The sequence below is a fragment of the Melozone crissalis genome, unplaced genomic scaffold, assembly GCF_028551555.1.
Source record: "Melozone crissalis strain CALT ecotype California unplaced genomic scaffold, PUWL_Pcris_2 ptg000006l_1, whole genome shotgun sequence".
In the NCBI taxonomy this organism is placed as follows: domain Eukaryota; kingdom Metazoa; phylum Chordata; class Aves; order Passeriformes; family Passerellidae; genus Melozone; species Melozone crissalis.
The window spans coordinates 21,827,421-21,939,977 of record NW_026535784.1 but is presented as its reverse complement, the minus strand read 5'-3'; the positions used below and the strand labels follow the sequence as shown (position 1 = coordinate 21,939,977).

At 42.0% G+C, this 112,557-nt stretch overlaps 1 protein-coding gene across 1 annotated transcript; it reads right to left on the bottom strand.

Moving 5' to 3' along the window:
• Positions 1 to 46,567: 46,567 nt before the first annotated feature.
• Positions 46,568 to 101,974, bottom strand: KIT (KIT proto-oncogene, receptor tyrosine kinase). The gene is made up of 21 exons (XM_054295318.1): positions 101,893 to 101,974; positions 83,312 to 83,551; positions 79,467 to 79,745; positions 76,895 to 77,031; positions 74,016 to 74,175; positions 71,012 to 71,201; positions 70,222 to 70,337; positions 64,911 to 65,025; positions 63,542 to 63,735; positions 62,369 to 62,475; positions 62,150 to 62,276; positions 61,787 to 61,891; positions 61,583 to 61,693; positions 59,777 to 59,927; positions 57,890 to 57,978; positions 57,411 to 57,538; positions 54,561 to 54,683; positions 50,929 to 51,040; positions 50,742 to 50,841; positions 50,000 to 50,105; positions 46,568 to 48,878 (listed from the first exon to the last, which is right to left on the bottom strand). Exons 1-21 carry the CDS (start codon positions 101,972 to 101,974, stop codon positions 48,753 to 48,755), a joined length of 2,898 nt encoding a protein of 965 aa, XP_054151293.1. The 3' UTR covers positions 46,568 to 48,752.
• Between the last annotated feature and the right edge of the window lie 10,583 nt (positions 101,975 to 112,557).

Genomic DNA, 112,557 nt, shown 5'->3' with positions numbered 1-112,557 from the left:
GGAAAATTGCCTGCAGCAGGTACTGTGATGAAGTGCAAAGAATGCTGATGCATGCTACATTTTAAAGGTTAATACTCTCGGAAAGAACAGCATGAATTGCATTTAATGTCTTCCCACAGGATCTTGGGATAACTGAGGTTTGGAGGGACTGCAGAAGGTCTCTCCTCTAGCCTCCTGCTGAAGCATGGCCAGCTCTGAGATGAGATGACAGTGGACCTCACCACCCTCTTTGAGACATTGATCAAAAAAAAAAAAAAAAAAAAAAGTTAAACACAACAAGAGTTTACAAGAAGGACACCTGTGGTACCCCCCACTTATTATCAGCTTCCAGGTGGAGGATGACCCATTAACCCTCAAAGCCTGATTATCCAACCACTTTTTCAGCCCTCTAGTTGTCCACTCATCCAGACTGTACAGCTCTAACGTGGGATGCAAGATCATTGTGAGCGCCAGCCTCAAAAGCCTCACCAAAGGCACCTGCAAAGCCAGTCATTTTATCACAGGAGAAATCAGGTTGATCAGGCATGACTCATCACTCTTCAGTCCATGCTAACTGATACCAGTCACCTTCATTCCTTTATATGCCAAAAAATTCTTCCAAGAGTACTTGTTTCAAAGTTTTCCCAGGGATCAAAGTGAGACTGATTGTCTGCAGTGCACTGGATTGTCTTTTCTGGTCTTTTCTGACCATGTGTGTGTAGTATTTGCTTTTCTCCAGTCACTAGAGAGAGGCCTCTCCCAGTTTCACTGACTTTTCAAATATCTTACAGAGGGAACCTTGCATCTCTGTGGACTGAGCTACAGCTTCTTGAGGGACCAGAGTCACTTCAATCCTTTAACCCTGAAAGCCAAGAAAGTATTTTGAGGTGGTTTGTCCTCAGCCCTGTGAGGTCTTCTACCACAGGGGTGTAATCTCTTACATTCTGTCTTCAATATGTCTATATGATACTAGATGAGAAATAAAGGCTCTGGCTATGATGATTAGTAGATATCAAGAAGCAAGCTTAAAGGATCGAACTATAGATGACACCTGACTCTTAAGTTTCTGTTGCTCCTGTCCAGGTGATATGTTGACTCAAAGGAGATGATCCTTTCATTTAGAGAGGATTCAATACTAAAACCTAAAAACTAGCTAGATGTCTCATCCACACTACAGAAAATACACTTACATATGCCTAAATAGCTAGAGCAGGAATAACTGGGCAACAAGTGGGATGTCCTAAGGAAGGAGGTGTGCAGCTATTCACAACCCAAGTGAAAAATGTCTTTATCTCAGAATCACAGAATATGCTGAGTTGGAAGGGACCCACAAGGATCACTGAGTCCAAATTCTGGCCATGTGCAGGACCATCCCAGAGAGTCACACCACACTCCTCTTTCCATCCATAGATGACTTTTCAGCAATTAATGCTGTTTTATTCATCACCCACTCATACTAACAATGCTTAATTCTTGGATTTTCTGACTTTGGACTCTGTTTGGACTCTGCACTGACCTTCATGAGCTTTCTGCTGCAGTCAGTGTAGAAAGCAGCGGCCAGCCCAGCCAGAGTCACAGTTACATCCTTACATACATTACCCCATCACACAGACCCTATTGCCTTTCAGGTGCTGGGAGGAGACAAGTACACGTAATTTCATATTTCACTCCTTGGAAAGCTCAGAAAAAGTGCCTGGATACTTAGAAGTGGTAGGGCTTCTCCATGCAGCTACGATCCATAGAAAAGGCATGCCTGGTTTTATTTGGCTCAAGATTTTTCTGAGAGCCTTTTTGCAGAGATATTATCCTAGGAAGGACAGGCATGTTGGGAAAAATTCTGCTGTGTGGGAAATATCCTCCTTTGCAAATGCCAATAATGCATAAGGAAAGGTGCAGGCTCAAATTGACTCTATTGAAAGGTGGGTAGGCCTTTCATCATCCTGGAGAATATCTCTTGGTTTTTTGCCATTGTATCTGAGTAATATTTTTGTAAATAAGTACTCTTGGATTCGTCAACTAACAGGAATTGTCTCTAAAACTTTGTCCGCATTAGCATCAGTGCAACTCTGCAGCATGATTCATGGGCTGGTGCCAAGGACTCGGTGACCAAGCTGTGTGTGGGGTGAGGAGGTTGCTTTGAACTTTCCTAATCTGACTTGGAGCCTGCATGCCCTTAGGTGGCTGGGGCATGTCCATTGTGTTTCTTGATCTCACCCTTTTGTCATGCTATGATGGCATCAAAGAATTCAGCCATGAGCAGGAGTGAAAGATTTGTTTTCATAATGCTCCTTTAAAAAATTAACAAAATGCTAAGGTCAGTACACCCTAAATACTGGTCTTGATTGTAGGAGTTTCCATATCACTGTTAGTCCAGGTTCCTCTCCTTGTCCAGACCTTTTCTACAACTTGTTAATATAAGCCTTTAGCTTTTCTCAACAAATTGGTTTGAACTTTCTAACCTCAAAGGTTAAGCCTGCTGCTCAGCAAGTATCTCATATTATCTGCCTTTATATACTGGAAGAATGCCTGTGTCATCCCAGCTGTAGATGTTTGCTCCACTCCTGGCAGGATTTTAAAATTGCAGGTTACACCTGTTTATCATCTGGAATGAGAAAAGCAATGTGACTCTCTCTGTAGCAGTACTGTGTTTATCTGACAGCTCAAGCTCAGGATCATGAGATCCTCAGGAGACCACGTTTCAACTTGGTATCCTGATTTGTGGCCTCTAATTGTTTGTTTTGAAAACAGAACTGTCACCAGCATCCCTTGAAAACAGAGCTCTGGGTTTTAACTATGTTGTAGCAGTCACTTGATATTGCTGCTAAAATGAGAGAGCATGTTGGTGTTAATTGAGGTCAGCATCAGATGTGTTTTATTGGCTTCTGATTGCTACCATTACAACCATTATTCCTACTGCTTACTTTTATATGACCTCCTGCTCATGCATTAGTTAGTATATCAGTTAAGCAGGTTTCTTCCCATCATAATGAACAGCAAATGAGGATAATAAGAAAGTCAGCTTCTGCTCCTTGAAATTAATGGAAGTGTTGTCATTTCACCAGCATCATATCAAGCTAATTGTGCTGAAAGACATATTATAGCATTTCCCTTCTTAAAAAAAAAATAAATAAACAAAAGAAAAAAAATGAAAAGTTAGGACTATGCACTTAAATCAGTCCTAAAACTTAAAAGCTACCATTCCAAAAAGGAATAAGAAAGAGGCAGGGACCTGTCAGCACCATCGCCTTGAATAATTATGGCCTCTGTTCTCACTTTTTTGACTCTGGGGAGACATCCATGTCTGAAAATAATCACAGGCACATAATTCACAAGTACATTCAAATGTAGTTGTGTCACAGGGAATTTGAGATATAATAGAGAGATGTGTTGGACAGAAGGGCTGGGGAAAGTCATGCCATTCCAAGCAAGATCCTGAGATGATGGAGGAAAGAGCTAGTATAGGCTAGCAGGAACCTTCCACAAACACCTACAAAGAACTGAGGTGTCCTGTGTCTTTTTCTGCTTCATGGTTTAGAGGCTGTGCTAGAGCCCCTTTTCAAAGCATTCAGTGAGTTTCTCCAATAAATTGGATCTTATTTTTGCATCAGGTGTTGGTGTTCCATGAATCCATCCTTAAAAGGAATGATGTGCTTTGTAAGCAGTTTAAGATATTTCCAAACACTGCATTCCTCACTAGGTAAACACAATTTCTTCTCCTTCTGCTCCTATTAGCTTGCATTTATCTGGTCATCTAAGTCAAGTTCCTGTGGTGTTTTTACTCTTAATTTTGATTTATTTTTATTGGGGTTTCAAGATTTACAAGGGAGCATAAGAGGAGAGAAGTTTTGCAATCACCCAACTCACATTCGTGGGGAGATAATGGAGTTTGAATTCATGCTTGATCATTCCCTTTTCTCTCCCTGGTGAGTAAGGTGAGAAGTCATCAATTGTGGGCTCGGGGATGAAGACAACTGGCCTGGGAAAATGATGCCCATCAGCTCCTGAATGAAGTGAGAACAGGTAAAGATAACTGGGCAGGGTAGCAGACTTGTTTCTGCCCAGCTGGCCCTGCTACCCAGAGATACTGGAGGAGTGCAGTAAAAAGGAGTGAAAAATAAGTGTTGTGAAGGATGACTTTTTGAGTTGGCCAGGCTGCATGTTATAGTCAGATCCTGGGAAGAGATCAGGCTTGGGAAGAGATAAAGATTATAAAAGAGTGTTTTACTCTCTGTCATCCAGCCAGTTTGGGTAGTTGGAAGCCTTGATTTCTTTTGCCTTTATTACCTATTTCCACACAGCCCTTGTAGCAAATTACCTGAGAAATGTGATCAGGATAGAGCTCACTCTGGCTGGCCAGGGCTTCACATCTAACCAGAAGGGGCAAGTCCCAGGGGCCAGCAGAGGTGAAGTGGGATGTGCTTGGGGGGACAAGGCTTTAACACCAAGCCATGCTCAAGCACTTCTAGGATAAGGGTTGCACATGAACAAACTAATTTTACTATCATTGTTTGGATGTCAACACTCATCTGCCCTGGAATTAAGCTGCACGCTTTTAAAATAAGGCATGGTGTTTATCCAGTTAACAAGATGACTGGCAATGACCTAATCTTGAGGTGTAATATTTACACAGTAAAACTAAGGATCCTTGATGAATAAAAAGTTGCAATTAATGGTAAGAACCCAGGGATTCATTCATAATAAACCTGAGCCTGACTGAAGAAAGGCACCCTAAACAAGGGTTGAAAGAGCCTTGGAAGAAGAAAATCATCATTCATCTTTGCACGTCTTTTGATTGAAGTTGTTTTAGGAATCACCTTTCAGAAGGAAAACACGCAGAGCATATAAACCACTTTGGCCATTGTTTATCCAAGGCAAAACACGGGGACACAACTTAAGTGTGTATAAACAGTTAATTTCATGGGGAATTAGTCTGTATTTCAGGGATCAACAGGGATCAGCAAGGTACAATGGGCTTCAAGTTGCCACTGAATCTCAGAATGCCTATGACAAGGGTTTTCATAGAATTTTTAATGTCATTCAGAATATTTATCTTTGTAACATTTTTTCTGCTATTTAGTTTTTACTCACAACACCTGCCAAAATTGAGGTAACAGTCCAGAATATTTATCCAACTTATTTCTGACATTTAAGGTTAGGATGCTTCTCTGGGGGCTCTGAAGTCAGTCTTTCACATCACAGCCTATAATGATATATTTTAAATAAAAAGTTATAGCATAAATATAAAACTTGAAAAATCAAAACAAAGTTTTAAATTTACTGTAAAAATTTCAGGCCAATTTGAAATAAAAGTAGGATCTGACTGGCTCTGCTTCTGTATGTGGCATTTAAAATTTAAAAAAGTCAACAAGAACATCATGGTTGTTACTTCCAGGAAGCAATCTATTTTTAATATTACAAATGATTTCCTGTTTTCTTTTATCTGAGATTTCTTCAGAGCGTATGAAATTCAAGGGTTTAAGCATTTTTTCTCCTTTCGCTGTGGTATGCAATCACGAAGAGTTATCAACATTTGTTATTTATTTTAAGAAAGCCTCTGCACTATATCAGCTGAGCAGGGTAACATTGGTAGGCTTTATGGTTCACAAATGTCACCCTTGTCCTAAGTGAAAAGCTGCTGCTGCTAGAAAGCTCGTGCACTGTGTGCATCCAGTGTACGTGGGATACATGTTCTGAGACTGAGAGCAGCCAGGATATCTACTGATCTGCAATTAGATTATCCATGTTATTATTTTTAGTTCTTATTGAATTGGAAGCAAAGTGAGCTCAAAAAGAAACCATCAAATGGCTCCAACTGAGATCAGCGATAAACAATGTTTTTTTCACACAGCAAAAAGCAGAGTAAACACAGCCGAGGTTTGCTCTGGTGGTGAATCTTGGAACAGCAAGAACATCCTTTTCAAATTCTTGTGCAGCACCAGGCAGAGAGTGAGGTGTGTTGGAGAGACTTCTGCAGGCTTTTTTCTCTGTGGCACCTGCAGCACAGTCTGGAGGTGCCAGCAAGCAAAGAGAAGTTTGTATACACATGGCTGCATGTACAGCAGGTACTCATGTGGATGGTCAGACAATGTGTGGGAAAATCCAGTGATGGAGCTGATTGTCTATGCTGGATTGTGAATATCTATGAGAAAATCACATTTCTTGTTTTAATTTGACAAGAACTTCAGTTAGTAAAGCCAGTCAAGATGCTGGTGTCAGGATGCAGCTTGACAGTTCCCTGATTTTGCTTTACAAGATACATTTCTCAGTGAGAGGATCCTATAACTTCCGGAAAGCTGTTAACTACTTTTGCTGAAAAATCAGTGCAAACCACTTCTAAAAACAAGCACATTTGGATTTGTCTCTGTGTTATACTACCCCAGTTCTTTACTGCAAATTCAGAAGCTGTAAAGATGTCCAAATGGATGTTTGAGTTTACCCCTCTTCACTGAGGAATGAGATATCTGGTTTTAACTCCAGTCAGAATCCCTCAGTCTACAGAAAATCATTGAAGCTTTGTCTTGTGACTAAACTGTTTGCTAATCTTACGCAATGTGTACTCAATATTGAAAAGCCTACAATTGTTATTTATGCACCCAGACTTAACCATAAAACTGATTTTCATACACTCATATGCTTCTCAGTGTCCACTTCAGAGTGATCTGTATTTGTGTTGCTCCATCCTCTTCTGCCTGACCCTTTCATTAGTTTTGAAGCAGAATTGTTGCCTCTGCAAACTGAGTTAAATTGTTTTCTGGTGCTTCATGCTTTGTCGTGAGTCACAGCAGAACTGCTGACTTTCAGCAAGACACAGAGCTGGAGTCATTAGGCTCATAATGACCTGCAGCCATCTTCCTTGCTAGCACCTGCTTCCTTTTCTGAGGCACTACAACAAAAAATCTAAGTAATATGGCAAATTCCAGAGCCATTCAGAGTCATCTGGCATCCCTCCACTGACCTTGGTCCACAAACTGAAGACCAGCTGAAAGACCTGTGAGTTGGTTCATTGCCAGTTTATCCTGGAAATCCTTGGTAGCTTTCTTATCCGCTTTGAATACGTGACTTTGGTGGTCCTCCAGCAGCTCAGGTGGGGTCATCCAATTCCCTCCCAGCCCTAAGCCCCCATGCCTTTGTCTCCACTCAGCTGTTCCCCTGGGCTGTTCATACTGCTGGCTGTCTCCAGGCAGTCACTGATGGTCTGTCCACCATGCAGGTGGCTCAGACTGTTCTGTGACACAGTGAGGGAAGCACCGTTCATGCAAGGGCATGGACAGGCACTCCTGCTTCTGCAAATCTCCCAGAACCAACAATGAATAGAGAAGAGCTGGTTTAACAGCTTCAGTAATGACCTAGATCATGGGACAGAGTGCACACTCAGAGAGTTTGAAGGCAGTACTCATCAGGAGTGGTTGATACACCAGATCATTGTGGTGCCATGCAGTGGGACCTGGACAGGCCAGAAGAATGGACTCGCAGGACCTTCATAAAGTTCAACAAGGGGAAATGCAGAGTCCTTCACTTTGTGAAGGGTAACCCCAGACACCAGTACAGGCTGGGGACTTAAGGTCTGGAAATCAGGCAGAGGTGGCCTTGAGGGTCCTGGTGGACACCAAGTTGAATGTAAGATAGGCATGAGTTCCTGCAGTCTAAAAGTTCAACAGCCTCCTGGGCTGTACTAGGAAGACTATCTCCAGCAGGCTGAAGTGGGAATCTTACCTCTCTACTCATCGTTGGTGAGACAGATCTTGATGCTGGGTCCAGTTCTGGGCTCACCAGTTGAAAAAGCACATGGACATACTGAAGTGAGTCTGCCAAAGGGCTACAAAGACAATTAAGGAACTGGAGCATCTCTCAAGTGAGGAAGAGCTGAGAGAGCTGAGACTCTTCATTCAGCCCAGAGAAGAGAATTCTTGGTGGAGTCTTAGCTGTGTGTGTACATAGCTGAGGGGAGGGAGTAAGCAAGAGGGAGTCAGGCATTTCTCAGTGGTACCCAGTGGGGAGAGAACACAAGCTGAAACACTGGAAAACCTTTTTATTGCAAGGGTGACTGCGCACTTGCATAGGCTGCCCACAGAAGCTGTGGACTCTCTATCTTTGGAGATATTCAAAACCTGTGAACAAAATAGCCTGAGCAGAAGAGTTAGACTGGGTGATCTCCAGAGGCTCCTGCCAGCCTTGCCCATCCTGTGATTCTCTGATCTTTGCAGTATCTGGAGCTGGATGATTCGGTGTCTCCCGTTTCCATGGTTAGAAACAGATTAAAAACCAGTCATAATGATAAAAAACCTGATCTGACCCTTTATTGTTGTGGATGACTTCTACAATATCCTGCAAAGTGTCTGGTACATTTGGGAAATATCTGTGTTTGTTTTTTGAGTCCTTGTGGGACCTCCTTTCTGCTAGCAAGAGCCAAATTGGGCTGAGGCTTCCGGGTGCCTCCAAATTTCTACTCCATGTCAGATGGGCTGCTGTCCTTGTTTTTCCAAGCTGTGAGTGTTGCAAGGTTCCCATTTCTCTAGGAGTCGATTGATTTTATTAATACTTTAAAAAAAATGCATCTCAGGCAAAATACCTTTCATATGCTATTTTTGTGAAGCCTTAAAATTCTGTCTGAAACAGATTTTTTAAATTCATACATCATGGACCAACTTTAAGGTATGTGTGAACCTCTATTATCTGTTTATTCACATTTCAGGAGTTCTCTTTCCACATTAAACCAGTCACAGTCCTTGACACTAGCTCATGCTATTTGAAGATCAAATCTCCCCAAGAAGATAAAATCAGGGGATAGAATTAGGAAGGGATATAATCTTGGATTCTCTCAGAGATGCACTGCCTCTTTTTCCTGGATTTTCCTGAATTCAAATAGAAAAGAGATCAGATTTTGTACCCAACAGTCCTCCCACAAGTATATCACTCTTCCAGTCAACTCCTCCTGAGGGCAGTGACACTTCGCTGTCTACTGCCAGTGTATCTTTATTAATTAGTCCTAATTAATAGTGTAGTGTACCAGTATTAATTAATAATCTTTTGCCTTTCTGTTCCTTTTCTCCCGGTGGCCCTTGGCATTGCTAGGTCACTTCCTAGGACAAACAAAGAACATAGGGCGTGAGCCACAGAAATACAGGAATGCTTTGGTTAAAGCCTTTTGTGGAGTCCTGCTCTGCCAGCCGCTGCTTGGCCTGACTGACAAGAGGAGCCCAAAGGATTCTCTATGTTTTTCTTCAGTAAAAATAGACCACATTTAGGGAGGTAATCCAACATATAATAAAATTTACTTCATTATCATGGACCTGGTTTTGGCAGACTCTGGACTTGGTGATCCAAGAAAGATGCCAGAAGTGAAGCTCTATTCCTCACCTATTATTCACCTATTGGAATAATACCTGACAATCTCTAGAGAGACTGCACCTTCAAAGAAAAATGATTGATGAGATACTAGAGATACTAAAATGGACTATTTTTTTTTTCTCTTTACCACTCAGGGACTTATACTGGAGAAGTAACCCAAGGCTCTACCAGATTTCAAACTACTGACTCTCTAACTGCAAGCATGTAGGCACTTACCACAGCTGTTTAATACAAAATATTGCTCTGCACTGGCATTTGGAAACAAGTTTCTGTGGCTGACATTCTCTACTGTGTGTCTTAATTTTTAATTCCTTCACTTTCATTATCTGCAAGTAGAGATTTTTCCATTATATTTGTAAAGATACAGCCAGAAAAAATAAACCAAAAAAACCAGAAAAACAAAAACCCCAAACAAACAAACAAAAACAAAAACCACCAAAAAAAAGCAGCATAAAATGACAAACGGCCACTGGGTAGGAAATGAATCACTCTGACTTGAGTGTGCTAACTACAGATACTGCAAATATACAGAACTACTTTGAAAACTTTCCAAGGACAATGCTCTGTTAAAACTATAACATGTTTTCTGAGGATATGAATGTATTATTACACAACTCTTTGAAAACAATAAACCAAATGAAGCACTCAGTAAAAAATCACAGGGATGTGTTTGGATGGGAACATTTGTTTCAAATGGATTGACATCTACTCTCAAAATGTTCTCTATAGCCAGGTCTCTGTTCTCCTCTCTAGGAAGGACTCGGGAGACTACTGACTGTTACATTAATTTGTCTTTTTTTCCTGCACATCAGTATCAATCCCAAATGATATTGCCGTAACCTGTTGACATGTTTTGTTAGAGGATATATGATTTTTTTTTCAAAAGGAGAAGTAAGGGCTTTTTCTATGCCCTGCTGTGACATTTGGCATTTTTCAGAAGATGATCTTGGCCATTTGCCACCATATTAACATTTTACATCATATTTCCAGTTTGATTTGCTTCATTGGATCCCATTTGCTCAAGAGGGCTGAAGATATACAGTTAAGATCTAAGGTTTCTCAGAAACTTTTCAATCTCCTCTACTCCCATGTTGTAATTAGAGGAGAAAATTTAAAGAAAAGCTGCAAGCTAAAGACAAAATTTAATCCTAACTCATCCTCGTTGATTCAATTTAAGTGATGGGAAACACCAGCAGTTTGAATAAGATTCATTGTTCCCAATATTTCACACCATGTCATTAGTAGAAATTATGTTTATTTCATTATGTTTTTAGGTATGTGCAGAGAATTATCTAAAAGTCAAATAAAGTATTGACTTTCTTTCTGAGACTTCTTCGTTGAGACTCCTGTTTGAGCTGCCCAGATGTGGCCTGGATAATAGGTGACTCAACCAGGGATAAAAAAACTCAGCAAAGTAAAACATCTGTGGTTCATTTTGGAAAACATCATAACAAATAGCATAAAGTGTGAAAGCTCATGCAGCTTTATTTGGACAGCCTGGCTCGGAACAAACCTGCTGCGTTTCTTTTCCCTCAGCTCTCAGCACAGAATGAGGTCTGTCCTGGCCACTTCAGCTGGGCCTGCAGCTGGCTCAGCTCTCAAATGCAGAGTTGCTGGAGAGTTTTTATTTAAAAAAAAGCCCAAGAAGAGAAAAAACCCGGTTAGTAATAGCTTGTACATACTCAGAAGAAAATTTTGAACTCTCTAGTGCAGGCTGTGGGAGAGGCTCCTTTTCCTGTTAGGCCGCAGACTCCTTCAGCACACGGAGTGAGTGTGCTGTGCTCTGTGCCAGCAGTGGGGACAGGGCCAGCCCAGCACCACCACACCAGCCCAGGCTCTGGTCACACATGTCACCTCCATCCAGCTGGCTCTACTGCCTGCTCTGCGGGAGGCAGGGGCTGGGATGCCTCAAGGACCTTCCACAACTCCTCTGTAAACAGCCTGGCTTTCCTGCTCATCCAGAGAGGGTCATTATTTCACTGCAATGGTTTGATACATGTATGAGAACCTCATGTTTCGCTGAGTGGTGTTTGGATGGAGCCAGGGGATGGCCAATGTGAGGACTTGTGCACCCATGCAGGTGGGACATGATCTGCCATCTGCCTCTGGGCACTGCTGGGGTTCTCCCTCTCACCCACAGCCTCCCTTGGCACAGCCCAGACAAACAAGGATCTGTCATGAAGCGTGTTCACCTCCATTCTTTCTGCATCACCATTTATTCTCCTGACAGTGCTCCTGCCTCAGCAGCTTCTGGAAGAAGTCCAGCACACTATGGAGTCAACAAGAGGTGGAGAATTCACCAGATCACCAGAGAGTTGCCCTTGATCAAGCACTGAGATCAGACATGTGTGGCTTTGGCTTCCAGCTGCCAGCTCTTGCTCTCTCTGGACTTTAAATTTGTTTCTTTGTCAAGGTATATTCAGTGTAATCAAACCACTTATCATTTTTCTATTCTCCCTCTTCTGCACTTTTCTCATGAGCTGCAATATCTCTCATAAAATGTGAACACAGACCTGTACATTGCCCTTATCTCTGCCTTGCACAGGAAGAAATGCTCTCTGCTGCTTCTCCCTCTCATATGACTTCAGACTTTGCACTGAACCTCTGGGGTTGCTACAGATCAGGATTATTTTTCATGCACAATAATTACTGTGATACTCCAGGGTACTGAACCATCTGAGCTCAAGGCAGAAAAGCAGGGCCTTTCCTTCATCCTGTCTGTTGGGTTGTGTTCAGCCCATGGAAAAAAGGGCCTGGCTTTGATCTTTGAGTCTGTACACTCAAATGTACATATTCAGATGTGTGAAGGAACACTGGAGAAGTCATAACAGTCTCATACCAACACAAACACCTCCTGCCTCACCTCCAGTGCCTTCTGCCCTCTCAGAAACACCTTCTTCACAGAGATTCCTCCTGGACTTTTATTTCACATTTCTTCACTCTGATACACAGCATCAAAAGTCTTTTTTTAATTAAGTCATTACTAATAGATATTTCAGAATGAAACAGGTAATAAGAGTAAAACTAAGATAAACTCCACTTGGATATGGTTATCATACAGATTTCAAACCTCATAGTCTAAAGAAATGTTTCTCTCTCAATCAGATGTCTAAGGAATGAAATGAAACAACTTTGTAAATCACAATATAAAAAAAACCCCATATTCAGGTGCCACTCATGCATGTAATTCACGTTATTAGCAAATATTTTCATTATGATCTTTAATAAGCTTCTAAAAATAAGGCATTTATGCAGGGTTGTGTAATTTCTCTTCATAACTTGGATGCATAGAGAAAACAGTAGATAAGCCCCTAAAAATTAGAAAATGAAGATATATGTATGATGCACCAATTGACAGGAAGCCAGTGACTGTTTCAGAGTGAAGTTATAAAGGGAGAATAGAAGAAAAGGAAGATGACCTTCCCCAGAAGCAGTGGTTTGGATTGATTAATAAAGGCATAGTTCCCTACTAGGAGACCAACAAAAATACAGAAAGATAAGCTCAAAGTGACAAAATGCTAAGGAGTTTTTAGTAGCTTAATATATCATGCTAAAATAAGGACAGACTCTGTGCCAAGTGAAACCAAATCCTTATAAACTGAATTACCTTCCTGCCAATGCTTTTTGTGAGTACTGATGCTTTACAACATATTATAGAAAACTCTGATTTCAGTGGATCTTCTTCTACAGCTTTGATATAATAAAAAGATTACCAAGAAAAAGAATATAAACATTTTGTAATTGACATGTTTATTTTGTAATTGACATGTTTATTTTGCATTGTTTGTTGTTTAAAAATTTTGTATCAAAGACAGGTTTCTAACTTCCCTAAACCCAAACTGCTTTCAGATCTGATGTTCTCGTACTACTCACTGCTTGTTCACTGTCCTTCTGTAAATTTGGCCGTACCTGATATTAAATTACTGATTCTTACTAAAATGTTTCAATGTGCCAGTACTATAATGAACCATGCTGTAAGACCCACAGGGTCATAAAATCACAGAATCACAGAATGTAGTGAAAACAAGTAGTTGAACCCTATTTCCTCACACCCTTGAAGTAATCCAGCTTTATGTTGCTTATGTAGCAATGCAATGTGTACTTTTACATACTGCATCCAAAAACATTAAATAAAGTATTTTAAAGGCTATTATGAAGCACAAAGCACATACAATCAAGACAGATTGGCTTAATTGAACTCCTTAATCTAGAAGATCTACTGCTGCTGTGTTGCTACTCTTTATTGTAAAGACAGACTGGAAGCATTCTCACCACCATTGCTTCACTTTGCTGCTTTTATTTCCCTGAGTGAATGGAAGGATATTCAGCAAGGCAAGCTTTCCTCGGGGCTGCAGAGCCATCTAGTGTCGGATGAACAAGGTTCTCACATAAATTCTTTCCATTTACTCTAATTCCTTGAATGTGTTGTCATTCCATATCTTAAAATATTTTATCGCTGTTTCTCAGGCCTCTTTTAGTCCTCTGCTGTTTCTCAGGCCTCTTTTAGTTCTCTATCTGGATAGGATACTCAAGTCCAGCTGGAGCAGATTTCAGTGATCTACTTTGGAAATGATGAAGAAATAAATGACTGATAAGCTGCTATCCAAGAACAGAGGCAAATGTAAATGACAGCCTGAAAGGGACTGATGATAGGAGGAATATTGCTATCTAAACATGTGAATATCCATGTTAGATAAAGAAAGGCATTTTTCACCCATGCTTCTGTTTAGGATCTGAAAATAACAAGGCCAACAGAATTTCAAAAGCACTCAACAGGATATGGGCAACCTTGGATTTCCATTGAAATGTTTTATTTTTAGGCTAGCTTGCTAAGATAGTGTGTATGATCACACTGTCTGTCTCCCACTAGTAATTTCTGAACCTGCTAGGCAGGTTGGATGGAAGACCATCAGTCTCAAGGATATGAAATTTCTGGATGTCCCATGAAAATGAGTCATTGGGAGATGGAAAGAGACATGAGTGAATATCTCTGTACAGCGACAACTCATTTAATGAAGTCAGCTGTTCTTGGTACACTTTGGTCTACCAAAGTAGATACTGAGTAGACTGTAAGTAAATACATGCACACACACTGCAGGACCAGGCACAGCAGAGCACTGTCTGCTGTCTTTTGGGACTCTATTGTGTCCAGCTAGTAGGACATAATGGGGTGTCCCAGGGGAAAAGTGGAAATATGAAACAGATGGTGACACTGCAAAGGGGAGCTCTTACTCATAGAGTATGTGCTACACTTATTGCTGGTGAGTGGAAGATACTAGATCCTCTCCAGTACACAAAACATCTGTTTCTTTCTCTGCTATTCTACAAAAAGATATAATTTGTTCAAATAAAACATTTGTCTAGCTTTTATTTGTTTGTTAGCTACCCAGCAATCAATAAGTATATTAACTGGAGAGTACTTTAAGAAGAAAAAACCTACTCATTTGCCTCACAGCCAATGTGGTTTTTTCCTTCTTACTCTTTCCTATCCTTAGTGCTGTGACATACATGAGGGTAAAATGCAATTTATCAATGTAAAACCTCCATTTCTGCACATTGTGTATAGCAAACACACATTTAAATCCTTTGGGCCTTCTTTGGTTCTCTGTATTTATGATGCGACCATGTAATGCCCTATGTGATCACCTGAGCATTCCCAGCTTTCAAAGAAGACAGTAAATCCTTCTCCATCCTCCAAGACACAGCTGTTGGGCAAGCCAGGGGCTGGGAGATCTCTGCAGCCAGCAGCACTGTCAGCTCTGGGCTCACTGGTATCTTCCCATGCTGATGAAGCTGGAAGATTTCGTGGTATCCAAAGTGGAAAAGGTGTTTGGATCAACAAACAGAATTCAGCAGTGGTCTGAGAGTGCAGTTACGTTCACTGAGTGCTCTGCCCAGCACAGGTGGTGCAGGAGCTGGTGGCACAGCAGATGCCTCTGTGAACACATTGTTGGTCAGTTCCAAATCCTTGCCTACCTCCCATCTTAACAAAGCTCAGTCTGCAGTTCTCGATGGCACTGGCAGTGGCCTTCCCACACTGGAGGAATGTGCAACCACTAATTAAAGACCAATCCTTGATGAGACTTTCTAGTGACTGCTCTGTGATCTTGTGCTTCCCCATCTCAGCAGCCTGTGTCTCATTGCCCTTTAGCTCTGGCAGGTCACAGCTCTGATACAGCTCCTCTCTTAATTGATGTTTCTTGTTTGGCACCATGGTAGATGCTTTTTTGAAACCATAACAGAGCAAATCTGCTGGGAATATCATCTGTCTTGTCAAAGGAAGACATTGGATGAGTGTGGCACTGTCTGCCTTTCAATGAACCCACACTGCCTTTTCCCTGTTTGTAGCTTACCTTCATGTCTTGAACTACAGCTTCCTCCTACCAAGTGGCAGATCTTAGCAGGGTAAAATGCCTGAACTCAGGCCAGTACCAGTCATCAGCCCTCTTATAAACAATAGTGGTTTTCATCTGGGATATTCCTCAGTAATTCCTGGCACCTTCGGTCACAAACAGGAACTGATTCATCCCAAGAAATCTCCACCAGTATCATAGCCTGACATGAGGACAGGATTGGATTTGTCAATAAAATAGAGGCAGGGAGCACTAAGGTAGCACTCTTATTGCCATTGTTGGCTAGACTAACCCATCAATTCATGTGCAGCAAAGAGGTGTGTGTAATATTTTTCTTTTCAGCAACAGTGGTTAGATGAACAGATGAATGAAATTTATTCAGGAATTAATAGGGAAGATATCTGTCAAAACAAAGGCAATATCTGGAAGACACTGAGATTATAGTGGTAATATAACCACCATTCACTCTATCTGGGGCCAAGTTCCTACCTCTGCTAAAGGTCAGGCTGTGTTTGATCTGTGCTGTTCCCACCAGGCACTAAGAGCTTGGTCCCACCACAGTGGGTGCCAGAATTTCCTGGGAATCACATTTGGTTTGCAAGCAAAAACTGTTTGTCCACTTGATGTCCTTAGAGAACCACCAGTGGCAGTGAGTGATCTCTCTCCATCTCTTCTCACTGGGACACCTTTTCATTCCAGAGTTGTTAATCTCTGCAGAGGGACCTGAGCTGGTGTAACCAGGATGGCAATTTGCTCCTCTGGATGTGTTCCCAAGGTACAGATTGCTCTCTTTTCTCTTTACCTGAAGGCTGGGTCACAACCACATGATGCAAGGAAATCTCAGTAGGTCATGAGAGATGTTCAGATGCTGTTTAGCTGATGGAAAAGTCCATTTCCCATGAAAAGGAAACAATGGACTATAGTTTTCTGCCTTTGTTCTCTGTGGTTCAGGGTTGATAGCAAGAGAGAGGACATGGTGGCAGATCATTGCTCATTTTTAGTAAAAAGCCCAGCACATAGGAAACACCATCTTTTGTCTTTCAAGCAATGCCAACAGCCCCACAGAGTGGGAGTTCCCTTCTTCCAAGACACTGAATCGATTGTTTCTGAATAAGCATGGGTAGCCAGAGCCCTGAGTCCCTCTGAACTCTCTCCAATAGAGAATTATTGAAAGTGTGTTTCACTGCCATTCTTCTGGAGCTTTTCAGCTGCCACTCTGCAGCAAGGTGATAAACACAAGCCCTAGGAGAGCTTCACAGCCTTCCTCCATTCTGTAGCATATTTTGGAGCTCTAAAATAGAGCTGTTGAAACTGGCAGTGAGGCATTCTGCCTCTACTCTGCACACCACTGCCTCTCCTGCATTGCCAGCTTGAGCTGTCTGGTGAATTTTGTGCTGTCCTTGAGCATTTTTTAAGCAAACAATCCTCAAGCATTCAGATGAACTTCAGTAAATACAGCAGACCAGAGGCTCAGATTTTAAAATGCTTGGGTCAGCAATCAGGTGGTTGTTGTATACAACAGCATAATGAGAGAGAGATGACTCTTATCCTGACTTTATGTGCCTCTGAGGCACATCTACATTCCAGCTTGGCAGCTAAGCACCCTGTGGAGTCATCAGAGTTAATGACATGTAGAAAGCAATTACTCTTGCCTAAAGCAGTTGACTAGATGTGCCCAGGTGGATTACAATGCTTCAGCTGACAAACTCTCTGGCAGGATGGGCACCTCAACATGAGGTGCAGATGCAGGCAGCTGCTGCTGTGGTGGTGGATGGCCAATGTTGGGCAAGAGGAATGTGGTCCAGATATCTAATTCAGCTTCCTCAAGATGACCAGGTACAACTGCTGCAAGAGTAATTAAGAAGATGCTATTAGAAATAACCAATACAGTGACAAAACAAAAGATTTTCAGAAAGAGATTATTTCTCCACTGCTGACTGACAGGACTAGGAATCTTAGTTCCTTAGTGATTGAAGCTCACCCTTCTTTGCACCTTCCTTTCACAGGGCTTTTAGAGGTAAGCAGAAATCTTTGCTGTCCTTTCTCAAGAGTTCTTTTTCTTTCTGCTGCTATTGATTGCAGGATCTGCACAAGACCTGAAGCAGAGATACTCCATGGTCACAGGCTAATAACAAAGCTTCTTTTTGGCATTTTTTTCTTACATATAGGGAATTTCTGCCCGGCTCTAAAACAAACAAACATACAAAAAAATTCATACAATGAGAAGTATACCCAAACCAATATTCAGTTCTGGATGAATCCTATTTTAAAAAACAAGTGGAATCAGATAGACAACATTAGCATATTTAGGCTGTTCTAAAGAGTAGCAAGAGATTTAATTAAGGAAGGGCACCCCATATTGTGAGCAACATTGTGTGCCTGTAGCACAGACAAACCTAAGCAATTCTTTGATGAATACTGCCTCGTAGGTTACTAATGTCAGATGTATAAATAATGCCATCCCGTGCTCCTGAAGCCTTGTTTCTCAGCAAGGAGCCTCCCCAAGGGAAATGCTAAAGAGAGCAGTTCAAAGATTTACATAGGTCAGGATGTAAATCTTGAGGGAAGTAACAGATTTCGCCAAGCAAAGAAACAGGAAAAGGAAAAACAGCAGCTTTCCTTCTTCTGAAGGGGGAAAACAGATAAAGGGCTTTGGTAGCTCCTGCCAAGTCCTTGAGCCTGCTGTGCTGCAGATAGCCCTGCTTTTTATGGGCCACAGAGCAGTGACCACTCATTATTAGAAGAGAATCAACTTAATTCCAATTTATTTTTTCCTTTTGAAATTACAAAATCTGGCTTGTGGGAGAAGCTAACGCTTTGGGTTGCTGTATTGTGCCAATAATGGTCCACTAGCAGCATTAAAAAGCAGCAGCAGAAATACAATTTTCTTGTCTGAGCCTTCTCCCTCACCTCCCCCACCCCCCAACCCAAGAGCTATCAGTGTCTATAACTATCAGCAGCTTGATAATTAATATTCTAGAGAGAGAGTGTATGGCCTGGCCAGGAGCCATGGGTCATGGTACCCTGCTCTCCCCAGAAGCCCCTGAGGCCAGTGGTCAAGAAGTGGTGCAGCATGAGAAAGATGTCAGAACACGTGCCTTCCTCAGAAGCCCTTTCATCTTGATGTCTGGGCACCTTCCCATGCAAGATACTTCAGTGGAAAGCTGATTCATTTCGGTTTATAGCCAAATTCAGTCCTGTAAAGCCAAATGTTAACTGTTTTTATGTTAAAAGCAAGAAATGGTTTGGTTCAAGGAGAGGGTTTTTATTGCAATAACAAAATGCTTGGATGGTCTACTTCTGAAATTTTCTGCTAGTGAAATGAGCAGTTGTGGGTGAAGAAACCCACATCTGAAGAAACCCCATCCCTCCTCAGAGCACAAATGTGTTTTGTGATCTCAGGCTGCCGAAAAACCTTTTCACCAGTTTTATATTCCCTGTGGTATGGAGGTTGGAACTAAGGGATCTTTAAGGTCCCTTGCAAGCCAATACTTTCTCTGATTTCTCTGATTTCTCTGATCTCTATGACACTGCAGGGCACTCCAGTTAATAACCAGGAAACCTGCAAGCCCTCAGCTCCTCAATGCACAACGAGGAGTTTCCTAGGTGCTTTTCAGTGTTTTGTTGGGAGCTCATGAAAACTGTCCCAAGAGTGCACTGATGTCCTTGCACATTTCACAAGCTACAGCCAGGGGGATTGTGCAGAACCACCTTCCGTGCAGGCTCTTGCCACAGAGAGGCAGCCTCCACCAGTAAGACAGAAAGAGGAAAAAAAAACCACTAAAAAACAAAGCAGTGAATGTGAAAGAGGACGTTCGCAGGAAGCATCAGTAAATGGAAAATGGGGGCTGTACAGGCGGGATGTGGGGCTGTGCCTGACCTCCCGAGGCATCCCTGCGCTTTGCGCTGTGGATGGAGGCAGTGTCTGAGCGAGGTGTTTCACACACAGTAACAAGGCAAAAAGTTTGATCTGGTGTGAAATGACAGCGTTGTCTTTGCAGCTGCTGTCTCTCAGGGCCGGGGCAGCAGTGATACCTGTGCTGATGGTTTCTGTGCCCTCTCTGGACAGCCCCGGGGATTGCCGAGCCCACCTTCTTCTACCAAGGGACCTTGCTGGTGGAGACCACTCTATCCTAGCACAGGGGAGTGTCAAATCAGAGCAGGAATAATTTACAGTAAATAGGGATTTACTAAAACCATGAAAACCATACATAAATTTTGTCCATTATATTAAAAGACCAAGATGAGGACTTCCTAGGTTTTTCTAACAGAATATATCGACCTTTGTATCTTTTTTTTTTTTTTTTTTTTCTGGGAACTCTGTGATATCAACATTTCTGAAGACAAAGTCCTTAGCTTTCCACCTGCATTTCAAGGATGTTTTTCTATTAAATTCCTAATTGTATCAATGAGATTTACTCATTGTTTCAAAGCTACTAGTAACAATTAGCGTGCTGATGATCGCTGATTAAGAAAAGAAGGGGGGGGGAAAGGCTAAGGTAAATAAATCAACTTAAAAATTATCCCTTTCTGCAAACAACAGCTGCACAGGAAAAGGAAGACTGTTAGCCATCTTTCACTGATGCACTAAGCTGATCCAGTAGATGCGTTTCAAGTACTCTGCGGCTTCAAGTCAATATATCCTACACTCCACAGGAAACAACCATGCAGGAAAACAAAAAAAAAAGGCAGAACAATTGTGTGAACCAAGTGCCCCATCTTATTCTGAAAACATCTGTGCCTCTGAACCTTTCATTCATTCATTTGGTTTATTTGGTGCAAAAGCAAGGCGAGCATTAGCAGCCTGTCTCAGATAATATAGAAAAAGTAAATATTGGTGTAGAGAGCCTTTGCCTTTTATTAGGCAAAGGTAGGAAATGGACTTGGAAAACTACTCAGTGGCTAAGGCTATATAGTGTATGATGAGGTTTGGTATATTTGGGAGGATGGCTGGGTGTGCAATGCTAGGACTATGGAATAGATAAGGAATGCCAGGAGTTTCACAAATACTGGTTTGTGGAGAGCCTCAGTTCAGTAAAAAGTACAGCAGTTGGAGAAAAAGACTGCAGGGGTGGAAGAAATGAATAAAATGCAGACTCTCACAGTTTGGGATGATTATGGTACAAAGCTTCCAAAAAAGTTGGGATTTTACCAGTCTACATACCACAGTTTCCAAATTCTGATATGCCCAGCACAGGACTCTGCATTGGTACAGGGGACTATTCTGTAAAGAGTTAATGGTGAAAGAGCAACTGCTTCATTTTACGTAGATAACACAACAAAGCCTGGAAATGCAAATGCATTCAGAAGAAGTCTTTGAACAGGTCTTCTTTTTCCTCTGAAAGTTGTTATGTTATGGAGATTTAAGAAAAGCCCTCACTGTTTATTGTCGAGTGTTTATTACAGAAGACGTCAGGAATGGCTGACGAGTTTATATAAAAAATTCCGGATCTTAACATTTTCCCAGTTGTTACTTTTCCTTTCCTACTGCTTCATCTTAGAAGAAGAAAGGGATTAAAGTGATGTATTTTGTCACACTTTTTCCTGCAGTGAATTAACCCTTGGTCAACAACGACAAGGAAGACAGCTCAGCTCTATGGAAATTAACTTGACAGCCCATAAACATGAGAGGCTGTTGTTCACTGGATTTCATTTTAATAGGCATTAACAAGGCTTTTGGGTTAAGTAAGCAAATAGAACTAGCCCCGAAACTATCATTTCATTTCACAGCCCTTTTCACAGGGATTAGCTATCAGTCTGAAAGGCCTATGAGGCTTCATCTAGCTTTTAAATTCAAATTGTACTGAATCCATCACAATTCCCTGTTGCTCCTAAAATGCTAAAAACAAGTAAACAATATCCATTGTGAATGCTTAAATTTCTTGGTATGCGTCCGTATTTTAATGAGAAATCTGATGTTGGAATAGTGCAGATTTGAACTGCTCTGCCAAGGGTAGATGCTGCCTTTTCACAGATCTTAAGTTATAGAGAGTCTATTCTGTGATGGAAATTTTACTTTAGAAACTGTCAAAGGTACACACACAAGTTTAAGGAACAGCTACACTTGTTTCTCCTTCTCTCAAATTTTAAGCATGGTTTGTGTCTGGGCTGAACTTATGTTGGTCACGAGCTGTCTGTGTTGGTGCACCAAGCTTGTGTCACCCTGCAAGTTAATCAAAACCAAAGTGACACCTCACTGCTGACCTCGATGCTATCGTTCAGCTCATCCCCCTTCTCAGCTATCTTACCATCCCAGGAGTCACACAACAGCCAACAGCTGGGTATGAACACAGGCACACTGTGCACGCTTCATTTGAGGGTCAAAAAGTGCAAAGTAGCCACAGTGACAAAGAATCAAGATGAGTGGTTTTAATAATCACTTCTGGCTGAGACCACTGTATGGGAATTTAAAATCATGGAGTTTACATGTGCTCAGACTGAACAAGGCTTCCAGTCTAGAGAAAACACAGAGCTTCCTAACAGGACAGTCAGGGAGTCCCTGTAGGAGTTCCCATTGGGCCCACAGCTGGTGGTGCTGGCACCATGCTGAATGGATGGCTCCAGCTCTGCACAGAGGCATCAGACATTGAACACCTGGGTTACCCTGCGCAGCTAAATGGAGTTGTACCTCAGGGAGTCTGGCATTCCAGAGAGAAGCCCCTATTTCAAACCAGCCCTGTAAAACTGAGGGGCACACTGTAAGTGACATACTGAGTGCATCCTCCTGTGAGCATGAAACAAACGAGCCTGGATGGTCCTGGACAGAGGTCAGTTGGTGCTCATACCTGGGGTAGGATTGTACTGGAGCTTGCTCATAGCCTGCTGCATGGACACTGCTAAATGAGGCTAGGGAATGGTGGTCAGAGGGTGCTGATAATGCAGCATGTGACAGGAGGGCGAGTTGTGTAGCACTACCATGTCCACTGATAAATGCTTTCAAAGTATTGAGCGCATAGAATTGGGTGATGGATGGAAAATTGTTTTCCCAGGGATTCACAATTCAGTCAACCATGCTTACATTCTTTTCATCTACCTTAATGCAATTGTTTGTATAGATATTTGTGAACAGTCCTTTACTTATGAATAGGTATTGTTAAGAGAGAAGTGAATGTATGGACACCTGAACAAATGGGTTCTCAGAAACCCAAGCATGCTCTCCTTGGAAGTCACTGCCCTGCCACCCTGCACATCCACATCTACTTGATGATAATATGACTAGAGAAACAAAATGTAAAGCATACAGGATTGCCAGTAAATGTCATTTATGTGTCCTGGTCAGGAAGGAAACCAGCTATTTTTAAAACAGGGTTTTATAAAAATAGACACATGTAAGGCATGGTCTGAAGAGGAAAAGCAGGAATTAAAAATGATCAGTAGCTTTCCTGTAGTACATAGCTTATTCCCATCTCTGCTACAGGCCCAGACCCAAGTAGAACAGAGTCTTTCTAACTCCTATCAATGTGCCTTCTCCTCTTTCAGCTAATACCATCAACACATTAAAAAAATCTGTGAAAATATGCAGGACAGGGCTTAGGACTTCTGTGTGGCTTTGATTCAGATTTCTTACTCATGATCAGAAGGGTTGAGAGCAGAGTTTTCTGTGTTTCTACCTCATGGTGTCATTAATAGATCTTCACCCTGCCTGAAGGTGGTTCTTCACCCGATGGGCCAAGACAGCAACTCTTCGCGTTTTCTCTTTCCTTTCTTTCAGGAATTCAGAAAAGACCCGAAGGAGTTAAATTGCCCTTGCAAAATCTCAGTGCAGGCACCTGTGCCTGATGGCTCATTCAGCATTCTCAAGTCTCCAGCAAAAACTCCCCTGGAAGACCCTGCCCTGCAGTCCCTGGTAAGAAGGATGTCCTCTGGAAAGGTACATGAACAGGATCCTTGCATGGGCATGTTGTCTGAGACTCAGGAAGCCGAGGAACTCAGTGCCTGGAAAAGTCTGTGTCTCTGTGCTAAAGCACAGGCATGTAAATAGTGTATTAAGATCTTGTATTTGGCATCTGTGATCTCAGCAGAGGGGAGGAGGAGGAGAAGGAGGAGGTTGTCATGAAGAAAACATCAATGCATACAACCTGAAGGTTTCTGTTTCAAAGATTTTTCAAAAATGTTTTATGTGTTATTTGCAAAGTTGCATGCTATGTAAACATGAACTGAAATATTTATGAAGACACTGCATATCCCTCTTGGCTCCCTCTCTCAAGCTTGGAACCATTATATCAGCTTTGGGAGGCTTGTGTACAACAAACAGCCCAGAGGCTTAATTTTGTGCAGCACTTCCCAAACAGCTACAACTGCAAGCTCTGCTTCAGCAGAGTGCGAGGCTGGAATATAACAAGATATTGCAGTTTTAATGCTCCGGTCACATGAGTATATGAGGATTGGGGGTAAACGGGAGATGGTTATTAAAAATCAATTTACTCCAGTGTGTAGTGGAGTCTAGAGTGCAAATATCCACCATCATAAGTAATGTAAAAAAAACCCCCCAGTTTTATTGTGAATCTCCTAGTACATGAGTTACTTTTCTTTATCTAGGAGTTTTAGCTCCTAGGAAAAAGGAACTCATTAGTGAATTCACTTACTAGTGCATTTTTAGGTTTTCCTGTTCCACCTGCATTGACTTTATGCCATAATTACCAATTAACATGATACTCATGTTTCAACGTGATTTTTTTTTTCACTCTTCCAAAATTTGAAATCTTGATTTTAGTCTCTAAATTCATTCTAGCCCATAGCATAAGTTTTTACTGGGGCTATTCAAGAACTGTATTTTTAAAGTCTGTTTTCAGTAGTTTTAAGGACTGTTGAATTTCAATGAGCTTTGGGATGCTATTTTCCAATGTGGGAGTCACTTTCCCTGAACAGTCTGGAGGAAGAGAGGAATTGCTTTCTTGCCTTACTGCAGAAAGATGATGTCCCTCAATAAAACCTATTGCCCTCATGCTTTGAAATGACAGCTTACACATGTAACCCTGCCATATTTAAATGGCATTATGAAAATGGCAATCTCCTGCCTCATGCCACTCATGTGAAAGGTCAGAAATGCCAGAATTATATCAACATATATTCTGGGAGGGTTCTTTGTGTGTTATGATGTTGACCCTGTGTACAGGGTCATGTGCTATTTCTTTGTAGATGTTACATCTTGCCCAGCCAGTTGCTTTCACATGACTCAAACACATCTGATTTAGTGATAAATACTGAAATAGAGGAAGAGAAGCTTCTATCTTTTCTTCTGCAATGCATTGGACATCTCTTTTGATTATTCCTATGAATATCCAGTAGTAATAGACCTTCATGTGTCTCCATTTATTGTGAAATCACAAGATGTCCATTTAACAGTAAGGACATTCAGTATTATAAGACCTGGATCATAGCAAAGTAAAATTTATTTCAAAGTCATTCTAGATTCACACTGGTGATAGTCTGAGGAGAGTCAGGCCTTGGTTACAGGCTCCTTCAAGGCATCCTGAAAACCCACAGCTTCAGAGTCCTTTGGCTCCTGTGCTCTCCATAATTTTCTTCTTCAGACAAGGAGCAGGCACTGCAACCAGTGGTGAGATATTCTCCTCCTTCCTCTGCATTCCCAGCTCACCACCAGCCTGTCAGCTGGGCAAGAATTGCTGCTCCACAGGGGGAGGTCAGTGCTCACATGCCTGGTTTCTCGTCCAAAAGCAGTCTCAGACTGACCACCAATCTGAATAGCAAACCCAAAGCAGACAAGTTAATGCAGAAATGGCAGGAACTTCACTCTGAGACAGAGCTCAGATTCTGAAAAGCAGCAAGTCCCCTGCCTCCAGGACTGTACGGCTGCATGTACACACTGGTTTTATCTGTACTCCTCCACAGAGGACTTTTTGCTGATCTTAGTTAAATGGCAAACAAAAGCCAAATAAATGATCATTTCAAAAGGTACCAAAACCCTACTATTTTCCAGATGCCTTGTGATTAGAACAAGAAGTGGTAGCAAAGGAAACTTTTTTCTTCACTTTCTGCCCATGAGTCAAGTACTGTTGTATAAATGTGGGAGGCTGTGGAAATGCCATCCTGGAGCATTTAAGGACAGGTTAGAAAACACCTCCCAGAAACAGGTTAGGAATTGTAGATCCCACATGAGGGTAGAAGAGCCTTCCTGACCACCTGGGCAATGCTGGCTCATGTTCAGCCACTGTGGACCAGCACTCACAGGTACTTTTCTGACAGACAGCTTTCCAGCCACTCTGCCCCGAGACTGACCCAACACTTGGCCTTGTTGAAACTCACAGCATTAGCCTCAGTCCATCAATCCAGCCTGCCCAGATCCCTCTGCAAATCATTCCTGCCCTCCAGCAGAACAACACTGTCACCCAACTTCTGCCTTTCCTGATTAACTTCCTGCTTTGTCACCTGTGAAACTGTGGCTGCTATGTGGCACACCCAAAGTGTTTGGAGACAATGACACCACACTCAGTTGTGTTCAAGGGCATCGGGCATCCACTGCTCTGCATGACATGACTGACTCATCACTGGAAAGGCACTTTGGAAGAGTGAGGTAAATCCATCTCACTTTGCCTGCAAACTGGACTGATTGTCTTCCCATAACAACAAGCAAAACTTTCTTTCAGGAATTAAATTTCAGCACTTCTTCCATCACTCTCCATAGTCCCCACAACCACTGAGATAGCTGGTAGTGTAAGGAAGCACAGAAACCTTAGTGTAGCTACTGTGCCATGCTAGAAGTAGACACAAGTGAAAAAGAATAGCTAACAGATTTTTTAACTCTATTAAGATCTCATTTTAAGATTTCACATCTCAACAGAAAAAATCAGTGAGAGTGTGGCTCACACCGTCTTGAGGGGACAAATGAGCTCCGGCAACGCGGCAGCCAACGAGCAGAACATGGGGAGCTACCGAGCAGGACAGCTCGATGCCAAGAGCAAGCAGGGAGCCGATGTGCCACCAGCTTCATCTGAATATTCAGGAAAGTAAGTTAAATGGTGACACCTTGTCCTGGCACGCATCCTATCCTCTCCTGTAAAACAAACCCTGGCACACAGCACATGTCGTGTCACTTTCTTTTTTACTTTTGGAGGAAGAGTGAAAAAATTCTGCACATTTGTGAGACATCTGCACTTAAAGCCACAATAGCAGGGTATGTAGATGACTCTGCCCTTCAAAAAAAAAAAAAATCCTAGGGCATATTTTCACATAGTACTTTGTTCCCTGCCCTTGCTAGGCAACAAAGTCTGGAAACTTTGGTCACAAGGATTAAGGCAGAGGCATTGCACAGACTGAAGGTATCCACCACACTAGACAAAGATTTCTAAATTAAGATGAGTAAAACCAGTAGTACCTGAAATGTCAGAATGCTCCCAAAATTGGCTCTGTGAGTTTTCTGGCTGTTCATGGCATGGAGGAAATGCTTTTGAGGACCAGGGTGGTGTGTGTGAATCAGCAGTTCTTCCTGCCAGAGAATTTGAGGGGGGGCTCTGTAAAAGTGGGATGCATTTGGCAGTCTGTGGGGCAAGGTGGGAGGCAGCAAGAGCCGATGGAGGAATGGTTGGGCAGCACACAGGGAGGTTGGCAGGGCAGACAGGCTCCTTTTCAGAAATAGCTCTGAGGTGCAGGTCTTGATGGGGCAAAGCAACCACTTTGTTCATGCAAAGTGAGGGCTACAGGGAGGGTGGTAGCTTTGGAGAGCTCACCCAGACCTCAGTCCCCTTTTGCCTCATCCTCCCTTTTCTCTTGCAAGTGCTTGGCAGTGCCCTGTTGCCTCTCCTGTTGCCCCTGGGAGAAGCCCAGTCAGCAGAAATGCCTCCCATACAGCCTCCCTGTCCCTTTGAGTGCCCATGCATGTCCCCCAGTGCAGCTCAGCCTGCCCAGCTGCCTCTGTGGGGGCTGTACCCTGTGCAGGATGCTCAGTCCTGGAGCCTGTCAGCCCCACAGCAGCAGCTGCCCAACCAGTGTGGCACCACTAGCAAAGCAGACTGAGCTCAGGAACAAAGAGCCTGCTTTCCAAGGTTGTATTGGGCACTCTGTGGTTTGCCTCTCAGGTGACAATGTTGGTTAAGGTATCAGGGACTGTGAATTAGCTAGCTTCAAACACAACGTTCATCTTGCAAGTTAAAAATGAAACCAGAAAAGGTGATCAGAAAGACTCCTCAAAACTTTAAGGTCATGTCTCTGTCTTGAAGGAGAAGTGGGTGTTTCTCTGATTGTAGGAAATTATTCTTCTATAGAGTATATATTTTGTGAAACATCATGAAACACTTGGGTTCAAGCCTCCCCTAGAAATTTATACCTCTGGCTGTTTATCCAGGCCAAATCCAGGCTGAAAAATGCCCATGTCAATCCATTTAAGAGGAAGGATCACAGCAAACATCTCATGACAGCAGCTGACCTTAGAAGAATGCCCCTTCACTGTGGCAGAGACTTGACATACATCCTTGAACTTGCAAAACATTTGTCATTTTGAACGACTGCAGTGGGACACTGCATTCCCAAGCCTTGTTCTCTATTTGCTCTTCAACCTGAAATCCAGTCTGTTCAGAAAAATTCAAGGGCTTGTTTTGCATTATTTATTTTCAAATATTTGAGCTGGCTTGAGGAAAGCAGGATCTTTTCATCTTCACAGTAGCCATTTCTCAATGGAAATACAAGGGAGTTATTTTAAGGTGAAGGAATTGATTGTTTTCAGCTGGTTAATGACGAAAAGAAATTACATCAAAGAGTTTGCATTATCAAATCCTTTTATTAAGCACAGAGGAAGACTAACAGAGTACAACTCCAGGCTGGGATGGTAATACAGCATTATTCCTATTCCCCCTCTTAAAATGATCTGCAGACTGCACCTCAGGAGAGCTTAAGACAAAGGGCCTCACAGAGCCAGAGATAAGCACCATGTTTGATCACTGCACACTCCTTTGGTCCCCTTGACTTAAATAGGTGTAATCTAGACTGGGAGCCTAATGTTCATGTGCCTTTTGGCATCTTTCTGACTGTATAAAGGGAAACCACAAATGCAGCATAGGTATAATTTATATCATATAGCCTATATAGCCTCACTTTTCATTGCCTCAGTGGAGACTTGCAAACCATGAGACTGAGGCCCAGAAAGCTCACATTATTTCATGCATTTGTTGTTTCTTCAAAGTGTAAAATGGCAGTTGTGTAGCTGAAAATACCAGTGGCTGCACTGCAGCTTCATAATGGGAGACAAAGAAAGCATTCATTGTTCAGAGAATATTGCAAGGGCCTGTCTCGGTGAATCTGCGGATCACCACAGCATTCATCAAGCAAAGTCTTCTCAGATAAAAAGCATCTGTGTTTGAGACTTCTCATACATCTGACAGCTCAGGAGGTGACTCACACACCGTGGGATGGGGGGCTGGTGTAGAGTTAAGCTGGCCAGCTTTGGTCAAAATCATCTCTGAGAGCAGACACACGAGTGGGAAGAAAGAAGAATGGCCCATTGTCAGAGTCATGCCCATGCTGGGGCTAAGGCAGCAGGAAGGCTTCTGCCACTGTTTTTGCTTCCTCCAAGAAAACCTGGGCTCCATGTTTTGGTTTCCTCCACTGAGGAGCAGTGAGTGCCATTGTGAAGCCCTGAGTCTGCACTTCCAGGGGTCAGTGGCTGGCAAAGGCAGGCACTGACTGCTGACACCCACAAGGGCTCTGCCAGGTGGTGTGAGGGATCGTGGCTCTTGGTGGTTTGGTGTCAGTAGAGTTAGGATGCATTTGCAGTCACTGTGCCCAACCTGTGTTACCTGAGCAGGGACAAGGAGGTCCATGACTAAAGGAAACCCAAGAGACAGACTGAGGGAGCCTTCTGAGATTTGATACTGCTCCCCTTAGAGCATCCATCTCACCCTCCATAGTCCTCTGTACCAGAAATGTTCTCAATTAAGTGGTTCTTAAAGGCATGCAGGCTAACTCTGCTGTTTAACAATAGTTAGTTCTCTTTATCTTCTTAATCTCACATTAATCCAGGAACGTGTGTTTACATTTAGGATTCTAAGTATCATGCTTCTCATGTGTGCCTCATTGTTAATGACCTTCTGAATAATTCATTCTAAAAGCCTCTTTTTTATTTTATTTTTTTTCTTTCCAGTTTAATTAACCTCTTGGTGCAGTTAGTGGGATTTTGCCATAAAAGCATAATGCATTTTGCATTAGTGTGTAACTCATGCTGGAAGAATCTAAGTCTAACTAAAGAGTTAATTGCAGATTCTGACTTAATACCATTTTATTATGGATGATGAATAATAACAGATAATTTTCTTTATTTGCCTGAGCACTGCCTTAGGATAGCAAGGAAGGAATACTCATCCTGCCCAGCACCCTGGCACACATCTGCCACCTTGCACTGAGGCAAGGGCAGTATCCTGCACACGTTTTTGATAGTCATCCCTGCCCTTGCCAAAAGGCTGAAGAAGGCTCCCAAACTTCTGCTTATCCTCTGCCAGAGCTTCAGGTGCTAAATGTTATGAGTAACACAATTACAAGGTCAGGAGGCTCTTGACTGATACATGAGTTCCCAGGTAGTGCCATTTCAGGCTCCTACCAACAGGCCTCATTGACCATCCCATGCAAAGACTTGGAATTCATTAGCAGAAAAGAGTGTTTCTCCTTTGTGCTGTAAGTTAGCAGTGCTTATCAAGAACTGTGAGCTAAAGCTCCTTGTCCAAGGAGCTTGTAATTTCTTCAATGAGAAATCTTTCTTTAGTTTACAAATAAAAGTTGCTGTAATGTGGTAGTGGACAAGTCTTTATGAATGCCCATATGAGGTATCTTATTTCCAGTTTGTTATCTATTCTAGGGTTTCTAACTGCTCTGTGACTGCCTGCACACTCACCTGCCTAATTTCACAAAGACTGGGGATATTATTCTCTCTCTTACAGAATTAGGATATGGTGATACAACAGTGAACAAAAAAAAAAAAGAAATTGTCTCCAGTTCTATCACCTGGGTGGGGACTCACAAGAGAATCTTTGCTTGCTCATTCCCCCATGGCCATGGCACTTTACCTGCAAAGTAAGGATTTCTGCAAAATGTCCCCTGTGTTCACATGTGCTCTTAGGAGCTACAGGGGAGCTCTTGTCTGCAGCTGCTTCAGTGGGAGAAAACCCTCCTGATGCCATCTATCCCATCTCTGGGCAAGTTTCTGTACCTCTTTCTTTGTAGAAAGCTGTACTTGACCAAGTCATGGTTGGGTACCTTGAGTGCAATAATCCACAGTGGACCAGCTAAGCATCACTTTGGTCCTGTGGCGAGGGATGGCAGTGGGGCACATCAGGCTAGAACCCAGAGGATGTGCAAGAGGTCACAAGAGCAAGGATCTGTGTTTTTCCTTGGGATTGTGAAAGATAACCAACATTAGATATATAGGCTAATGATTAAGCCCCAGCTGGTGTGGTCTGGACTAATTAAGGCTGGAAAAAGTGACACTGGATTTAAATCAGCCGTGCACCGTTCCAGGAAACAGATTCTCTCATGCTGCTTTACTTCGCCCCTAACTATTGTCCGGGTTCAGATCGTCAAAAACACGCAGTGGCAGTTATTCACTGTTAATTATTTGATCCTTTCTTAAGATCCTCTTGTGCAACCGCTTTGTTATGCAACAAACAGCAGCAGGTTGCCACAGAGCAGCCGGCGGGCTGCGAGGAAGCCGCCGTACCTTAGATAAGGGCGGGGGTTGGCGGCGGGCGCGGGGCGCGGGGCTCGACCCGGGCAGCGCTTCCTATGCAGGGGCTGCACCAGGGCTGGGGCTTCCTGAGCATCTGCGGCTCACGGCACAGCCTGCCCGCCGCCCTCCCTGCCAGCGCCGTGTGCTTCCTTCCCACCCGGACCAAAATATCATCAGCCACCCAATGTTGCAATGGGGCTAAACTGAAACCGCCTGCTTCGGGGGGTTCTCTTCTTCCTCTCTCCTTGTGCACACGTGTATGTGTGTGTGTGCGTGTGTGTGTGTCTGTGTGCGTGTGTGTGTGTGTGTGTGTGTGCGCACAAGTGCACCCCAAAGAGCGCACTGTAGCGGTGATTTTCTCAGTGGTGGGATATAACTATCTCCATATAAGAGATAGTCCAATTTCTACACTGGTTTTCTACGTTTGAAATATCTTGTAATTCTCTTTACCAGACATTTCAGACCTTTGTTCTTTCCTCACAACACAACTCAAACTTTAACCAAGGTGGCAACCACTGCCTCCACGAGAGAAGCAGTAACTCTTCGATTATTTTGCTCCCAAGGGTTTCTGAAGACGTTTGAATGATTTTCATCCTGGCTTTTTCTGAGCATGGATGGAAAGCCAACATTTTTGGAGTCTTTGGTATTGCAGGCTGCAAAATGTCCCACATATGGACCACAGAGACCCAGAAAGGGACAGAAATGGCACTCTAGTGGCCCTGTTCCCTGGGATTTAAGGGAGCTTAGAGAAGGGACCACAGAAGCCAAAGCTGTGTTACCTTTTGGTGCTCAGGCTCTCAACACAGGACTCTTTTTCCTTGTCCCCAAAGCAGCTGGCAGTGACCCCCCAGCCGGAGATGGGGAAAGCCTAACTGCTTTCTGTCAGGTGCTCATTCCTGGCAGGTAAAGCCTCACTTCCAGCTTGTTTAAGGAGAAGTTTACAGGATAGCTTTATCTCTGAAGCCTGATGTGGTCTCTGGGCACCAGTACACGCCTTGCCCCTCGCAGGAGACCGTGCCTGGGCACTCCTGCTGGCAGCCACGTGTTTGATGGGGCCAGCAGGTGGCATCTTCAATGGTCCCTGACACTTGTTCATCACAGTCATCTGCCCCAGCCTGAACTTCAGCCCCTCAGCTTCCTGCCCTTCTGAGAAGAGAGGAGAGCCTAGTGGGCAGGGGGCACTGCCTAGGGACATCGGTTTTAGACATGGGCATTTGTCCCAATGGTAAATGCCAGGGTTTAGGTTGTTAGGATACCTATTTGTTTAAAATGGCATTTTATTTTAATATATTTTAATATTTATCTAGATGCTCACAGCTCCTAAGATTTCTCCGCAGACTAACTTAAAACTTTTTTGCATTGGACATGAAGATGATCATATACTTCATAGAAGGAATGTACTCATGATAATGTTATGATGAGCTGCTCTTGTGGTGTCTCAAATAATTTTTGGTAAGACATTTTCTACTAAAGCACATTAGTTCAAAAAACTGGCGTCCTGTACCTGGAGTTTCAAAATTTAGAAAGCATTCAAATACTATTTTCCTTTGAGAGTTTCATAATGGTCCTAAGCAACAGTTCTCTGAGAAAAGAAACCAGAAATTTGTACTTTTAACATTTTTTTAATTTTTATAATTTAAGGAAGTACAAAACTTAAGGGATAAACTCATTGACTCAACCACTAAAAGCTGAAATAGACATAAGAAATATAGATGTTTTCAATTTTTTTTCCCTGTGTAATGAAGTAAACATCATGCAGCCATAATTCAGCCTGATTGTGCTTTTGTCTTGTAATAAGATGCTTTTCTTTTCCCCAACAGCCTAGCATTAGAAGCATATGCCCAAAGCATTGTTTAAATTCCAGCCAATCTAGATTGCTTGTTGTTGTTTGTTCCAAAGCTTCATTCTCAATCAAGAAAGCTAGATTTCTGTGTCCTAGTAGATTTTGATTTTTATTATCAAAATTATTTGCACTGAATGAAAACATACGGGAAATGCAAATAGCTTGTGGGCTTTACAGATCAGCATGGAGGAAATTCAACATGCAATCTGTCTGTCCAGCTGTGACTTGCTATGTGTTGAAACCTTTATATGCTAAACATATGGTACACGGTTGAAGTCTCCTCATGCTAGGGATAGCACATTTTTGAAGGAGTGACTTTAAAATGTTCTTTTGCTTGGGAGATTTACCAATGTGCAGCAGAGCTCTTTGAGGTGATGGTCATCGAGCCTTTACCTGCAAATAAACTGGGGAGGGGAACAGGCTCAAGCACGGCCTTAGGATGACTTACATGCTGCAGGGAAAGGCCTATAGCCCAATCAGGGACTGTTTTATAGAAAACCTCAAAAGCTGAGCAGTGCTGTTGTTTACATACTGAAAGTGTGAATTTTCAAAGGAAAAAAGACACTCAGAAAGTTTCCATTGCTGAAAAGCAAGTTTTCCTTACTGACGCATGTGTGCCAGCATAAACACTGCTGTGTTGTGTATTTAGAGGTTTTCCAGATCACCCCAACATGAACTTGCTTGCTGAATTTTCTGGCTGTAGATCAGCTTCCAAAATCTCTGACTACCCCGTGCATTTCTTTAAGGGGTAGTGTTGCAATGCTATAAGAAATGTAATCTAAAGAGCATAACGTAATCCTCTGCCATAAATTATCTTAGTCAGTCTTCTGGAAAGCTGAATTGCCAGGGGCAAAACATCACCTCCCTGCATGTGTCAAACTGGGGTAATCGTAATACTTACCTATATCACAAGGGTGCATTTAGGATTAATTACTCCTCTTCATGCCAAGGATAAATTTATCCCATGGCATTCAGTGCTGCCACCCATTAGTGGTAATTTGTATAACTAATTATTGTGATGCCTGCTTGCCTGCCAATGTTTTCACACACACACACACCCCCACACACCCCCCTCTATACCAACTTCCTTCTAGAAGACTGCTTGGCACTAGCACAAGTTCTGAGCAGATCTTTCCCAGCTAGGTCTCACTTATGTTTTCTTTATCTTTAAAACAGTCTTGACAGATGAGTTCCCAAGCAACCTGGGCTGTTTTTCCATAAGGCAAAAGTATTTCCTGGTGACATTTCAGGATACGCTTTCAGCCATCTTTTAGAAAAGGAATCCAGAGAGAACCTGTCCAAAACCAGGTTGTGAATCTTTCTGTTCTGGCTGGTAACATTAGGTTATGGCGCGCAGCTCAGTAAGAGCGTACGGCTCCGTCATGGCAGGGCTGAGGTAACACTCGCTTCCCCAGGTCAATTGGAAAACTAATTTCCATTTCCAAAAGTCATTTACAAACTGACTGAAACTGTTAATGTTTAACGGATTCACCTCCCACAGCCTCAGCAGTATAAATGCCTTCTTTGTAAGCCTGAGTGATTCATCCTGTCACAGGGTAAGCATCCAAGACAGGTGAAGCAGTCTCTCTGCTGGCTGCAGAAATAAACCGGGGCAGGAGCTTGGCTAGGATGCCTAACATTCAGACAGCCAAAATTAACTGAAATTAATCCCGCTTTAAGATGCTTTTGAAGATGGGAATTAGTTTGTAAAGTCATGGCAGTCAAAGGTCAGTCAGCACTCTTCCTGGGCTCTTCTGTCAGCTCTGAAAATGTTCTCTCTGTATCACGTGAAACTCTGGTGCTCAGTGAAAAATGCCTTCCCGGTTGTATATCTGAGCATGTAAATAAAAAGTCCTGTATATAGCACAGCGCACTATACTGTTTGCACTTATTAAATCCTTTTCCACTGGAAAATTGGCTCTCTGGCTTTGGATATGCATGACACATAGGAAGGATGTCTGTAATCACTTACACAAATGTCCATATCCTTCTGTTCTTCCTGCTCCCTCCTTACTGTCTCTCGTGTCCAACCAAACTGCACCTTAAACTGGGAAATGAAAAAGCCATGAAGTATTTTCAGTCAGCTAGAATTACGTCTGGGTCTTGAGTATCATAAAAGCCAGAAAAACTGCATTTACTGAAACCTTTTTCTCTGAAAATGTATTAATAATGTATGATCATACTTTGTAGATAATGCAGTAATTGCTTGCTTGATTATGTAGCCAAAATAATAATTTTCAGAGATACTTGATTTTTGCCTGGTGACTGCATTTTGTAGCATTTTCAGGGTAACAGATGCTCAGCTATTTGTTCTGGTTCAAAAACAGCCCTAAATTGAAAGTGAATTACTGTAAATCTTCCACAGATATCTAATTTTACTTTAAAAATACATGCAGCCTAAATAGTCTTATACTCAGGAGGGGGAAATCCACACACAAAGCCCATGTTCAAAAGGACTCAGCACACTGCAATTAGCATCACACCCTTCCAATCCAGACGAAATGTGTACCCAGAGAGCACCCATTCACACATGCACACATGCAAAAACATGTGCTGTCTTTCAAACCTCGTTTTTAAATGTTGATTCTGCTTCTATGCCCCAAAATAACAGTATTTTATGTAAGGTTTTTTTTTAGTATGTGTCTATTTCATTAAATAAATAAATGGATATACAAATAAAGGGAAATGAATGCATCTAAGTAAATAAATAACTAAATAAAAGTTAACAAATAAAAGCTGTGATCTTGGCTAGGCTCAAATGCATTTGAAAACCTGTTTGGGTGGGTAATGCTTTAGAAAGTAACAGACTATGCAAAACCTGGCCTCCGAAATGGAACCAATCCAGCATACATCTAGGGATAAAAAAAATACTAAAAGAGCAAAACTTACGAAGAAAATGAAACTTTGAACTGTTTCCACCAACTTCATTGACACAGAGTCATTTAGACTGAAAAAGACCTTCAAGACTATCTAGTCCAACTATTAAGCCAGCACTGCCAAGATCACCACTAAATCTCATCTCCACATAGTCTTCTTTGCCGTGATGGTAATTAGTAAATGATCATCATCCTTTACCTCAGCCTATTACCTTTTCCACCTTGATTTGTTGCCCTTTGCCAGTACCACTATGACCAAGGCTTTGTGAAGGTCCCACATCACAGGTCTGTGCAGACCAGGTTTCCTGCTAAGTGCACAGGTATCCTTTTACTCTTCAAATCCAAGAGCAAAGCTCCCTGCAGAAGGAGCTTTCCCACCTCTGGTGTGGTGTCATTCAGCAAGAGTGTCAAGGACAGCATGCTGCTGGTGGGCAAAGCCTGAACAGAGAGGGTTCAGGTTCAGGTTCATCCACTCTCATGCCAGAGGACAGCATGGCCAGTGTGTCACCTGGTGAAGCTGAGCCTCCCACTTACAGGCATTGCCCCAAGGAGGAGGCCATTTGGAAATCAGATCTCACCATGGACTGCTGATTTTTTTTTACTGAATTCTGAAAACTCCTGTTTTTGGTTTTGCCAGCTACTTTTTATTAAACAACAAATTGCTTTATTTCACTCTCTACACCTTCCTGAAAGGTGGTTGTAGTCAGGTGGGCATTGGTCTCTTTCTCCGGGCAGCAGCTGACAGAACCAGAGGACACAGCCTTAAGCTGCACCAAGGGAAATATAGGTTGGATATTAGCAGAGAGTTTTTTATAGAAATAGTGACAAAGTTCTGGAATGGCCTGCCTGGGGAGGTGGTGGAGTCACCATCCCTGGATGTGTTTAAACAGAGACTGGATGTGGCACTGGGTGCCATGGTTTAATTGAGGTGCTGGGGCATGGGTTGGACTTGATGATCTCGAAGGTCTCTTCCAGCCTTGTGATTCTGTGATTCTGCGATTTTTCACACAGATGTGGGTACATTGTCTTCTCCCTTGTTCACATTTTCACTATGGCCAGGCCTGAGGTAGGAGGCAATTAGGAAGCGAGCTGTGACCAGATGGAGCCAGTAGTGTAAATGGGCTCCCCACTACTCAATCCCACATATCAGAGCCTCATTCAGGGCGCTGCAATTAGATGAAGTAATGTCTGAAACTAAAAGAGGGAGAATGATCTTTTCTATGGTTAATTTGCAACTAAGACATTGAAACAAAATGTCACACTGAAGAGGAAAATAGAAGAAAGAAGTGGCCAATCTGGTTAGTGATAGACTAACTAAGATCTGTTTCTAAACAGGAACTTGGGCTGGAAAAGCAGAAGAAAACATCCCATAAGGTACAGCTGGTCATGGCATGCAGACGAAAGATAAGGGCATCAAAAAGAGAATCTGTGCTCAGTGTGGAAGAGGTCAGTGCTCAGAAATGACTCCGTACATTTCCTGTGGGAAGCAATGGGGAGACACTCTCACCCCTTGTCCTGTGGGCATCTGTCCCAGCCTGGTGGCATTGCCTCCTCCTGGTGCTGCCCCTGCCCAGTCCACTGACTACAATTAAAACGCTAAATCTTGGAAGATAAGTTTAAATAAAAGAAAATAGAGGCAATCTACATGGTTATTAACCACCTCATTTAAGAGGTAATTTTGCAGGCATTATCTATCTGATTTTGAATCTTAGAATACAATTAATATGGTTAAAAAATATTCCTTGAGTGATCTACCTCCAATCACAGCCACAGGTCACTGTTCCCTGAACAACAGGAAAATGCAGATTAGGGAGCAAGCTGGGAGGCAAGAGCTATGATATTCTTCATTTCAGCTGGTTCTTCCTACCATGCAGCACAAAATCCTACCTGCTCAACCACCAGATTGTGGTTTGTGTGGTGCCTAAGCATGAACTGAAACCTTTAAGCAACACAACAGTGGGAACTACCTCTGTTTCAATAAAGCCCTTAATGGAATGGCACAAGCATCAGTATTAGACCTGGGCTTATTTAATATAGTTCATAATTCATGATGTAGGATTTTACAAAGTAGTAAATTAATTACATCTGAAAAACAAAACTGGCAGGTACATACTATGTTGCTGCCAGTAGTTAAACTATTTATCTGGCAGGAAGATTTTTTTCCTTCCAGCCAAAATTATTTGGGCAATTCCCCCAGATTGCTGTGTCTCCCTGTCCTGGGAGCAGCTCCCGCAGGCAGCAGAGCTGGGTGCCATCAGCCCTGTGGAGTGCCTCCCATGGGAGCCGTGCGTCTGACGGCGCTGCCTGTGCCAGACTGCCTCAGGATCTTGCTCAGACTGCGTGGACAAAGTAGCACAGAATCCATGCCTTCCACACATTCAGCCTGTCTACTTTTATCCTTTCTGTGTACTCCTTCCCACATACTTCTGTGGCAGGCACGGAGGGGAAGAGCAGCTGCGCAAGGGCTGCAGGTGGGAATTGGAATGCACTGGTGGGGATGTAATGAAGGGGATGCGTTGGCAGGAGCTATCCTAGTAACAATCGGTATCCTCAGAAGCACACAGTTAGTTTAGCAAGTTGCATCTGTAGGCACTTGGTGAAATAGTTTACTTGACAGACTTGTCAAAAATAATCAGATTTTTTTTTCATGACAAAAGGCCTCTTTACAGCAAGACTTAAAATGCTGCACCTGAAGGATAGGTGAAAGAATAATGCAAATTCCAAAGTATTTCTTCTTCTTGTAAAGTCTCCATGGTTAGTCTGCCATGCATAGTCATGTCATAATATGCATAATATGCATAAGTCATGATACATAGGCGTGGAGCTGGCTGTCACAGCAGCCCTGTAGAGCCCGCTTTCTACATTTGGGGTAAAATGCTAACATCTATTTCAAAAGAATGATATTGAGTCTGTCTGCTTGGAAGTGATAGACTTTCTGAAGCCTTACGGATGTTCAGGAATGGCCTTTTCAAGTTCAGCATATACTTAGTCAGGAGAGAGGTTTTGAACATTATTAGACAAAATGAACCGTATTCATATGGTGTTTATAAAATACTCTTGGTTGTTATTTCCCATTGCAGCAGATGGTACCCAAAATAAGAAATGACCTGGAACCTCATTACCAACTGCATCAAGTCTGCACAGCACTGCTCAGGGAAGTAGGGAAATAATTTGACTTGCTTTAATTTGAAGAAGGCTTTTCTTACTTTCAGGCTCTTAAAAAAGAAATTTAGTGGAAGAGGTTCATTACAAACATTCCCCATGACGAGGATGGAAAATTAGAAGAAATATCCAGCCTTGTTGAATATGGTGCAGAGTACCAAATAGCGGTCACTGCTTTGGGTCAAGATACATCCCTGCCACAAGGCAGCTATTCCCAGGGTGTGGTTGTTTCCAACCTCCCCTGAAGCAGCTGATGGAGCTGTTGTCCAAGACTGCAATGCCAAATACCAGAAATCATTTTTCAGGGGAACAGATGAAGTTTCTATAGATGATCAGCTTTGAGGCTGGATCTCCCCATGCTTGGGGTCTTTGTTGGGTGTCTGACACCACAATCTCAGTATGGCTCTTACAGCTCAGCCTTACTGCAGGGCTCCTTCACTCCTGCAAGCTGCTGCTGTCTTGCCTTCCCCTTTCATGCCAGTTTACAAAAAGTCTGTCCTGGCCTTCCCACTGAAGGAATGGCCTCCAGCTACACTGGATTTCACAGCAGGCACAAGTGCCCCCTGAGAGGCTCAGCCTAGCCAGTCAGCTCTGACATCACAAAGCTTGGCTTTCCTGCCTCCTCTCCTTCCCACTTTTTGATGCATTGAGCAATTTCATATTTTTATATGAATTTGAACCTGGAAAAATGTGTGCTAGTGTGCAATATATGTGTAATCTGCCACCAGAAAAATAAGTCTTTTTAATTTAAAATAATAATTTACTTTATGGTTGAGGCTTCAGTTTTTACTGGAGGAAAAGATATCCCAGAGGATAATAATGCTTCAGTATAGGAAAGCTGGTTTTAGCCTGCTTTCTAAAACTTCCACTGAGCCCCAGAGGCTGTTTTTTTGTCATGGAGAAGAAACAAAATAGTTTTTTGTTGAAGTTCCTTGTACAAAGGAGCAGATACATTTTTTTCTCCAGCTGATATGCTGTAGATCAGCTTTAACCATATTTGCAGGTATTGCTGTGGTTAGGTATGTATGAAACCACAGATTACAATTTGGTGCCAGGCTATCTAGATAGCTCATCATATGACTGTAAGGATCTCATAGCACAGCACAAGAGGGATCTGTGGTTCTCTGTGCCATCTTTGCTTTAGAACTGGCTGAAGACACGTATAAAACTACAATTTCTTCCTATCTGTTCTTGAGGGAGAATGCTTGAGCAGGTAGGCATGGTGTGCAGATACTTCTTGTCCACAGTTTTAATTTGTGCATATCCATGGGCTTGGGCATAAATCAGGCTCTCTTTCTGAGAGGCTTTTGATACAGAAGAAAAAATCTTGAAAAGATGACAAATCTGCACGCGTTCTCTGGGCTGGTGACACCAGCTGCGTGTGCTGCTCGACAAGATGTGTGGGCAGCAGGCCAGACAACATCCCTGGTGATTTTATTTCTGAAAATATTTCTCTTGTCACCTAAGTGGTTCCTTGGACTGTCCAGTTACTAGATGGTAAATGAAAGCATTGAAATTCTTACTTTCCAACTGGTTAACAGATATTTTCTTCATCATTCGTAACTACATTACTAACATGTAACTACATTACTAATGATCCTATAATGCATAATGCAAAATACTTTGCCTTTCTATCAAGACCCTCATTTTTCTCTCTCTAACTCTGAACTAAGGGCAAAGTGTAATGAAGCAGGTATGTCTTCAGTCTGAATTATTATACTGCCGTGAAAAACATGACAAAACATTGTTCTTCTTCGGCCCTCCCTTCCCTCCCCTCCTTCCATGCAGGCAAAATGCTCTTTGCTTTGCACAAATGACAAGAGCATGTCCAAACCAGTGTCACATGGCTGTTCAGCAGGCATTGCTCAGGGCAGAGCTGACAGTGCTGCTCTGATCCCCAGGAAGTGGATCAATCTATCACTTGTGATTGGAAAAGTGCCGGGGTGGTGATGGGCACACATGACCATCACACGGCCTCAGCATCCTACGTAATTGCAACAATAGCTTACAAAGATGGTTAAAAGTAGATTTGTTCCTAAAGCTGTTCAAAGAAGAGGCCAGAGGGGCTTGGGTCAAACAAGCTGCCTGCCCTGGCAGTGTGTTTGCCTGCAGGACAGTGCTTGCTGCAGCCACAGGCCTACACAGCACACACACCCAAAGAGAGAGCTGAGCCTCCTCCTGCTGGAGAGAGCCCCTGAGCAGCTTGCCTAAAACCAGGATCTTCTCCAGGATTGTACTCCTTGGCAGAAAAATCAAAAATATGGAACCCAGCAAGAGCTGAGGGTGGCCTGGCAACTTTATAAAGGAGCAATAAAAATGAAATCAAACCAAACCAACCAACCAAACAAAACCCAACAAAAAACCCAAACAAACAAACAAGCAAAACCAAAGAAAACCACCAAAACCAAAGAAGGATCAAAGACCCTAAAATAAATTTTTTCATTCCAGCTCTTTGGGGCAGAGGCTGTAAGGAAGCAGATAATGTGCTTCCTGCTGGGATTAACTGGCAGAGTAACACAGACTACCTGGGAAGCAAACCCTCTGGGTTAACTCCTCTCAGTGCCAGGGAAATTCCTGCACCCTGTCAAGTGCTGGTGGCACCTTTGCAAGGGCCCAATGAGATACAGTGCACATGCTCTTCTTGACCCTAGAAGTGCCATATGTGGCTTCCCAGAGCAGCTGTCTGGTGAGCACTGGTGGGGATGCTCATCCCCGTGGTGGAATCCCACTGCTCTTACTGCCTTGGTCCTGCTGGTGCCTCCCAGAAGGAGCCGCACAGGCAGTGCAATGCTACTTGCAGTCAATGGAGGAATCTTGAAGAAATGTTTTTCTGATGAAAAGTTCTGTTTTTTCTTCCACTCAAATGACCAAAATCAAATCAGCTTGGTTCTTTTTCTTGCAACCTTACATGTGAAACTCAAAACAAGTGCTGCCATTCAAAAGGGGTCTGAGACATGCTAGGAAATCTCTCAGGAGCTGACAGTCGATGGCCAGGTGGGATGCAGCAAGGAAGGCACTGGTCAGCCACATCCTCTGGCTCCTGAGGGAGCTCCCTCCCTGTAACCCAGTGCTCTACTTCTGAATGGCAACTCCCCACTACCAGGCTCAGGTATTCCCTGCTATTGCCCCAGGCCTCTGAAGTCTCCAGGAGTTTAACAATAAACTTCTGAAAGGTAATTATAGTCCTTGTGTTGGATTAATTTCCTGGGGAGGGAGGAGTTATCAGTACTGCCTATATTTTTCTATTTTCTCCGTGCCCCATAATGCTAGAAGCTCTAAAAGGAAAAAATAAAACTTCAAAATTTAGATAACTGCTTGTAGTGAAGCTATCAGATTTTATCCTACTTAATTTATTTCATCAATATAGTTCAAAAGATGCAGACAAACATCCTCTACAAACATTTATTTTCATTATTAAAAGAGAAGATATTGTAAAATACACTTAATTCCCCACTACTACCCTTTTAAGTGTCAGTGTTCTCAGATTGAACAGCTAAAATGTATTACACCAGCCATTTCTCCCTCTTCCCTCAAAAGAGAAGCTTTGCAAACACCAGGATTAGAGAGGAAACCTTTACAGGCCTGACTTCTGAGGGGATAAAGCCAACATTTCTTCCTCTGCTGCAGCCAGGCTTGCCCATGTGCTGGTATCCAGACCCAGAGGCTTGACAGGCTTCTGCTTCTCTTAGCAATGCAGCAGCTCCAGGCTGTCCCCACACAGCAGGGGCTGTGCAACTACTTACTGCTCTGGGTGAGCATTTGCCACTTTGGTCTGTTGTTTCTAGTCCCAGTCCTTCCCTGGGTCCTTTGCTCAGAGACATCCCATCGACCAGTGACTCAAAACCCAAAATATATTACACAACAACAATATGGGAAATTTCAAATAGTGCTAATTTCTGGAAGTAACTAGCTAGTGTTTAATCCCAGCAAAAGAAGAAAAATGCAAACAGCTTTTGAATGGCCGAAGGGGAAAATACAAATATGCTTTAATCTCATAAATAAGTTTGAATCGGCTTTGCTATTTTAACTCAAAAGAGAAAATGCCAAAACCAGCATCTGTGAGGTTGCAATTGCCCTTTTTTATTGCACTGCTGAGAGGAACTGATTTAATTTTAAAATATTAATGCTTCAACATTGTTTAGTTTCATGTCTTGAACTGTGGGTTATGAATCTGCTATCTGATTATCAAATGGAAAAGCACCAGAAGGACACACGCCTTGGCAGTGACAGCGCACACAGCACATGCACAGAGAGGCTCTGTTGCTGGGTAACCCCCTGGAGGGGAGGAGAGGAGCTCTCTCTCTAAGTGGGCACCCTTTAGGCCATAGAGAGGGTTCTGATGGCCACAGCAGCTCCACCCACAGCCACGCATTAAGAGCAAGGCCCCCTGCCCAGCAATGGTACTCAAACCAGTTACAAATATATGCAGTATAATTCACAGAAGAGCAGCCAGCCACTGGCACGCCTTCATCTCAGAATGTACAAATTTGGCACTTTCTACAGCTGGAGAAAGTCCTGGGGGTAACTTGTGCTGCATACTGATGTTTTCTGGTCTATAAGGGAAGCTACATGCTGTGCCTTCCGTGTGGGGACCTGATGGTTGGGTAGTGCTAAATGTGCCATGCAAAGCCCTTATCTGATGGTGCTGACAGTGCTTGGGGGGAGCACACACAAAGCCAAGCAGGCCCTTTGGGCTATATTGGTTTCTGCTGCCTGCCACAACTTAGCTAAAACGATTTCTAGGGCACAGACAGAAAAATCAAGTGACTGGAGCGACTGCTGCTAGTAAATAATCTCTGCTGCCCGGCTGGCAACTGACAGATAATGATCCTCACCAAGAAGAGTGAATGATAATCAATTTTAGAAATATGGACAATCTTTCAGGAAACATAGCTTCAGAGCAATTTCTGGACAGAAAATGACTAGTTACAGCATAATCTTCTGAGAAATTAGTGCACAGGAAACATGGCAATTGAAGGTCATCTTTAACCATTACTCATAGTTACAGAAGTTTCTGTAAGCCACAACTGAACTGCAGAGTAGATTATCACATTTTTGTTACAACTTACGTTCTAAACCAGAAGCTAAAAAGTCTGTGCCACTGTTCCTTCTCCTCTATTGAGACTCAGACCTCCCTACAGGACAAGCAGGAAGCTCCCTAATCCATATGCAGGAAGATGGAAACATTTCCCTCTCTGTGTTTCAGCCTCCAATACACTAGAATTAAGGATGTTGTTGTCCAACTTCTCCAGTGATCAGTGTGAATATTTTGGTCCAGGGTGTGAATGTTCATATGCTGGTGACTTAGCCCAGGAACATGTCTCCATTTGCCTTCCCAAAGACCTATGTAGAGATCTAAAGAAGAACCAGAAACAGAAAAATGTGGTGGGGATGCGTATGATACTGATCACTAACTCCATGTATACCCTAGTGCTTCCATGATCTTTCCTCTTCTCTCCCACAGATCTCACAAATATTTTCTTTTCTAGCTAGTAAAGTGAACAGAGGACAAGTCACTCTCTAATGTTCACCGTAAAGGAGGGATTTTCTTTCCTACTTCTGGCTGAGTACATGTTACAGCTGAGATTCTCCAAAGTGCCCTTGGCTGACTGCAATATCACAGAAGGGTTGAGCTTTTAAGGCAGATATCTGGCCCAACTCCCCTGCTTAAGGAGGGACATATAAAGCCCCTTGCCTGGGACCATGTCCACATGGTTTTTGATTATCTCCCAGCACAGAAAACTCATAATCTCTGGGACAATCCATGCCAGTGCTTAGTCACCCTTACAGTAAAAAAAAAAAAAAAGGTGTTTCCTGATGTTGAGGGAGACTTACACATTTCCATTTGTGCCCAGTGCCTCTGGTCCTGTCACTGGGCACCCCTGACCTGAACCAGGTTTCTGCACCCTCCCTTCAGATACTTGGTCCACGACAGTCCACGGCCCTGATGGTCCATGATGATAATATGGTGCTGGTTGCTCTTTATAGCTGGGTAAAACAATGCTTTGAAGGGCAGATAAAACACATATGAAATGTCAATATGGGCCTTTCCATGAAAGCTATTGCTTAGAACTGGCACAATAAAATAATTCAGAAGAAAATGGGCTCTTTGACCCATGAGCAGGAATGGAAGTGGTAATCACTGCGAGCCTTGTAATCAGAAAATAGGAGCAAGATTTTTTTCAGAAAACAGAGATGCAATATCCTAGGGTGTTTCAGAATGGGAAACATTGCAGGAAAATAAAATTAATGATGTGATAACCAAATAAATGCATAAAATAGCTCCTTTGGCTATGCTAAATAAGAACTCCCAAATTATTTGTACAATTCAGCTGCAGGAATCCTTCAGAATTAACTCTACTCTGCTTGAATGTGGGGGCGGTGGACAAGGTTCCATATCAGACACCATCTTGGTATCTTCTGAAGCATTATTAGAAACAATGACAATGCCAGTTTTAACAAAGCTTGTATCTCATGGCTCCTGACAAAACCAGGTTATAATTTCCTTAATTATTTTTAACAAGCAAAGTGAAGACCTGTGTGGAAGAAAAAAAAAAAAAAAAAAGGAAGCTGTTTTTACAAAGGAAGCTGAAGAAGGGGAGCTTTTCAAGGTGGTCTGCTGACAGAACAGGAATGTTTAAGGACCAAAATAGTTGAGGTCTGTCTCCCATAAGTTCGTAGGGGTTTTAGTAGGGTAATTTTAGAGATTTATACGCTCCATAACTACAATTAAATCCTATAACAAGGAGGCAAACCCTTAGGCAGCATAGGAACAAGTGTGAGATGGGGAGTCACAGATTTCACACCTGGAGTAACTACATCAGAGGGACTCCCACTAAGACACAGAGTACCTCGCTCAAGCGAGGGCAGCTTTCCCTTCACGACCCCTCCCAGTGCAGCAGCCCCAGGTATCTCCTGCTGCCTCCCAGCACTCGGCCAGTCCAGCACGAGCTCTCATGCCAGCCTGAAAGAGGGGCCAAGAGCATGTACATGTCTTTAAGCAAGGGGGAATATTCAGCATCACTGCAGCCTTTGAGTGGCTCCAATTCCCTCTGCAACCATTTCCTTAGCAATAGTGAGAGATCTTAATTTTAAACACTATTTATGACATATCAACTGCACCAACAGACTACAAGATCCATCTTCTAACTGCAATTTTCTCCCAGAACAAAGCTCCGCTGGAACTTTCAAGTATTTGTCCCATATATTCACAGGTAAACAATTTACATAGCAAATAAAATTTTTTGGCATGTATTTGCAAAAGTATTTCTGAATGCCAGAATTGAACCTGTGTGTGGCCAGACACTGAGGTTTTGCTTCAACCCAGGAATTTATTAAGACTTACATGAAAATATTCAGTTTTAACATAATACACATTGTTAGCATTTGAATACATATTTACAGATTTATTTGAACTCTTCTTAACTGCAATTCTACAACTGAGCAACATATCCATAAGTGTTTCATAAACTTTCAAACACTTACATATTTATACATATAGTTTTTGCATATATATATATAAAAAAATATTTTTGAGACTCAAGGACTGAGAATAGTCAAAAGGACATTATTGCTACATTTCCATATTTACAAAAACAATCCATAAACCCAGTCAAAACACCAAGCCATTGCAAAATAAGTTTCAAACCCCCCCAAATTATAAAAATATAAATTTCAAGAACGAAAAAACCCAAACCTCTTTCAGCTAAGTGTCTGTAAAGTACCGAGACATCTATAACAACTAGTTTGTCTACAGTTGCTCCAAAAGCCAACATGTTACAAAAGAGCTTTTATAGCATTAAACTGAAAATGCTCAACAACTAGTATGCATAAGAGTGCATCCAAACAAATGGCTAACTTTGGAAAGGTGCAACAGCCTAAGTAAGTTCAGTGCAAATGGCTAATTTTTTTTATTTAACTCTGAAAGACGGATTCCTGTAACAACAAACCAAATGCACAGTCACAGAAGGAGCGCGGTATTCAATATAACCCAAAATATACTACCAGCGTGTGTATTTACAATTACCTTGTATTTGGGCAGCTAGTTACACATTTGAATTGCATGTAAACTCAACCAAAATCCTGGTAAAGTAAGTAACAGAGTGCTTAAGTGCATTGTAAATAAATAGGTACTCAAGTAGTACTCTGCCTCTGAGAAATACTTCTCTCAATGCCTTTACTTATTTTTAGGGGTCAGAAACAAAGGAAGACAAGAACCAGCAGTGTTCCTGGTGGGAAGAAAAGGGGTTAGAAAACACTTTCAAGCACAGCCCTGGGCTCAAGAGATTCTGACCCCAAAGCTTTGTGTCTTTCAAAGAAGAATGAAAGGATTCTTTCTTTTATGCCATTTATAAATTTGGCACTTCTCAGTTAGACTCTTCTTCATTATCATCTCTGGGCTACCAGGGAAACAACTTGGGGTGGAGGAGAATAGCCCTTTCCAGTTAACACTATCCAGGACTGCCTGTGGGAAAGATTCACCTGGGTAGGACAAGATAAAGAAAGGGCCCCCAGGAGAGCATTATTTTTCTCTGGTCTCCCTTAGATAAGGTGACTCGTTAAACGGCCTCCTCTCCGGACACACAGTTTACTGACTGGAGGCAGCCTTCCTCCTCTTTTCTGACCAATTTGGCAGGGCCCACCTATCTTTGGGGAGCACTTTTAGATGCAACTATTAGCAAAACAAATGTCAAAGTCTTTGGGCACCCCAGGCAGAGGGCCACAGAAGCAGTTCAGGTTCCATGGTGGAGTGAGACCCAGCAATGGGCAGCTTCATCCTGGCAGGGAATGCACTTCCTGGTGGGAAGTAGTGCATATATCCATGGAAACAGCGCAACTGGTCTGCAAGGCTGACAGCGCAGCTGGGAAATAAAAATGAAAATCCATGCTCTTCCTCCCTTCTCCTCTGGTTTAAACCCCAGAGCTCCCAGGAGGGTTTCCAGCTGTGCAAATCACCTTTGGAAGGGTCTTGGTTCCTTCACCTCTTTTTCCCAGATAAATACAGCATCCTCATTGGCCTCCAAACTATAATACCTGCCTGAGAAAGCCTTTCAGGCTTGGCTGGATGTGGAAAGGGGTTTACAAAGCCATTAACTTAATACTTGTTTATTTCAGAAATTCAGAAAAACAAGATTAACTAGAAAATGACTGTATGCATTCCAGGCACAGATCCAGAGACTAATCACCGCAGATTTGGTTTGATCTACAGTCATCTAACTCCACACCCTGGCTTAGGATTTCTTTTGTCGGATGTTTTTTTCACATCTGGCCCTCTACTGCAAATACACACAATATAGCAAAATATATACAGCTTCAATTAACACTGCAATGATGCCTGTAACCGTGCTCAGCAGATTAAGTTTATGTATAACAGTGCATTGTAAAGGACAGTATTACAACAACATTTCAGCTACACAGTGGTAGTAGTGAGTAAAAGGAAGAGAAATTACTTTAGTTGTCCCTCTCTCAGCCCCTGCACAATACAAACAGCTAACACATCTGATCTCCTCTTCTTCACATGCCACTCAAACATCTTCGCGTACCAGGAGAGGCTGAGTCGAGGAAGCACTGCTGCCCACCGAGTTAATCCTCACAGAGTGATCTGGAGCATTTCCTTGGCTGGAAGGTGGGGTTGAGAAGTTGGCATAAACCTGCAGAAGCCAAACACTGGTGTCAGTACTCTGCAGACTGCTCCCTTCACACATTCTTGGAGAGCATGCCTTTCTTAGCCTTTTCCCACCCTGTACTATACACTGCTGTGGAAGGGCTCCAGCTCAGGAACTTCTTTGCAAATCAAAACAGTGTCAAAAGGTCTTGGGCTTAACTGCTACTTTAAAGAATCATGAAGCTCAGTATCAGTTACTAAAAACACTGCAGCTTCCAACTGCATGCCAAATTTCAGCTGAGCTCGAAGAAAAGAAATAGCTCAGGTTATTACTAAGCTCTCCCAGAAATCTCACTAATAATTCCTTCAGATTCTTGCTTTTGCTTTATTAATGATTTTGCTTTTGCACCTGCCAAAAATACACTACAGGATGCAATCGAACACCAGCAGCTTTCAGTTTCCTCTTTTCTCAAATTGTCAGGAAGCCATGTACTCTCTTCCCAAACGAGGCATCCAGAAAGTAAAAGGAAGCTATATTTTTAAGTCAGGTCTAAACGTACTTTTGTAAACCCTAGTAACACACAAAGTTATGGAGAGAGATGATGCAAGTTTAGGATGTGCCTCCAGTTTTTCTTTGGACAGTTTTTTTCAGTTGCCTGCTCAGAATAAGCTTTTGCCATGGAATGGTTGAAGGAGCAGCACACACAATTTGTCACAACATACCCACAAGGTTATGTAAATGTATTAGGGGAGGGAAGTGAGAAGATACAGAAGAGTGCCAAAGGCCTCCAACCCTTCATCCAATGGCTTTCCTAATAAAAACTAATTGTATTTATTTCTGGGATGTTTCCCAGATTAACAGAATTTTTCATAGTTTAGGATAAGGTGAATTTATGCAGTACCGTTGCATTTTGTAATGTCAAAATTGTTGTGACAGGTCTATTGTAAGTGAGAAACATCAGTAATGCAAAAAATCTTCTGCAGCTAATAAATATTGGGTATGGGCTTACATAGATACTGTATAATGGAATAGCCCAAACATCGTTCTTACTACCCAGACTGATGCCGCAAAGCTACGTAAGTAATACCAGAAATGCAGTGCCTGGGCTCTCCTTCTCACAGCTCTAGTGTAACATCTTACTTGAAACTGCTTAATCCATAACTTACCCGGGGGGCATTATCTGAAAGCTGCTGCTCTATCATCTGTACAATTTGTTTAAATGTGGGTCTCTGTAAGGGATCAGCATCCCAGCAACTCTTCATTATGTCATACCTGTAAAGACACCAAAATTAAATACTGCTCATGAAGAAATCCTTAGTTCTTATCTCTCCTGCATTATTATTTGAAACAAAAGCGTTGCATCTTCTTTAAATGACTTTAAGAACAGGAATGTTGCTGCTAAGACCTGTGTTTGTGACAACAGAGAACTCACCACTAATGGGAGGCTCTGGACACAGTGCTCTTTGACAGCTTGTTAAATGCCAATCCATTTACAAAATAGTGAATTAGGAATGTCTCATAAAGAAGATCAGTAGTCAGTCCTCTTGCTGTCAGGAAGTAAAGCACAAATGCAGATGCTGTACAGTCTGGTGATACATCTCACTGACATCTTTATCTGAAGTAAAAATGTTTAATTATGTTTTGTGATCTGTCAATAATTTATTGACAGAGAGCAGGTGCCATGACAAAGTGATTAGATGGCACAAGGCAGAGGTGTATTTCATTCCTTGTAACAACACAGGCGTGTATTCTGCTAGTTAAGAGTACATGAATTATTTAAAACATGAAAATAACTTAAAAAAAATACAATGGGGCAGTGCAATGAGCCTTAGTGCAAGAACAGAAGCTTCCCTTTCTTCACATCTTTACTGTTGTTTGGATGATTGGAGGTGCTGGTTGCTCACTTACATTTCAGGTGGTGCACACTCAGGGCTGAACATCCTGTATCCTTCTTTGATCATTTTATAGAACTTGGAGTCCACAGGTATTCCTGGATAGGGGCTGCTTCCTGTTGAGAGAGCAGGTGAGCAATATGATTTCTACAGTAAACCCCCAAATGAAACAGATATGAAGTACACATCTTGAAGGAGCTTACCTAAAGAAAAGAGCTCCCAAAGCAATATCCCGTAAGACCAGACATCACTCTCAAAGGTGTAGACGCAATTGAAAATACTTTCAGGTGCCATCCACTTCACGGGAAGACGAGCCTTTCCAGGGAAGAGGGAATAAATTAAGACAATAGATATAAGGAATAAAGAATTGACAAGGTAAAATCAACTTGTTCTGATTTTAATGTGCATTAAGTATTTTTAAAATTAAGAAGTATCCAACCAAAAAGAAACTTTTAGCATTTTAGAGTCTCCAAGTGCTGCATTGCTAGTGATCCATCTTTCAGTGGGTCCACCAAGCAAATGTTCCTTGCACTCTGATTTTCTGAATACTGTTTGACTCCTTCTGTCTAATTAATAAAGGATATCAGGAAGTCAGAGGAAAATAATGTAAGTGATCATGGCATGGTAACTTAAGCATGTAAGCAAGTCTACTTTAGTGGACTGGCTGGCACAGGCAGCCAAATAAGATTGACATAGTCAAGATGCTTCAAGGCTTTAGTCAATACATTAGCTCCTTAGTCTATCAGTAGAAAAATTTAAATTCAGATAAAAGTAATATATATCAATATATATATTTTTGGGCAGAAGTGTTGATCTGCTGGAGGGCAGGAAGGCTCTATAGATGTATCTGGACAAACTGGATTATGAGCCAAGCCAGTTGTATGAGGTTCAATAAGGCCAAGTGGTGGATCCTGCCCAGCAGAAAAGGACCTGGGGCTGCTGGTGACAGCAGCTGAACATGAGCCAGCTGTGCCCAGGTGGCCAAGCAGGCCAATGGCACCCTGGCCTGTGTCAGCAATAGCGTGGCCAGCAGGACCAGGGCAGTGATTGTCCCCCTGTGCTCAGCACTGGTGAGGACACACCTTGAGTGCTGTGTCCAGTTCAGAGCCCCTCATCACAACACTGACATTTAGGTACTGGAGTGTTTTCAAAGAAAAACAAAGAAGGTAATGAAGAGTCTGGAACATTAAGCCCTACAGGGATCAGCTGAGGGATCTGGAGTCATTTATCCCAAAGAAAAGGAGGCTGGGGGAGACCTTAGTGCTCTCTGCAGCTACCCAAAAGGAGGCTGTAGCAAGGTGGGGATCTGTCTCTTCTACACAACAAGTGACAGGATCACAGAAAATGGCCTTGAATTGTGCCAGGGGAGGTTTGAATTGGATATCAGGAAAAATTCTTCACCAAAAGGGCTGTCAAGCATTGGAATAGGCTGCCTGGGGAAGTGATGGAGTCACCATCCCTGGACATATTTAAAAAACATGTTAGATGTGGGGCTTAGAGAAATGGTTTAGGGGACTTGGTAGTGCTGGGTTAGCAGTTGGAGTGAATGATCTAAAAGGCCTTTTACCACCTGAACAATTCTGTGATTCTGTGATTTTTTTTTTTAAGTTTGTGTGGGAATGGAAAGATCCCTTATGAATGCTAACTGGAGCAGAAGAAAGGACACAGGAAGCCTTTGCATTTGCTTCCACCTTTCTCTCCCTGGTTTGCCCTTTCCTTGTCTGATTGTAGGAGCTGGTCAGACCTCTGTCCTAAACATTCTTCCTGCTTTGGAAAAAACAGACTTCTTTCTCCCAATGATCAGAAGGCTTGAACACATCTCATGTGAAGAAAGTTTGAGAGAGCTGGGGTTATTCAGTCTGGAGAAGAGAAGGGAGACCTCATCGTGGCCTATATAAAGAGGACTTACAACAAAGATGGAAAGAGACTTTTTACTGGGGCTTGTGATGACTGAACAAGGAAAAATGGTTTTAAACTGAAAGGGCATGGATTTAGATTGGAAACAAGGAAAAAAATTATGATGAGGATAGTGAGAGACTGGAACAGGTGGTCCAGAGAGGTTGTGGATACTTCATCTGGGCAACATTTCCAACACTGGAGATGTTCAAGGTCAGATTGCATGGCTCTCTAAGCAAACTGATCTAGTGACAAGATGTCCTTGCCCATGGCAGTGGTGTTGGACTAGATGATCTTAGAAGGTCCTTCCAACCCAAACCATTCTATGATTCTGTGATTCTATGAACTCAGAAAACTTAATGGATAACCTAGACAAATAAAACTCAGTTGCACACTTCCCTCCTAAGCTGCTGTTTAAACTTCCTACTCCCAGGACCCTTTATGATCAGGCAGCTCTTGACCTGACCTTGAGCCTGAAAGTAGCTTGGTTACACTAAACACTACTCAATATTTTGTCACAGCAGGCACTCATGAATCATTTCAGCTCCTACTGCTCCCTAACCTGAACCAGTGGCTGGTACTGACATTGTTTTGAAGAAAACCAATAAACCTGTCTCACAGCCTAAAATAAGAATGCTGTAGGTACCTGAGACATCAAGGCCTGCTGGGTAACAGCACAGCACCAGAGTTATGTCATACCTGAGGTACCATGGATTGACTGAAGTTATCTGAGTGGCAAACTCCTTCGGTGAGAGATGCTCAGGTGTGCCATTTTCTTTCTTTATCAGCTTGCCAAAGGCAGGACAGGTAAGCTTTAGTTCATTTGCTGTCAAGCCCCTAAGTAATGATCAGCCCTCATCATTAAGATCATGGAGCCCTCAGCTGAACTAGGGACAAGGGCTGCCTTGGTGAACAGGGATCTTCTCCTTTGAAAAACTGTGCAAGTGAAAGCATACGTACTCTGAAGGCAGCAGCTGGCTGCACCTATCTGACACAGACTTAGAACACTAAGCCAGGCAGCATAAATCAGTTTGAGATGCAAAATACCTATACTTCATAAACATTTCCCCAGCTTAACCACAGAGAAGCTCGATTTTCTTTTGTAGTAGGGCTCTTTTTACTGCTCTGGCACTTTAAAGGGGACTGCAAGTGCTGTCAAGGTAATCTGCATCACTTCAAAGTGCCTTTGTACCCCTCCAGAGGTTTAATAGGTACTTGTGAGGTCGGTACTCTTCTACATGGGAGGTTTTAAACTTTTCTCATCAAAATATAGTGTCTTGTTCCAACCCTGTTACAGGGTTTGAACTACAGCTGCAAGCTAAAGCTGTGTTTGCTACACATATGAGGTTAGGATCTCTATTGAATCAGAGGGAACCAAGATGGTTTTGCCTCTCATTGATGCTCTAATCAGTAAATTCACACTTCAGTTTTCATTGTCTGAGTGCTCCCTTACAGAAAAGGAGAAGCTGCAAAGCCCTGATTATTTAGATATTTTTAAAATAAATATTTCAATAACTGACAAATAGTGCAATGCCCAGGGATAATGTTTCCAAATAATTCCAAAATTTACTACTGGAATACTAGAGTATTTCCATGTCAAAACTAGCAATTACAGATCAGTACTTTTGAGTACATTCATGTATAATAAGAAGACTGGACATTATATTGGTGCAGAAAAAACATTTCCTTCACTACAACATGCATTCAACTATGAGCACATATTTTCCAGTATAACAAGTATAAACTAAGAATTTTGTCAGCACACACATCTATGTCAGAAATTTCCCCTCCTAGCCAACACAGATAGATGTATACATACACACACCAGAACTGGAAAATCCAAATTTCCATCTAACTAAAAAAGACTTTTGTTTGCACATCAAGACAACAGGAACTTGCTTAACTTAAAACAAGTGTATTAAGTATCATGTATACTTACATTTCCTTTGACCACGTAATTTGAGTCATTCCTTATATCTCTTGCCAGGCCAAAGTCACAGATTTTGGTAATTCGACCATGAGTTAGAAGAATATTTCTTGCGGCCAGATCTCTATGAATGCACTAAATAATAGACAAACAAACAAAACTAGTTGATCATATTCCTAACAGGCTTGGTTACATGTTTACTTAGCTATGTAACTTACTGTATTATGCATTTTAAGGCAAGCTGTAAATCACAATGAAGCCATGTGCTAATAAGCTTACTCAGATGAGTAAACATTCTGATCTTGTATCTTTACAATAATTACATCAATCCACAGTAATAAGGTTGTCTATGCATTTAGTTTAGAAAATACCAGTCACAGTCATTGAATTTTGCAGTGTTTCACACTCTCAGCTAAATTTTAATGTACTTTGTTCTAATTTATCAAAATCATCATTGGCTTGTTTCCTAATACAGGAAAAAATAGAGGGGAAAGTGTGGTTTGTTTCCAAAATATTCCCAATATTATGTGAAGTAGCTATTGTCATTGATATAGAAGTGCTGAAAATCTGAAAATAGGGGAAATTATGGTAACAACTTCAAAGCACACAAACACAGAAACTGCATCCTGTAACAGAAATACTCATCTGGAAAAGCTGAATTATTATGTACCTACAACAGGTTAAGCAGACTTAAGTATTTTAAAATATGGAAATTCTCACATGCCAGTATCTTTCAATGGATGCTCATGCATTCAGTGACCTAACCACCTTGTATTCCAGTTTTTACTTTAGAAGTGGGCATGTGTTGGTAACTGCAGTTCCAGAAGGGTGTCTGAGTTTTCCAGCACCTGCGTTTCTTTGTATAAAACTGTGGAGCCCATCTGTGTTTGCTAGAGAATGGAGGTGATTCTCTAACTAAATGATTTCTTCTTTCATCTGGAAAGAAGAGTATTAAGCTTCAGCTTTACTGATGGTATGTACCATGCAGGCCACAGCTGTCTAAAATATAACTGAAGAGAGTTCAATTTTCCTTTTTTCTTTGAAATACAGAACTTTTGGAATTTCTAGCCAAAAAAAATGACCTAAAATATCAGAGGTTATGAAAATCAAGCTGAGAATGTAACTGCAGCTTGCACAAGTAACTTAATCTCTGTCCCTTTAGCATGCTTACACGAGGAATGATTTTTACTAGTTCCACTGTTTTGGTAGACTCCTGTTCACCTCTGCATACAATGCATTCTGCACTTTGCATATGTGAAGCTGTCACACAGCACTGAAGCAGCAAGGCAAAGGAACTGCCAAGAGTCAGTATGGCTCTGCCTTGTTCCTCCAAAATCAGTGCAGTTTGCATTGAATATAGAGACTTTGTCCAAGGGAGGAAGCTCTGATGAAGGCACCAACTGCTTAAGGCAGCTGCCCTCCCAGAACAAGCTCCTATCCCAACTCCTGCACAGCCTTGACAAGCTGTGGAAGAGCAGCTGAGCACTCTGTGCGCTGGTCTTCATGGACCCTCCTGCCTCAGGTATGTGAGGCAATCTGAGGCACCTTATCTACCAGCCCACAGCAGTCTGCATTAACTAACTCAACTGCTGGAGCCCAAAGAGTGTAAGTATACACAACTGAAGAGGACCAGTAACACATTAGTGCACTGCAGTTTAATTCTGTGATATAGGTGTTAACTCAGCACTGCCAAAGCAATACTGCACATTACCTCCCCTCCTCAAGGTGAGGTGATGTTACATTCTTTACTGCCTTTGCTGCCATTTAATGCCACTGTGTCTGTAAAAATGGAAGGACTATAAAGAAAAAGTCACCACAAATGATACATAATGGATCCAGGGGCTACTCTTTAGGAAAACAGAAGAAATACAGAATGAGTGTGCTGAGCACTGCATGTCCTCAACAGTGAAGGATGCAGGAGAGTGGTGAATCTGTGTTTCATCTGTAATATGATATGTTTGCATGTCAGGCCTGTTTTGAATGTGTTGATAGATGAAAAATAAACTAAAGGGAAGCTTATGCTTTGGTTTGGAAGAAGGAGCAGTGGGAGAAAAAAAAAACAAGTGCAAAAGCAAGTTTTAATGTGCGCTTTCCTCAGAGCAGAATTCAAAATACATTTCCCAATAGTAACACAGGACTCCAGGATTGTCTTCCTTTCCTTGAATTGCCTAAGTTTGGTTTTGTACTTTATTTAAGGTGCACCTGTAGTAGTTACATTACATTAGTTATAATGTTTACATGTTGAATGGCACTTTTGCAATAAAATGCAAGAATAGCCACAGGGATATACTAATTATGCTGTGCTTAAGACTTCTTTATAAATCCCCTTCTGTTATGCAATACCTCTCCTATGAAACCCAGAGGAATGTCTATTATGTTCAGTGTAGTCAATGAAGATTTTTTGTGGGTCTCTAAGCTGATCTTATCTTTCCAGAAAACTAAAAATCAAGACATCTCCTGTGAATTAAGCCATGCTTACAAAAAGACCACACAATGTGATACCTCCCCTCTTTAAGGCAGTATTCTGCATGAGAGAAGTAGCAAGTGCAGTGCTGTTTGAAACTCATGCAAATAGATACCATGGCACTGATTCTACTACCCACAGCAGTGGATATACAACAACACTGCTTCACATTGACCTCTGTTTTAGGGGGTATAAAACATCATTTTTGGCCAATAAGCACTGTACATAACTCCAACACCATGTAAAGCTTCAGGTATGAGAGGGAGCCTATAGTTCGCAGTGCTTGTTGAAAAGAACATAGAAATATTCACCATTTAAACACACAGATCACTTTAAAACACTGAAAGTAACAAAAAAATCTACTGATTCTGTCCATCTCTGAAAAATTCTGAACTTACGTTTTTGGAGGCAAGGAAGCTCATGCCCTTTGCCACCTGGTAAGAAAAACTTAGCAGATCTTCTACATCTAAAGCAAGTTCATCATCTTCCGGCATAGAAAGGGTAACATCCTGATCAGTGTAGGATCCTACACAATGTAAACAACAACAGCTTTTGAGTTAAGCGAGTGTAATCATGTACAAATCACGCAGAGTTGTTTTGACATTAAACAAAACAGTAATTTTAGTAAGTACCAGTCTAGAATCACATAAATAGCCCATCACCAAAAAGGAAAAATAATCCTGATACTCCATTTAAGTGTGAAGAAATACAGGACACTGTAATTTAGCATATTGTTCTTTTTCAAGCCTTCTCACAGCAATTACTCAGTTTTAAGTGTCCCCATTCACAAAAGACAAATATGCTAAAACTGAACAGGCATGAAGCCTGTCTTCCTGCACTCCTATCAGCAAACAGAATTCCTTGTCACTGAACTCACCAGACTTCACAGGTCGTTTCTTGTCAGCCTTTGGTGGTACTGCATATGACACTCCTGGTTTCATGTCCATGTACTCATTGGCAACATCACTGTAGAGGCAGCAGAACAAAAGAAACATAGTTTAGTGAAAAAGGTCTCAAAAGCTATCCAAACAAAAAGCCAGCAACAAGCCAACCTTCTGAATAATTGATTTACAGATGATCAGTTAACTGGAAATTCATGAGTGTGTGAAAAAAAATGAGGAAATGCCTGTACAGAAAGAGAGGTTTGTTGGTACAGTTAATGGTACACCTCAAAGTTTGGAGTTTGGCTCAGGTGAGTAAACAAAACCATTCATATAAATACTGTTTATACAGACTTCATTCTCTTTATATTAACATCCAGATGTTTTACAGGATCTGCTAGTGCTTTCTTTTTCTGCTTAGGCCAACTTCTACCAGACTATTTCAGCAGTTCAATTGACAATTGAAATGCAGAAGACAAATGGTAAAAAATGTTAAATTCAGAAATTCCCAAAGTTCCGTAGGGGATTCACATATATTTCAAAAGATCAGCTAAGTCTTGGGACAGCCATCTGCTAGATTCTTTCAAGTTTAAATTTTCTTATTGCTATATATAATTCAAATGTACAGATTTTCATTACTATATGGTTTATAAATACAGTTTAGGCACCTTTGGAAATGATGGATGTACTTTGGCACTTTTCACTTCATTACCATTAGAATTCATATACTTCCTAAGCCTGAAACATCTGCTTAGTTTAAGGACAATAAATGCAGCCACAGAGCTAACATGGGAAGGTGCAATGAGATCACCAATAGCTTTAGTTACCACCAGAAACACACCTATACATTCAGCAGCAGTAAATGCTAACACAAGAATCTTGTAAATACTCTGCTGTTAATAACTCAGTTTACAATTTGCCGTTTGTAAACTCATTTTACAATAACTCAATATGCTTAAACAGCGCAATCCCTTCACTGAACAGAGAGCACACCTCCAATGGCAAATCACAGCCTTATGTTCATCATCCCAGTGGTCTCAACCTCTCTGGTGCATCCCCAGCTACCCATTTATTGCCATGGCACAAACAGCTTCACCAGTACTATGCCTTGCTGGGATAAAGAACTTTTCCAGCTCCTTGGGTCTGCCTGCTTCTTTTTTGACTGCCAACACAAAGTAACAGGCCCACTGGGGCAATAGAAAGACTAAAATTTAGAATGGGCAGGTATTTTAATGGCCCGAGGGTTTTGGTAAGCTGTCTCTCACTTTGCAAATGGAAGGAAATCTGCTTGGAAACGCCCTTGGAAAGAACTCTGGGATGGTATATAAAACACAGCAGTTAAAAATATACAGGAGAATTAAGTGCAAGAGCAATCTCAGAGCCATGAGACAGGTTGTTTCACCACAAAGCGCAGTGAGCTGTCAGAGGCAGCCTGCTACTGACATTTTAAGACATTGGTTAGATATTTTTAAAAAATCATTTCTGAAGGTAGGAATTTGGGAGAACTCAGGGTACTAACGGCCTGACACTGGGGAAATTGTCATTTGAAGTGCCAAATAAGCACTACCAAAGTTTAATAGCAATAAACATAAATATGTACAAAAAATTGGAGCCAAGGAGGTGCATGAAATAACTGCAGAAAATTTGATAAAGAAGAAAAACAAAGAGCACATACAATCCACTCTGTATATAATGACATTGTTGGAATAAACCACCCCCTGAACAAATAGCCTCTTAATTAAATTTTTTTCTTGTGCAGCAGAGAATCTTCAAAGCCTGCTGCATTAAATGTTTCTCCACACCTCTTATCCCTAATAAACTTTGATTTCTTCTCCTTCCCTATCTTCTAAAAACACAAGTACATTTCAGCAGGTCATACTTACGCTGCAGGCTCTGACTGATGCAAAAGGTTCTCATAAACAGCTGCATCTGCATGTTCTTCATGTTTTGGACAAATAAATGAATCTCGTTTCCGTCTCAGAAAATTCAAAAGATCGCCATAACAGCAATATTCTGTAATGACCAGAGTGGGCCCTGTAGATGCATGTAAGGTTTAGAAAGCTGGTGAGTATTGTGTTCAAAGCAGAAAACCTTACATAAAGCTAGCATTCAGTGAAGCACACAGGCTGGACTATTAAAAAATCACACTGTCTAGCACTGTCTAGACTTGAAAAGTTATAGATAAGTAACCCAGCATCCTCCCTTTCACAGATGAACAACTATGGTCAAGCTAAAGCTGTGTCCCAATTAATGTTCTGCCCCTCAATAGCACAGCATTGTATAAAAATTAAACAAATAAGTCTTTTTCTCTTTTTTCATGTGATAATGTTTCTGTCCAGACACATCTGTTTGATTTTGCTCACTTCCTGAAGGAAGTTATTTGTTCCAAACATTAAGAGTAACTCAAGCTTCAAACATTAATCCTTTTGATTCACTTCTGTTTACAGTAGAGCTTCACACTCCTTCAGTAATGTTTCGGAAATGATGTAGAGTGTTACATTCTGCAGTATAATAGGAAAAATCATTCGAACAGAACAGCCTGCTGCCACAGAAAACTACATTGCACAAGGTCTTAGAATATTAAAATGAAATCAGAAAAGGGAATCAAGTCATCTTCAGCATCAATGTTTATAGATCAAATATATGTCTTTTGAGTGAATGACTCCAGCTATGCACCTTGAATATGTAATTACACTGCGTGTTATTTCATCTCTAAGTTTACTCTGTGCCATCGTTTCCTAACTTCACTGGTTTATTTCCATTTTTCTGCAGTTAAAAATTATAGCTTTCACAATAGCAAAAGAAGTGTCTGTGGTGTGATTTTCTTACAGACAAGACTTTTTTTTCTACTAAGAGAGATATGCAATGGGGCCCGTGAGTCGGCTTAGTTGGATGCTTGAACAAAATTGTTTCATCCTATTTTTAAATCATTAATTGTGAGAAATATTTTGCCTTTGCCTAAAACTAGGAATTTTTACAAGATTCTTTTCTTTGAAAAATGTGTAAGAATCAATACCATCTTTCATATTAAAATGCATACAAATTAAAAATACAGGTTTCTATCACTCTATTGACACTTCAGGAGATTTTCTAGCTGTAAGTTTTGTAGTTTTATTGTGTAAGAAAACAAACTTATGAAGTTAATACTAAATATAAAACATTATGGTTGTGCAATGCTTTTTGTGGAAAATTACTTTTCTCAACTTTCTGTTGCTTAGAATTCGTACTTTTATTGGTGCCTTGACAGATACATTTGCAGTTTAAACAGTAGGCTGGAAGACTAGAGAAGACAAGCCTGTTGACTTCACCTTGGATACCAACAAGGAACAAGTTCTCATTAATGAGGAACAGTGTGGTGGAGGTGAAAATTTATACCATACGTTTTGTTATCTCTCAAGAAGAAAGCACCCAATGGTTCACATGAAAGAGAACAAAAGCAACCTTCCTGTCTAGCTGCAGCTACTTTGGTCTTACTACTGGTTTTACGATGAGCCTAAAATCTAGATTCAGTAAACCACAGGTGATTATCATGATGATCTGCAACCTGTCTAAGCATGAAATGTAAGATTGTAAGATGAAATTTATCATTTCTACACTTAGAACTGCACCTTGGATTCTTCCTCAAAAAGTCCATCCTCCTGGCAATTAGAAAAGAACAGAAATAATCAACAATCTGCAGATAACCCCACCTCCAATAGTGCAAGCTCCGAGCAGATTCACAATATTAATGTGGTTTCCAAGGTAACTCAGCACTTTGAGCTCTGACATCAAGGCTTCTCTCTCTGTTGAATGGGCACTGGCTGCAAGGCAAAGCATAGCACTCAGTATGTAACACACCAGCCAGATGGAAGAGAGAAAACACGGTATATCTGTAATATACTACAGCAACTTACTTTTCAACATCTTTACTGCTACCGTCATAGCAGCATCAGACTTAAATAAACCATAAGCAGTGGCTTCAACAACTTTCCCAAAAGCTCCAGCGCCAAGGGTTTTACCTAATAAAGCAAACAAAATACTTTGTAACAACTTTGAGTACTTCCTCCTGTAGGGCTCAACATTTTATTTTATTATATCAAGGAAGCTATTGCAGATATGCCTGCTTGCCTTTTGTCCCAAGGCAAGAATGAGCAATTATCACTATCTGCATAATTGTGCAACAACTTTGTGACAAAACCCTGCTGTGTTTGACCAGAGTCTCATATGAGACCTGAAGGTTCCACCTTGCAGATGAAGTTAAATAAATCTAAACTAACCAAAACTTAAACGGTTTCTAGGAAATTCCCATTTGTGATCATAAGGAAGCTGTGTTGGATCTATGTAAACATAGTTGTTTCCATTTATTTCTTCAACAACTTTCCACTGAACTTCATACTTGGGTTTCTGGAAAAGAAAGAGAACTGATGTTACTACTGAAGACTCAACAAGTAGCTCACACACTTGTTTAGTTTGGGCAAAGGGGCTTCTGATTTTACCTGCAAATATACGTACACCAGGATCATGACTATGATACACATCAGTCCCGCAGCAACTCCAAATGCAGTTAGTAAAGGGGTGAAAAGGGTATGTGTACGGATTTGCTCTGAAAAGAAACAGAAAATTCTCCTAAAAATACTGGACAAGAAAAACTAAATTAAAAAGATGCAGGTGAAAACCTTTTCTTGGCTCTTCTTTTTGAAATACAGTTTGGGGATTTGACTTTCCCAGATGTGCTCCAGGTTTATCAGCATGTCTTTCCTGAATGAGCTGTGGGAGACGGAGCTGGCACAGAAACCATGCAGTTCGATGCCTTTGGAGTCTCAGCTTCATTAATTTGGCACTAAGATCAGTTAATGCAAGGGGTTTGCATGATCTCAATCAAGTTAGGTTAAAGAAAGAAGCTTTTATCTGAAGTCCTAATTTCGTCTCCTCCCCTTTGCCCCCCACCTAAGCATGATCACTACAGCACAGTCTTTACAAGGAGAGGTTGTGCCAAGTAGTGAAGAAATACAATTCTACTACAACCCATCTGTCCCAAATCTGGTGTATTTATTTGTATGTTATATCTGGGTGTAACAGAAAAAAAAGAAGCAGAACATTTGGTTTTGCAAAGAAGAGTACAGCTTTACAAACACATTTCAAATCATCTATGTTCTAGTGGGTTTTTCTTCTCCCCCACAAACCTACAAATACCACTACAAAACTCATAAGCCCTTTTGCAGCATGTTGTTGTTACTTCTTTTATAGCAGCAGGACACTAAGGCTCCAGGCAAGTTGGGGACTGCATTTTTCCTGAGACATTGTAAAAACCTGAAATAAAATGCAATCTTTCTTTGAAAAAAGAAGTGATGGCCTAAATAGTCAAAACAGAAAAACAGGAAAACAAAAGGGACAGAGAGGAGGAAAGTCAGGGTAATGCTGCAGGTGGTTTTCCTCTGTGCTGCATAGACAGAAAAAAACACCTACCTACTGCACTGCAGAACAGGTGCCATAAAAAGACAGTACCACAATAGTCATTGAGAAATTAAAGCAAGACTTTGACAGGCAGAACATGCAACAAAGTATGTTATCATGTGCTCAGCCACAGTACTGTAACCTTCTCACAGCTAAACCACTCAAAATCCTTTTCCAGAAAGAGCCACACACCACCCATGTTCTGTGGCTGTTACCTTTAATAGCAAAGTTGAAGAAAGCAGAGCTCCTGTCCCCGTTGCTGGAGGCCTCACAGCACACGGTGCCGGTGCTCCTGAACATGCTGGCGTTAATGGTGCTTTCAACCAGGATCCGCTCAAATGACGGGGCTGATGAATTTGTGTAACCAACTTTGACATCCATGGGGGATATTGTTGGTGAATCAAAACACCTGCAGAAACAATACTGACAGTTACCTGCAGTGGATTGCTACCTGGAGTGCCAGACCAACAGAGAACTGAACAATTCTGGTCCACAAAGGGTTTCAGTTGAAGATCTAAACCCTGAAACAGCCTATTCACAGTGACTCACATCTTGTATGAAGTGGGAAAAATGGATACATACACCTAGCCTGGCCCAACTGGAGACCACGACGTCTTTGCATTTGCTTTTGGTTACACATACCTACAGGTCTGTAACTTCTCTATGGGTTTTATACCATTCAACATACATTTTCAATTTCATTATCAAGCAGTTGTGGATTATTGCCCACTTCTGAAAATGTTTCCAAAGCATCATCTAATTACAGCACAAAAGAAGTCCATGATATACATGAACACCATGAAGCTTATAGGCAGTCAGAAAACAGACCGTTCTTTTCTCTCAAGATATTGCTTCTCCTTCATATGTCACATATTTACTACATGAGCACACATTTAAGATTTTAAAACAGGTATTATTTGAAATCATTAAGGAAATAATTATTTCAGACATTTAAAAAATTACTCCAGTGGGAAAGAGACCCATTACTTGCTAGTATTATATAACCATGGGTGAAGTCAAGCAAAACCTGAAAACTTGCTTCACAAATGCTCACTCACTTCACAGGGAAACTCTACAATCTTCTTATAAACACCTGGTTTTAAAAACACCCAATTTCATTCATAGCAACACTGGACTTGTTTACTTGTCATATGTTTCATGTGAACAGAAATCTAATTACATTATGTCTGGAAAAATTACTTCATTACACAGTAAAACAAATTATAACAGCCATATTCACAAGTGATTCTGTGATTGCCATTCTGTGAAATTGCATATAGAACATGTGTCATCTGGGGCCAAGCAGATAAAAGCCATAACTAGCTTGCAACAGAAACTTTATCTTTTACTTTTACACAGCAAGTGTTGGTTATTCCCCTTTCAAGGACAGAATACAAAGGAGAAAAATGAAATGTATCCCTGCGCTCTCACAAAATACTGCAAATAATGCCATGCCAAAAAGCATGAAAACCACGATGCAACATTTGAATGTAACCAAGTAATTTCATTTTCTTAATCTGTAGTTAGCAATTGGATGTGTTGCACCTAAAACAACCTTTGGAGACTGTTGCTTACTTAACTTACCTCTGCTCAGTTCCTGGGCAAAAGTACCAGTATATGGTAGGGGCTGGGAATCCAGCAGCTACACACTGGAGAACACCATTGCTAAGTATATCCAGAGTGAGAATCTCAGGCTTTGCTGCAATAAAGAAAAGCAATAGTCACCCACTAGGGGAACACAGAATGTACACTGCTATTTGCTCTTCACATCAGCAACCTGTGTGCCTCATAATCCATGCAATCACTCAGGTGAGCAAGACTTTCTTATGCTCAAGGATGTCTGGGTCTGAACCAGTATCCTGCAAAAATCTAACATCTGTGAAAATATTAGCTCTTACACTGAATGCTTGGGCTGGACATTACAAGAATACCTCATCTCCCCTGAGTATTTGATTTGATGAAGGATCCTAAACCACCAAAGCTAAGAGCTTAAACAACCCAAAGAAGCGTGTGCTTAGAACAATGGTAAAGTTCCCATTCCTGCACAGTGTGACTTTACCCATCTGTAAAAAGGACAGTTTCTTCCCAGTTAAGAGTGTACTAAATCTGTCAAACCACATCCCTCTTACATCTGCCCTGTGTATTCAATATTACTGCTGCAGCCAGGAAAGGAAACACAATGCAAGGCAACCAGTGCAAGCCTCCCAACAGAGGACACACACCTCTATAAGATACTGAACTGCCCAACTGCCTGATTCTCTGAAACATTCCAGGTAGAGGAAGCCAACACTGGGCTGAAGGTATTAGCTTTCCAAATGAGAATTTGTGATTGCTCTGGTAGTTTAGAAAGCAATTAATCTAGCCAATGCCTTCTGTCACATGCTGCACAGGAGTTAGTCCTGCAGTTGGTTTAGAAGTCCCTGTTTCAAGGAAACACGTGCAGTCAGGTGGACTTCAGAGTCATTAGTCCAGTGTCATAGGCTTCAGCCAAGAGTACCACCAACACAGCAAGATTTTTTTTTTCTGATGGAACTGAAACCTTACTTCCCTTAACAACCTTAGCTTCCTTGCAAAATCATCCAAACAGAAGTTAATGAAAGATACTGTGAAAGATTACATTGCAATGATTCTGCTCACGTGACAGATACAAGTTAAGAGCCCATTATCAGTTAATATGGCTTTACAGAAATGTAAGATGAACTCCTAATTCTAGAAAGTAGTGAAGCTGTATAGGCTGCAATGGGAAAACAGATTTATTTCAGATGAAACCCATGTACGAAGACTGCACAGCGTTAGTTTTTAATGAATATTCTACTCCCTGATTAAACTGGAGTCAACAAAGCACACGTATATTCTCAATCACACACCACCTCCTCGTGACTCATGTAACAAGAACTGAATGTTCTTTCATTTCTAAATCCGCATGTTGTGTTTTATACAAAACACCAAGAACCAAACATTGTTGCAAAATGTTGAGACTGATTTTCAGCATTACTCATTTGGTGAAGAACTTTCTGAGAGCACACAGCATCTCACCCAGCCTCAGTGCTCACAGAACACATGTAATTCACATTTCTGAAATTCCAATCAAAATGGCTGGATTGTGAAATTGAAGTTAGATAAACTACAACCCATGTGCTATTTGTTTAGTTATAGGCTGTGTTTTAGGCAACATTACAGCACAATGTAACCCAAGAAATGAGAGAACTGAGAAGTCAAATATGAGGCATCTGTGCATTAAGCCATGGAAAAAGTACAGTGCGAGTTGGTCTTCAATCTGAAGCTGAATGAGGGAAATAAAAATGCCCATAGTAGTTAGGCTCTTTCTACTGTAAAAACCTAGCACAATAAAAGCCTGTCTACGTGGCCATGAGCCCGCATGGCCTCACCCTGCAAGAGTGGGGACATGAGAGGCTGTGCAGCCCAGGCAGAGCGGTCCAGCCTTGCTGCCATGGGAAGCTGAGCTGCAGCAACCTCTGAGAAGTGCTGACCTAGGAGCAGCTCTGCCTGTCATGTGCCCAGTGAAGCACTTTGATGTGGCAATTAGCACGATCAGCCTCTCCCACCAGCACTGAGGGCTCCCAAGCCCCTCTGGCTCAGAGATATTAAGGGATGCATTTCACTTGAGGCAGCAAAGAGCCCCCACAGTAGTACCCAAGGGGGCTGAGACAGCTGCAACGGCAATCACCACTGGCTGCTCCTTTGCCAGCTCAGGCCATGCATCTCAGCACCTGCAGCCCTTTCTGGCAGCCAGAGCACCTTCCTCAACCACCCCTGTAGGTACTTCAGGGGATGCTGGAGCAAAGAGGGCCTGGCTTTTGCAAACAGATGCATGCCACGCCGTCACCACGTATCTTCTTTTTAAAAGGGATTTTACTGTGCTAGATTTTATGACTTGCACTGCCTAATTACCCCTCCTGCTATCAGACTCCTAATGACTAGATGTTGCTAACTGTTCTGACTTTAACCCCCTAAATATTTAACATTATATTACTCAGCATATATACATACAGCCTTCTGTAATCAGGCATTAAATGTCTTAAATTTCTAATTTCACTAAGTTTATTAATTGCTTTTCAACTTCTATTAATGCTGACTCTGAATATATCAAAGACGACTTATAAGAGGTCACTTCTATTTTAATTCAATGTTCTGTATAATGGAATTCTGCACTTAATTGCTTTCTATTGCCAGTTTCCCTTCCTTCATTGTTAATGAAGTAAATGTCTAAAAAGTAACACTTAATAGGTATTGTCAGTCATCCCCGACAAAAAGAGAGCTTCTTCCTGCTGGAGCTACAAATCTGGATTGTAACAAATCTTTTTACAATACCATGGTGATTCCTCATGGTTCACTGCATAGTCCAATGACAGGAAAACAACTGAGCTTGGCTTCATGGGATCTATAATACCATGACCAGTTTTCTCTTTGCAGCAGGAGCTCTAACTGCATAGATAATGTTTTGTTGACTATAATTAAGCTGAGATATTATTTTGCACTAAATTCAGTTACTAGTTGGAAGATCCCTCTGCTAATTGCTAGATACACAATACCTTGCCACTCTGGAGATTTCCACACTTTCTTAATTGTAATTGAGTACAGTATGCTGCTTGTCAAGCTGTAATTTTCTTTTTGGCTCCTAATTTTAGAGCTGCTTACCTCTATACATTTATTATGAATTACTACACAATTTAAAAAGCAATTTAGTATTGTTTCAGATTGGCATATGCAATTGGTAAATATGTTTAAATCCAAGCCAAGTACTTCTGCACGGGGTTTGTCATGTCTTTTAGCAAATGCTTCAGCATCGGTATTTGTTTACGTGAAGACATTCTCCTGATTATGAATCCTGTTTTACCTGTTTGGTTATTTTCTGCTGATTACATGCCCAAGCCAGACATGTAAACATCACGAGCTACAGCTAAGCAATTTATGCAAAATCCCTGACAACAATGTCAGGTGAGGACACACCTTTAGATCAGATCTGACCCACCCACATATGACTCACCTTTGGCAGTTACTCTGATATGTCAAAAAATATGGTACATTGCCATGCAGTTTGTGTTTCACAGCTAAATGCTGAGCATTTTACAAGCCAGCAAAAACCTCTTTTCTAGGGATTGCTGTTGTTAAAAACAACCCCTAGACAGACCGATCTATTAATCTCTCTTTTTCAAAATGAAAAAATGTTTACAGGAGCTTAGTCAAAATGCCAAAAGAAACTTTCTGAGTCAAGTGCATCAAATTCAATTGCTTCAGCCATGGCTGCAATCCACCCAGGGCCACAGTGCACATCAGCGTGGGCTCTATGAGACTGCTTACATGTCCCCACAGCATCCCAAGACTGATCTTGCTACTGACAAGACCAGTAGTTGAAGAAAGAAAAAGACTGGAAGGCTGCCAGTTGTATGGACAAACCATTTAGAAGAACAAAAGTGTCTGTGCTCCTTCTTGCCTTGTCCATTCCACTTCTCTATTCTCTCTTCCTGGTCTGGTTTCCTAACCATAATTCACAGGGATTTTCAGCTTTTATTAAGCAGCAAATGCCTAAAAAGCAGCAACATGGAGATCTGCATTGAGAACTGACACCTGATGATGCCAAAACTGTGAAATAGTGGTTTTTCAGTTCTTGTGCCCAGATTATAGGCAACCTGCAATTTCTCCCACTCCTTCAGAGAAATTAAAACTTCTGGCTTAACATTTTGCTCCATTAATCTTTGACACACTAGAGGTATCCCTCATGACTGTGACCCACGCTCACTCATGAGACAAAGGAGATCTGAGATCACCAGTGGCCTTATCTCAGAAATCAGAGCTAGGAAATAGAAGGCACAATGTAAGTGTCAACATTCATAGATGAAGGAAGAAATACCATGTTCTGAAAGGAGCCCAAGTGACATTTCTAAATCCAAACTATGTCACTGCTAATAGAGATGCTACAAATGTTGATCTTCAATGATAAATGAGAAGAATTTAACAGCAAGGACTTGATGCATTTGTGGAAGGCTTGACAATCCTCTACATAAAACTGTGCTTGGAAAAGGACACATTGCTGCCTAAGCATAGCAGCAACACAAAACTGCATTTGCAGCACATCCACTTACTTTCGATACGGTTCCTCCTGCTGGGCTCAAAGTCCCTCTTGGTTTAATTTTCCTTAAGCCTGGCCTTTAGCAGCAGCCAATATTTGTCAGCTGAGCGCATGAAATGTTCTATGAGGAGGGCTCTGCTAAACACAGGGTTTTCTGAAGGTTTCATTGAATTAATTTTGAAGTTTAGCTTTTGTCTTGAAGAATGCTATTTGGAACTGAGGCCAGTGCTCTGTCTTAACAAGCATGTCCCAAAGATGACAAGAAACACATTTGTAAAGCTATGCAGATTTCTCTAAAACAATGGTGATTTATACTATTATACAGAAGTACTTAGATGCCAAAAGGCATCTAAATGTGAGTAATTCTCCTGACAAGCTTTCAAACTCTGCATCCAACTCAAACAAATTAAGAACAATTAAAAGCTTGACTTGGTTGCCAAAAATGCAAATTATAATCCCTGTGTATCCTGCTCCACCTCAAATTATAAAAGGTCTATGATACATACTTATTTTTGAGATCACGTTTCCAGGTGCTACAGGTTTTTCTTCTGTATAAACAACCTAGCTGCTCTCTGGTAATCTCTGGAATACATTCGCTAGAATATAAGGTCATGCTGGATAGTAGGTGGATTTGTGTGAGTACTCTGCACTTTTATATCTTGACATTTAGTTTTCCAGCATGTGCTTCACTTCAGAAAGCCTCTCATATGCTGAACCACACTGTGACATCTTGTGCATACATTATGTTGTATAAAATACAATGACTATGATAATGAAATATTTCAGACTGTTCACTTTACTTACTTTTCACATAGACATTAAATGTTACAGAGGAGCTGGCATCAGAGTTGGACACAAAAAATGTGTAAATGCCTCCTTCTGTTCCTTTTAAGCGTGTAAGGTGAAGTTCACTTGTGTAACTGCAAAGAAAAAACTTAAGCATTACTAACACACACAACTTGCTCTGAACAGGCAACTGCTGCATGGAAAATAGGGAGGGAATTTTCTGCAGACATCCATGCAAACACTCTTATCTTACATTATGATTGCCATTGAACTTCCAGCATCCAGATTTTTTGGCACTTCTAACACCCAGATGTGTGCCTGCGTGGCAGCTGAGCCTCGGGCTCAGACCATGCATGCATCATCACCTGCTCCTCTTCTCACTGAGGAAGGAACTCAGATTCACAACCTAGGCCACATGTTCTAGGTGCTTCACTGGATTTTTAAGCCAAGGGATCAGGAGAGAACAGTGCACAGCAGAAATAAAAACATAAGCTTTTTTCCAGAGTACTGGGGTCTGCTGTGGCAGTGAAGACGTTTCTGCAGACAATCAACCTTAATTCTCTTTTTTGCCTATTGGACAGGAATGTAGGTGAGTCGTGAGTAAACAGCAAGCTGGTCCTCAGATGGTGCGGTTAGCTCGGTGCTGCTCCAAATGTAGGTCGGCAGACTGCACCAGTTACCGTGGCAAGCTACACGTACTACATCTTTTATTGCCACAGTTTTCTCACCATCCCCACTTTCCTCTTTCCAGAGCAGACTCTAGTCTGCTGTTTCAGAGTGAAATCTACACTGCAGCCAAGCATATTACCTGTTATTGCCCACAGTCTTGAACTTGACATCATGGTCTGAGGAATTCTGTAATGTTTCGTTCATGTACATCCAGACTTCTTCCTTTGGTTTTGGATATGCCTCATATTCAACTGTTAAATTTCCATTCTGTCCTGCATTTATATCTATTGTGGTATTCATTGTTGCAAACAAGCGGACAAATCCTTTAGCTGATGGTCATAAGAGGAGAAGAAAAACAACTTCAGGGCCATGTAGAAGTTTGTGAGTATTTTAACCACACTCAGATGACTTCAAGATTGGTGATAAAACATCCAAGTGTGAAACAGGAGACCTTATCAGCAAATCAGTACTTAAACCCTCACCTGCCAAAACCAACTCTACTAGCTATACATAGCATGAGGCACAGAACTTAAAGCAGCCTTGAGTGCCTTAATACCAATAATTCCATCTTCTGGTGACAAATACCTTCTATATGCATTTGGAAAAATGTAAGCATGTGTTTGATTCTACTCAGGTATTTCTATTTTTCCAAAAATTTGACTTGCTAACTGTCTGGTGTAGAAGAAACATTATGAAAAAAGCAAGGTAAAATAATTTATTACAGCACACTAGAGTATTAGAGGTTTCTTTGTCAAGTGTAATTAAGAACAACATTACAAATGAAGCTATTAAAAGCTGTAATTAGAGAAAAATGTGCTAAGTCCACAGGCCTGGATACCAATCATCTTAAGCTAAGGCATTTCTGTACATCTGCTGCTGGGTCTTAATCTTTCATTTGGCAGATACCATTTATCACTGCACAGTTCCGTTCCAAAATATCATGTCTAACAACATCCTTGCTGTAGTGGTTTTAATTTCATTAATAAACTCATCAGATTGAGGATTCACTTTAAAAAGACAAGTTTTTAGTCCTATTACAGAAATCCATAAGGGAATCATCAGTTTGACAGGCAGATTGCAATTACAAGGAAACACATTTACTGAGAGCTTGAATTTAGACCTAAAGTCAATCTCAGAGCTCTGCTTCTTCCCACTTTCTAGTAATCAAACTGCTGTGGCCAGCTGGGCACCCGAGCTTGGGAAAGCCAGAGCCAGTGGGGCTTGGTGAAAGCATATGGATCTGCCAGAGCGCTTGACAGATGCTTTGAAGAGGAAAGGATGAAGTAAATTCACAGCAGGCAGAGATGCTCTAAAAAGGTCTCCATCATTAGAAAAGAGAAAAGTATTTCAAAACGGAAGGGTTGCAGTTTCTTTGCAGTGCTTTTGTCAGTTTTCTGTATAAACAGAGGATTCCCTATGCAAGCTATATTCAAAATCAGACCCAACTCCCATCAAATAAAATTTTATTATAATGTTATCAGTCCCTGTAATGCAGTTCTAGTACCTTATACAGTTAGATAACTTACCCAACAGAAAAAGCAATTAGAAATTTTACAAAAAGTATATATTATTTCTTGTAAAATTTTTGGCTAATGTTAATGCCACAGTGATTTAGCAAATACTGCAATCCCAGATCTCTCACACTATACACCACTTCCCAGGACCCTGGGAGCTGGCACAGTTCAGGTAAATATAGTCAGTTTGACAATAAATGGTGAAAGGTATCCAAAGGTTGGAGCTTATTTAAGTCAAATTTGAGAGGGTGGAAAGAGAAAACTATCTCAAAAAGGAAAGATTCCACCTTTTCTCTGGCATTTTTTATTAAATACAAAATTTGTATTTTACTAAACAAAAATTTTATTTCCTACTTTTTATAATGCCATGCTTTATTTTAAACCCCAGATTTCCTAAGTCAATCCTTTTTAAAGCTACATTTGCATATGTAGTAGTACTAAGAATTTCTGTAGTGAAGAACTTCCCTCCTCTTATAATAAAAGCTTTCACATTGATCCCCTTGGGGAGAAGATTTTCTTTCATACTTCACACTGTTTCACTCTTTTACATATGAATGTAGTCTCTCCTGTAAAAAAATGAGGAAAACATCCCTTTCATTGTGAGCCCTACCCCCTCGACCGGCACAGCAAGGTTAAGGGCACTCAAACCTCTGCCTGTTTGCTGAAGATCTGACCCACACAGGTCAAACACTTCTGTTTTCTTTACGTTACCAGGGAAAGCAAAACAAGCAGTGTGGCTGGAGTGCGTGTCTGTGCAAAGGAAAAACGGATTTGAAAAGGAAAAAAAGAATCCAGAGCTACATTTCCCTTAGTTACTACACCCTTGAATGGAACTGAAACAGTTGTAGCAACTACACAGACCAGAATGATCTTATTAACTATACCAATATGTCCTTAATTGTACTCAATTTATCAAATGAGCAGGTTTCAGCAGCTTTAAAATTCAAAAGGCACTGTGTGCCGCCCAAGTTAATATATAGCAGACTCTACACACATCTGTTATTAAACAAGAGGAGGAAGGGAGTTTGCTCACTATTTAGGGACATGATCCAAAACATGTAGAATGATGGACAGTGGGTTTAACAAGGGGGTGACCTCTGGAAGAATTTCATGCTGTCTTTGTGCACCACGATGTTGCTCACAGCATTATTTTAAATAGAGGCAGAACTAGAGTTTCTACATAAAACACACTGACACTCTGTCAGTGAGATTCCCCATGCTTGGAAGGCAGGCATTGAAGATGTGCTTTGCCCTTGTACTGCCAAATTACTTGGGCACAGGGACAGTACCAGGAGCAGGTAAATTAGCTGCTTTGTTAAAACCGGTTTAAATTTTAGATTAAACCAGGAAGGATGAGACAAACCAGAGGGACAGAAACACTGTTGGGTGGTTGTTCTAGTATCACTTTCCAAAAACTAGCAAAGGATTATGGAAATTAAAGCAGTCATACACACCACAACTTCCTGAGCCATCCCATATTTTACCAGTCAGCAATAACCTTTACAGAAAACCTACTTAACTTGCTGAGGTTTGGGGAAAAGGAGAGAGAAGGAAGGAAAGACTCCCCAGTGTTCTCACTTTTCATCTCCTGCTCTTAGAAATGTTAAGATTTTTACAAGAAGTATTTACCTAGAGCCTTCAAGGTTACTGTGGCATTGGTTTTTCCGAAAGAGTTTTGTGCTTGGCATGTGAATTCTCCAGAATCATTAACTCCCACTGAACGGATGTTCAATGTTAATTTCCTTTCGTATCCATAATCACGCACATTTCTGCTTTTGCTTTTAACAGTCTGTCGGTAAAAAACAATTAACATCTAAAACACTGTGTATGCATCATCTTTCCTAGATAAATTAAAAATAGAAGTAATTATAACTTTGCCATATTAATATTCATAACTTTAAACTGGAATAGTAAGCCAGCACGACAAACCTGTCACTAGAATCTCTCCATGCAAAACAAGTGTGTGATCAGCTGCCTTTAGGAGATAATGTCCTCTCCTAAGCCCTATCTCCTCCCCTCTTTCTTTTTTTTTTTTTTCTTTTCTTCTCAAGCTCCCTTCTAAGGCAAGAATGTAGAGGGACATGGAGTGGGGGTGGGGTAAATTTGGGACTACGCTCACCTGCTCCAAGAGAGCCAAATGGAGGAGACCAACCCAAGACAAAAAGAACTGGACCTCTAGCTTCTTCAAACATTCCCATTACCTGATGACAAGGCTGGTGGGTCCCAGGTCAGATCCAGCTCATTCTGGCCACATTTCCAATACTAAGGTGAGTATTGGTGGGAGGGCGAGTAACCAACTGAAAGTTTTATTTGCACTTCTAAAGAGTATTTTCACATTTATTTTCACACTAAAGAGTACTTCTAACTCTAGGGCTTGATGCAAAATGACCACTTGGTCCTGACTTTCCTAATGCTCAGAAGCTGAAGCTCTTGTATGAAGTCATTGCATCTCAGAAGTGTGGTTCACCCTTCAAATGGTGCCTGAAGTTCAGCAACTCTCTAATGGTTGCAATGCTTCCCAGCTAATGACAAGAAAGAATTTAACATCCTGGGGCTCATTTTAACCATGTTGCTCTATGTTCCAAGGCCACAGCGTCTCCTGATTGCAGGCATGCTGCAGAGAGCCCTGCTGGCAGCAGGTTATACACAGCATCCTCCCACTGGTACCCACTCTGATTCTTGGTCCACAGCAATATCAATTTATTAATCTTAAAGGAAACTGGAAACTTCATTCTCTTAAATATGTCATGATTCTATACATGTGCACAGAAAAAATAAATGCTTTGAGATGCTGACTTTAGTCTCTGTGAGAACTTTTGGTATGGTTGGAAAGACTGATAAATTTACACTGATTAAACCAATTGCAGACCTGGACTTGTTATGATTTTCTAATTGAATTATTGCAATTCTTGGATGTTCCAAGAGCTTCTAGACAAATCAAAGCTTCTCAATGCAATTTTGATTCCTCCTGACTTATAAAAATCACAAGAAAAGTATATTCAGTATGGATGTGCTTGCTAATAGCCAGTCTCCTAATTTTCCAAAGTGGTGATAACTTCAGTCATACATGTAAAAACATTTTGGTTTTTTTTTTCTCTCATCCATTCAGGACAAAATGTAATTCTGAATCTACTTAAAGATGAGATTTTTGCATTCTCTTTCAATACAAAATTTAATTTGATAGTCAGTATTTCAAAGACAGCAGCTCCTACTATTTACTAGAAAGGACAGAAAAGTCAAACTTATTGAGAAAATACTTTCCTTGTGGCTTTTACACATTAAATAAAAAGTTATAGAGTACAAAAAATGAAGGGAAGGCCTCAATTTCATCAATCTGTAACACAGGAAAGGGAGGGAAATGAGAGAAGAAATGAATTCTCAGATGAAGTTCCTGCACAGGAACAAAAGCAGATCTGCATCTGCATCAAGCCACCTTCATGTCACTCAGACCTTCTCAACATTCAGAGCTGTGGGGTGGGATTCTGGAGCAGCGAGCACTTAGCAGGAACAGCTTTGCCAGAGCTGGTGGATTTGCCAAGCACAGCATGCCCAGCCCCAGGGAACAGGACTCCTGTTTGTTATGTGCCCAAGGAGATGTGATTTACCCAAATACCACAGGACTCTTCCATATACATGGGCTGAGAATTATGTATTCTGGGCACTAACATTAGCAGTAAAAGATCAGTCAATTAGCATGGGAAAGTATATGGCACGAGTTACTAAAAGTCTTCACAAGGGCTTTTAATTAATTTAAATTTCAAGGTATACCCAGAAGATCAAGAAACATTCTCAAGAATAACCCAATGCCTGCTGCTCATTTCAAAGGCACAGCTGGCAGCACACTGGCTTACCAGGGAAGGGGATCTCTCTGCCCCTTTTCTGCAGAATAGTTGCACTGCCAGTATCAAACTCCTGGAGCACTGAGCCTCTCAATAATTTAACTTGGTGATACCAGTCAGTAACTTCATCTATCACTGGCAGACAGAAGCCAGTTCACTGGTTCATTTTTCAGAGCTTTTCCTGTTAGTGAGGCACACCATGTAATTTAAATGAATTAATCATTCCTATGAATGCCTACTACTATTCCTGTCACGCACAACCCCATGCTAATTAGCAGGTATTTCACTGTTAATGATAACAACTAGAATATGTAATTTGCAGTCCATGTGTTGATATTTGCAGCTCCCATTGATTGCAATGTGATGTGTAGGCACTCCACGCTTCCGTATTTAGGAAGCCCAACAGAGGTCACCTGAACTTCACATTGAAATGCCTAACTTTAATTTCTTTTTGGGAAGAGAAACCCATGCAGATGCTTTTCCTCCCAGCCATCCTCAAGGGCACAGGAGTTGCTACCCTCTCACCAGTCTGTGGGATACCGAATCTTTGTAAATGCAACAAATCCAAATCAACACAGCATCAGGTACCCAAGACAAGCATGTGAATGCCTACAGAGAGTCTGTGTACTGAGCTCAGGCACACATGATACATGAGTTAAAGGAACTTACCCCATTTTTGAGAGGAATCCAACTAGATTTTACACTGCTATCCACATCCGTGATTATACATGTAACTTCAAATTCTTCCCCTTCTTTGAGAAGCTCATAGCTTTTTGATAAGGTGATGACAGGAAGAGTTTTGTGAACTGGAAAACAATTTAGAAGTTTATTACTTTTCATTAGTCTCAGCTTTTCCAGGGGGGATAAAAATCAACAGTCATTAATTAACTTTCCAATAAAATCAAGGCCCTGAGATGTATTCAAAATTTTTAACATATTACACAGTTGTTCCTTTACAACAAGCAAATTTCTGCTTCAACTTTGCTTCAAATTACACTTAAAAGTTAGATAATACTTGTTAGAGCATAGCAACTCACATGAAGAAACCTGAATGATGTTGAACCATGAATGAGATGATTAATTTTGTGACAATGATTAAAAAGTAGCACTCTGGAACTGAAAACACAGTGAGGATCAGTTACTGAAGAACAGCAGCCCAGCATTAACTACAGATTTTAATTACAAAACATTACAGAAAGTACTGTCTAACAGGTCCCTGATGGAGAGCCTAAGAAGGACAGGTACAGCTCAAGGAATTCTGCACATTTTTGCCTGAAAGCACCACAACCTCTGCTTACAGGGGTGGCTCCCAGTCACCCAAGAAGCAGGTGGTGACATGCAGATGTGGGGTAGCTGTACCCTGCTCTGTTTCAGGAAGTCTTTTGTCAACAGTCAGGTGAATCTAAGGACTATGTGTGTCCTGTTTCTGCAAAGCTCTTCAACTCTTCCTGTGTTCCTTTCATGGCTTGTTTTTCTATTTTCTTTATCCTTTCTTAAAATCTTTCTCTTTTATTATACTCCAGTTAACTTTGCTCTAGGGCTTTTACACAGGAAGACAGACTGTGAATGTATCAGACTGTAGCATGTATTAAACAAGGTCTTCCAGACTCTCTTTCTGCCTCAGACATAACTTTTGTAGTTACCTTAGGTAAACTGTACAAAACTTAGGAAAACCCCACGCATCTCAGCCATTTGTACTTTAACAATAATGTTTTCCTCATGTTGCTGTAAGAAGCTACAGAAGAGAACAAAGAAACATGTTTGCCCTCTTTAGATATAAAGGCTCGCACAAAAACCCCCCTCAGCACTTGGCAGTACCCAAGTGACAGAAGGATGCCAGTGCAGAAGGCATTCTGTGTTCTCATCTGCCAGAAACATCTCTGGACATCCAAAAAAAAGCCCTAAGTCTATAAAGCCCCTCATTGTTTTGAGAAGGGCTGTACATAAACAGTCCCTGTGCTATCATAGCTGCTGTGTGTCTGAGTAGTCCTGCAGAGCTCCCTGTTTCCCGGATGCATCTTCAGTCTTTCAGTACCAGAAGCTCACATCTGAGGGTCTGAGTGCCGTGGTTATAACTACAAAAACATTACCCATCAAAGCATCTCCAATGCATTTAAAAGTTGAGCCAAGGAGAAAGTGGGAGTTTTACTTGGTGAACTCAGTAAGGACCAAACTCTACAGCACAGTAACTACAACACTGAGACAGACAATGCTGAATTTCCAAATCAACAGAAAAAAAGGACTTAAACTTGCCGCTGCAAACTCCATGCTTGAGATGGCCCTCACTCCTCAAACTCTTGCCCCACCTCCAAACAGAATGGGCAGGTCACACAGGCCCTGCCATGGAGCAAACACCACAGCGGCCTGCTGGCCCGAGCCGTGCTCCCCCTCTTTCGGCAGCAGCCTCAGCTGCAGCAGCAGTGGCTTCATTCCAAGTGTCCAGAGCTACACGGAGAACAAACTCATTTACTGGCCCCTGAGGAAATGCCAAATGCCTGGCTGGCTGAACTGCTCCCTCCCCTTCCCTCCTGGGTATCCCCCCAGCCCAGCAATGACCCACAGGGTAAGTGTGGGCTCCAAACTGCCCAGACAACACCGGCCTGTGAAGTCTGGTGGACAGACATCAGGCTTGTCCTGCTTCCCAAACCTACCTAAGCACCCAACCCTAGGGCACAGGCTGTGGGAAGGTCAAGTGTAGGGTACCACCAACAGGTTTGCCAAGCATAGTGCTGCATGTAGCAGCTCAGCCACAATGCATTCCCCATCATCATCTGTGTACACGGCTGCTGTTGTGACCATCTTCACTCAATATCACGAAGACAAAGACCTTCTCCTTCCATAAGCTCTGCCTATCTACCAAATCCCTCTTCTTCAATGCCATCAATCAGTTCCTGCTACTGTCACTTGTGGGCAACAGACACAGTAGTCACACACTGAAATAATTTTGCCTGTGCAAACCTGTACAAACCTCAGGGTGCTGGTTTGCCCTCAGAATTTAACAGCATAATCCAAGTTTCTTATAATGATTAAAAATGCCTGGAAATCACCAGGAACAGAAAACAAAGCTCATCATGGCTAAACCTTCCAGGCACAGCTGTCACGAGATCAATCTGTGCCCTGACACAATTTGCCCAAAGCAAGTTTTCTGAGCTTTGCTTTGGACAGCAGTGGGGCTTCACAGCCCTTATCTACACCTCCTGGGAATCAGGTTCACTACAAGAAGGCAAAAATCCTGTGTTACCTGGTCTCACATTCAAAAAAATCATCTCTGATATCTTCTCAACTCCATTGTGCTTGGCCAAGCACTGGTAGCAGCCCTTGAACGACCTCTGCACATTCTTTATAACGATGCCTTTCTGGGGATTGGGAATGAACATCATATTTTTGGGGAGACGTTTGCCATCACACCTTTTCAGTGTGAAATTTGTAACATTTGGATCTGTTAGTGGACACACTAGCAGGATGTCACTGTCTTCTTTACCATAGACCAGAGAATCAACAAGGAAGAGCACATTTGGATCTGTGAAGAAACACAAAGATCTGTCAGACAAGCTGGCATGGGAACTTCTGATTACCTTAACTCTACAATTGGGCACTTGTCAAAGAAAGTTTTACTTTCAGCCAGTAAAACTGAGTATTGCCTAATTCATGTTTACCAAGAGACATAAAATTTTCTCCTAAAAGAGCAGCATGCAAGAGCAGCATACTGCAAGACGTGCAGTAGCATTCCATACCAGATACACTAAAGAATCATGTGAACTAAAAATAATCTTACTGCTTTTTTATTTGGAGATGAAGGGCATTCTTTGCCTTGTTTAGGTCCAAAATATCCCCACAACAGTAAACAGATTTTCACAGACCACTAGAAGTAATTTGCTTTTAGCTAGTGGCAGGGCTGTAAGGTTTTATGCCCACAGGAGGATTTGGAAGAAATTTATGAGCAAATGGAAGTTGAAAAGCACCTAAATTATGGTTTTCACTTCTGTAAAATACATAATCTAAATCAACACACATTGCTACCAGAGGAAGCAGCAAACAACTTCTCTCTTTCTCTCCGCTCCCTGAAAGCAGAGATTATTTTTAGCCTCCTTAGAAGAAAAACTGGGCATACAAACAGCACATCTGATTGAAAAATAATCATGCAATCTTTCACAAGGTAATTTTCCTATAGCATTTCATCTCAGCCAACCACAACACACAAACATATAGTACTTTAAACACTTCTACAACCAAAGTTGAAGCCCATGATATGTCATGACCTTGAAATGCTAAGAAGCTGGCAAACACACAAATAAAGGAACATGTGATGACAAACACTCTGTAAAAGTTTATTTGAGATTCCATCTGCCCTCTCTACAGAGTAGAATGAATTTGAAAACCAAAAACAGAGAGAAAAGTTTTCTTTCTTTTTTGCAAACATACTTACAACTTGAATGATTATAGATCAACAAACCATGGCTTACCAAAGAAGACTGAGAGAATTCGTTTAAGATGATGGAAAATGTGCATTTGGTTTAAGACAAGAAGTACCAGACTGAAAATGAAGCCTGGGAGGTTTATGGAAGCAATTCACTACATCAGGTGTTATTCATCATCAAACAGAGAAGTTACTAGCTGGTTTCTAGCCTAGCATGAGGGTGTAGCTTTAGCTGAATTTGATATTACCACCCAAGAAGCTCCCAAAAACTACAGGTTTTGAAGCATCAGTCTACAATTAGAGGATGGAGACTACTAAGAAATTAAAAAAAACCAAAATAATTTCTGAGCAGAACCAAAATGTGACATTTGCACACAGAGATCTTAAAAGAAATGCTATGACTAGCTGTCACTTCTGAGCAGCAAGAAGATGGATTAAAAGTGCTCATCTAAATGTCCCTGCTAACAGACATAATTGCTAACAGACTGATTGCTTTCTACTCAGTCCCCCTTTCTCCAATATGGACAGAACCAAGATATCTTCATTAGGCAGAAAGTATGGCTCCCAGCAACTACCAAAAAATGAAAGACATTTTTGAAAACAGCAGGAGCAAAGACCTGTTTCACTAACAACTGAAATTGCAGCCAAGGTCTTCACTGGAGCAAGCAGAATTGCTGAGGTGCTCCCCTTGCATCTTCAATCCCCATCTGGAAGGGAACAGCAGAGTGAAAAGACATGAAAGGACTTCCTACAGAGTATCCAGACAAACAAGGCTGCTCATGCTCATGGTCTTCCTTTCATGGCCTTCTACCCCATGGACATCTTGGGTTGTACTTGCCTTCTGGGCATACTGCAGAACACAGTTTCCAACACATGACAGCGCTTATCAGTGCTTCCATCTGAAAAAACTTGAGATCAAAACCAAGAAATTTTTCTCTCTTGTGCAGGAGTTTGAACTAGGCTTGCTTGGATCAGGAAAAAATATGCTTTTTAGATACAACAAAGGTACTTTCTGCCAAAAGAGAAAGGAGAGCAGGTCCACATCCACAGTCTGTCAACACTGTGTCAGTCTTGGTCACAGAAACAGAAGAAATTTGGATTTAGTATGTTCAGAAGAACATAAGATATCAGCAGATGCCACCATTTTAGGTGTCACTATGTAGGATCGAGGTTCTTGGTCTTGTTCTCTCTTCACTCCACTTTTACAAGCAGAAAAGTACAATGAGGTGTTTGTGGCAACCCCACAAGCAGCAGAGCATATGGCAGTATCTTTCAGGTGAGGTAAGTCATTAAACCATGCCTGATGCAAAATGATGGTCAACCTCACAAACATACTTATTTTACTGCAAGGAACTTGTCAAAGTTAGGGTTGCACATTTTGCACACAAATGAGAAAAAAGATAATAACGTGTTGCATGAGGGCCAACAATTTCACTGATGCTTTGGTCAGCATGCTCAGGAGAGCTGCCTGCAATCCTGAGGTGAAGGAGTCATGAAGGAGTCACTCATGCAACGGAAGGCAAAAACATCTTTATGATCATAGCTGTCTGAGATAATTACCATAACCTTCAGGAAAAAAATCAGGGTAGGTAAAGTGAAGATTGTTTACCACATGTCAGATTTCCTTTAGTCACAGTCTCAGAGAAAAACAGAAAGTTAAGAAAACTTATCCATGGTAGCTGCATGGCTATTTGGAGAACTCAGGAGCAGTTAAAGGAGCACTCTAAATTGTGTGGCTGCTATGCCAGACATCTTCTGTCATGAAAATAACCTTTGCTGGGCTGTACTTTCCTGTGCTGGTATCTCCCTGTCTTGGAGATAACCTTGCAGTAATTCTCAAAGGACTAGCAGGGTTCAGAGGGGGCCCTTTGAGACAACCCCTGCTGATCAAGGAATGCTGTCTTCAAGAATGATGCCGTAGGACTCTTTTCCATCAACAGGTTAGGAAGACCACCAGAGCTATGTGAAGGAGAAGCAAAATAATCATTTTTCTGGGAAAGTGCCAGGCATGGTAAACTGTGAGCTCGGGGGCAGCTGATGTAGACATATATCAGCAGAGAAGAAATCTGAAGAAAACACTGCACAAAGAAGAGCAATAAAGGATTGAGAAATGTGTCAGAGCAGGAGCACTTTTTTCCCTGTCTGAGACATTTCTGATCAGTCACAAAGTACATCAGAGGCTGAATGCAGAGGAATCATCAGTGTCTGCTGGCTTAGGCCTGGGAGCACAGTCTCAAAAGAACAAATCCTTTAGGCTGACTGCCTCAGTAAATTAAAAGCCTGGGACCAAATTTTACATGACTCCATACTGATGGATGGCATAGAATTAAAAAGACATTTTTATGTATTTCTTGCTTCTTCATGATAAAACTGACTCATGCAACAGAATCAGGTTGCTTATCTAGAAAGGGAGCTTGGATAAACTTTACCACAAATGGGGATGTAAAGAGGAACTCATCCAGAACTTTGTGCTGCTGACAAAGGCCATTGCAAGCAAAGCAGAGAATGAGGTTTCTTCCTACTGGACAGGGAGGAAGATTTATTCTACTAAATTGTGTTCTCCCACTGTACTTCAAATTCAGTCCATCCTCCAAGATTTATTGTGGAAGGGGGGCAGGGGGGGAAGGGGAGGGGTGGGAAGCAAAAATAATGCCTTCATTGATATTTACCTTTAACAAAAACATAGTAAGAGGAGACAATACTCCCTTTGCTTCTACATGTGTATGTGCCTATGTCTCTGACTGTTGCATTTTTGGTGTACCACTCCTTCTCGTTAGAACTCCTTGCTTTTGCTGATGGGTCCGAGCTCTGGAAATTCCAAGTCACAGGTCCCTCCTCGTTGCACGTCAGCCTTAATTCCTCCCCTTTATTCACTACCCGTAAAGACTCCATATCTGACAGTGCACCACCTGGAAAAAAAAAAAGCACAAAATAGAATGTCTGTCAATACAACACTCTCTTTTTTTTCTGCAGCAAAATTATTATTTATAGCTGTATATGTGAAACTAATATTCTAATATTTTTGGGATTTATTTCTTAAAAATATTAAGCCGAAGTGTGCAATTCTACAGACACCTTTTGGCTAGTAAGGCCTTTGGCACACAGAGAAAATAACCAGTGCAGGTGGAAACTGGCCTCTAAAAAACCTTTGGAAACTAAAGTTTCAGATGCACCACTTTCTGCAATGTTTTGGCTTTTGAATGGGAACAGACCCAAGCTATTTAAAAATTAAATTCAAGAACATATGAGTCTGATCCTACGTGGCAGCACTTTTAATCATTCTTTGTCATTTACTCAGTATGTTGCCAAGAACTAAAGTTTCCTTGCTCAACAGTTATCTTTTTATAACTGCTCTCTCATATATTCAGATGCTCCACTCATACTCTTGAATTAGAAGTGTCCAGTTTAATGAAGGCATCAGAACGTTTTCCATACTTGCTTGTTTCTTTACCTGAAGTGCCAATTCAACATTTCTTACATAAAAAACCCCATGCAAATTATTCTTCAAGATTCTATCCCAATGCTACCAAATTAGTTTCACTGAGGCACCAATCTCCCAGTCACCAAAGCTGCTCTAATTGACTATTTAGCTTCTTTTTCACTGAACACGCCCTAACACAATGTTGTAAACGTTCTCACAAAATAAACCTCTGTAAAATTAGCAGCCCCAGTTCACTGTTCCCAACCACTCCCCAACTGTCTACACAGAGAAAGAAGCACATTTAGGCTTCCTTAGCTCTACTGTTGGGGCAAGCCAATCAGGGGGTTGCTGAGATAGCATACCCATGATTTGAAAGTCTTAGTGAGCCTACAAAAATGGAGTTCTTAGTCAAAAATCCAGATAAATTCTCACTGTTTTGGACCTACTTGAATATCAGAAGAACATAGGCAAGTATTGAGGTGATCTTGCAGTAACAATCCCTTCCCCTTTTGGAGCAGCTCTTCATTGCTATGAGTAATCCTTAGCTTACAATAACTGTGCTGTTTGCTCATGCCACACAGTTGTACAAGACTGCACAACATCCGTGTGTAGTAGCAGAGTCATGCCAGTGAAAATGCTACTTGCACACAAAAACACACTCTGCAGCTCCATTCAGAGGCTGAATTTCCCTACCCACACAGATAACAACAGACGTTCAGGAAAAACAATCGGATAATTACTTGGGATGAGGTTATACACTCCAGACTTAATTCACTCATCTCACAGCTTTAGTTGTTCTTAAGGTATATGCTGGATTAAAACCAGGTCAGGTAACTGCTCCTCTTCCTGACAAATCCACCACAGAGTAGGAAGCAAAGGATGGCCAGACCACCTGCAGAGACTAATTACTTTGTTTGTTTCCAGTCTGAAAGGAGCCCTCCTTGGAATTAGAATTTATCAGTGTTAAACTCTACTGGCACTCATTCTTCCAGTGTCACCAAGCAATTTTCCACATGAGGTCTACTAATCCTGCATATATGCTTCCATGACTGAATGCATAAACAACCATCCTAGAATAAAAAGGCAGAAAAATCAACTTTTAATTTCAGATCTGCTACCTCAAATTGCAGGTGTATGTCTGAGCTGTGGTACAGTAGCTCAAACAAGAAGAGCGAAAGTCCAAGATCTCAAAAGAATAAGTCCCAGCCAGCAGTGGAATGGTAAACAGGAAAGCTGGAAAAATCCTTTACTCTGGGCAAAGAGATGCCTAACAACAGGGTTAAGGCAAGAAGACCTCTGATTTTCAAACTCCTAAGTTCAGAGCGAGGAACTTCTGGCATGTGAGAAGACAGAGGGCAAAGACCTCTGAGAAGGGCTCCTGAACAACCATACAGGCCCTTCATGGGCACCTCTTTGAAAACTACTCTGTTCGGTGCCCACAGACCACAGGGCAGTTCAAGTGACAAGTCACATGAGCTGCATAAAACAGCAGAAGTGTGGTGTGGTGTAGCTGTCCCAGCACTAGCTTAACAGACCAGTCAGGGAGCACTGAGAAAGCAGAAGATATGGACAACCTTCAGGGTCATCACTCCTTGCCTGCAGCCAGCAAGGTCTCAGCTGGGGCCCTGCCAGGGAGGTGCTGGCCTGGGATGGGCCCCAGTGCCGAGTCTCGAGGAGCACAGTCCTGGGCAGGTCACACAGGCCCTGCCATGGAGCAAACACCAGCGTGTGTGTGCCCTCACCCCAGCACAGGGCAGCCTCTCTCACCAGCCCACGGGGACGTGCTGCTGGGCCTGGCCTCAGCTCCCAGCCCTGGCAGGCACAGGCAGCAGGATGAGCACAGCGGCCTGCTGGCCCGAGCCGTGCTCCCCCTCTTTCGGCAGCAGCCTCAGCTGCAGCAGCAGTGGCTTCATTCCAAGTGTCCAGAGCTACACGGAGAACAAACTCATTTACTGGCCCCTGAGGAAATGCCAAATGCCTGGCTGGCTGAACTGCTCCCTCCCCTTCCCTCCTGGGTATCCCCCCAGCCCAGCAATGACCCACAGGGTAAGTGTGGGCTCCAAACTGCCCAGACAACACCGGCCTGTGAAGTCTGGTGGACAGACATCAGGCTTGTCCTGCTTCCCAAACCTACTTAAGCACCCAACCCTAAGGCACAGGCTGTGGGAAGGTCAAGTGTAGGGTATCACCAACAGGTTTGCAGAGGAAAAAAGGACCCAGCAGAGGTAGCAGTATAAATATTAATGTCATAATTGATCTGCGACCTGAGGATGGATTTGTTAAACCACGCACATCACTGTGTTGTGTGTAAATGCTAACAGGTTCTGCAGTAACAAACCCTTTCCCTCATGAAGGCAGGCTCAATAGTCCTACAAATACTCATGGCCATGTCCCTCTGATGCACAGCACAGCTTTGCACAACTGGACTAGACATGTAAAAGCCATGTCCGAGTCAGGGGGACATTTCTAAAAACCCAACTCCACTTGCAGCAAAAACACACTCTGCAGCTCCATTCAGAGGCTGAATTTCCCTACCCACACAGATAACAACAGACGTTCAGGAAAAACAATCGGATAATTACTTGGGATGAGGTTATACACTCCAGACTTAATTCACTCATCTCACAGCTTTAGTCGCTGTTAAGGTATATGCTGGATTAAGACCAGGTCAGGTAACTGCTCCTCTTCCTGACAAATCCACCACAGAGTAGGAAGCAAAGGATGGCCAGACCACCTGCAGAGACTAATTACTTTTTGGTCTGGGTTTTGGAGGAAGCCCTTGTTCTCTCTCCATCTCCCTCCAATGAAGATTTATGAATGCTAAATCCAATAGGCAAGTGCACCAGTGCCTGTTTTTCCAGCACCACCAGAAATTTTCCACGAATTCTACTAATCCCCTATATAAACTCACATGACTGAACAGGTAAAAAAGTATCCCACAAAAAAGAATTGCCAAAAAGATTAGAAAAACATCATTCCATATTCTTATGGAACATTTATGACTCTTGTTACTCTTTCCCCTAGCCCTCATCCTATGCATTCTGGTTAGGAGTTCAAGTCTTTGCAACACTTACTAGCAGGACTTTCTAGCAAGTTATAGGTAAGTTTTTAAACATAGTAAACAACACAGTAGAGCCTGACCTGTCCAGAGGCACAAGAAATATGTTATGTAGCAGAGCTGGAGAAAAAAAAATGAGGGAACTAGCACAATATGGTGAAGTATCACTCATATTTCAAGATTATTTTGCTATGGTTCCTTTTGTGCAGTCTGTGAATTCTCAGCAAAACTTAGAAATTCAATGATACCTTGTGCAAAGGATTCCCAGAGTGAAAAGGGTTTTTTCTCTTGCCTTCTGAAAATAATGTCTCTTCAAAAAAACTATGCCAGTGTAGGGACAGCCGGTTGTAAACAGAATGACTATTAGATTTGCTTCGTATTATGCACCAAAATATCATCTGTCTTTAAAAAGAGAATTTAAATGGCGTTTAGGAAGATGATAATGACTTTGTGTCTTCTTTTTGAAGGAATAATTAAGTGACAGAAATCTGAGAGTTTAACTAACAACTTGTAATCCGGTGCACTAATCCCCACAGCATGTGTCCATCTGCTCTCTGCTCATCTTTTCTCAGACCCATGTCTGCAACTGCTCCATTTGTATGGCACCCGAGTGATGGGGCTCTTTCCAGGCCCCCTGTCGCTCTTGGGGACTCCAGCAACATCAACCATGTAATCACAGCCATGGCACTAAGACCCATAATTCAGGAATCAGTCCTGTTGGCAGTATAATGCTAGAGGTAGTAGGGATCTCCAAGTGCCAAACCCCATGGGATACAGTGTCTGCTGTCTCCTCCCAGAGCCCTGTGTTCATGATCCCACGTGGGATCCTGGCTTTACCAGTCACTAGCAGGACTGTAAACTTTCTGGGCAATGGTATGCAGGAAGTTTTCCAGGTGTGGGTATGCCTCCTTACTTTGTTACCTGCCCCACACCTAGGCATGCCCCCACCTTCTCTCCATCTCTTCACACCTTTGAAAAGGAGGTGGAGTACTACATCACTATTCAGCTGAGTGTCCCCATCCCAGTGAGGCCCACCTGACCACAGGAACAACTCAGGACAAGAAGACAGAAAACCTGTCTTCTGCCCACATGGGTCCTGTGGTCTCAAGTGGTGCAGATGATCCCACTGTTGATCACAGACCGTGGATCCCACTGTGACACATTCAACATTCCCCACATGCTGCATAGCCAGAGTACCACACTGGCATTCTGGATGACCCTCTAGAGTTGTCCTCAAGGGCAACCAGAGGATATAGTTACTATATGCTAACTAAAATACATTAATAATGGCAAATAAGTCACAGTTCAAAAAAAAACTAAAATAAACTAATAAGCTCAGAGTTGGACAACCCAAGTTCCATTTTGGATGTACTAAATTTGAGTCCTACAACTGAAGAGCTTCACTTCCACAACCCTAACTTCTCTTTGTAATACAAAAAACTTGGGTTAAAAACTACAATGCTGGAAACAATCACTTGAGAACAAGGCTGTGTAACTGAAAAAAAGGAATGTATAAATATATTAAAATGAAGGGAGAGGGAGGAAAGAGGAGGAGTACAGCAGTTGTGAATTCTGCATGCAGAAGGAACATCTGGAAAACCAAGCTGGAGGAATTAGAAAATCAAACAGCTCTAGATAATACTGATAGGAAATGCAGGTCAAATTGCAGGGATATGATTAAGGACAGCAGAATGTTCCTGTAACAATTAAGGGATGTGCAAACAACAAAAGCTCTGGCTAAGGAGTGAACCATCCTGGGAAAAAACTACAGTTTATGTTGGAGCTTTTCACCCTCAGCACAACACTCATGTAGCATGGAAGAGCACATCAGGTGCAAGTCCACATCAAGCTCACAAGAAACTGGAAACCATCTCCAGCTGCCAAGCAAACAAAGGATGTGGGATTGCCATGGACTAAGACAAAGAGTCAAATACTGTGGATTTTATTCCCAGCTCTGCCACACATTTCCTGCACAACCTTAGGCCAACAGGTTAGTCCCTCTGTGGCCACTTCCTCTTTCAACTCTTATCTAAACATTAAAAGGAACAAGAAGTTTGTGGCAGCTCTATAGCACAACAGATTGCTTCCAAAGAAAAATAAAGCAAAAAATCCTGTGTCTTATCCCACGTCCTTCCATTTTCAAGTTGTGTGGAACATCTCCCTGGGCAGAGGCACAGTGCAGCTTCCCAGTGCAGTCACAACCTGCTCACACCCAGTACCAGCCTCTCTGCCCAGCCCATGGCACTGACAGTGCCCTGCCAACAGGTTCATTGTTGCCCAGCAAGGGCAAATCCCTCACCCTGCCTCCCCAAGGGCTGGGACACACTGAAAGGGCATGGCAGGCTCTTCTGAGCTTCTGCCTTTTCCCCCTGCAGTTGTCCATAACCTTCACAGTCATCATCATTTGAGCTGTACAAACACTGCACAACGAAAACAGTGACCTGACCGTGACCTGATCCTGACCATGATTTCTAAAGCAGTTAACGTTTTTCTATCACAAATGCACAGAGGAGCTAAACTTCAAGAGACAAAATGTCCACAACTTTTGTGTAAGATTGTGAGGATTGGATACTATTGGAGAGGCTATTTTTTTTCAGTGCCTCTACATTCTGGGCACTGGCTTCATTTCAAGGGCTATCACACAGACCTCACTCACCGTGGTTTTTCATCTACAACAACATAAGAGAGCAGAAACAAGAGATATGCTTTATCAGTTAAAGTAGTGGCACTGCTGTAGATGCAATGGTCCAGGGATATCAGCAACACATGGCTTGCAGGGAAGTAATATCCTCTTTCAGCATACCCAGCACTGCTGGATAAAATGAACGTGTTTTCAGACACACAAATCCCCTGTAGGTCTGAAAGAAGAGCAGAAGCAAAACCAACACAAGTGCAGAGGTCCTAGCCAGAAGCCTGCTCAATCCTCTGTAGAGTATTTACACACAGGTCTAATTGAGGAAAATCACCTTTCCAACTCTGTTCCGTATTTGTTAAAGCCACTATGACAGTTGACATATGCTGTGATGGACATGAATATAAGATCCTTTCAATTACATTTTCTTTGCCTTGCCATTTCATGCCCCAAGGAAAAATATAAAGTGTCAAACTTTCATGTTAATTGCACTGAAACAACTTGAATTTACTCTGATGTATAAAATCTCCCAGATTTTTCAAAGGAGAGATGGTATCATATGCTTACTTGTTTTGTTCCATTTCACTAAACAGACACTCTCCCTTATGCTAGATGAAAAGTTTAGCAATGGCAAATGTCAGTTTTAAATTATTTGATCTGAAAGCTACATCAGATCCTGTTCCAGCCAGGCTCTGGGGATAAAGGTGGCTAGCAAAAGAAACCATCCATACCAACACCCACACTAGAATCCTCCTCAAAGACATAGACCAAAAAATACCCAACACATGACTGATTGTCCCTGCAAGTGTTACAGACTCTCAGCATATCTGAACAACACAAATCCTTGCTGACTGTCTCCTCTGCCCCAACTGCTTTTCAGAGACTGAAAAATTATCTGTCACTGGACACATACTTAAGTCTAGGCTGATTAGGCTTCCCTGCAGAACTAAGCAGTTTGTTCCTAACCCATCTCCAGGGTCGGTGCTATCTGCTGACCAACAGACTCTTCAATGTCATGTTTTCCAAGCAGAAACAAAGAGCTCACGAGCTTGTGCCCACTCTGAAGTTTGGGATTCTTGGAAGCTATATATTACTGAGCAGTAGACCAGTGTAGGGGATTAATGAGGGCTTTGACTTTTACCCAGCTGCATGAGGGCAACCCCTGTCTTCCCAGCCATCCCTGCTTGCCCCCTCACCCCCAAAGGGAAGGGGGCAGAGGAAGGGCACTGTGGAGAGCGGGAGGCGGGAGCTCACCAGCACAGCACTCAAAGGCACAGCCAAGCTGACTCCATCTGCAAACGGCATCAAGGAGAAATGAACATCTCCCACACAAAGGGCAAGTGTGGAACCAGCCAGCTGATTCCCACCCATGGCAAACCCAAGAGAGGAAGTGGCAGGAGGTCAGAACAAAGGTTGTCTTTATCATCTGTGGAGGCATGAGCATGAGGAACTACAGAGGCTGTGAGGCACCCCCCTTTGCAGTGAGGCCCCATGGTAGCCTTTCAGCTCCATAGTCTGGGCTTGCACCTACATGGACCTGCCCCACAACACACCTCATGTCCTGGCATGAGAGCAGAACAAGTAAGAGACACTTGGTGCTTAGCACTTGCAGAGAAAAGAGCTCAGGAGACTGTGGGGACAGCTACACCTGGAGAGAGGTTATGCACTCCCCAGAACAAGATGTGGTGAATCAGGAAGAGCCAGTATCAGAGACAGGCAGCAAGAAGCCAAACCCAGCCAGCTTTACAGACCCTGTACACCGCAGTCTCTGGGAGAAACATTCACAGAATCTTCAGGCAGGCTAAACATGAGCACCTGGGACAACCCCTGGCTTGTGGGTGGAAGCCAGCAGGTCCTCCTGCAGGGGGTCTTGTCACACCAATTAGTGATGCAGCTAACAGCACTTTGCTTCAGAAGCAGGCTTAGTAGAGCAGATCCCTCACATGACCTCCACAACCATGTGAGAGCTGCCCTACACATGCAAGCACAGCATTCGCTCAAGGCCAGGGGCTGGGGGAAGCCACTGGACCTTCCAGAGACAGACACATCTTCCTCCTCCCTGCTGGCTTTACTTCCCTTGCTGGGGTGAGGAAAATGCAGCCATGCAAACAGGCTATTGTTCCTGCCTGCTGAGCAGCTTGCCCTTTCTGACAGGCATCCCTCACTCTGCAAATAGAGCCATTTGTCAAAGGCAGACATGTAGCTGAATATAATTCTAGTTTAGCACACATACTAAATGGCTACAGCAGGATCAAACACCATGTTTCTTTCTAAGGCTGAGTACAGTACCTCCCTGAATCCTCCTTTTTTGAGAAGACATGGCTTTGGGACTTTTCCTATTGTTTTGAGATTTGTTTTTTGAAGGAGTACCACGTGCACTACATTAGCCCAGTCACTTATCTTGAAGCACTGTGTGTGACAACCTACTCTAGGTGATTAATTCATTTCATTATATTACATTGGCGCACTGTGGTCTCTTATACCTAAACTTCCCACCACGGAAGGAATCTACAGGCAATGTATTAATGAATAAATCCAAATCCAATGCATGTCTGACCTGCCAGTTTTGGTGGGTTTTTTTTAAACTAGAATGGTCTGTGCTTACAACAACTATCTGATAATTCTTATTCAGAGAGAAACACAGAGTACAGCTAAATATGTATGTATGTACACACACAAGTAGACTTGCAAAAAAAAAAGAGCAATTGCATGCCACAGTGATTGTCAGCATTGAGATTTATACATTTAGACTGATTCTTACTCCTACTGAATTATTGCCTTATTTCCTCTAATTTCCAAAATTACTTATTAACCAGCTGTCCCCATGGTTAGTTTTGTCAACTGTTAGACACATAAATAAACAAATTATGAAGTAAGTATGGAGAATGATTAGAAGGAATGAAAAAGCACACTAATGCATAGTGTATTCATATTCAGCTGTCATGCGCCCCATCTATTCCTTTAATGGCTCTTTCTTCTCACTTCTCTTTGCTGACATTTACATTAAAAGGTGCAGTGTCTTTCAACTTCCATATTGAATGAATGTTCCTTGTAATGAGCAACATAGGCTTGAAAGCATGTTTTCTGAAATGCAGTGAAAAGGTAATTTTAATGAAGGGAAATGAGAAAACTGGAGAACAGTAAATCGCTTTGCAATCTGAATTAATGCCTATTTGGAAAAGCCTCAACTGAGGAAGGAGATGTAAGACTTGTGGCAATGCGAATTCTAATTATTTCAAGTCTTGGCAGTAATTTTATCAAATAGTAGCAATTTCATTAAAAGGTGCACTGGTAATCATCTACATAAGGCCTCCAGAGGGGAAAATATACCAATAATTGCATAATTATGTTATCACTGCTCTTATGATGGACCACATTAAATACCACAAAGAGGAACGCTGCTTTTTACTTTCTCTAGATATTTAGTTCAGTACATTTTCCTAGAAGATTACAGCAATAAACAAGACTTTCAGATTAACATGTTCACCAAATTTTGCAGAAAAGACACAGCTATCTTTCATGTCCATAATACTTTGTATTCACTTTTCCTTCATTGAAAGAACTGACAGATTAATGAGAAAAATTCTGGGTGTAGTAATAAGATAGAGTATTTATATAGTTGTGTTACCAAAATACAAGTCATTACATAATGTCATACAGGCACATGGTACAGGATCCAGGATTTAAGAGGCAGGTTTTAGGATGTTTCCACATTTGTCTGTATAAATTAAGTGTACCTATTCAGAGATTTTTGATAAGCCTGCAAGAACTTAGATTTCCCTTGTCTAAATCACACTTAAACTTTTCTATTAAGATGTTGGTAAAAAATTATTGTGAAAGTATTGTTTTACAGACAATACTGAATCTAACAAGTCATTTTTTAGTGAGGTACCCAGTACATTAGATATGTATCTTTGCATATGGCTTCTCAAACTGTGACTGGGACAGTTTCTGGGGGAGTCATTGGCATAATTCTCTGAACACCCTCAGGTGAAAAATTTCACCTCAGACAATCAACCAACACCCAGGAACATCTGTCACTGATGTTGTCTTAGATAGAAGTGCTTTAAATATCAAGACTTGGATATATTTCTGACAATTCAGCTTCATTTCCTCAGTCTTTTGGCGATGAGATAAATAACTCTCTGTTATCACAGAAGTCCAACTTGTAGTTTTTGCTTTTAAATCGTACTTTATTCTCTAGTTTACTTATAAGCCTTATCAGAAATTGCACATACATGACATATATACAGGTAACTGCTTACTGAAAAGCAGTCCTCCTTCCTGCTCTAGGAAAGATACACAGAGGACTACTTAATGTGAGTGCAGCCCAAGCGCCTGCTTAAACAGAGAATCCCATTCCATCATCTCTTCTGAATAGATCTAGATTATAGGAGGAGACCAGAAATACAGCACTTGCTTCTGCTCCTTCCATGTGACCTCTTTTATTGTGCTGCATACCTCAAATCCTAGGTATGATAACATTAATACTCCTGCAAAGTCAGCAATTTTACGTATAATACCTGGAAGTCAGACATGCTATGGAATAGGAAACTTTAACAGCTTGTGTTAAAATGAACACTAATGGGAGGAAGCTTTTATTTTGTGGAAGGTAACATAATTGCTTTTCAAAATATAAAAGTTATGCTCACCCAGGCATAGAAAGCACTTCCATAGTATAGACAATAGCAAACAAGCAACAAAAGTGAAGAAGAGAATCAGCCAGCCACTGCACAGCAAAAAAATGAATGCTTCAGGATCAGGTCCTAGCAGAGAATTGTATATAAGGCATAAAAATAGAACCATTTCAGGTAAAAATATCCCATATTAAGCTGCATATTTAATTTAATATGACATGAAAAAGTAAAACCATGACATTTTTATAATGTATATTTTCCTCTTCAAATGTAAAAATACTCAACAGTGATTTTGAAAATACAACAATGTAAATTTAAACTTACAGCTCCTCTAATCATTATAAAAGTAAAAGCAAAAATTTATTCAAGCTGTAAATTTGCTGTCAACATTTTAAAGATATTATAACTACTGGATTCATCAAAGTCAGCCCCTGAGCACCTTCAGGCAGGTTGTGCTGCAGCAATAAACCAGCCTTTGACATGTGGAGTTTCCTAGTTTCTCTGCACCATCCTAGCAGGTGCAGAGAAAATATTTTCTTTATTTCAGTTCATTCAGTACAACTCAATTAAGCATCAAGTCCATTCAAATAGGAGCTACTGATCTGGAGATGGAAAAAAAAAAACATGAATGTTTCCTTCCATTGCTATTCTAAGAATAAGGAGAGAATGACATGGACTAGTTCTAAAATTTTTGTAGCATAGTGATTAGAAGCTATCAGTTTTGACTACAGACAGGCCTTTCAGGCATTAATTCTTTTTTTCAAAACATTTCTCAATGAGTTGTTTCTTCTGAATTGGCTGGCTTCTATGTGGTGCAATTTTTTTATCTAACAGAAGAACATTTCAGAATTCTTGTTTCCATCATTGTAATCGATGCAAATCATCAGCAAAAATCAATTATCTAATACAAGAAATGTCAACATTTTCTATTTTCATACTAAAACATACACATGAAGAATCAGGATCAGTGCATATATAACAAGCTACATAATTGCTTAAATACAGACACAGTGATTAATCAAAGTAAGTATAACATTAACTGCAAAGGCTATATTTAATTAAAACTCTATCTCAATGGTAATAAAGGAGGTTAAACCTTTCTTTGCAAAATGATTAAGTACAAATGCAGAACAGTTAAAATGAGGCTTACTGTTGGCTGATTTAAATCACGATTAAAATCAGATTTACAATGCTTTGAATCAAATTGAAGCACATAGTACAGGGGGAGGTGACCATTTTATTGAACCTGGAAACACTGCATTTCTCATCTGCAGTCAGATGTCAGTTTTAAGATCGTATCTGGAAGAAATGCAAACAAGTCTGAGAGGGCTGAGAAGAGCAGGAGGAGAAGGAGTTACAAAAGACACTCCAAAAGAAAATGTCTGAAAAGGTTTATCATAGAAAAGAGAAGCCGAAGGGTTTATATCATCGATGTGTAAAATATTAGGATGGTGATGAGTAGTTCACATATCCAAAAGACCATGAGAATAAAAGGATGGAATTAGGCAACCAGCAAGGGAGATTAGGTATCAGAAGCTTTTGACCTTTAATACCTATTTACTAGAAAAAACAGGTGGTAAGAGTCTGCAGCACAAATCTGCCTTAGAGCGGGTTAGAACAAAAGTCTGTGTGGGGAGATCTGCTCCATCTGACTACAGGGAAGAGCTGGGGACAGAGCAGATCTCTGCAGGTCTCCTCCAGCCTTACTCAGAGTTCTATGGGGAGCTTCCAAAGACTTGCTGTGTCTATGAAAAACCCAGCTGTAGGAAGAAGATGAATGCATGAGAAAGTCAGATTTCATGCAGCAAAGAATGAAGTTTCCAGTCCTGAGGCCTGCAGACAAAACCTTCAACATGTGACATCCAGCACAGCCATTAACTCCTGAACAAAAAACAGATTAAGTAAGAGAGCCAAGAGCAAGTTTTAAATCTCATGATACCTGTCAGCAGGAATCTGGTTAGTTCTGAATGGCCTAGGTATGTGAACACCCAAAACATTTCTATTACACAGCTCACTGGGATTTTCCACCCCTTCAAAGAATGCAGGCTCTCAATGACAGGTTATAATCAACCAAGCTTAATTTCTTTTTCCTGTGTGGCTTTTGCACAATGCCTTTCTGTAAAACAAATCCACCCCAGCCTTCTCTTCTCCAGACTGGACAGCCCCAGCTCTCTCAGCCTGTCTTCACAGGAGACTTGCTGCAGCCCTCTGGTCCCTCACGAGGAGCACGGTCACCCTGCAGGAGCAGGGGACAACTACTCAGGACTGACAGGAAAAGACAGGAGATGTAGGACTAACCTGGCATTTGCCATGCTTCCAAAGAACCTGTAAGAGATGCATCTCTCTGATTTTCACATTTGCCTGCCACAGTGTTCATCTCTTCTTAACTTAAATCAGCCCATGCATCCTCTTTATCACTTAGATTTACAACTGCCAGTGCCTAGTTGACCGGAGAATTCTTCTCCATATCAGATATTCGATTGTGTTACGTGATTACAGATTCAACTGCCAAGATGACATTTAAAATTATAGACATTGAATGCAGTCAGCTCCCCCAGTGACAAAAAACCCTGTAGCTCTTAATGGTACCCAGTGATGCTTCATTTTAGTTCAATTTCCAGAAATGATCCCCATGGAGCAGCCCAGAAGATGCATAGCATGGTAGCAACATTAGAAATTTTTTCTGTTATTTACATGTCTCTTTTCTGGTAAAGTCAAGAGCCTGACATGCTGTAAAAAAATCTTTTGCAACGTGAAAAATATCATTAAAAATCCATTAAATCTGAAAACCGGTGTTTTCAGAATAAATCAATATAATCCCCAAGAGGAAATCCACTGAGAAAATAACATTTACTGAGCTTTCTAATTGGTATCCCCTAGAAAACAGGAGTCACGTTCTCCCCTCAAACACAGATGTTTACACTCTCCTTATGCTTTTATCACTAACGGCAGCAATCTTGGCCAGTGGACAAACAATACACTTCAGTTGTCATTAGGCTTGGCAGCCAGCCAAGGAGACTGCTCACACACGTAAAATTACGTTCATTTATGACTGTTTGCAGGATTCATTGTCAAACAGGGTCCTACTGGAAAAAAAAAACCTTCTAGTTTCCTAAAAGTCACTGAAAAAGACAACCACAGTACTATAGAATACAGTAATATAGAAAGATATTAGTAATTTTAAAATTCCTTTTATGCCAAGTTCTCATAATTTCTGTGTGCATTCTCTTCAGATTGTTTTAAATAAATGACCAAAAGATATAACACACTTAGGCGCCACAGCGTCAGCTCTTCTCTCCAGCCCAAAGTTACAATGAACACCTTAAGCTCTGTTACAGCTGAGAAGCCTCAACTAGGGAAGCTGAGTTTCCAAGGGACAGAAACATCTGCAATTTGTTTCTTGAGCATGGGAACAGTCAGAAAGACATTCGGAAATTTTAGAAAGGTAAAGTTATGTACTTCAAGTGAGAGGGTACTTACAGTGAATGCAATGCATTAGGATATCAGACCTCATTTCCTCTAGCTATTCTCTGAACAGCTGAAAGAGACTTAAGGAAATGAGTCAAAATCCTGGAAGATGTTTGTACTAGATGAAAAAGAAAACAACATCTGTAAAATCATGTGTCACATCCATAGAGCAAGACAATGTGTAACACTCGATCTCTGCAATGGCATTCATCTTCATGGAGAGAGAAAAAAAAAAGGTGAAAAGTGGCTTAACCTTGAGCAATTACCGCCTCTCTTCTACAAGACTGATATGAGATTGTATCAGTCATTGCGTATTGTAGATAAACATATATGTTGTTGAAACTCTTGGATGCTGCATGGTTCTTGTTTTATCCAGAATTTGTTGTTCCTTACCTTCAGATTCCATCAGACTGTTTAGTGTTCAGACTAGAAAGCAGCTTTCCTTCAAACTACAAATGCCTGGTATTTGGCATTTAGTTTGGCAACTCTAGATAGTCCTTAAAAATCTAATAGCTTGTAGTAACAACAAATTATTTTTCAGACAGAAACCTAAATACTACAGAGATACCATTAGTCTCTCAGAACAGACCAGAGAGCAAAAAGGACAAGCTTCACTAGGAGAACCTCCTACTGACTGGAATATGACCCAAATGTTTCTCCCAAGACCTGTCCTAGCTCATGTTTACATGTGCTAAAGACATATCCCTTCCAATTCCACCTGTATCCTGGGGCAGCACGTCCCTTCTGGAGGTGACTCAGGATCCTTTGCTGAATTCAGGCACCTGCAAAGAAGTGTTACTGTTTGGACAATCACTGGGAGAGCTGGAAAACCCACAGAGAGCCAATACAACCCAACAGTATTACAGCTGCAGTCATCTGTTGACAAGAGGCTCTCTCTGGCAAAATAAGCACATGGAAATGCCTTCAGTCCCTATGAATGGTATTTAAACAGGATGTAAATGGGAGTCTCACTTCTTGCCAAATTTGTCACATTCTTTATTACAAAGCCCGAACAAAAATCACTCACGCACTTGCAGGGAAAAGGTTCCCAGTGGCAGTGCAGGGAAAAAGAGTTGAATATTGAGCAATCTTTGACATTTCCATTCTGCTCCTGGCAGTGCCCTTAGGCTACATTTCTGCACAGGAGACTCTGCACTGCCACAGGGGAGAGAGGAAAAGGAGGAGAGAGCAGAGATGGAAATGAGAGTAGGGAGGGCAGGATACTCAGATGGCTTGAGGGGGGTCAAGGCAGTGACTGAATGACAGCAATCAGAATCCTGATCAAATTCAATCTTCCTTCTTCAAGCTTCCTCCCTCGTGGCTAATAGGTAGCAGGGAGCATCATGAAAACAGACATTCTTCCCTCTGGGCACAGGGAGAGTCTCCTATTACTCTGCAGCTGATTGGGGGGGAAAAAAAAGGTTGCATTGATGGATGGATGCTGAAGGGAACCATGTCCAGTCTTTCATGACCACAAGACAAAAACACAAGGGACTCTGGCAGAGTACTGGATGATGGAGGACAAAGCAAGCCTTGAGGGAGGACAGGAGAAGAAAAGAGAAAAGATCATTCCAGAATATTGCATCAAAATGAGGACGAGGCAAGTCCCAAATGGAAGGAAGTATGGAAGCATGTTAGTTTGCAAGTAAAACAAAAAGTAGGAAAGGACTATGGACAGAAAAGATGAATGGTTTACCCTTTGAGAAGCTACATTGAGCTGTTTTCTACATCCTCCTTCCCAGCTTGGAGCCAAAGGAAAACAGTCTTGACCAACAGCCAAAAAAAGATACTTATTATAAACGTGTACGCTGATAAACAGGATAGGTCTCAACAGAGAGATCATCCCAGCCAAGTGTCTACACTGAGACAAAACCAAAAGTAGCACAGGGCCAAACTAGCTCTGGAGCAATCCAGAACAGCGCACCAGCTCTGTCCTGTCTGTCACTTCTGAGGTTCCTATGCTGTGGCCAGGACTCGGACCATCACACTTACACCTCGCCCAGCACCACAAAACCAGCCCAGAATACTCCTACACCTGTGTGATACACAGACGATGCACATGCATATCCAAGGACAGCTGTCTTTTGCAGTAGCAAGTTATTTCTTACAAAATGGTGCGGTTTTGCTCACACAAGTTTTTGTCTGATGTGTCCCTCAAGTCTCCCACAAGTAAGTGTACAAACCCAGAATGAGAAGAACAATCATGAGGAAGGTTCTCATTGATTCTCCTTGGTTCTCCAGTACTCTGGAAATTGCACCTCTGTCTTCCAGGACACGCTGTCAGTGGGACCTGTTTCCCAAGCTTTCCTTAAGGACAGCCTAACTATATGATGAAGGGTAGCCTTAAAGTGCAGGCAAGAAATTAATGAAGTAAAGAAAGCTGGCAGGTATTAATCATTTCAACATTTTTAAAATTTCTTTCTAGGTAGGAATAACTCATGGGTAGGAGACTTTTCCATTCCTGTGGCCACAGCATTTTGCAGCCTTATGTGAGTACTTCTAAATAGGAAAGCCCAAATTGCCAGACACCACGCTTACTCAGATTACCAATAAACAAAAGGCAGCAAACACTAAAAGTTACCTAAACAAAACCATTAAGGCATCCTAAAGTGTTTTACAACGAAGAAGTGTAAATTGTCGCTGCTGCTGGTTTCTGGTGTTTTGGCGGTATGCCCTGGGCAGCGGCTGGCGGAACCCTCCCCGCCTGCGTCACACAGGGTGCTCTACGAGGCTCCTCTCTGGTGGTGGCAGCAGACGTTAAACATCTATCGCTGTGCATCGCTTCCCTGGATCCTAACCTCGTTCTTAGATAAGCAGCGAAAGAACCTTTCACGTTATCGCTTTTCAGACTTTACTGCCCAGGGCCAAATTCCTCCCCAGGTCTAGCAGCCGCCTCCTTCCAGCACCATCGCTGGACACAGCTAAACGCCTCCTAAGCCCACAGACCACGAAAGGAGATGCAGGGCGGCTCTGAGAGCCGTGTGCGAAGTTGCCCAGCTCTGCAGCCACATACAGTATTTAAACCATTAGACCTGTGCTCCAGGGCTGAGAGGTCAACAAATAAACTCCCTTTTTAGAAACGAGTGGAAGGGAACCAACAACACATCAAAGTTTTAGCACCAGCTGATCCCCCGAAGGCCTGAGAGGTTCCTATCGCCCTCCTTTTCACCGCGAAGGTCCGTCAGTGCCGCAAGAGACAAGCCCCGATGCCCTGTCCCGCCGGGGCTGCACCGGCGGGCGCAGAGGGCACCGAGCCCGCCTGCTCCCCCGGGAGCTGCCCAGCCCTGGACACAGCCCACCTGCACCCCGGGAGCTGCACAGCCTGGACACAGCCCACCTGCTCCCCCGGGAGCTGCACCCCGCTGGACACAGCCCACCTGCTCCCCCGGGAGCTGCCCAGCCCTGGACACAGCCCACCTGCACCCCGGGAGCTGCACAGCCTGGACACAGCCCACCTGCTCCCCCGGGAGCTGCACCCCGCTGGACACAGCCCACCTGCTCCCCCGGGAGCTGCACCCCGCTGGATACAGCCCACCTGCTCCGCCGGGAGCTGCACCCCGCTGGACACAGCCCACCTGCTCCCCCGGGAGCTGCACCCCGTTGGACACAGCCCACCTGCTCCGCCGGGAGCTGCACCTCGCTGCACAGCGGTGGACACCTGACGCCGGCTGCTCGTCCCTGCCCATTGTTCAACGAGCACTTAACCGCGGGGACATTTTGTACTGATCCCCGGACAGTTTATTGTCAAAACAGCCCGGCCGGGGAGGTGGAGGGGGGTGGAGGGGTTCCCCGCCGGCTCCTCTCCCAGCCCCGGATAGCCGCGCACGGCAAACAAAGGACTTTCTTTCCCCGGCGGGGCGTCCCACCAGGGCAGCGCGGGGCGATGCCGGGCACAGCGCGGGCTGCCGCCCGACCCCCGCCGCGGCGCTGCCCCGTGGAAGGGGCCGCCAGCGCCGAAGTTTTCCCCGCCGCCGCCGCCCATGCTGATCCCGGCCCCGCGGGGCTCCGCGCCCGCCCGCGCCCGGGGCTCCCACCTGCGGGGAAGAGGCTCAGCAGTAGCAGTAGCAGTAGCAGCAGCAGCAGCAGCGCGGTGTGCGCCGGCTCCCGGGCGAGCATCGCGCCCTCCATCCCGGCGCGGCTGCCGCTCGCAGCGCCCGGCGCGGAGATGCCCGAGCCCCGCGGGAGGGAGCGGAGTAGAGGCGGCCCCGCCCCGCCCCGGCCCCCGCCCCGCCGCCGCGGCGGGGATGGGCGCAGGTGAGCGAGGCGCCCCCGCCCCCGGGAGGGGCAGCGCGCCGGGAGCCCCCGCGGGCTCACCCTGAAGCCCCTCAACAGAATGGTTTAGGAAAAAAGAACAGAGCGCCGTGGCTGAACGTGCGCACGGTGCTGTCGTGGGGGAGAGCTCGCCCTCCTCACGGGCAGCATTCTGCCGTGCCGAGCACCCCAGGGATCGGGGCCACGTATGCCCAAGTGGAGCGTGGACCGGAGAAAGGGCGGAGGAGCGGCCGGGCTGGGCACGGGAGCTGGAAACGGGGAGAGCATCCCTTAAAGGGCAGGTACAAAAGCGTATTTGCCTAGCTTTGAAATCCTCACTGATCGCTCCTGGAGGTGTCACAGCAGGTTCTGGAGGCACCAAAGGTATCGCCTCCGCCCTGCCTCGCACTGCTGGGATCGACTCAGCCCGCTGTGGGCCACCACCTATTAAGGGCCAGAGCACCTAGAGTGAGACTTAAAAGTGTGTGCTGCGGCACAAAGCGAAGACTTGAAAGAAGTGGCTGGTTTGGTATGGAAAAGAGAAAACTGACAGGGAGCTTAACAGTGGAAAGGGTCCTTAAGAAAAGGATTGTGAGCGATTGTTTTTCATGTTCCTCAAGGGCAAGATAAAAAGTTATCCTCTTAGTTCTCAGAAAAAAAAAAATCGCTTATATGTAAGGAAGGCAATTGCAAAGAGCAAGGAGGATTTAGAATACAAATGCATTGCAAGAAGGGGTTGTGGAATCCCACAGAGGGAGTTTTTTAAGCACCGATGAGACCACTGACAAGGATCTGGGAGCACTCACTTCTGTAGCTGCAGAACTGGAGTGGAGCTGCTCTGCAGGTATAAATAACGCAAACTACACAAATTTCTAGCTTTAACACTGCTTTGGCAGTCAGTGTCACACGGTGTTGAGGTGGAAGGAAAGTAGACAAGTGACCCAGGCAAAGGAGTCATGCATGCATTCCCCAGCCATGCTCTGCCCAAGGTAGCAGCACCTGAATAGGCAGGTGGGCAAAGGACACAAAGACTGTCACAAAACCCATAACAACACTTCTGGATGTACAGAAAGATGCAGAGGACATATGGCAAAACTTTCACCCCTGGAAAAGCATAAATGTAGACTTCTTGAAATGTGTCGGTACAGATCTGAAAAATTATTGAAGGTAAAATATTCCTTTTTTTTCCTTCATCTTCCTTTCTTTTTCACTCCTGTCAGATTTTTTCCCAAGGTTAATAGCACTGTCCCACATGGTCCAGCATGAGATGAAAGTCTTGTCTTACATGTTTAAAATGGCTCTCTCCATTTCTTTACTCTCTTTCATCTCTGACAGCCAGTCTCTTTTGATAGGTGAATCCTTCCTCTGCTGCAAAATGGAATACTTTTTGTTAGCACACCAACAATTTCAAAATCAAATAGCGTTTTAAAATCACATTTCTTACTAGGTGCTAGCCTCATCGAATTAATCTTAGGGAGGAAAAATTTACCTAAATACTTAATTTATTAGTGCCCCCCTCATTTTCCAGGTGTTTTTGTAGGAGAAAAAAAGTGAACTGGAATTTTTTAATGTAAACACTCGGAGCGTTTAATTTCTTAAAGATGCAAAGGCAGGGCACTGTACACTGTAAGAGGTTTTCACTAAAGCATTATCAAGGAACATGTGATGTTGTTATTGTGGCAGGTTTTTCCCTGTTCTCCTTGATTAGTGCTCCTTCGGTTAGTGGCCTGCCTTTAGGTCCTGCACATCCCTGATCACATGAATCCGAACTCCGCGTGGCTCTGCATCATATGCCTCATTTTCACAAACATTAGCTCAATGTTGGATCTCAAAATCAAAGTGGCAACAGCATTCTCCATGTGCTTTGACTGACTATAAATAGCAACAGTAAGTGGGAAACAAAGGTGAATTGCTTTTAACCTTTCCCCTTCATTTATTTTTAATAATTATAATGATAAATGCAGTTGCCCTTTTCAGTGGCTTGCACTAAATGCTGTAAATTCTGTTGTCTATATCCTGTTTGCATTATAGAAGCAAAAGAAAGTTTCTAAAGCAGTGGAGGTTTCTCTTAGGTCTTTTTCCTACCTTTGTCCGAAATATGTGAGCATAAACCAGAAAGGCTCTTCTTTGGCTTTGCAGCCAGCCTCACATGTTCCTCTCTTCAGTTTGACAACTGAAGGTTGACATTTGGGAGAGTGTAGAATGAAGAGAGAGACAAGAGAGATCTACAGCCTTTGGATACGAAACAGATTTGGAGATAAGAGTGATAAGCTTGGAGAAATATGTGAAATTATATTTGAAAAGTTCACTTCAGCTTGAAAGCCTGAAAGTGATTTAAAATTTGTGGATGAGCTCCTTTGAAAAGTCAATTCAAAATATTGCTTTTAGATATCCATGGGAATGCTTGCTGAAGTAAACATTGAATAGGTCAATAATATTGGTAAGATTAAGCTAATGCCATCAAAAAACTGCTGCTTTAATGAGGGGCTTGTCATTTCTGTATCTGAATGGAAATGCATTTGGAAATGAGTGAGTTTGATGGCTTAAAACAATTTATTTGTCAGAGCTATGAAAACCTTTTTTGCAGCATAAATAATCTTAGAATCTTTTTATCTATGACAAAATGTATCTATTGAGAAAAGAGGAAATACTCTTCTGATACAGCCAATCAATGCTGGCTAGAATCCTTCCCGATAGCCCACGATAACAACTTCTTCTATAAGGCTGTAGTTTGTTTTTTCTAAATTGCAGATTGACAGACTTTAGGCTGGAACATGGCTCTCTCATATAAACTGGCAGCCCCAGCAAACCAGACAGCTCCAGAATTAACTCCTCTGTGATTCCTGAAGGCTTTGAGAAATTACGAGAGTTTGAAACACATATTGATTTACCAATGTTGCTGTAAAACCTATCTAATCACAGGGATAAAAGTTTGTTAAGCTTTTAAAAAGTAAAAAGTGGTTAAATTTCTGCCTTGTGCACTCATCTAAAACATCATTTCTGAAGGGTTACTGTTAAGAATGTCATATGACCATTGTGCAAAAATATATACTCAGCACTCTGCTGTATCTCGATCCTAATCAGCAAAACTGTAGCTGTGAATTTTCTCAGCCTCTTGCTTTATTAATTAAAAAAAAAAGTGTATTAAGTCTGCTGGCCTAAACTGTTGGTACAGGAAGGTGTAATCTAGCTGGACCTGTTTTCTAGAAACCTTGAGATTTTGGGACATCCCATTGCATTGTTTTTATTAATCTCTAGTCTTCTGCTCTTCACACTGACATGTTAGGGTGGGTAAGTGGAGTAAACTGGTAGCATTTGATAGGCATTTGTCTTAGGACTTCATCTGTAGATGGCAGGATTATAATGTCTTCATGCAGTTTAACTGATGAAACATCTGATATTTTAGAGGGATGACACTAAAATAAATTCAGATAAAGTGGACACCTTTATCTCATTCCCCCTGGAATATGAATCTTCAAACTGAATCCATTCAGTATTACTAAAGTGGGAGGTGTATCTTATCCCCTTTTAATCCAATTGTGGAGAATACTCACTAAATCCCATTGTGCCTGTGATCTTAAACTAGCATTGCCATCCTAGTTAATTAAAGATTTTTCCAGCATTGAATGTCAATGAGAGCCCAGATAGAGTCGTCATTGAAGCTTGAAATATATGCTGGTTTTGAAGACATCTTGTGTTATCACATGCATGGCACAGTATTGTTAACACTGTTTTATCAGTCTAAGCTTAAGTGGAATATAAAGGCTCTAATCTTCTTGATAGTATTTTTTTGTTAATTTATAGCCTGCAATCTTACTAAGAAAAGAGATTTGTCTTTATGAACTGCCAAGTGTAGTTCTTGCCTTTATCACTTGCAGCTTTATTTGCACAGGCCACTGTTGAGAATTGATTCTGTGCAGCAACCTAGGTCTTTTCAAGTGTAGTTTTGTCTTACTTAATTTTACTGCTGGGTTTTGTCTTGCTTAATTTTATTGCTGGGTTGTTGTTGGGTTGGTTTTTTTTCATGAGTTGAGCGTATCAAAATAATTGTGGAGAAACAGCTGATATGGCTTCCTCAAATGTATTCTCCTTTCCCAGCTTGCTGCCCTCCCCATTCTTCCTTGGCCTTCACATATACAGCAGCTTTGGGCTGCAGACCCAGAGAGCCTTGTCCTTGCCCTCTCTGCCTGCTCCCCACAGGATATTAATGCCTTGGCTGCTGAAACCATATCCAGGCTCTGAATCTCGTGACAAGAACTCTTTGCTTTTCACTTTATAAAGACTCCTTCTGTGTTTTCTTACAGTACTTTGCCATATCTGCAGTCTAAATAAATGGCTAGAGGGAGGCTTGTCAGGCATTTTTCTCTGAGGTGATTAAAGCCACATGAGATCCAGTTGACTGCTTTGACATATTTGCTAAATTGCACTGTTTTGCTTATAAATCTGGGGGTCAAATAAGAAGATCACTAAAATAAAAGCAAAGGAACTGCTTTGATTGAGATAATATATGTCAAAAGCATGATGTGGAGAAGAGGGTGTTTCTCTTGCCTGTGTTCCCTGAGTAGATGAACTAAAAGGCTTGGATTTTTATCATGTCTTGTTTGTCACCTTGCCTCTCAAAGTATCTCTTTAACATATTTTAATTTAGCATTCTTTAGGTGTATCATAAATTGCTTGGCTCCTTTTTAGGTTTGCAAAGTATCTTCAAAGCTCTTTCGGTACCATTTTGTTTATAGCTTTGTATAGTTTGAAGAAATGTCTCAGTTCCCCATATTCAGCTTTAAAATGTGTTACTAAGTTGGGTTGTACTTTATAGGCAAGCAGCCTGTTTTGACTCCCCTTGTTAGCTCTCACATGTCTGTTATGGAGCCTTCAGCCTTTGTCAGAAGAACATATGAGCCTCCTGCTCTGTGCTCGCCCCATCTGCAGGGCCTGCTCTGCCTCCTTGTACAAAGCAAGGTAGATTTGTCACAATGCTACCACCTTGTCTGGAACAAGGATATCAGTGTTTGGTCTTAAAAACAGCTGGTATTTATTTCAGAGAGGACAGTTCTTAGAGTAGCAAACAGACTCTACATGTGACCCATTTACTGTTTCTCATAGAAAGACCCAGAAGCCTGGTCTTCTTGGCTGCCTCTTCACAAAGCTTGTCTCAGTTTCTGCTCAGTTTTGTTCCATTCCCAGGATGACTATGGGCAGCTGAACTAATTAGAGAGCAAGATACTTATTAGTTGGCATCTCCATCTCTGGGAGGGTAACTCCCATCGTTGAGAAAGCTGGCCCTGCAGCTTGCTACAGATGTATCCACAGAGCTAACTTTGCCTCTCACTTCTGTGCCTGCAACCTTTTTAAGTAATCCCGGTTAAATTAAAACGCTGTAAATGCTGTTGCCCCTCTCTCTGGAGTAGCTGACCCTCACCAAGGCAGTGCTGTGGTGTCTTAGGGGACCACACAGCAGGTATGTATGTATTTAGGCTTTCATTACTATCTGCCTTCACAGTTCTTGGTAACCAAATGTCTCTAAGAGATTATTTTCTTATCAGTCTTATTCCATTTTCCTACAGCTATCTTGTACTGCCAGAGGCTTTGAGGTCTTTTTATTTTTTTTTCATCTCTGTGTATTTGTGAATGCAGTATATATTATAAACCCCATGCCCACAGTATTGGTAGACGTACACAACACTGGAAGAGTTAAGGGTTGTCAAAAATGCCTCCTCATTAAGAAAGTCATACTCATCATATTTATCATCCAGTCCTCTCTTTTTTCACCTGTAGAAGGTTTTTCAGTCTTTCTGATAAGAGTTTTCAAAATGGGATGGTGCAATGAGATGGATATTTCAGTCAGCAGCCTGTTATGTAGCCTAAGTAAGCTTTTGCAGACACTTTGCTCCACAATGAATGCTTGCTGCCCGACACCTGGGAAGACCTGAACCAAGGGGTTGCACCTTGATAAATTTGCATTTTGATGACTTAGTTTGTGTGGATAACCAGAAGGAAAAAAAGAGTTAGTGAAGATGCTCAGCAGTAAAAATGGTGTTTGTCCCTGTGAGATAGGTGATACTAAAGCCTGCTGGTACTAATGAAATCATCTAGATTTAGAAGGCTTGTGAATTTGGATATTCTGTTAAATAGGATGGCTACTCATCATTTTTTCTCCTCTGCTTCTGAGTTTAAGGGTGTTTACTAGGGTCATATCAATTCAGTATGCTCAAATTCAGACAAATGAGTTTCAGGATATGTTTTCTATGATCCTTTTCCTATTTTATTTCAGTTTTTTTTGGGAGTGAGTTGACATTAAAATGATGGTTACTTAGGTATTCAATTTATCTAGATGTTTCTAAACATTTCCCCCTACAAATCTGTCTGATATGCAATACAAACGCCTGCATTAGTGTAAAAAAATTCTGAAGACCATATCTATTTTTGTCATGGTATGTTAAGTTGGTTCCCTCTTGTGTGCTGTTTCTGCTTTTGAATTTGAGAGCATTGCTGGAAAGCCCCTGATCCCAGCTGTGGACACCATGCCAGGCTACAAATTGTGTGTAGGTTCCCACACTCACCTATTAGGAGGTGACCTCCAGCATCTGTACCAAGCTGTGTTTTCAGAGTTCACTTTTGTACCTGCAGTGGAAAAGCTGTGATTTTTGCTTTTGCCTGATATAAATCTTACAGACATTTATATCTGAAAGTCAGGGTCCCTAATTAACTGCCTGTACAGCCATCCCCTGCTGAAAGGCAGCTGCCTTTGAGGAGGGAGCTCTTGTCACCTGGCAGCACACAGCACTGATTTAGGACTCAAAACTGCCCAACTAAAATGGAGATTATGGATTCTTTAGGGTTCAGATGGAAATTACAGAGCATCCCTTTGCCATCTGCTCCTTGTTGGAAATAATGCAAATGTAAATGTCAGTTTTGCATCCTATGAGCCCATTACCCCTGCAGGCCTTTCTTGCTGAGGGGAGATGCATCTGCTGGGACTGGGTTTCCACAGCTGATGGGATGGTTTCTGTGTTTGTGTCCATCCCAAACCACTCCTGTGTCATTCAGGCCTGTTTGTTACATTGGTTTGTGAGACACTGGCCATTAAATAGGCTTGGGAAGTTCCTGACCTTTCTTGCCCTATTTCTGTCCCCTTTTGAGGCACCTTAACTTGCTAGATCTTTGTTTTGCTGTCTCAGATATTCTGAGGAACCACAGAAAAGGCTACTTTCCACCCTAATCTAGTTTGTGATCTGGTTTACTGTGTGGCTTTGTGAACAAGTCTACTGCCAAACTGAGGGAGGAAAAGCAATGAGAACAAGCAGTGAGAAGGAAATTACACTGGCTTGCTGCTAAAGGTTGCATCTTGTACAAGCAAACACTTTTTTTCTACTGGAGCCAAAGTACATGCCATAATTCCTCTATCTGAAGCCGTGTGAAGGCACTTGCAGGTGATTTTCCCCATTGTAGGTGCACTCCTAAATAGCCAGGGTGGTTCAAACAATGGAAGGCAGCAGTCAGCTCCTCCTGGTAATGGTTATTTTGGTTTTCTTGGTGCTGTTTCCCGTGCCTCAGGTTGGCTGGCTCATTGTTTTGTGCCCAGTCCAAGTGGCTGCTGCCTCTATTTATCCTTACATTAAATGTTATACAGGATGTCAGTAATAGGTTCAATCTGTGAAATGCATGATCCTGGGTGTGTCACCAGCTCTCCCTGTACAGCCTGCATATGGCCCATTGTTAACACAGATGTCAGCCCAGGAGCAGCTTGCCTTTCTTGCTACACCTCAGAGAGCAGGCAGCAATTCCCTCCCAGATTTTGCTCAAGTTCCTGTGTCAGAAGTGGATCATTTGGGTTGGGACTTTGGAGATAAAATTAGTATAGCAATTAGGATGTGGCTGTGGCAAATGCCCACTCAATAGTCTATGACAACATACACTGGATTTATGACAGTGACAAGAAATCAAAATAACACGGTAGGGTAGCTCCTTTCAAAGGCAAATTTAAGAGGGGCTGTTAGCTGAATCTGAGTCAGAGTCTCAACCTGTGGTCGAGTCTTGGGACTTTTTTATCTGTAGAAGTTTGATGCCATGTTAATAATCCTCACTGCACAGCCGCTGTTCAGCTGATAAGCAGAAACATGCACAAAATGTAAACAATATTTAGAAGTTTTCTTTCATCTTCTTTAACAGATGATTTCTTGGTTTCTCTGACATAATCATATGATCAAGGATGTGTCATTTTGACCCTTAAAAGCCTGGAAGAGCATGAACATGTCAAGTTGCTTTCCAGTCACTTCAAGAATCTTGCAAATTAACACTGGGTATATCCAGAACTAGCAATATACACAGTCCTTGGGTTAGTTTGGCTAACTAACCAAAGTTATATTATCAGTTGCTGATACAGGAGAAAACTGCAGCCTGTGTTCAAAGCAATAACAGGGTCTTGAATCAGCAAATCAGCTGTCCATTTGATGCCTTTTTTCTGGTCCTAAAATCATGAGCCAGACACAGTTAGGTGATAAAAAGGGGTTACCTTTATAAGGATCCTTAGGTGCACAATTCACCAGGTGGAAAACACTGAAGATGCACCCATAGCATAACACATACACAAATTTTCTATGTTTAGCGCATTAGCATTTCTTACAAAAATCCCCAACTGGAGACATAAGTGGTGAGGTAATTCCCCTCAGTTCATCCCTCTTTGAATTCCCCCTCTTTTAGATAGGAACTTATCTTTGTTTATAAAAATGTGTCTCAGAGAGCTAGTTTCAACCTTCCCTGAGAATCTAACCTTGGAGCCACTGGGGAATTTATCTTGTCTTTCTGTCTAACAGAATAGGTAAAATGCTAGCTACTGATAGTATGATAGGCTACAGAGCTACAAATTTATGTTTAAAGAATATAGAAAATATATGAAAGAAAAAAGGCAAAAATCAATTCGGCGTCACGTTCGTTTTGTATTCATGTCATATTGCTCTGTGCTACAGTGGATAAAATGTCATTGATTCAAAGCTCATTGAGTTTGGCTTCTCTTAGTTACTTGATGAAGACAGGACCTCTACTGAAATGAGCCAGCTGAGGCTAAGATTCACCTGTGTCTAAGCTAGACAACTTGTTGCTGTCTGTATCTCGTGCAGAAATGCAGGCACCTCTGGAGTGACAATCACCCGACCTGTTGCAGGTGGGATGAACTGTCGTCTGGAGATGTCTTTCTCCTCCTCAAAGGGAATGTAGACAACTGGTTTAGAATGATATCTCACTTTCAGGTGTCTGAAATTATGTGAAAGTTGTATATGCTGTTTAGTATTAAAGGTTAACAGGCATTTCCTTTAAATGTCTTAAAACCAATTAGGTGGACAAAAAAAACCAATGAATTTTCCCTGTAAATAAATCTAAATCAAAACTAACCAAATATTTGGACATGGAGACTCAGTTAAAAGCACAGATCTGTCCAGATCTTTATCACTACATTTCATTCCCCTTTGCTGTTTTCAGCTGTGACCAGCACAGTCTTAAACAGGTCTGCAAGTCTCCTTTCTCAGTGGGAAAAAAACGGAACCTGCAACTGCCATATGGCAGTGGGATTTTGGACCCCACTTGCCCTGCCCCACTGGAGAAATTTGGTGAAGTCTCTCTGTGCCACGCTGTGTCCAGCTATAAAGTGTACTGACCTTCTCTGTGTTTTGTGGCTGGTAGGGCAATGTAGAGCTAGGAGTTGGCCTCCCAGAACAGTTTTTGAGCATCTCCAGTGTGCTACATTCGTTTCCAGTATGCCTGATGGAATTTCCAGAGGGCCTCCTAGCTGGGTGGTACATACTCCTCTCTGAAGCTGCTCTGCCTTCTATGCATCTAAACCAACACAGCACAAAGACTGAGGGTTGTAGATGCCCTCTTCCACTGAAACATCCCCCTGTGCTTCCCAAAGTACCTTACCTGAGCAGACATCCTTCCATTACAGTGATGTGGGTTGACTAGAATGTCCTGATGGAGGCAGAAAGCCTAGCAACTCTATTTGTAGGTAAATTCCTCCACTGGTGCCCACTGTCACAGTTGTCTCGGAGTGCTTGTAACCCAGTGAGACAGAGCATAGCTGGGTGTCAGTGAGCTGCTGCTACCTTGTCTGTGACTTGGCTATCTCCCCTCCCTTGTGCTAGGCAGAGCTATGGGGGGCCACATTGTGGATCTAGGCAGGGAACTAGCTGAGCTGAAGTATTGCTGTGATACAAAAAGGGAGGTAGAGAACAGGGTTGATTAAATTTACATCTCTGTCAATGAGGAGCTCTGTGGACTGCAGCCCCAGCAGTTGTATTCTAGGTCTTTGTTGTTTCCCTGTGCTGGCAAATTCTGACCATTGCCTCTGTTTTCAACTCCTTTAGCTAGGCTGTGGTTTCATATAGATTTAATTTCCTTCTGCAGAAGATGTTTGAGATAAATTGCATCTACTTTTTCACTGACAAACTAAAGGGCAG

Bases quoted from the DNA above. Each gene is read 5' to 3' on its own strand.
- KIT (XM_054295318.1), bottom strand. From the start codon at position 101,974: ATGCTCGCCCGGGAGCCGGCGCACACCGCGCTGCTGCTGCTGCTGCTA. The intron at 65,026-70,221 runs GTAAGTAAAGTG...TCTTTATTGCAG, and splicing joins ATTTAATGTCTATGTGAAAA to CAAAGCCTGAGATTCTCACT. The intron at 61,892-62,149 runs GTTAGTTTAGAT...TTGCTTTATTAG, and splicing joins TAGAAACCGTTTAAGTTTTG to GTAAAACCCTTGGCGCTGGA.